The sequence below is a fragment of the Eleutherodactylus coqui genome, chromosome 1 (genome assembly GCF_035609145.1).
Source record: "Eleutherodactylus coqui strain aEleCoq1 chromosome 1, aEleCoq1.hap1, whole genome shotgun sequence".
Classification (NCBI taxonomy): Eukaryota; Metazoa; Chordata; class Amphibia; order Anura; family Eleutherodactylidae; genus Eleutherodactylus; species Eleutherodactylus coqui.
Genome location: NC_089837.1, coordinates 141551107 through 141695285, shown reverse-complemented (window position 1 = coordinate 141695285; position 144179 = coordinate 141551107).

The following is a 144179-nucleotide window of genomic DNA, read 5'->3' as shown; positions in this document are numbered from 1 at the left end:
CACACTTATTTGCTGCATGTATGGTTCATGTTAACAATGTATACAATCGGTCCTGAAGAGGACATTAATATAGGATACCCTGCAATCAACATCAAGCAAGAATAGATTATCATTGATTCCTAAGGGCGCCTGTCAGACGAGCGTGTTTTTTTGCACACCTATGTGCACGAAAATAAATGCACTCCTCGCATGTGCTGAAAAGGTGTGACCAGACAAAGTTTCATATGCACAGCGTATAAAACTTTGCCCGTTCATTGAAGCTGTTGCGCTTGGAGAAGCGCAGCTGCTCCACGAAGAGAGAGCAGAAGCCCCGCAGGGCTTCAGGATTTCCCCAGAGCAGGGATAGTGAGCAGAGCTATAGGGGTTTTTCCCAGAGCAGGGAGAGACTGAGCGGGGCTATGGGGAAACCCTCCCATAGCTCCACTCACTGTCCCTGCTCGGGGGATATCTCCCTTAGCAGCGTTGTCTCTCTCTGCTATGGAAAAAAACAGAGGGTTTCCCCTGAGAATGTGGAAAGGGGGGCACGGTTAGAGGGACCTGCCCCGCCATTAGTCCCATCAATAGCCAGCCATAGAGAATCCCTATAGCAAACAATGAGGGGGTGTGGCTAGGGGGCAGGTACCTCTATCCCCCTCCCACACTCTGGGTGAAAGCCCTGAAACCTCACCCACTTCTCTCTCCCTGCTATAGGGAATTCCTTGAGGAGAGAAGTGGGGGAGTTCCCTACTGCCCCCCACTGCTGGGGAATTGCCCAGCAGGGGGCAGTAGGAATACCCTGCTGCTTACAGTAGGACATTTAAAAAGTGCTGCCCAGAAGCACCTTTTGAATGTCCCATTGTAAAATTCTGTCAGTCCCTGTGGAGATTAACTGAACCCACGGGGAGTCCCCTGATCCCCATGGGGACTAACAGTAGTTAACAGCAGGGCATTTAAAATGTGCTGCTATAAGCAGTGGGAAGAGCTATTGGCAGCGCAGGAGTTTCCATTAACTGCTGCTCCCATAGGAGTCAATGGAAATTCCTTCCAGCATGCACCACAAGTAGCGCATGTTTGATCTACTTTGAACAGTTTTCCTATGCCCCAGGTAAAGAGGATAATAGATTAATACAGTGGATAGAAGCTATGCATTTTCAATGACCAATAGTCATTTAAAAACCTGCTACTTTTCAAGAAAACTTCAAATTATGTACTGCTAGTTTTTAACATTTTTTTCCATGGCAACTAAACCAAGTTTCTGTATGCGTTATTATATTGTAATGTGTTTATAAATTTGAAAAAGTGATAAATAAATAAAATACGCTAGTATATGTTTGACCCTCTATAGGACAAGAAATGTTCCCTCTGTTATTCTATTTTAGTGTTCCAAGCACAACCGAGACAGCAGTCCTTCAGATCACAGCCAAGCCCGGCGTACATCAACTCTCGATAAATGTATATCGCTGTCAGAAAGTAATCTTATTTATTACAGACACAAAGAAACCATGGTTTTTCTATTATAGTGTTGTGATAATAGTACTTTGCTGTACTTAACAAACAATAGAGAACCTGTGTCTAGTGTTTTGTCAGAGCCTGGATTGACCTTGAGTTTGTGACCTTCCAATTTCCATGATCCTGCTTGACCATGAAAAAGAAGCAAAGCATCTTCATCTCAAAATTGCTAGAAATAGTCAGCTGCTTAGAGGCACCTTCTACAGAGCAATGTTAAATTGGGCAGCACTATTATAGACATGTCACTGTTATTAACTGCTGTGTAATGATTCTGTTACTTCATTTCTTTGCTTCTGCTTATGTTTAAAAAAACTGTATATAGTATTTCTTACTAGACAATCTACAAATACATTTAGTATTTTTAATTTTTCAAATGGACAAACATTAAACTTCATTGAAAATAATCTGTTATTACAATGCATTAATATTGATGTTCCCAATTCAAAAAGGTTGTACTTTAATCTAGAATGTTAGAAGAGGGTTGGAAACTGTTATAGTCTACCAGTATGACATTCACCCATCACTGTATCCTTTAGCTATAAATAGTCGACTGTTGGCAAAACCGTCATTGTTATGTGCTTCACTAATATGCATGACTGTTGATGATGTTCTTATTGTCCTAATATTCACTTTGTTTACATGCTGTCAGCAGATAAATGCATATTTCCCTCTTTGATTTAAAAGATGAATTTGTACACTGTCAACTTAAGGCATTTGGCAGGCATCCTGGCTAGGTATTTGGTAGCACATGCTGACACACAAAGATTGCACTACAAAGATCCATGAATAGAGGCATGTTACGTAAGAAGTTAGTTATAGCAATTTGCAATAATAGATAGAGTGAAAGGGGAAGAATAACAATCACTGTTCGGGCGCATCACCTTAGACATGAGGAGTGCACAAAAATTGCTACACCAGCATAGATTGGGTACAGTGAGGCAAAAAAGGCTCTGAAACCATAAGGAAATTGGGCACACTGTACTGCTAGAAAGGCAGCCAAAAAGTGCAACTGATAAGAAACCAAGTCTTGAGTGAGAGAGTATAATGAAACCTATGAGTGTTTAAAGACCACTGATAATCCTTGGCTAATTTACCTACATTATTAATCCAAATGATCAGACTTTCCTTACTTTTCAAAATCTTCAAAGGCAAAATGCACTGCTGCAGAAACACATACAACCTACAGTAAACCTGCTGCCACTACATTACCATATGATCACTTTTTACACTCAACTATTGTCTCCTTCCCCTTACTTTTGAAGATAAAATTTAAAAAAAAACTTGTTATTTGTATAGCACCAATTTATTCCTCAGCACTTTCAGGTAATTTATTGATTACCCCCCACTAAGCTGAGTACTCATGTTACTGACCTCAGAAGGATGAGTCGACTTTCTGCCAGCTACCTGAACCATGCAGGAATTGAACGCGCAACTTTCAGGTTGTTAGTGAGTGCTTAGGACTGCATTTCTGCTGCCTTAAAGGGGTTGTCCGGCACCAAAACGTTTTTTTTTTTTATTCAATAGGCCCCCCGTTCGGCGCGAGACAAACCCAATGCATGGGTTAAAAAAAAAAACGTTTAGTACTTACCTGAATCCCCGCGCTGCGGCGACTTCTTCCTTACCTTAGCAAGATGGCCGCCGGGATCTTCACCCACGATGCACCGCGGGTCTTCTCCCATGGTGCACCGTGGGCTCTGTGCGGTCCATTGCCGATTCCAGCATCCTGATTGGCTGGAATCGACACACGTGACGGGGCGGAGCTACGAGGACCAGCTCTCCGGCACGAGCGGCCCCATTCACCAGGGAGAAGACCGGACTGCGCAAGCGCGTCTAATCGGCCGATTAGACGCTGAAATTAGACGGCACCATGGTGACGGGGATGCTAGCAACGGAACAGGTAAGTGAATAACTTCTGTATGGCTCATAATTAATGCACGATGTACATTACAAAGTGCATTAATATGGCCATACAGAAGTGTTGAACCCCACTTGCTTTCACGGGACAACCCCTTTAACACTCTGCACCACACAAGGCCCTACCCCTTTATAGCAGCCTGTAACTTATTTAGTTATGTTTATTCTTCTTGTTTTTCTTTATTTTATGTGCTAGAATCATAGACTGGTAGAGTTTGAAGGGACCTCCAGGGTCATCAGATCCAACCCTCTGCTCAATGCAGGATTCACTAAATCCCCTCAGTCAGATGCCTGTCCAGCCTCTGTTTGAAGACTTTCATTGACGGAAAACTCACCATCTCCCATGGCAACCTATTTCACTCATTGATCTCCCTCACTGTCAAAATGTTTTTTTTCTAATATGTAATCTGTGTCACTTTCCTTTCAGTTTCATCTCATAGTTTTTCCTTGTGAAAATCAGAATATCAGTATCCTAGAATGTAATTCATCTGCCTGGAGTCTTCTATTCCTTCAATAGCACAGGGAAGATCAGTTAATGTTGCATTTACTTTCTGACAGAAAATAGATATGAAATAGGAATTTCAAAGTTTGGCTTTCTCAACATCATTGTTAAGCAATTCACCATTTTCATCCCGTAAACATCCTAAAGCATCTTTGACTTTTCTTTTGACTTACCCCTTCAAACCCTTTTCTTATTTTGTCCTTTCTTGCAAGCCTTAATTCATCATCAACTTTAGCTATTCTGGCACTTGCCCTACAGTTTCTGCAGACAGTATTCTATTCTTCTTTAGATGTGCTCCCCTCTTTCCAATTGATAAACATATTTTTCTTCCTCTTTAGAATGTGTTTAAGTTCTGTGTTCATCTATCCTTGTCTCTTTAAATGCTCCCAATTCTTCCTTCTTTAGGATTGCTAACAATTGTGCTTTGAGAATCTCATTTTGCTAAACTTTGTATCCTTCTTGGACATTTTTGTCCATACGTAAATTGATCCATGGTATCTAGAGATGAGCGAACGTACTCGTCCAAGCTTGATACTCATTCGAGTATTAGCGTGTTCGAGATGCTCGTTACTCGAGACGAGTACCACGCGATGTTCGAGTTACTTTCACTTTCATCTCTGAGACGTTAGCGCGCTTTTCTGGCCAATAGAAAGACAGGGAAGGCATTACAACTTCCCCCTGCGACGTTCAAGCCCTATACCACCCCCCTGCAGTGAGTGGCTGGCGAGATCAGGTGTCACCCGAGTATATAAATCGGCCCCTCCCGTGGCTCGCCACAGATGCATTCTGACAGAGATCAGGGACAGTGCTGCTGGTGCCGGAGCTGCTATAGGGAGAGCGTTAGGAGTTATTTTAGGCTTCAAGAACCCCAACGGTCCTTCTTAGGGCCACATCTAACCGTGTGCAGTAGTGTGGAGGCTGCTTTTTGCAGTGTTGCACATTTTTTTTTTTTTTGTATATCGGCTGTGCAGAGCATTGCGTCCTGCAGTAATTTTACATTGTCCAGGGCCAGTAGTGGTGAGGCAGGGACAGAAGACATATTTAGTGTATATAGGCAGTGGGCCTTTCCAAAAACATTTGGGAAAAAAAATCTATTTGGGCTGCCTGTGACCGTCCTCAGTGTACTGGGTCTCTGCTGGGGGTAGTTGTCCTAATTCATACACAGCCAGCTAAGTGTTACAGCAGGCTTGCGCAAAATTCTTTCCTGCCTCTGTGTTGCCTCTTACATCACCGCTGTATTCCTGTCCACAAGTGTATTGGGTCTCTGCTGGGGGTAGTTGTCCTAATTCATACGCAGCCAGCTAAGTGTTACAGCAGGCTTGCGGAAAATTCTTTCCTGCCTCTGTGTTGCCTCTTACATCACCGCTGTATTCCTGTCCACAGTGAAACAGTCTGCAGTAATTTTACATTGTCCAGGGCCAGTAGTGGTGAGGCAGGGACAGAAGACATATTTAGTGTATATAGGCAGTGGGCCTTTCCAAAAACATTTGGGAAAAAAATCTATTTGGGCTGCCTGTGACCGTCCTCTGTGTACTGGGTCTCTGCTGGGGGTAGTTGTCCAAATTCATACGCAGCCAGCTAAGTGTTACAGCAGGCTTGCGCAAAATTCTTTCCTGCCCCTGCTGTGCGTTCCGTAAGCGAAGTCAGCCTCCAACCACAGGCCAATAAGCGGCACATTTAATTACAGCGTTCTGTTTCTGCACTACTGGTAATACACCATGCTGAGGGGTAGGGGTAGGCCTAGAGGACGTGGACGCGGGCGAGGACGCGGAGGCCCAAGTCAGGGTGTGGGCACAGGCCGAGCTCCTGATCCAGGTGTATCGCAGCCGACTGCTGCGGGATTAGGAGAGAGGCACGTTTCTGGTGTCCCCACATTCATCTCACAATTAATGGGTCCACGCGGTAGACCTTTATTAGAAAATGAGCAGTGTGAGCAGGTCCTGTCGTGGAAGGCAGAAAGTGCATCCAGCAATCTATCGACCACCCAGAGTTCTGCGCCGTCCACTGCTGCAACTCAGAATCCTCTGGCTGCTGCTCCTCCTTCCTCCCAGCCTCCTCACTCCATTACAATGACAGATTCTGAGGAGCAGGCAGACTCCCAGGAACTGTTCCCGGGCCCCTGCCCAGAATGGGCAGCAATGGTTCCTCTCCCACTGGAGGAGTTTGTCGTTACCAATGCCCAACCTTTGGAAAGTTCCCGGGGTTCGGGGGATGAGGCTGGGGACTTCCGGCAACTGTCTCAAGAGCTTTCAGTGGGTGAGGAGGACGATGACGATGAGACACAGTTGTCTATCACTCAGGTAGTAGTAATTGGAGTAAGTCCGAGGGAGGAGCGCACAGAGGATTCGGAGGAAGAGCAGCAGGACGATGAGGTGACTGACCCCACCTGGTTTGCTACGCCTACTGAGGACATGTCTTCAGAGGGGGAGGCAAGTGCAGCAGCAGGGCAGGTTGGAAGAGGCAGTGCGGTAGCCAGGGGTAGAGGCAGGGCCAGACCGAATAATCCACCAAGTGTTTCCCAAAGCGCGGCCTCGCGCCATGCCACCCTGCAGAGGCCGAGGTGCTCAAAGGTCTGGCAGTTTTTCACTGAGAGTGCAGACGAGCGACGAACAGTGGTGTGCAACCTTTGTCGCGCCAAGATCAGCCGGGGAGCCACCACCACCAGCCTCACCACCACCAGCATGCGCAGACATATGATGGCCAAGCACCCCACAAGGTGGGACGAAGGCCGTTCACCGCCTCCGGTTTGCACCGCTGCCTCTCCCCCTGTGCCCCAACCTGCCACTGAGATCCAACAACCCTCTCAGGACACAGGCACTACCGTCTCCTGGCCTGCACCCACACCCTCACCTTCGCTGTGCTCGGCCCCATCCACCAATGTCTCTCAGCGTACCGTCCAGCCGTCGCTAACGCAAGTGTTGGAGCGCAAGCGCAAGTACGCCGCCACGCACCCGCACGCTCAAGCGTTAAACGTGCACATAGCCAAATTTATCAGCCTGGAGATGCTGCCGTATAGGGTTGTGGAAACAGAGGCTTTCAAAGGTTTGATGGTGGCGGCGGCCCCGCGCTACTCAGTTCCCAGTCGCCACTACTTTTCCCGATGTGCCGTCCCAGCCCTGCACGACCACGTCTCCCGCAACATTGTACGCGCCCTCACCAACGCGGTTACTGCCAAGGTCCACTTAACAATGGACACGTGGACAAGCACAGGCGGGCAGGGCCACTATATCTCCCTGACAGCACATTGGGTGAATTTAGTGGAGGCTGGGACAGAGTCAGAGCCTGGGACCGCTCACGTCCTACCCACCCCCAGAATTGCGGGCCCCAGCTCGGTGGTGGTATCTGCGGCGGTGTATGCTTCCTCCACTAAACCACCCTCCTCCTCCTCCTACGCAACCTCTGTTTCGCAATCAAGATGTGTCAGCAGCAGCACGCCGCCAGCAGTCGGTGTCGCGCGGCGTGGCAGCACAGCAGTGGGCAAGCGTCAGCAGGCCGTGCTGAAACTACTCAGCTTAGGAGAGAAGAGGCACATGGCCCACGAACTGCTGCAGGGTCTGACAGAGCAGACCGACCGCTGGCTTGTGCCGCTGAGCCTCCAACCGGGCATGGTCGTGTGTGACAACGGCCGTAACCTGGTGGCAGCTCTGCAGCTCGGCAGCCTCACGCACGTGCCATGCCTGGCCCACGTCTTTAATTTGGTGGTTCAGCGCTTTCTGAAAAGCTGTGGTGGAAGTCCAGTATTTCTATATTTTGGATCGGTGGGCCTTGGCAGTAGACAGTTGTCAATTTAACATTCTGTATACATATTTGCTTTCTGTCTTGCTACAAATATAATGTTCATACAGTTGTGCAATAGATATTTCCGCTCATATGAAAGTATCTGTTTTATAACTCTGCTGACATGAAACTTCTGTACTCAAAACGCTGACAAGATAATATATAGTATAAACACGTTACATTTTCCATCTGTTTCGCAATTTTGGAGGACAGTAACTCAGACATGGACAACCGCAGAAATTACCCAAGCAATTTTACTGGAAACGTATGCAAATAACATGGGAGGTTTGTGCAATTTATAGTTCATGATGTAACATCCAATCATATCGAAGGAACCCCACGTGGCTCCAAGACAACCCACTCATTTCATCCACCACCTGATGGCCAATCACAGATGACCGGAGGATGGAAGAATTGCAAGATGCTTATCCAATAATTAAACAATACGTTGTATCTATGTAATCTTTGACCTGCCCAGATGGGCGGATTTGTTAAACTCTTAAAATAGGCTACACGCCGATCATTAAAGTTAGAATTGAGGAAGCTATGCATGCTGAACCTCGTGTCAGTGTGGAAACTTCTTATGCGCATTATCAATTCAGAAATAATATGGAAGGGTGTAAACATTCCAAATTGAGTAAGCCGTGATTCCGCAAAGGAATTCTACGACAGTGGTGGCCCGTACGGGGAGTGATCGACAGGTTCCATAGAATTCGGACAGAAGACACGGACATATGCGACCTTGGACTTGGTGGGCCCAAAATATCATCAGAACACGGTAAGATAAATTAATTATCTATACCTGTGTGGCTAAGTTCAGGCTCGCCTATGTGCCGTGTCAAGGCCGAATGATTTGGACCCGATCGACAGGTACTTCTTTAAGTCTCGATCACTCGATAAGAACCTGTCATAAGATATAAAAGGAATGTTTGCATGCCTGTTGTCTTGAGAGTACTAGTTAATTGGTGACATCAATAGCTGCCTCTAGGGAGGGCCTGTACGGGGTGTTTCCACTCCTGAGGGAGGAGGGAGCCGTTCAGGTGGCCTGTCGCAGAGACTCAGCAGTCCTGAGGCCTGTTTGGAGGGCCCAGGGAGGGAGAGACTGCCAGAGAAAAGTCTGATATGGGATTTCCGCTCCTGCTAGGCCTGCTTGTAGGGTCCGGGAGAAGGGAGCTGTCAGACACGTATCCCGAGGGGCAGTGAGACTAAGCCAGCCGTACTGGTGCTCTGTCTATTTGTGTGTGTCCACAAATATTTGTTCATCGTTTAAATGTCCACGAGTAGATCCCTCCGTCTGAGGGTAGATTGATAAACTGTGTAGCGACAGAAATGCTAGAGACTCTAGGGCGGGGCATACTGTGTCCGGCGTCTGAGGAGACTTCTATAATCATGAATTTGGCAGCCATGATTGAAATTGAAAGGCAGCAAACAATGAGCCAAGGTTAATTCTTACACCCTCCAGAAAAGTGTGAAAGGGGTGGAGAGGCAAGTTATCATTGATTAATCAAGCAATCTTTCTGTGTGTCCTACCTGTCCGTTATATAAAGTTAGTGTGCTTGTTTGTTGTGTAGAGCTAATCCTGCTGAGTTGTTATATAGGAATAGTTTGTTTGTCGGTCATATAGAAGTAGTATCAGTCCTGCTCAACTGTGCCCGTAATTGTTTAGAGAAAAAAAAAAAAAAGCTGCTAACTTCATTTAAAAAAGAGGAAGTGGAACTCTTAATAGAAGCGGAGCAATTCTTGTGCTGTAACATTTGTTAGTTATTTAACTAATATTGGATGTTAAAACTACTGGTATGTCTTGTTATGTAATCTAATCTTTGTCATACGCCCGTCATAAATGTAAAAAGTTATATGCCACTCACATCCTGAGGGGGCTCTTAAGAATACAGACTGCGTAGCCCACCATGCCCACAAGAAAATACGTCTATGTTTGCCAAGTCCCCAACAGCGTACATGTTAGCAGTCCCCAATTCAATTGTAACCACATACAATGTTAGGTGGTCACCGCTTTGACAGTAAAATTACAACATAATATATGTGATTTATGCATTAGACGTTAGAATTTCCCTAAGTGTCAGAAAAGAGGAAGTGAAGGTGGGCTGCAATGGCATCTGTATTAATACACGCCAAAAGACACCAGTTTAGTGAATAGAGAGAATTGCAGTACATTACCAATCAGATGGAGATGCCCGGCATCTAAGACTGCATCTGCCCAGTCGCCGGAAGTCTGGGACAAAAACTGTTGTAAAAGTAAAAATTAGCCGTTCTCCCTTATAATCCTGTCGCTGGGCTGTCACATGAGCGAGAGACTTAAAAAGAGGAAGTTACTTGCCCTGTAGTCCCAGCACAAGTAACGTATATTCACAGACAATATAAAATAAATAAATAAACTACAGGGAGTAAGAGATGGTAGAGAAGCCAAGGAATAGGAAACAAGCAGGTAACGATAAGGCCAGGTATCCACAGGAGGAACGGGGCAGATTGACCCGTAATTTGTAAAATGTAAATTGTGTGGTGCATAAGACTTTATCTTTATTGAGTTGTGATGTGTACCCAAGGACTGCCAAACATTGAATGAGAGAATAAGGAAGTAAGTGATTAGCCACACTCAGAGGGGTGGAGCTAGATGATGCAAGAACACGTCTCTTATCCAAGGAGGGGGTAAGAATCATAGATAGCCAGAAGAAAAAGTTTTGTTTTTTCTCCTGTCCCAAACTCAGCTTTCCACGGTTCCTGACAAATTATGGGACACCCACAAGACAGGCATAGGGAAATTGAATGTATCAACCATGATAATATATACGAGACCCAGATACACACCCCTGGGTCAAACAGTATCCCCTTAGTTAAAAAAAAAAAAAAGGGGGAGAAGGGTCAGCCACACATGTTAGGTGCTGTGTGCTGATGCTTTGGAAAAAAACTGCCAACCGGCCACAATTTCACTGTTAATTTCTCTTGCAGAAGGCTGTAAGGCCTGGAGGCCTCCAAAGACTAACCAAGTTCTGCAGGCCATACCTGTACATACACCCGTTGCCAAATTCCCCACCTTTCTGGACCTTGTTTCATACTGCCGCCTATACGACAGTATTGACACAAAAGCACGGAGGACAACCACAGCCATGAGGGTAGATCCAGTGACTTGAGGAGCTCCCTCATCTGCTTTTGCGGTGGCAGCAGTACAGGCAATGGTTGACAAATCTTCTAAGTTGGTATTGGACTACCCCCTAGTGGTCCACACCCCAAATGACACCCAGAACATACTCATGCAAGTGCAACCCAAGCACTTATCTCTGGCCTATTAGATCTGACTACAATGTGCTCTTTCCATGCCTCCCCCAATATTGCTCTGAGCTTCCCAATGTTGTAATACCTTGAATCCGGCTACTCTTCTTTTAATCAGGTATTCCTGGGGGGAGGGGAGGCATAGGTGATTTGAGTATGGCAGATCAGCTATTTTTTAAATAGCATTATTGTAGTGATGTACACACTGTTAATGATGCATATTTTGAGTTTTCTTTTGTAGATGGTATCAGGGTGAGGATTGATGATTCCGAACCAGATATGCAGAGGTCACACAACAAGATGTCCTAAACGCAGAAGCTCTGCCTCCGCATGTCTCAGGGCAAGAAGCGGAACCGGAGGCCCTCACTGGGGCGTGTGGAGTGGTAGAAGGTAAGTCGGCAACTTTTTACACTGACTTCTGGAATGCATTTGGCATAGCTCATGATTATGGCCCAATATGGAAGGCCAGACAGCTTGTTATCTCAGTAGGACAGCCAATTAAGAATGGTGCAGCGGTGCAGAGTCTCATGGAAACCCTACTACTACTACCTGGCAATGGAGAATCCACACCGATTTCTACAACGGAGAAGCGAGAGATGACACCCTCGCCGACAACACAGCAAAGGCAGCAGCCCTCAAGCCGTGGAAGAAAGAAGAATAGATACTGACAGCATGAGTCAGTGATAAGACTTTGGACTTTGATAAAACCTTTGGACTTTGATAAAACCTTTGGACTTTGATAAAACCTTTGGACTTTGATAAAACCTTTGGACTTTGATAAGACTTTGGACTTTGATATGTCAAGGACTTTACAGTTACAAGTCAACGAGGAAAGAAAGCAGATGGGCTAAAATACGGGAGCGACAGAACAGGACGGCGTATGGCGAACAATCAACAGAACTTGCCTACAGAGGTCCCTGTTCCCCATGATGGCCCAACTGGTACACAGAATCAAAAGCAGCGATGACGGCGACACTGAACAAGAATGGGTGACACCTGGGTTCTCTGTAGCTGCTGCATCATTTGTCCAGTTAGCATGATCTTTGCCATATGCGAGTCCGGACAGAAGTAAGGTGGCCATATAACACTTGCCTTGACCACTCTACGCATTTCAGAGATTGCCAATTTGACCACATTCAGCTCACACCTGTTGGGGAGTATGAATATGTGCTTGTTGTTGCTCGAGTCTTTTTCAGGTTGGAGGCCCACCCGGATACTAAGGTAAATGAGCAGATAACCACACAGAAGCTCATGAATGAGGTAATCTGCAGATACAGGGTACCGGAAGTGAATGAGGTAAACGAAGGTACACAGGTGTTCTCTTCCAGACTCAGAGGCAGACACTGGGACACATATCTTGCAGCCTGGGGATTGGGTGCGCATCAAGAAGTTCCCCAGGAAGCACCCTCCTGAGCCCCGATTTGATGGCCCCTACCAGGTGCTTCTGACTACTGCCACAGCTGTGAAACTAGCCGAAAGACTTACATGGATCCATCCATGCTTCATACTGTAAGAAAGCTTCAGATCCGGGAGACCAGTCTTAGTTGTGCCAAGGACATTACTCTGGATAGGGCTAGTGAGAGAGGAGGGTGGCAACTGGAATCCTTAGTCGGAAGGATATGGGGGTATGGTTACCTTCTAGTATAACTCGTTCAATGCTCAAGTAGCCGCATATTCCTTCGACTATTGTACTGTGGTCCCGTGTCTTGAACTTAGAATGTTGCTTGGTTTTAATGCGGTTTTTACATTAACCATGGGAGATCCAAGCCCGGGGGACGGGGGGACTTACAGTCTGGGGACATAACCGGTACGGGAGGACAGGTCCCTTAGGGAAGTTTAAAATAAGGGGTATGGTAGATGCAGCCGAATGGAAGCCTTCACTTAGTCCCATGCCCATAATTAACCCCCTCCGCCGTAAGATAAAGACCTTGACGAACATGATGATCATAGCCGACCCTACCTTTGTGGACACCTTGACAGTAGCGACTGGCTACTCTGACCAGAATCTCTGGTTGGAGTTGATGAGGTACAATGCTAACAGGAGCAACAAGTCTAACTGTTGCGTGTGCGGTAGTGCCCGACTACACTCGGGGATGGTCCCCCTAGATCTCCCTGTAGATGCTGAAGAGTGGTTTATTAGTCTCTTCACGAACATTTCCGCTAATGACACTGTCCGTGAGAAATGGAAGAAGGAATACTCTATAACTACTTAAGTGTTTTGCACCGGAGAGAGTATTACTGACTACCCTGGAAACTACACCTGCCAGGCAATTAGGCTGTACTAGTACTGTGCCTGCCCCGATCTCCTAAGATGGATTGTCAGTGGAATTCCCATTTGCCAAGGGATAGTGCAGAAGACCTTAGGTTCCGGCGAGGGCACACCCTGTGGGGTGTTAACTTGTACAGATAGAGGGTATGGATGCCCGGAAATGAGCCCAGGGGATCCATGGCCTCCCTCTGAGGTGAGGTAGGGATCCCCCCCCCTCCTAGGAGTAGGGACTTACGGGCAGTGGGAAAACCCTGACGCAAGGGTGAGGCGACCTGGACGTGTTCACCATTAGGACTATCTCCAGGAGGGACATTGGTGTGGGTGAAGATTAGGGAGTCCCACGCCGTGCGTACCTGTGCACGCTACTAGTATTGTAACATTATGCTAGAGCGAGAAGAGAGACCCCTGGTGGTAGTTTTGATCTACACGTATACATTGACATCATAGGATAGCCAAGGGGGGTACCTGACAAGTTTTAAAAATTAGAGACCAAGTTAAAACTAGATTCGAGTCCATTTTCCCGATCATTAGGGTAAATAAATGTTGACTGGATTAATTATGTTTATTATAATTAACAGCGGTTTATAAATTATACTGGAGACGCCTTATAGGGACTAGTCGACAAATAGGACCTACCTCGACTATGACTTTTCAAAATAGAATGGCACTAGGTACGATTTTAGCCAAAAAAGGGAGTGTCTGTAAGATGATAGGGGAGACTTGTACCTACATCCCAGACAAAACGTGACCCGCAGGTAAAGACGCAGTTGCCATTAAGAAGCTGACCGCACTAACTAAAAAGAGCTAACCTTAGTCTGGTTTCCTCAGTAAGGTACCTAACAGGAGAAGGGAAAAATATATATAAAATAAGTTTTGAAACATTGTGTATTTAGAACACTGTGATAGGTTTTCGCTAAGATTTTGCTTTATTTTATCTGCAGTGCACTCTGCTTATGTCCACGCAACATACCGGTGTTACAACGCCCCTGGTCCTGTTACCTTGCCGCCTCTGGAAAAGGGAAGTGGGAATAATCACCTTGTAGCTCTTTCCTTCCAGACTAATATATATGATCATGCACTTACTAATGAGACAGGGGTTCAGTCATGTTGATCAGTTATTAGATAGTCCTGATTTTGCATTTTTGTTGATGAATCGAGGTAACGTCAAGAAGGCGGGGTTCTATACAAGTTATGCAGTGTTTACCTGAGATAGTAAAACCCGCTACCTCTCCTAACCTAATTATGTTTGTCACCTTTATAGTCATCCTAATTTCTGTTTGTTGTTGCATACAGTGTATTCCGACCCTGATGACTGCCTGGTCCACCTGTCCCACTACGACGTCCAACAAAAAGCCCACGGTCAGCGCAACCGTCGTCATCATGGATCCAGAATGTGATGATGTCGAACCATCCTATACCCCCATGGCAGTAATAGGCCCAGTCGTCTACAACACAATGCGAGTCTAGGGTCAGCGGTGGGGGATTGGGGTGGGATGGAGCAGGGCGAGTTTAGTGAAACAGATAGTTTCAAGGGGGGTCTGTGGTGGAAGTCCAGTATTTCTATATTTTGGATCGGTGGGCCTTGGCAGTAGACAGTTGTCAATTTAACATTCTGTATACATATTTGCTTTCTGTCTTGCTACAAATATAATGTTCATACAGTTGTGCAATAGATATTTCCGCTCATATGAAAGTATCTGTTTTATAACTCTGCTGACATGAAACTTCTGTACTCAAAACGCTGACAAGATAATATATAGTATAAACACGTTACATTTTCCATCTGTTTCGCAATTTTGGAGGACAGTAACTCAGACATGGACAACCGCAGAAATTACCCAAGCAATTTTACTGGAAACGTATGCAAATAACATGGGAGGTTTGTGCAATTTATAGTTCATGATGTAACATCCAATCATATCGAAGGAACCCCACGTGGCTCCAAGACAACCCACTCATTTCATCCACCACCTGATGGCCAATCACAGATGACCGGAGGATGGAAGAATTGCAAGATGCTTATCCAATAATTAAACAATACGTTGTATCTATGTAATCTTTGACCTGCCCAGATGGGCGGATTTGTTAAACTCTTAAAATAGGCTACACGCCGATCATTAAAGTTAGAATTGAGGAAGCTATGCATGCTGAACCTCGTGTCAGTGTGGAAACTTCTTATGCGCATTATCAATTCAGAAATAATATGGAAGGGTGTAAACATTCCAAATTGAGTAAGCCGTGATTCCGCAAAGGAATTCTACGACAACCCACGCTTGTCAGACCTGCTCGGAAAGGTGTGCCGGCTCTGCGCACATTTCCGCAAGTCCCACACGGACGCTGCCACCTTGCGCACCCTGCAACATCGGTTTCATCTGCCAGTGCACCGACTGCTGTGCGACGTGCCCACACGGTGGAACTCTACGCTCCACATGTTGGCCAGGCTCTATGAGCAGTGTAGAGCTATAGTGGAATACCAACTCCAACATGGGCGGCGCAGTGGGAGTCAGCCTCCTCAATTCTTTACAGAAGAGTGGGCCTGGTTGGCAGACATCTGCCAGGTCCTTGGAAACTTTGAGGAGTCTACCCAGATGGTGAGCGGCGATGCTGCAATCATTAGCGTCACCATTCCTCTGCTATGCCTCTTGAGAAGTTCCCTGCAAAGCATAAAGGTAGACGCTTTGCGCTCGGAAACAGAGGCGGGGAAAGACAGTATGTCGCTGGATAGTCAGAGCACCCTCCTGTCTATATCTCAGCACGTTGAGGAGGAGGAGCATGAGGAGGATGAGGATGAGGGGGAAGAGACAGCATGGCCCAATGCTGAGGGTACCCATGCTGCTTGCCTGTCATCCTTTCAGCGTGTATGGCCTGAGGAGGAGGAGGAGGATCCTGAAAGTGATCTTCCTAGTGCGGACAGCCATGTGTTGCGTACAGGTACCCTGGCACACATGGCTGACTTCATGTTGAGATGCCATTCTCGTGACCCTCGCGTTACACGCATTCTGGCCACTACGGATTACTGGGTGTACACACTGCTCAACCCACGGTATAAGGAGAACCTTTCCACTCTCATTCCCGAAGAGGAAAGGGGTTCGAGAGTGATGCTATACCACAGGACCCTGGCGGACAAGCTGATGGTAAAATTCCCATCCGACAGCGCTAGTGACCGAAGGCGCAGAGATCAGGCAGCATGTGCAGCACAGGCAGGGGAACACTCTCTAAGGCCTTTGACAGCTTTCTGGCTCCCCAGCAAGACTGTGTCACCGCTCCCCAGTCAAGGCTGAGTCGGCGGGAGCACTGTAAAAGGATGGTGAGGGAGTACGTAGCCAATCACACGACCGTCCTCCGTGACGCCTCTGCCCCCTACAACTACTGGGTGTCGAAGCTGGACACGTGGCCTGAACTCGCGCTGTATGCCCTGGAGGTGCTTGCTTGTCCTGCGGCTAACGTCTTGTCAGAGAGGGTGTTTAGTGCGGCTGGGGGAATCATCACGGATAAGCGTACCCGCCTGTGAACCGACAGTGCCGACAGGCTTACACTCATCTAGATGAACAAAGCTTGGATTTCCCCAGACTTCTCTTCTCCACCAGCGGACAGCAGCGATACCTAAACAATACGTAGGCTGCACCCGCGGATGGAAGCATTGTTCTCTATCACCATCAAAAACGTGGACCTTTTAGCTTCATCAATCTGTGTATAATATTCATCCTCCTCCTCCTGCTCCTCCTCCTGAAACCTGACGTAATCACGCCGAACGGGCAATTTTTCTTAGGCCCACAAGGCTCAGTCATATAATTTTTGTAAACAATTTTTATACGTTTCAATGCTCATTAAAGCGTTGAAACTTTCACCTCAACCAATTTTTATTTTAACTGGGCTGCCTCCAGGCCTAGTTACAAATTAAGCCACATTAAATAAAGCGATTAATGGGTTTCACCTGCCCTCTTGGTTGGGCATGGGCAATTTTTCTGACGTACATTAGTACTGTTGGTACACCAATTTTTGGGGGCCCTCTCCTACAGTGTAATCCAATTAATTTTTTGCCCACCTGCATTAAAGCTGACGTTACATCAGCTGTGCTGGGCACTGCAATGGGATATATTTATGTACCGCCGGTGGGTTCCAGGGAGCCACCCATGGTGTGGGTCCACAGGGAGTTGTAGCTGCATGTGTCTACTTCTAAAGAACCCCAGTCTGACTGGGGCATGCAGTGTGGGCTAAAGCCCACCTGCATTAAACATGACATTACCTCAGCTGTGATGGGCAATGCAATGGGATATATTTATGTACCGCCGGTGGCTTACTGGCACCCACCCATGCTGTGGGTCCACAGGGAGTTGTACCTGCCTGTGTCTATGAATTAAAAACACCAGTCAGGTTGGGGCATGCAGTGTGGGCCGAAGCCCACCTCCATTTAATCTGACGTTAGCTCTGCTGTCCAGGGCACTGCAATGGGATACATTTATGTACAGCCGGTGGGTTCCAGGGAGCCACCCATGCTGTGGGTGCACACGGAATTCCCATTGCGGAGTTGTACCTGCCTGTGACTATTTATAAAAAACCGCGGTCTGACTGGGGCATGCAGACACCTTGACAGAATGAATAGTGTGTGGCACATAGGTTCCCCATTGCTATGCCCACGTGTGCAGCTCCTGATGGCGGTGGCACAGGATTATATTTCTCATTGCTCCTGTACAGCATTGTGGGCTATCGCCCCGCCCCTTTTAAAGAGGGTCGCTGCCTAGCCGTGCCAACCCTCTGCAGTGTGTGCCTGCGGTTCCTCCTCCTGGCAGACACACTTATAAATAGACATGAGGGTGGTGTGGCATGAGTGCAGCTGAAGGCTGCGCAGGGACACTTTGGTGTGCGCTGTGGACACTGCGTCGTGCGGGGGGTGGGGGTTGGGCAGCATGTAACCCAGGAGAAGTGGCAGCGGAGTGTCATGCAGGCAGTGATTGTGCTTTGTTGGAGGTAGTGTGGTGCTTAGCTAAGGTATGCATTGCTAATGAGGGCTTTTCAGAAGTAAAAGTTGTTGGGAGGGGGGGGCCCACTCTTGCCGCTATTGTGGCTTAATAGTGGGACCTGGGAACTTGAGATGCAGCCCAACATGTAGCCCCTCGCCTGCCCTATCCGTTGCTGTGTCGTTCCCATCACTTTCTTGAATTGCTCAGATTTTCACAAATGAAAACCTTAGCGAGCATCGGCGATATACAAAAATGCTCGGGTCGCCCATTGACTTCAATGGGGTTCGTTACTTGAAACGAACCCTTGAGCATCGCGATAATTTCGTCCCGAGTAACGAGCACCCGAGCATTTTGGTGCTCGCTCATCTCTAATGGTATCCTTCATACCCTGAGTCCATTAAAATTTGCCTTTTTTTTTTTTTTTATAAATCCCTTTTCATTGACAAGTTTTTAATTTAACAATGCACTCAAATATGAAGTCAAGTTTCACGTATAATAACATAAATAATATGAAAAGTTGCATTTTCAATTCCAGTGGTAAAATATAAGAAACAAACAACATTTTATTTCTATAAGGTTTTATAACATTCTGATATACAACAAAAATGTCAAACTTTAAATCAGGGTACTGCATTTAAATTTACTACACTCCTATTTTGTTCATATAAGGATTTCATTTCTGGTAAAATAAGTGTTTCTAAACATAACGTTTTCAGGAGACAATTCTCTGCACTTCTAACCCTGTAAATCAGATGAGATCACCTACTCAATTTGCCTCCTAACTCCCACTCTGCAACAGAGATAAGAGCCATTTAGAAGAGGCAGAAAAATAAAAACAAGAAAGATGCTGTACACAAAAGGAGAGATGGGATAGGGGAGAGGGGGGGGGGGGCTGGAAGGGGTGTCCAAGAAAGAGCGACTTTCATTTATTTGAAATAACTTCATAAAGAGTGATTTCAAGAATATAGTGTCAGCCTTGGCCTATCTATCACGAATCACCATATAGCAAAGCGTCAACAGGTGCAAATGACCAGATTTTTATTTTTTTTAACCTTTTGGTATTTCAAGGGGTGTATGATGTGTATTGTTTCCATGGTGACAATATTTTGAGGAAAGACAGGTGTGATAGATTTGACCAACTGAGTAGTTCTTCAAGTATATATACTTCATTTATCTTATCTTTCCAATTATCTATTGAGGGTGGGTTTGCCGCTACAATCATGTCAGAAGCTAGTCTGTCTTTCAAAGGATTAAAAAAGACCCTTGGCCTGCTAATAATGATTATGTCAGGTGTGAGTTGTATTTTTTTTTGTATTATGCCAATTTCCCATGCTACCTCTGCCCAGAATCTCTCAATCTTAGTGCAGTTCCACCAGATGTATAGGTATAAACTTGTATGCTCTTGTCACCTCCAGCACTTGTCCATCTCTGAAAATGTGCATGCATGTAACCACTCTGGAGTTTTAAACCATCTAGTCAGCAATTTGTAATGGTTCACCTGCAGACAGATACATGGTGAAATCTCGTATATGGTTTTAAAAATTATTCTGATTTCAGTGTCCATTATTTTGATACCCAGCTCCTTTCCCCATGACAAGATGAAAGTTAGTTTGCTTGAAGAACAATGAGAAGCAAATTGTTTTTTCTTAATCATCAGTGAGTAAGCCAGCCTGGGTCGTTTATATTTCCAAAAACAACCCGAAAACAATGAACAAAGTTCCTTGAAAAAAGACTGAGATATATGAATCTGTAGCATTTGCATTTTGCATAGTATCTTGGGTAGAATGTAAGTCTTTATGAGGTTCTTCCTGCCAAACCAAGTTATAATGGGAAGGTCATACATGGTTAACGGTGTTTTAATTTCAGTCTGTAGTGGCAAAAGGTTTCTTTCAAATAGTTTTGAGACATTGTTTGTTAGCTTAATACCTAAATAGTCAATAGAGTGTTCTGCCCAGACATATGGAATATTTTCCTTAATTTCTGTTATTCTGTGTGGTGGCATAGTGATATTTAGGATCAGTGATTTATTTTTGTTAACTTTGAAGTTTGAGAGGCTTGCATAAAGATCCAATAAGTTGTTAAGCTTTGTGAGACCCTGTTGGGGATTTAAAATTAAAAAAAGAATGTCATCAGCAAAGGCAGCGGATTGTATACAGCCTTTTCCTATTGTGAGTCCTTGTATTTCCGAGTGTTGTCTGACTGCCTGTAGCAGGGCTTCTAGTGCGAGAATCAATAGTGTAGAGGATAAAGGGCATCCCTGAAGAAGTTGTAGTTTCCTGTAGTTTCCCTGTTTTCTTCCTAATTTCCTTAACCCATCATGGAGCAGGCACAGTTAATATATGGCGCCTGGTCCTGGGCTTAAAACCCCACCTATAGTAAAGTTATGGTGGCGCCTTAAGCCTCCTGGCTCTGCAATCAATCAGAGGCTGGACGGGTTATCAGCTGTTAGTAACAGCTCATAACCCGGAGGAGAAAGCAGAAGGGCTTTTTAACCTTTTCTGCCTTTTCCTTCCCCAAGTACACACCGCTTTATTTTGAACAATTCTATTGGTCCCCTAGTTCTTTCTGATCGTGTCTCCTCTCCCCTCAGGATGGATTCGTTTAAACACTATCTCCATTCACCCAAGTTATTTGGTAGAATGTTCAAGGTAGTGTGAACTGGTGCGCGATCAGAGACTGTGATGTTGTCGACTTATGTACATAACACAGAGTCAATCAACTTCACTAGCATGAAAAAGTAGTCTGACCTCTGGAAGGAAAAGTGAATCAGTGCGTAAAAGGTGTAGTCCTTCTTCGTGGGGTTCTTGTACTGCCAGTAATCAATTAAGTTCAACTCTTCAATAGTTATGTGTATCTTTCTTAAAGCTGTCTAAGAGACATGGGACTTACCCCGTGAGGAATCTTATAGACGAACTAGAGTTACATTGAAGTCACCTCCTAATATAACATGACCTACACCAAAGGATTTTAGTCTATTTAACGTATCCACCAGCTATTTAGTTTGAATGCACCCCATGGATTGTTGCTCTTACAAACCTGTACCTGCCCTCTGCATCCGCGTATTGGGGAAGCTGGTATGGATAGTGATTAAAACACCCTTAGATGCTGACACTGAATTATAACTGTGGTACCATTGTGAGAAATAGTTTCTCGGTAAAGCCGGGATTTTAGTACTTTTAAAGTGTGTTTCCTGAAGGAACGCTACTTAAGTCCCAGATTTTTTTAAATAACCAAATCACCTGATGATGTTTGTTGAGGCCTTTAGTGTTTAGAGTAGAAAAAGCTGTTCTTTCTGTTCAGGGGGTAGCGTGAATGTGTGAGGAGGGCATCCTATGGTTAGGAGGGTTGGTCTTAGACAGGTATGATAGGGAAGAGGGGGTGGAATAGAGTATTAAGTAAAAGATAAGGATTTCAACCTTATTAGAAAAATAAACAGGAAGGTTGACGTAGTCAACCAGGACCAAAAAATATTTGGTCAGTCAAGAAACTTTAAAGAGTAAAAGTTAGTAAAGTAGTCAAGTAGAGAGCGATGCAGCATGACAACACCTTGGAAAGTGTTTATGCACATATTTCTGCCAAAAAGTGAAAGCAGAACCCCTGAACTCTAACAAATTAGTGATCCTAAGATATACTGTCTGTGAGAACCTCACCAATTTGTGCAGATCGCTCAGTCGATAGAGGAACTTGTCACCCCTTCCCCAGTGGGCACCCCAACATACTAGGACCTCAGTCCCCCTGGAATAGATGCATTCCTACCATCCCACCATGCATTCCCACCATCACTCCATTTTTCCTTGTAAGAGAAAAAGAAGAGGGGAGAGGGGAGAAAAAGAGCATAACAAAACCTTAACAGCTTTTATCTTCCCTCCTCTCCACCATTATAAAAGTATTCAGATTCCATGTAAATGTCCTTATTTCAGTCCCTGCTCAGCCTGACACAGGCAGACCAAGCCCAGGGAGATCACAATAAAGAAGAATAGGGCAGCATGCAAAATCAGCTGGATAAAAATAACTGCATCATAACCGATGCTCTTTTATTGGTCCGAATAAAAAGGAAAAACACATGAGTGCATGAGCAACGTTTCAGCTCCTAAAGAGCCTTTGTCAAGCCCAGGAAGATGGCGCATTTGACAGAGGACCCCAAGAGGCCAACCACTGGTGTAGCCACCTGGGGCCCTACAATGCCTAACACAATGCCCCCAACTGAACCCCAATGGCCCAGGGGAGGGCAGCAACAGCCACCCACCCCCGAGGCCTGCCTCACCACCCACCACCAAACACACAAAGCCTTTGACATATTACCACAATTACATTGTCCTCAGGTGCACCTCTCTCCATCCAGTGCGAACAGCAAGAACTCCATCAAAGGTAGCAGGGGAATGCGAGTCTGTCATGACCAGGGAAAGTCTATCAATTTTTCTGAAAAAGAAAACATAAAAGGGAGGACCCTCCCGGACCATCACACCTTGTAATGCCTGGTGCTTTAGGCCAGGGATTCACTGAGCAAAGTTCTCTTTAGTTTCCATTTTTGATCATCAGAATCTATTCATGCAGTCAAAGAAGATGACTTTGTGGTGTATTACTTGCTTTTTTGAAGATTTGAACTTCTGAATTGTTTTTCACGAATCCTCTTCTGGTAGTGGGGGAATAGATAGGTCATACTGTGTGAGCATCCAGGATGGAATAGAAATGGGTTCAATGTCCAATTGTTGCCACACTTTGTCCAAGTCCTCTGGGGTTCTAACTGTGATCTTGTGGCCATTTTAATTATTGCAAGGCCAAAAGGAAACAGCCATGAGTACTGAATGTCCTTTGCTCTTAGAATCTCCAGAAGGGGTTTCAGGATTCGGTGTTTCGCTAATGTTTATGGTGCAATATCTTGGTAAAGATGTATTGAAGCATAGTTATATTTAACCCTTTCCAATCCAATTTGTATCCTGTTTTTCCTAGGAGGCTTCCTCTTTTTCTGCCATTATACAACAGCGCCATCTGTTGGCTAAAGCCAGTACTGCATGAGGTGACACGTTGGATAGGCTCCGACAGCAGAGAGCCTGGCAATATACAGTAAGAGAACCCCGACGGACGTCTTCCAACATCAGAGCTGTGCAGCCTTAAATCATAATGTCTTCAGAGGTCAGACAGTGGATTGGAAAGGGTTAATAGATTGGTGTAATCTTGAAACAGAATTGACCACAAATTATTACTCTTGGTGGCTCCTCCGCTTTTGGCTTAGGTCTAATAGTTCTATGGATACATTCTATCTGAATGCCTGCTGCTCTTTCCTCTCCTAACAACTCTGAGAAAAGTTCCCTGGCAACTTTGGGTAGGGACCCAGGAGCCTATGATTCTGGAAGACGTTTAATCCAAACGTTGCAGCTGCGGCTTCTGTTTTCTTGATCTTCTATGAGGGTAAGTGCACGATCAAGGTATGCACGGTGTACTTCAATTACTTGTGTAGAAACTTTTTCATGCTTAATAATTGCTGAGCATGACCCCTCCAAATCTTCCACTCTATGTCCGATTTGCTGAAGCTCAGATTTAATGTTCTCTAGCTCGGACATTATTGGTTGTGTGACCTGCAGCAAGGCTTTCCTAAGGAATGATTTAGAAATATTTGCCACCATTTCACTCTTCTCCACCACCCCCACCTTAACTTCTGTATCACCCCATTATTTGTAGTATGTAAGCTCATTGGAGCAGACCCCTCACCTCTACTGTTTCCATCAATTGATCACTTCATGTAACCGTGGTTCTGTTTTTATTCCCCCAGTCTTGTAAGCTCTACAGAATATGTTGGTGCTATATAAATAAAGATTATTATTATTATAAATATAAATGCAGAAATCTACATCCATTGATTATGCAAGAAAAATGGAAATTTTAAAAAAATATGAGGCTCATGTATCATTGCATGCATTTACTCTCAGATAGTATTTAAAAATTCAGTGGATACCACAAAGGTTGAGAAGTACCTTCAATCCTATATAACTCAAGGCGGATGTGATCTATTAGCAAAAGTGGTATGCCTTGTGCAATTGACATTCTCTGAATTTGATCCTTTTAACTGTGCAACACCTGTGATTGGCCATTGCAAATGTACAAACAGAAGTTAGTAAAGCTGACCAGGAGTTAATAAAAGTGCTATCTGTGGCTGAATGTTACTGGATTCATGAGGAGCTGAGAATAGCTATTGTTTTGGAAAGTAAATTGAATAAATCTGAAAGGGACACTAGAGATTATTTCTTAAATTGAGTATGTACCTGGGCAGAGGAAAAACGTAAATTTAAAAGAAGCGTGAGATCTAAAAAGGATTTGATAAGTTCAGATGGTTCTTTTATTGATACTGATAGCTCTGGGAAGCGTATATAACAACAACAAGTGCAGCCAAGAACTGATAACAATGATAATAGGAGAAAAAAAACCTTAATTTTTTTAGAAGAACGGAAAGCATTGGAGGAAACAAATCTTCAAACGAAAATGTCTTGATATAGAAAAAGGTAACAAGAGCTGCAAATCAGAAGAAAAAGAAATGAGTGAATTATTTGTAAATATTTCATTTAAGACTTCGAACCCAGGTGAAACTGCTTTGATAAACAAAGGATTAAGATTTGTTCCAGGCCAATCAGCTTGTAGGTTTGATTTTGCTTTAATTTTCACAGGTTCTGTAAATCTTTAAGATTGAGAATTTTATTTTCAGGTATCTAGTTATGGAAAAAATTAGAATGTAACCAGTTATCTATGTCTTTGGAAATTAAAAGTCAATTTGACCGAGAATTTTTAGATTTTTCAACCGGTGGTTATGAAAGAAGGTATGCAAGGCTGGGATCAAGGACATAGTAAAAGACATGTGTGAACTTATCTGCAGAAGAGACAAAAAGCGATTGGGAGTTGGAGAACTAGCGGCGAGTCAGTCATCATCATTTGACCGAGAATTTTTAGATTTTTCAACCGGTGGTTATGAAAGAAGGTATGCAAGGCTGGGATCAAGGACATAGAAAATGACATGTATGAACTTATCTGCAGAAGAGACAAAAAGCGATTGGGAGTTGGAGAACTAGCGGCGAGTCAGTCATCATCAAAAAAGCAAGGGTGGCATAATGGTTGTAATGGATAGAATACAATACTGTAGTAAAGCAGAATGACAACTATCTGATTCCAAGGTTTACGAACAAATGACAGGTAATCCAGCATTTATATTTGAGAAGAAGATTTATGTATTGCTAGAGGATGCAGTAGAGATGAGCATTATAGATATGTGGGAAGAGATCATTATAGGGTGCCTATATTTTATTTGTTATCATAATTACATAATGGCAAAAAGAATTCCCGAGAACGCCCTACTGTGTCTGGAGTGCAATCTCTACTGCATTATCTAGCAATTTATGTTGATTTGTTTTTACAAGTACTTAAAAGATACCACCATGTTTTTGGATAGTATTGATTCCATGGATTTATCTGATGGGATGTTATTTGTCATATTTGACATTCAAAGCGTATATGCAAATATTTTTGGCAATGAAGTTATATAGATAGTCCATGAAAAGATGTGCGAGAAAGTGGAAATGAGTAATCTAATATTACTCTAATAATTATTCTATAATTATTGGAGATAAATCTTGAGAAGAATTATTTTCGGTTTGACTCTACAGTTTATTTTTTTTGCTACATGAATGTTTAATGGATTCTACCAGTATGGCTAAAATATTTATGTGGTATTTGAAAAAGAAGTTTGCAATTAACTCTGTGTATAGCAGTCTAATCAAAAATTGGTGGAAGTATGTGGTTGATGCGTTTATATTATGGAAAGAGAAAAGTGATTAATTTTTGCAGTTTGTGGAATATTTGAATGAATGCCAATAGAGATGAGCGAGCACCAAAATGCTTGAGAGCTCATTTTGAGTAACGAACCCCATTGAAGTCAAAGGGCGACTCGAGCATTTTTGTATGGCACCGATGCTCTACATAGGTGATGACTTGTGAAACACCAGAACACATCAGAAAGTCAAGGAAATACCACCAAAATGGATAGGGAAGGGCAGGGGCATCATGCATGGCTGCATCTGAGGCTCCTAGGTCCCACTATTAAGCCAAAATAGGGGCAAGAGTCTGGCGTCACCCCCCTAACAATTTACTTCAGACAAACCCTCATTAGCAAGACAACGTGCTGGCACATCTTAGCCAAGCACCACACTACCTGCAACCAAGGACAATCACTACCTGCGGGTGACACTGCTGCCTCTACTCCTGGGTTACATGCTGGCATTGCTGTCCAACCCCGCCGCACGACCTTGCGTCCACAGCGCACCCAAAACTTTCCCTGCACAGCGTTCAGCTGGCTTCATGCCATGCGCTCGCTTCATAGCCACACCACCCTCATGTCTATTTATAGGTGCGTAATGAATCAGGAGGAACCAGAGGCACACACTGCAGAGGGTTGGCAGAGCTAGGCAGCGACCCTCTTTGAAAGTGTGGGCGATAGCCTACAATGCTGTTGAGAATTGATGATAAATTGACGTACGATCATCATTCAAATCCCATGCCACCTCCGCCACAAAATTGTCAGGAGCCGCAAACATGGGCATAAAGGGGACTCAGGTGCCAGCACTTCTACACATCTCCACAATGCAGCAATACTCGGTGTAGGAAGCACGTGAGCGGTCCCAGGGTCAGGCTCGGTCCTAGCCTCCACCTTGTGTGACCCAAGGTGCCGCGAGTTACATAGCAATGGGAAATCCATGTGTCCCCACACAATTCATTCTGTGTAGGTGTCAGATAGCTCAACACCGCAATGGAAAGTCTTTGAGTTCCTTGGGCTCGCCTATGCTTGTATTACACAGGAAGAAATCAGTGTGTCCAAACATGGCAGAGTTTCACAACACTAAGGACCTCGGCCTTTGCCCACATTTCTGCCCTAGTCAGTCAGTGTATTTGTGCCAGAAAGGTAAAACAACGCAATGGGATGTCTTTGTGCACCCACAGCATAGGCGAGCCCAAGGAACTCAAACATGGCATTACACATGAGGAAATCAGAGTGCCCAAACATGTCAGAGGTAGACTCTGCTAAGAGCCTCGGCCTCGGCCCACATTTCTGCCATAGTCAGTCAGTGTATTTGTGCCGGACAAGTAAAACAACAGAATGTGAAGTCTCTGTGCACCCACAGAATAGGTGAGCCCAAGGAACTCAAACATGGTATTACACATGAGGAAATCAGAGTGCCCAAACATGTCAGAATTTCACCCTTCCAAGGGCCTCGGCCTCAGCCCACATTTCTGCCCTAGTCAGTCAGTGTATTTATGTCTGACAGGTAAAACAAGGCAATGGGTAGTCTTTGTGCACCCACAGCATAGGCGAACCCAAGGAGCTCAAACATGGTATTAGATGTGAGGAAATCAGAGTGCCCAAACATGGCAGAGTTTCACCCTGCTAAGGGCCTCGGCTCACATTTCTGCCCTAGTCAGTCAGTGTATTTGTGCCAGACAGGTAAAACAATGCAATGGGAAGTCTTTGTGCACCCACAGCATAGGCGAGCCCAAGGAACTCAAACATGGCACTACACATGAGGAAATCAGAGTGCCCAAACATTGCAGAGTTTCACCCTGCTAAGCACCTCGGCCTCGGACCACCTTTCTGCCATAGTTAGTCAGTGTATTTGAGCTAGACAGGTAAAACACTGCGATGGGAAGTCTTTGTGCACTTACAGCATAGGCGAGCCCCTGAAATGCAAGGAAAGGATTATACATAAAGAAATCAGAGCGCCCAAACAAGGCAGTTTCACCCTGCCAAGGACCTCAACCTCGGCTCACACCCTCAGTAATCATGGGCATAAAGCAGACTCAGATGCTAGTGCAGCTGTGAACGTCTGATTATTGCAGTAACGCTCCTTTTGCTTGGCCCAAACCAGTGTCTCAGATAACTGTGGTAACACAAGAGAAAATACATGTTGCCCAGACCCCAAGCAGGAGGAGGAGGTGGCATAATAAGGCCGAGAAACCATGACCGAGATAGGACCCGCAATACTTTGTGTGGGAAGTACATGAGCGGGCCCTGGGTCAGGCTCGGTCCCAGCCTCCACCTTGTGTGACCCAAGGTGCCGCGAGTTACATAGCAATGGGAAATCCATGTGTCCCCACACAATTCATTCTGTGTAGGTGTCAGATAGCTCAACACCGCAATGGGAAGTCTTTGAATTCCTTGGGCTTGCCTATGCTGTGGGTGCACAAAGATGGTATTACACAGGAAGAAATCAGTGTGCCCAAACATGGCAGAGTTTCACCCCGCCAAGGACCTCGGCCTCTGCCCACATTTCTGCCCTAGTCATTCAGTGTATTTGTGCCAGATAAGTAAAACATCGTGATGGGAAGTCTTTGTGCACCCACAGCATAGGCAGACCCCTGTAACATTTCTGTAGCAAGAGTATAGGCGAACCCCTATAGCATTTCTGTAGCAAGAGTATAGGCGGACCCCAGTAACATTTCTGTAGTAAAAGTATAGGCAGACCCCTGTAACATTTCTGTAGCAAGAGTATAGGTGAACCCCTCAAACCATTCAGTAGAAAAGGTATAGGCAGACCCCAGTAACATTTCTGTAGCAAAAGTATAGGTGGACCCCAGTAACATTTCTGTAGCAAGAGTAAAGGCGGACCTCAGTAACATTTCTGTAGCAAAAGTATAGGCACACCCTAGTAACATTTCTGTAGTAAAAGTATAGGCGAACCCCTGTAACATTTCTGTAGCAATAGTATAGGCGAACACCAGTAACATTGGTGTACTAGGAGTATAGGCGAACACCTGTAAAAATTTGTTTACCAAGAGTATACGTGACGCCTGGAAAAATTAGTTTGCTAACAGTATTGGCAATGGCCCGAAAAACTGGTGTACCAAGAGTACAAGTGTACCCCTGAAAAATTGCTTAACCGTGAGGGCAGGTGAAACCCACAAACATTTTTTGAAGATACAGCTCGTTATTGGTTAATTTGTAACAGAGCCTGGAGGCAGCCCTAAGCAAAAATTGGTTTAAGTTTAACTTTTAAAACTTTAAAAAATGATAAAACTTTTAAAAGTTTTAAACATAGCATTTGGGGCCGCATAGAAATTGGCAGTTCAGCGTGATGACATGCTGTTTTAGGAGGAGGAGGAGTAATAATATCCGAGTGGGATACACAAAGCTAATTCTCCCCTTTTTTGGGGTGATAGAGGATTCATTTTTCTCCTGTTGCAGTGAAAAGATTCTTTAGGATCCGCTGCTTTCCACCGGTGGAAAAGAAAAGTCTGGGGAAATCCAGCCTTTGTTCATTTTTATGAGGGTAAGCATGTCAGCACTGTCAGTTGACAAGCAGGTACGCTTATCTGTGATGATTCCCCCAGCGGCACTAAACACCCTCTCTGACAAGACGCTAGCCGCAGGGCAGGCCAGCACCTCCAGGGTGTACAGCGCAAGTTCGTACCCTGTGTACAGCTTTGACACCCAATAGTTGTATGGAGCAGAGGCATCAGGTGGTATGATTGCCTACGTACTCCCTCACCATCTTTTTACAGTGCTCCCTCCAACTCAGCCTTGACTGGGGAGTGGTGTCACAGCCTTGCTGGGGAGCCATAAAGCTGGCAAGGGCCTTGGAGAGTGTTCCCCTCCCTGCGCTGGACACACTGCCTGATCCCCGCGCCTCCCCTGCTAGTTGGCCCTTTGAACTGCGTCTTCTGCCACTAGCGCTGTCAGATGGGAACTTTAGCATCCCTTTTTCCACCAGGGCCCTGTGGTGTTGCATCACTCTTGTACCCCTTTCCTCTTCGAGAATGAGAGTGGAAAGGTTTCCCTTATAGCGTGGATTGAGAAGGGTGTACACCCAGTAATCCGTGTTGGCCAGAATGCATCTAACGTGAGGGTCACAGGAAAGGCAGCCTAACATGAAGTCAGCCATGTGTGCCAGGGTCCCAGTACGCCACACATCGCTGTTCTCACTAGGAAAATGACTATCAGGCTCTTCCTCCTCCTCTTTAGCCCATACACGCTGAACAGATGAGAGGCAAGCAGCATGGATACCCTCTGCAGTGTGCCCAGCTGTCTCATCCCCCTCCTCCCCCTCCACCTCCTCCAAAACGCACTAAGATATAGACATGAGGGTGGTCTGGCTATCAAGTGACATACTGCCATCCCCCGTCTCCTGTTCCAACCGCAAAGTGTCGGCTTTTATGCTTAGCAGCGAACCTCTCAGCAGGCAAAGCAGCGGGATGGTAACGCTAATGATTGCCACATCGCCGCTCACCATCTGGGTAGACTCCTCAAAGTTTCTGAAGACCTGACAGATATCTGCCATCCATGCCCACTCCTCAGTAAAGAATTGCGGAGGCTGACTACCACTCCGCCACCCATGTTGCAGCTGGTATTCCACTATTGCTCTACGCTGCTCGTACAGCCTGGCCAACATGTGCAGCACAGAATTTCAGTGTGTGGGCAGGTCACACAGCAGTTGGTGCTCTGGCAGCTGAAACCGACGTTGCTGGGTCCTCAGGGTGGCAGCGTCCGTGGTGGACTTGCAAAAATGTGCGCAGATGCGGCACACCTTTCCAAGTAGGCCAGACAACTGGGGGTAGTTTTTCAGAAACTGCTGAACCACCAAATTGAAGATGTGGGCCAGGCATAGCACGTGTGTGAGGCTGCCGAGCTGCAGAGCCGCCACCAGGTTACAGCCGCTGTCACACACGACCATGCCCGGTTGGAGGCTCAGCAGGGAAAGCCAGAGGTCAGTCTGCTCTATCAGACCCTGCAACAGGTCTGGGACTGTGTGCCTCTTGTCACCTAAGCTGATTAGTTTCAGCACGGCTTGCTGACCCTTGCCCACCGCTGTGCTGCCGCGCCGCGCGCTACCGACTGCTGGCGACGTGCTCACACTTCTTAATTGAAAAGTAGAGGTGGCACAGGAGGAGGAGGAGGAGGAGGGTTTGGAGGAGGTGGCATAAACTGCCGCAGATACCAGGGCACGATTTATATTGCGGGAGACGTGCTGGTGTAGGGCTAGGACGGTACACTGGGAAAAATAGTGGCGACTGGGGACCGAGTAACGCGGGACCGCTGCCACCATCATGTTTTTGAAAGCCTCCATTTCCATAAGCCTGTACGGCAGCATCTCCAGGCTGATTAATTTGGCAATGTGCACGTTTAAAGCTTGTGCATGTGGGTGGGTGGCGGCATATTTGCGCTTTTGCTTCAACGCTTGTGTTAGCAACAGCTGAACGCTGCGCTGAGAGACATTGCTGGATGGAGTGGAGGACGGTGGAGGGGAGGGTGTGGGTGCAGGCCGGGAGGCGCTCGTGCCTGTGTCCTGGGAGGGGGATTGGATCTGTGTGGCAGGTTGGGGCACAGGGGGAGAGGCAGTGGTGTGACCCGGAGGCGGTGAATGGCCTCGTCCCACCTTGCGGGGTGCTTGGCCATCATATGCCTGCGCATGCTGGTGGTGGTGAGGCTGGTAGTTGTGGCTCCCCGGCTGATCTTGGTACGACACACGTTGCATACCACTGTTCATCGGTCGTCCGCGCTCTCACTAAAAAATATCCACACCTTTTAAACACCTAGCCCTCTGCACGGAGGCTTGCCGCGAGGTGGTGCTTTGGGTAACAGTTGGGGGATTCTTCGCTCTGGCCTTGCCTCTACCCCTGGCCATTCCACTGCCTCTTCCAACCTGTCATGCTGCTGCACTTGCCACCCCCTCTGAAGCCCTGTCCTCAGTAGGCTTAGCAAACCAGGTGGGGTCACTCACCTCATCATCCAGCTGCTCTTTCTCCAAATTCTCTGTGCGCTCGTCCCTCGGACTTACTGCCCTTACCACTGCCTCACTAACAGACAACTGTGTCTCAGCATCCTCATCCACAAAAGGCTGTTGAGACAGTTGCCGGAAGTCCCCAGCCTCATCACCCGGACTCCGGGAATTTTCCAAAGGTTGGGCATCGGTCACGACAAACTCCTCAGGTGAGAAAGGAACCATTTTTTCCCACTCATGGCAGGAGCCCGAGAATAGTTCCTGGGAGTCTGCCTGCTCAGAGTATGTAATTTTCATGGAATGAGGAGGCTAGGAGGAAGGAGGAGCAGCAGCCAGAGGATTCAGAGTTGCAGTCCCTAGGCCGGGAGTAGTGGACTGACTGCATAGAAGACTGGGTGGTCGATACATTGCTGGATGCGTTTTCTGCCATCCACGACAGGACCTGCTCGCACTGCTCTGTTTGTAATAAAGGTCTACCACGCGGACCCATAAATTGTGATATGAAGCTAGGAAGCCCAGAAACTTGCTTCTTTCCTAATCCCGCAGGAGCCGCCTGGGATTCACCACGCCCAGGAACTCGGCCTGTGCCCACACCCTCACTTGGACGCCCGCGTCCTCGACCCTTACCCCTACTTCACATCATGGCAGATTAAGAATAGATTACCCAATGTACAGCACTGGCAACTGTGGCTTAATTCACCGCACACAGAGACTGAGATAGTGGAGGCTCTATGCTGTGACTTAAAAAAATTAACCCGCCGTCTTGCGCTGATACCTAGGGGTAATTTACCGCTCGCAGAGACTTGTAGATAAGAGAGGCTGTATGGAGTGGGAGAAGACTTTAAAGCCAGTGGATAGTGCTGGTAACTGCGGCTATCTCAACCCCACCAAGGAAAGGGTATTGTGAGATGCTCTGCACAGCGGCAGAGCTGAAGTACTTTGCAGTGGCCCAGGAAATATTACAGTACTGTTTAGCGGTGAGACCTCTGTCTAATGCACTGCAGACACAGAACGGTATAACTGAAGTCGTTTGCAGTAGGCTAGGAAATATTACAGTACTATTTAGCAGTGAGACCTCTGTCTAATGCACTGCAGACACAGAACGGTATAACTGAAATAGTTTGCAGTGGCCCAGGAAATGTTAGAGTGCAGTTTCACGGTGAGAGCTTGTTGTACAGCACTGCAGGCTGAGAACTCTATTACTGAAAGGCTGGGAACAGGGCTAGATGCATAATACAAAAATTGATGCACTACTGCTCCCAGCCAGCCACAAATATAACGCACACGGTCAGATGTAACCCTAAGAAGGACCGTTGGGGTTCTGGCATGGAGGATCAGGACTGTATAACTTTCCCTATAGAAGTGGCTGTGTCCCTAAACTCTGCGTTATGCACTGCACACACAGAACGGTATAACTAAAGTAGTTTGCAGTAGGCTAGGAAATGTTAGAGTGCAGTTTCACGGTGAGAGCTGGTTGTACGGCACTGCAGGCTGAGAACGCTATTACTGAAAGGCTGGGAACAGGCCTAGATGCGTAATACAAAAATTAATGCACTACTGCTCCCAGCCAGCCACAACTGTAAAGCACACGATCAGATGTAGCCCTAAGAAGGACTCTTGGGGTTCTTGTACGGAGGATCAGGACTGTATAACTTTTCCTATAGAAGCAGCTCTGTCCCTAAACTCTGCGTTATGCACTGCAGACTGACAACGCTATAGTTGAAATGGCCTGCACAGCCCGGGATGCTTAAAAAAAAAATTGTTCACTACTGCTCCCAGCTAGCCACAACAGTAATGCACACTATGAAGAGTAGCCCTAAGAAGGACCGTTGGGGTTCTTGACGACAGGATCCTACTCTAACACTGTCCCAATTTCAGCAGCAGCACTATCTCTCACCTCTGCAAGCATGCATCTGAGGCGAGCCGCGGGCGGGACCACTTTAAGTACTCGGCAGTCACCTGATCAGCCCAGCCACTCACTACTGTGGGGGGGGGGGGAGAAGGCTGGCACGTCACAGCAGGAAGTGATAATGCCTTCCCCGCATGTCTATTGGCTATAAAATGGCGCTAAACATGCGGGGAAGGAAATGCAATTGACTCGAGTACCGCGTGGTGTTCGGCTCGAGTAACGAGCATCTTGAGTACTCTAATACTTGAACGAGCATCAAGCTCGGACGAGTGTGCTCGCTCATCTCTAAATGCCATGAATTGATTACATTTTTTAGTGAGGTTCATATGACAAAAATTTACTATTTGGTTGTAGAGATTGGGAGATTTTGTGATAATGTAACGTCTACTACTTAGTATTCTAAAGAATCTGATAAAAAATAATTTTATTGCACCCCAGACATTTAGGGGAATGCCAGAAGGCCAATTTATCACCATAAGGCCTTAGTCAGACGGGCGTTTTTAGCCGCGATTTGCGCATGCGTCCGGCGATTTTTTTAAACCCTTGCTTTGCAATGGTATCGGACACATGAGCGCTTTTTATGCGCTCGTCCGATAAATTATAGAACAAAAAATCGCAGATCGCACCTATGTGCGATCTGCGATTCCTGTTCTCTTCTGTATATGCGCTCAATGGGGCCGGCGGCAGCAGCGCCGACCCCATTGAGAACATATAGAAGACAAATCATTCTTCTCTGCCACAGCTGTAACAGCTGTGGCAGAGAAGAACGATGTTTGCCCATTGAATTCAATGGAGCGGCAATACAGCCGCTCCATTGAAAGCAATGGGCTGCCGGCGTGCGCGGGGTGAATTGTCGGGAAGGGGTTAAATATATAAGCCCTTCCCTGCAATTCATCCTAAAATGTGTTAAAATAAAAAAAAAATTGTATACTCACCTTTCCGCTGCAGCCGGAGTCCAGCCGCGGCCGCTGTCAGTTCTCCTGAACTGCTTCTTGGCACTATTCAGCCGGCGGGGCTTTAAAATCCCCGCCTGCTGAATGATCTCCCTCTGATTGGTCATAGCCCTGACCAATCAGAGGCTGAAAACACTCACAGACCCATTCATGAATTCATGAATGGGTGAGTGACTGCTGCCTCTCAGTGCTGAGCCAATCAGGGGCAGGTCTGACTCACATCCATTCATGAATTCATGAATGGGTGTGAGTGAGGCATGCCTCTGATTGGCTCAGCGCTGAGCCAATCAGGGGGCAGGTCTGACTCACACCCCCTTTACACCCACTGCAGGACGGCCGCGCGGAACTCCGGCTGCCGGCAGAAGGTGAGTATACAATTTTTTTTTATTTTTACACATTTTAGGATGAATTGCAGGTAAGGGCTTATATATTTAAGCCCTTACCCACAATTCATCCCGGGCTCCCCTGCAGCGCATTGCTTTCAATGGAGACGGCTGTATTGCCGTCTCCATTGAATGCAATGCGCTGGACAGCTCCGGCCCGTTTCTAATGAAACGCGGCTAGGAGCAGATTTTCAGGCGATTTGCGGGCGACTTGCGCGCACCGGTCACGCGATTTGCGGATGCGCATCCGTCATGCGATCCGCAAATCGTGCGAAAAAACGCCCGTCTGACTAAGGCCTAAGAAGTATCTGTACTGATGCTGAACATTTGAAATAGATGACAAATTTGAAAGGGGGACATCTTTGCTTCACAAAGAAACTTTTTGGATTCTTAATTTAGATACACTGGTTCTAAAAAAGTTAAATAAGATCTGAAACTTTGGTGTATACTTATGAGCTTAATCTATTCCATGATTGTTGTATTTTTATGAAGATTATTTCTGCTATTGCTGTGTTAAGAATAAACTCATTCTAATATTTTATGAATTCTTATATTCATGAATTCATATTTGTATATTTATCATTTTAACAGATGGGATATAATTAGTGTATTAGGCCTCAGTCAGACGGGCGTTTTTTCGCGCGATTTGCGGATCGCATGATGGATGCGCATGCGCAAATCGCGTGACCGGGGGCGAAAAATTGCCGGAAAAATCTGCACCGAGCCGCGTTTATCGTCACAGCAAAACGCCCGTCTGACCGGAGTAAAATCGCCGTGCGCATCAAAATGGGCATGAATCTTAAACTGGCCGGAACTTAGTTTTGCGGGACTTTTTCGCACCTTTTTCGCCGTGCACATCAAAATGCGCATGAATCTTAGACTGGCCGGAACTTTTATTTTCGACACTTTTTCACACCTTTTTCGCCGTTGAAGTAATCATGCTGCAGCCTACTACCAGGTGTCATAAATAGCTGCTAATGAGGCCTGTTCTTCATTCTGCTTCTGGTTCTTCCTGGGTGTGCGTGACACTACTGGAGCTGCAGAGATGTCGTCACGAGATGATATTTTCTCTACCTGGTTGCTGATGCGTCTATCTAGGCTTTCTGCTGGACTGCCAGAGGATGTGTCTGGCTACCTTTCTAGTGACCAATCTAGGGCTAGCGATAGTCCTGGGACGGTCAGGAGGAGGAGGAGGACTAGGAGGTACTGGGTGCATCCGCTGGTGGAGCAGCGGGATCGTATTGGGATGTTTCACTCCCAGTACGCAGGCCTGAGGCAGTACCCGGACCGTTTTGCTGCCGCCTTTCGTTTGTCGGTCACCATGTTCGATGAAGTTTTGGAGGTGGTGCGTGCCGATTACGCACAGAGATACCAACATGCGTGACAGTATCTCTGCTAAGGAAAGACGCCTGGTCACTCTGCGGTAAGTTCTCATCTCAAGTTATATGTCATCCCTTCCCCGTGTAGCCTTTGTACCTTTGTCTAGACATGTTAGGGCTTATTCTGATGACCGTATATCGCCTCGTGTTTTAACGCTGAGCCGATATACGTTGTCCTTGTCTGCAGGTGGAGGATGATGGAAGAGGGATAGTGGACATCCCTGGAGCACTGAGCTCCTGCCCATTCCACGCCCCTCACCACTAATAGCAATGGGAAGGGCGGGACAGGGGCACAGTTAAGCAGCGGTACTTTGAGAGCAAATAGTGTGGAGGGGTGGGCAAGGGGCAGGAGCTCAGTTACTTATCCTGGCTCTTTCATCCTCCTCCCCCTGCAGATAAGGCCAATGTATATCGGCTGCACCCCTTCCTGATCCATTGTTGATTGTTGCAGTCCTTTGTTTTTCCTCATCTTGCTGGGGTGTGTTTGACAGCACTTGAGTAGTCTGTATCAAGGGAGGGTTGATGCAGCAGAATAATTAGTCTCACCTGTCTTCCACGGTGAGCTTTTCAGAAAGTGATGGTGGATCTATCACCATTCTTCAAATCTTAGTATTGCTTTGACGCCTTAGAAATAATGGCACAATCTTCAAGCAGTAATACAGGCGTCTATTTTTTCCATATTTGGCCCTTTTTTTTAACAACCATTGTTCTGTAGCCTGTGTTGGGGTGTTTGGGTGTTGGGGGGGGGGGCAAGGCTCCTTGTGTTGTGTAAATACTTTATGTAGCGCTTACGTAGTTTGGGCCGAGCATGAGTTGACATTTAGCAGATGGTTACCATAGCAAACATGTTTTTGGAACCAGCCAAGAGCTAGATGAAAAGACAGTGCGCCAATGTACCATGTTTGTTAGTGGTCTGAGTATTAGGCCTCCTTCACACGGGCGAGACTGCATGGGTGTGAGACTATTGCAGCGATCTTGCATAGCTGCACTGTATGCTATTCCTGGGATTTTCTCGCATCAATAAAGTGTTTTTTAAAGTGCTAACAATTCCCAGCGGCAGCTCCAAAATCACGTGACTTTGCAGTATCTGCTACTGTCAAAGCAGTACCGCATCGCATGCAAGCCACGTTTTTGTGCGAGGTGATGCAACACAGGAATGCTCCATAGAGAACATGGGCTACGCAACCTAGCGTGTCATGGGCATATCGCCGGACAGCCGAAGTTTGTGTGTCGTTTGGGAGTATGCTACAAAACAGCTCATGTGTGTAGGAACCCATAGGAAACCATGTGCTTCTAATATATGCATTTTGTTGGATTGTAGCAATGCTCCGAAAGCACACAACTTGGTCGGCCTTGTGAAGGAGCCCTTATATTTGCATTATTTTAGGTTAAATGATGCTTTTCTATATATAGAAAGTTCATGTCATGTAGCAAAGTTCTAACCTTTTCTTTTTCTCCTCTTCTCCCACAGATTTCTGGCTACTGGGGATTCCTATGCTTCGCAGCATTCGCAGTTCCTGATTGGCCGCTCTACCATTGGGGGAATCGTCAGGGAGACCTGTGACGTCCTTTGGCAGTGTCTTGTACCTTTGGTGATGGCTCCTCCCTCTCGTCAAGATTGGCTGGACGTCGCCGAGGGCTTTATGAGCGCTGCGCAGTTACCAAACTGCATTGGGGCGTTGGACGGGAAGCACATTCGTGTCCTAAAGCCACCTAACTCGGGGTCGCAATATTTCAACTATCGGCAGTTCTTTTCGGTGGTCCTCCTTGCTGTTGCTGACAGTAACTATCGATTCCTGCTTGTTGATATTGGGGCCTTTGGAAGTGCTGGGGATGCGCGCATTTTCCGCACGTCCAGAATGGGTAGGCGGATGAGGGAACAGCAGCTTTCTATTCCTGCGCCTCAGCCCCTTCCTGGGTCGTCAGGTACAGAAGCCCCATTTGTCTTTGTGGCGGATGAGGCATTTGGCCTGTCTAATAATGTCATGCGGCCCTTTGCTCGCAGAAACATTGACACCAGAAGGCAGGTCTTTAATTACCGCCTCACACGTGCCCGGCGTTATGTCGAGTGTGCATTTGGTATTCTCGCTAATCGTTGGCGAGTGTTACTAAGTACCATTCAGCTGGCTCCTGACAATGTGTCAGCGGTAATTAGGGCCTGTGGGGTTCTACATAATTTCTGCCGGCACATGATACAGTTTTGAATGTTCTACAGCCTTTACCCACAGCTTTTGGGGGCGAAGTTTGGGAGGAGGCTGTGCAGCATGGTAGGCCAGACCAATTTGCTGTCCTCGTCAGGGACCTCTTCACAGAGTATTTCCTATCCCCACAGGGAGCACTTCCGTGGCAGTTGGAACATGCTCGAGGAACCCGATGAGCTGGTTTCTCAAGATTGTATTTTTCTTTTTTAAGCTGGCTGTGCCCCCTTTTTTTTAGGTAGGTGATTATTGGCACATTCTCTTAGTTAGGGATTCGCAAGTAACGAGGATCCTTGACGTGGATTGAGAGCTTGGACTAATTTGCCCACCTTCAGCTCCATATAGGAAAGGGCCTTTCCAAATTTGGCGCTACTTTAAAACAGTTAGCTGAAGTAGGGCAATGTAGCAAACTAATACCTCGTTTGGGGCCCTTAGCCAAGGGAACCCGTAAACGGATTTTTGTGTTTTCATTTGTTGAGTGGGGGGGGCTTAAAGGGGTTGTCCCGCGGCAGCAAGTGGGGTTATACACTTCTGTATGGCCATATTAATGCACTTTGTAATATACATCGTGCATTAAATATGAGCCATACAGAAGTTATACACTTACCCCCTCCGGTGCTGGCGTCCTCGTCTCCATGGCGCCGACTAACGCTGTCTTCTCCTTCCATTAGACGCGCTTGCGCTGTGCGGTCTTCTGCTCTGTTTAATGGGGCCGCTCCGGCGTGCTCGCGCAGAAGACCTCGGCGGCGCGAGCACGCCGGAGCGGCCCCATTGAACAGAACAGAAGACCGCACAGGGGGTAAGTGTATAACTTCTGTATGGCTCATATTTAATGCATGATGTATATTACAAAGTGCCTTAATATGGCCATACAGAAGTGTATAACCCCACTTGCTGCCGCTGGACAACCCCTTTAAGGCTGCAAATGTGTTCCTGTACAGAATAGAGACTACAAACACCTAAGGGCTCAGTCACAGGGGTGCATCGTGACCCGCACCCCGGCGCCAATGCGGCGGTGTGACTCAGCCCGTTAACTGTGTGTTTTCTCTAACTCTTGTCGCATGTCCCACTGTGTGAAATGTGTTTGAAATGAGTATTGAGGGTTGACATGCAAGACAAACCACTCAATGCAGCCTGTAACCATGGATCTCTGCTGGACCCTTAGTACCATCCAAGAGAAGTGATAAAACCTAATGCAAGAGTTCCAAGTTAGAGGCATGAGTTGCCTACGAGCATACTATGTGTGTTTACTAGTCTTAAGTCTTGATTACCTTGTGCATGTGACAAATAAGATTTTTTATTAAAGAAATAAAAACACATGGTTGTTTGTATTTTTTACGGAAAACTCTTTTACTTTGTAAAAACATGCTTTTCAGCCAACATGGCTTACATTGGTTCAAGTGTTGGGGCTGAGCCAACATGGCTCAAAATAGTCATTTCGGGGATGTCGCGAAACACGGCTGTAGAGATGATGGACCAGCAGGCAGGATGGGCAACCACGGACCCTTCGGCACCCCCCCAAACTGCTTCAGTTTTGCGAATGGTCCAAGGGCGATGGTGTGGCTTGGGACTGTGGGGAGCTTGCTGGCGGGAGAGCGACCTCCTTTCCATTGTCGGGAAGTAATGCACTCCCCACTGATGGAGGTTGGCCAGCCTTTCCCAGACTCCGTCTAAGCCAGGCTGCAGAAAATCAATCTGCAGGTGGCATAGACGGATTTCCTGGAAGTACCAGGCCACCCTCTCATCAGGGGGGACATCTCTCCACACTGTGACAAAAGAAAAAGAGAAGCAATCAGGCATGTGTAAATGTGTTGCTTTGTCTCAGAGTCTGTGTGCACATTGATGTAGCCTACTCAGGAGAATGTGTGTACTACAAAAAAAGGACGAAAAATGTGATCAGGATGTTAGTTTGTGTAGGCCCACGTGTGTCGTCCTTACCTGTACCTGTACCTTACGAATAAAAGTTTGTTAAAAGGAATTCTGTCCTTTCACATAGAACATAATTGTCTGCAGGACACAGGTACTGCCAAAATCCAACTGACCTGCTGAGCAACGTGAACATGTAGTCTTTACTACTTAAGGAATGCTGTATGAACCACCCACCCCTCCCCCCACCCCCCCCAAAAAAGAAGAAAGCTTTTTCTTACAAATTCCACCCTAATTAAAGATGTTCGAAGATGTTTATTATGTTATGTGGCACATTAAATGGTACCAGTAAAAATACAGCTTGTCCTGCAAAAAAGCAAGCTCCCATATGGTTATGTCAAAAGAAAAATTCATATTATAGTTTAACTTTATATTATAAAGATATAGCTCTTGGAAAATGGAGACAAAAACAAAATGAAAAAGACAAGAATTGGCTGCGATAGGAAGGGGTTAGTAATTCTCTCCCTGTACAGTATGCTGTAGTCTCAGAACCTTGTATATTTCCACACATGAAATATTTTCCACTTTATAAAAAATGTCAAATTTTATAAAAAGAACTTTCTTCAATAATGAGGCAATATCACACAAAATCAGTAAGGAAAGAAAATAGGATTGTTTTATCCTTGCTTGTTTGTCTGTTTGCTTAAAAATAAGAACAATTTTAAGATGTAAGATTATCCATGACAGGATTCTTCTCAGTTGGTTTAAAAATGGCAAAAGTGTCAAATTATAATATGCAATTACAAGGGACAATTCAAAAGCAGTTGTCTACAGTAGTCACTTATAGTCTTGCTCTGTATAATTTGTCTGGGCATGGAGACTGGGGAGGACTGTCACCATGTGCATTGATAAGCCTAAAAGGAGCATGATTTGAAATAATTTAAGGGACTTATACAACTTCTGAAAAAAACTGCAGCAAATCTTATAAAATAAAAAGAAACACACTACTCGTCCCTGTACTTTCCCACTGATCCGGCATGGTGATCCTCCTTGTCTCTGTTTACAAGTTGCCAGCACACAATAGTTGAAGCCAATCAGTGACCTTTGGCCACTCTGACATATTTTTTCCAGCTTTAATATTGCATTTTCCGCGCAGCGCTAAACGCTAGCATTGATTTCAATGAAGCTTCTCGGACATGCGCTACAATGCAACGTTTTTAACGCAGCAATTTTAAAGCTCTGTCTGTTCTATATTCATGATTTCTGAGTTTTAGAATGCAATGCTTTGCTCATTGAAAAGAATGGGATGTGTTTTCAGCGCTGCTGAAAATGCGTTAGAAAATGGTTACCACATTTTTGACTGCATTTTTTCAGTTTTGGCATCATCAGCTTGCTTGGCTGTGTTTATATCTGTGCTGAAAACACAGTCAAACGCTGTCAAAAACGCATGTCAATGCAGCTGAATACGCAGTAAAAAAATGTAGCGTTTTTACAAGCGCATGAGTGAGAGTGGCCTTAGTGGTCACATGCCACAGTACTGACAGGAATTGGTGGGGAGAGTAGTGGTTTTTTTTAAAATTGTATAACATTTGCTGCATTTTTTCCAGGAGTTAGATAACACCTTTAACCCATTAAAAGGGTTCTATGATTTAAAAAAAAAAATTAAAATGCTTACCTGTTTCTCCCACATCAGTCTTCTTACCACATATTCTCCTCATTAATCTTCTTCTGGCTTCTGCACTCACGTCACCTCCAGCTAGCCGATTCTTCTTCTTGTGATGAAGCGTCCATTCTCGGCAGTCTCCTTCATGCAGGTCAATGTACACTATGTCTCTAATGACGTAGCATTCACTGCTTAGCAGGGAATGCCGATTCCTATGCCACGCTCTTGCCGAGACTGTGCATGCACGCTAACAACAGTATATGAACACTCACAGCGTGACAGTGCACATGCCCAGTCTTGGCAATAGCCTGGCATTTCCTGCTAGACAGTGAACGCTACATCCCTGACCTGCAGGAAGGAGACCTAGCCTACATTGACCTGCCGAGAGTAGACACTCCAAAACAGGTAGAAGAGGATTCGGACGGCTGGAGGTGATGTGACCCGGGGTACTAGGGGAGTCAGGAGAATATCGGTGAGGAGAAAATGTGGTAAGAAGGCTGACTGGAGAGGAATAGGTAAGTATTGTTTTTTTTGTCTAATGACAAATCCCTTTAAAGGCATAGCCTATTTTGGCCATAAGGAAGCAACAATTTTGGGGGGATCTTCATCTTTGCTTTTCAAAAGTAATAACTTTTTCATTTTTCCGATGACATAGCAATACAAGTGTGTGTGTTTTTTTTATTGTGTAGTAGTTTTTATTGGTACCATTTTTGGGGTACATAAAATGTATTGTAAAACTTTTATTCCTTTTTTTGGTGGGCAGGGAGAAACAACACATCAATTCTGTCATTTTCTTATGGTTTTTTTATAGCATTAGGGTGGCTTCACACGAGTGGGCTTTTGTGCGTGCATACGCGTGCACAAAAACACGCTTCTATTAGAACCAATGCATTCCCTGTGGTGTGTTTACATGTCCGTGTTTTACAGGTGCGTGCCTGTAAAGATAGGACAAGGTGCACCATAGGGTATGCACGCATTGTCTTCAATGGAGCCGCGGCTGCTGTCGGCACCCCTGAATTGTTTTTCAGGGAAGAGCTTTACATAAAAGCTCTTCCGTGAAAAACAAGAATTTTAGTGTAAAAAAAAACCTGTTCGCAGCTGCCGTGTCCCCTGCATGCGGCTGATGTTTCCTTCATCCCCACGAGGAAAAAGAATTCCTTGCTGCACCTGCCACATCTGTGACAGATGCAGAAAAGGCATTCTTCATTCCTGCAGGTGACATCTGCGATAGGGGATCCAGCTGCCGGCATCCTGTAATTGTTTTTCAGGGAAGGGCTTTAAATATCAGAAGCAGCTGTCTGTGATTGGCTGAGCACCTCAGCCAATCACAAGCAGCTCTCGCTGAATGACTGGCAGGCGAGAGCTGCCTGTGATTGGCTGAGCGCCTCAGCCAATCAAAAGCAGCTCCTTTAGCAGGTGGGGATTTAAAATCCCCGCCTGCTGAAAGAACTGCATTACAGAGCCTGGGACAGTGCAGTGGGTGTTTATGTGTTACTTTTTTTACTATTTTTATTTTATTTTTTTTTAAATTGTAGAAAACTTCAACCACAAAATTTACGATCACTATAATAATGCCTTTCAGTACTTCTGTACATTATTGCTTACAATAGCGATCACAGGCTGTGCAAGCCTGAATGCCATGTGTGGCATCCAGTTGCCATTGCAACTCATCGGCCCTCTGCAATTGCATAGCAAAGGGCCAATGATGTCACGGAGTGAGAGAACTCTCTTTGTGAGACCCCAGTAAGAACATGGTACAATTTTTTTTTACCGTTTTTTCCTCCCCCCCCCTTTTAAAAAACTCATAACTCTTTTATTTATCCATCAACGTAGCTGTAGGAGGGCTTGTGTTTCTGAAGTGAGATGTATTTTTCAATTGTGCTATTAAATGTACCATATATTATACTGAAAATCTTTTTAAAAATTCTAAGTGGAGTGAAATGGAAAAAAACGAAACTCTGTGATCTTTAGGTGCGTCTTGTTTCTACAGCGTATAGAATGTAACAAAATAACCAGACAACTGTATTCTAGGGATCAGTACGATTACTATGATACCAAATCTACATCTTTTTTTTTTGCTGTACTACCTTTGTTTATTTTCAAAGACATTTAATTTTTTTAAATTATTTTCTGTCGCAATTTTCTGACAGGCATAACTTTTATCATATTTAACATATTTTTCCATTGACATAGTTGTGCAAGGGTTCATTTTGTGCAGGATGTCCTGGGGTAAATAATGCATTACTTTGATAGCTCGGACTTTTATGGATGTAGCGATACCAAATATGTATATTTGCTTTATTTAGATTATTTTATTATAAATATGGCAAAAGGTTCTTTTTTAAAAAAAAAACTTTTATTACCTTTTACTTTTTAAATAATTCGTAAAATTTTTTTGAACTTATTTTTATTTTTTACTTCCCAGAACTTGCGATGCTTTGACAGCTCCTTACATCATACTGCAATCGGACAGACATTCTATCAAGCCACCCCAAAGGCATGGCTTGATAGGCATTCTATTATGACAGCCCTGGACTGCAGCTGCAATTACATCTCATCGCTGTACAAGACCCTGGAACTTCGGCCCGGGGGATTTAAATGCCGCTGTTAGAATTGACGGCAGCATTTAAAAGGTTAACAGCTCCAATGAGAGCGCAATCTCTCTTCATAATACCCCGAAGCTGCAGGACGTAACTGTACGTTCTATAGTGTTAAGGGATTAACCCTTTCCAATTCACTGTCTGACGTCTAAAGACATTCTGATTGAAGTTTGTACAGCTCCGATGTCAGAAGACGTCCGGCAGGGTATTCTTACTGTACATTACTAGCCGCTCTGTTGTTTGGGGCCTTTCGAGCTTTATACGTACAGAAGTACTGGCTCTAGCCAGCATATAGCACCATTGTATAATGGCAGAAAGAGAAAGCCCCCTAGGAAACCCTGAATCCAAAATTGAATTACAAATGGTTAAATGCTGCAATCTATATTGATCATAGCATGTAAGGCAGTGTTTCACAACTCCAGTCCTCAGGGACCCCCAACAGGTCATGTTTTCGGGATTTCCTCAGTATTGCACAGGTGATGTAATTATCGTCAGTGCCTCAGACATTGCCACAGATGTTCTTACTATAGGATATCCTGAAAACTGGAGTTGAGAAACACTGTGTAAGGAGTTAGCAGCAGTGGGAAGCTGGCTGTCAGTCACTTCTGAGCCCGTACCATCCACATGATGTAAGTTTACATCCTATTGCATTAATTACCATGTGCCCAAGATGTAAACTTACGTCCTGTGGTATTAAGGGGTAAAAGTAAGTTATACAGATTTTTTTTCCACATCAGCCTTCAGATCAATATGTTCTCCCATTTTATAAAATGTTGCGTACAGATAAAGTAGCATGTCCAGAACAAAAACAGAATTGATAAGTAAACAATTCTCACAAGCGTCCTTGCAATGCATAAGAACACAAGGAATGCAGGATTCTATTAGCAATTCTTGGGTACGATAGCAGATTATGTGAATCCTTTAGCAAGAAGCTCATTCTTTTGACCATTCTTATTTTATCAATGGATGTGTGATGAAAGAGGATCTAGACAGAAACATAAGGGAAGAGGGATTTTTAAAAATTCTAATCAATAAAGCTACATTACTGTGTATGATCTAAGGAGTTGAGTATATACTGTATACTTCAACAGAAAAACAAGTAGTATAATACTGTAGCTTGTAAGTTCTCATAAGAGCAACAGCACAAACTAAGAACACATTATAGCGAAGAAATGGAGGATTCTGTCAGTAAATGATGTTGATCTCTCATCCAGACACAGAATAATTCCCATAGTCATTTTGTATTTAGTTATGAATCATTGTGAAATGTGAATTAGGAAAAATGACAAAAGAGGTAAAAAATGTTAAAGAATAAACTAAGCAACCTATGCAAGGTAGGACTGTATGTTGCATGTACACATCATGTTTTATGGCATTCCTGATTTAGCTTTTTAATTTTTCCTGTTATTACATGCATTTTATTAATTTTGCACTGCGATAATTAGCAAAGACAGTTCCATTATGTTGCTAAGGGGCTTATTGTCACCTTTCTTTATTACAATGACAAAGAGATACATGGTGCAATAGGCATGATAGCACAATTTATCTATCAACACATCTGAGAAAAAAGTAATAGACATTTTCAGAAAAATGATTTAACAAGATAATTTGATCTCATGCTGATGTTCTTTATGAGTAAAATTCCACATTTTCAAAATAGAGAACATCTAGCCTATTCATTGCTTTGAAAAGTAAATCATCTTTGGAAGCACACTGAACTAAGCTATTTTGAAAAATCTGGACCTTCAAAGTGTGATAATGCTGTGTCTGGAACTTGCAAACGCTTCTTTAAAAATAATGTCATTGCTTATTCATAAAAGGCCATTTGGCCCATACGAAATTGCATTACTGAACCAGATCACTGTTTCATTTTGTAGTTAGTGAATAATTGAAAGCGCAATAACACAATAACGCACAACATTTTCAACAAGTAAATTCATTCGACTTGCTACAAAACATAAGATGCTGAAAAGAACCGAAGGTTTATAACAGCCAATAGTTATCAATGGAGCAAAATTATCGACCTGAAATAAATCTATATATATAAAATTGAATGTATGCGTGTCTGTCTGTGTGCGTGTCTGTTTGTCCTTTATGCGCTACTACACCATTCATCCGATCGCCATGAAACTTTGGGAAGCTGTTCAGTACACTCCTGGGAAGATTATAGGCATAGTACAAATATTATATGATAAATGGCGCGTGCGCGAGTGTCGTCGACAGTTACGACCCCCCCACGTAGATCGTTCGATTTCCATCATTGCCACTAATTCTCTCACTTCCCGATGTTGTAGAAACATGAAATTTGGCACGAGCATTGATTATGTCATAAGTAGGAAAAGGTAATGGGTCCCAACTCGATTATTCAATTCTATGCGCCAAAATATTAGCGTCCAAATTTTACGTACGGAATCTAATTTTCTCGCTTCCCAATGTCATGGAAACTTGAAATTTGGCACAAGCATTGATTATGTCATAAATAGGAAACGTTAATGGGTCCCAACTCGATTATTCAATTGTAAGCGCCAAAGAATTAGCGTCCAAATTTTACGTACGGAATCTAATTTTCTCGCTTCCCAATGTAATAGAAACTTGAAATTTGGCACAAGCATTGATTATGTCAAAAATAGGAAAAGCTAATGGGTCCCAACTCGATTATTCAATTCTATGCGCCAAAGAATTAGCGTCCAAATTTTACGTACGGAATGTAATTTTATCACATAGAAACTTGAAATTTGGCACGGGCATTGAATATGTCATAAATAGAAAACGCTAATGGGTCCCAACTCCATTATTCAATTCTATGCGCCAAAGAATTAGCGTCCAAATTTTACGTACGGAATGTAATTTTCTCACATAGAAACTTGAAATTTGGCACGGGCATTGAATATGTCATAAATAGGAAACGCTAATGGGTCCCAACTCGATTATTCAATTCTATGCACCAAAGAATTAGCGTCCAAATTTTACATAAGTAATGTAATTTTCTCACATAGAAACTTGAAATTTGGCACGGGCATTGATTATGCCATAAATAGGAAAAGTTAATGGGTCCCAAGTCGATTATTCAATTCTAAGCGCAAAACAATTAGCGTCCAAATTTTACGTACGGAATCTAATTCTCTCACTTCCTGATATATATAAATGAATGTATGTCTGTCTGTCTGTCCTTTATGCATTACTACACCATTCATCCAATTGCCATGAGACTTTGGGAATTTGCTGAGTACACTCCTGTGAAGATTATAGGCATAGTACAACTATCCTACGATAGGTGCCGTGCGTGCGAGCATCGTCGACAGTTATGCCCCCCAGACAAAGATCGTTGGATTTCCATCTCAAGCACGAAAGCAAAAGGCATTACGACCAACGGGATGAGTGTTCAACCAGAAAATGATGCATCCGCCGAACGTTTCGCAAGACAATTGCTGGATATTGAGAATGCTGAGGTAAAATGAAAGCTGTGCTGTGATTGGTTGCTATTTCTTATACTGCTGAGGTAACATGAAAGCTGTGCTGTGATTGGTGGCTACTTCTTATACTACTGAAGTTGCATGAAAGCTGTGCTGCGATTCGTTGTTATATATTATACCACTGAGGTAACATGAAAGCTGCGCTGTGATTGGTTGCTATATATAATACCGCAGAGGTAACATGAAAGCTGCGCTGTGATTGGTTGCTATTTTTTATATTGCTGAGGCAGAATAAAAGTTGCGCTATGATTGGTTATTTCTCTTACTGCTGAGGTAACATGAAAGCTGCGCTGTGATTGGTTGTTATATTTTATACTGCTAAGGTAACATGAAAGCTGCGCTGTGATTGGTTGTTATATATTATACCACTGAGGTAACATGAAAGCTGCGGTGTGATTGGTTGTTATCTAGATATATAAAAACGAATGAATGTATGTCTGTCTGTCTTCGCAGCAACGCGCGACGGGTAAGCTAGTGCTTGATAAATTGTTTAACCTTTAATATTATTAACCCTTTCATAGCCGAGGGTCACAGTTGTTCCTAGGTCCAGGTCACATTCAGTAGTACTGGTATTTCCACTTTCTAAAAAATCATAGTTTTTTAATTTTTTTAGGGGACATATCTATTTAAGGGCTAGTTTGTTGTGGAATTAATTGTATTTTCCATTGGTACCATTCAACATAACAATTAATAAACTTAAACTTAAAAATGGCTAAGTGGGCCAAAATGAGGAAAAAATGCAATTGTACTATTTGGTGGGGAGGGGGGCTTGATTTTACAATGTTCAAGGTGCAGTAAAAATGACATGTTATATGTGAGTCAGTACGATTAAAGCATTAGCAGATTTATATTGTTTTTTTAAATATAGAACAGCTTAAAAAAAAGTTTAAAAATTGCTTTCTGCCACCATCTTTTTACTCTGATTACTTTTTTATTTTTCTGTCGAAGAGGTTCCTATTCTGCAAGGCATTCTGTAATTTTTATTGGTACAATTTTGGGATACATACAACTTTTTAATTGTTTTTTATAGAATTTTGTCTTAGAGTAGGGTGTAACGAAAAAAGCGGAATTCTAGCTTTAAGTATTTTCTTTTAGATGGCATTCACCATGTGAGATTAATAAAGCAATATTTTAACTAACTTGAAATTGGACCTGTATGGATGCAGCAATACAGATTTAGACTTTTTATTAATGCAGCGACTAGGAAAAAGGTTTAAAAAATATATTTTTGTAATTAAAAGTCTTTTTAAACTTATTTTTACTCCTTTTTTTTCCCTATAGGGGCCTTGAAATTGTGATCATTTGATCAATTATACAGTATTAGGCCTTGTTCACATGAGCACACATTTGCATGTCCATAGGTGCGCACAAATCCACCCCTCCACGCACGTGCAGGATTGCTCTCAATGGGGCCGCTGCTGCTGCCAGCAGCCCTACTGAAAGCAATGGCCTGCCGGCAACCCCTGCAGTGCTTTTTGGGGAAGGGCTTTAAATATAAGCCCTTCCCTGAAAATCATCCCTAGCATGTGTAAAAAATAGAAAATGTATATACTCAGCCCCCCACCGCTGCCAGGGCTCAGGTGCGTCTAGCCACTTGTTCTCCCTGCACTGAAGCTCTTTCAGCAGGTGGGGATTTAAAATCCCTGCCTGCTGAAAGGTCTGTGTCTGATTGGCTGAGCACTGTGACCAATCACAAGCAGCGCTCAGCTGTCATTCAATGAATGGCTTAGCACTGTCTGTGATTGGCTTCAGCAGCCCTTTCACATTTAAAATCCCCGCCTGCTAAAAGAATTTCATTACAATGCTGGGACCAAGCGGCTAGACACACCTGAGGCCCGGCAGTGGCCTTCCCCGAAAATCACTATGGGGGTGCAAGGCATCCTATTGCTTTCAATGGGGCCACTGACAGTGGCATTCCCATTAAAATCAATGTGAGAGCTTCTTGATCCTCTGCCACATCTGTCACAGCTGTGACAGCTGTTGCAGGGGATTCCTTACTCGTTGCAGGGAGTCCCCTTGTCACTAGATACTGTGACAGTGCAGTCACAGTGTTCAGTGATGAGGTCACTCCCCGTGGAGATTAAGAAATCCTCTGCCACAGCTGTGACAGCTGTGGCAGAGGATTCTTTACTCCCCGTGGTTAGTCCCTTTGACACTGAACACTGTGACAGTGCTGTCACACTGTTCAGTGACAAGGGGACTTCCTGTGGGGAATATTCTTTTTTTCAATATAATTTTTGTTAGAGTTTTTTAGAAGTACAAGAAAATGAAGTTCTGCATATGCAGAGTATAGTTGTTAATATTTAAGCATAAGTTGTCAAATGTAACAATAGCATCTTCATATGTTGGGTAGCGACAGTTTATACATGAATATACAAAGGTATATGCGATAGCTACAGTTATTTCTTAATTGGATTGTTGTAACATATGTAAAGAAAGAACAATAAAAGTTAGAACAAACATTTTAACTCGAATTGCTGCCAAGATTTCCAAGTGCGGTTGAATTTAGTAAGACAGTTATTATTTTTTGCGTATAGTTTTTCGTAGCAGTAATGGTCAGAAATTGTGTCCAATAGATCTTTTACAGTAGGGGGGAGGCTACTCTCCATTTCTTTGCTATAACATTTTTTGCGGTCAAAAGAAAGTGGCAGATCCACTTCCTTTTTGTTACTGGCAAGGAGTCACAGACTATGAGAAGGAGGGCCAGTTGGGGGGAACAGGTTGGACGTACTCCAGAAATAGTTTGAATGATATTGAATACATCTCTCCAATAGCTCTGGATTTTTGGGCAGTCCCAAAACAGGTGGTAAAGTAAACCCTCGTATCCACAGTTTCTCCAACATGTTTTATCAAAATTTGGGAAACATTTGGCTAATTTTGTAGGTGTATAGTACCATCTAGATAAAACTTTGTAATGGGTTTGGAGGATACTAGTAGATAAAGTAGCTTTATTTGCCCATTCAAAAGATTTCAGCCATTGCGGAATCTGTATTTTTTTTTCAAGTCGTATTCCCAGTTCAATAAGTGTATCTTTTTTGAGTTGTTCATGTTACCAGAGATATTATTGTAGAATGTTCTGGTTAGAGAGTCGCGGGAATTTATGCATTTGTAAAAAAGGGACTCTAGCTCCTTTGGGATAGAGAAACTTGCAAGATGAGAATTGTTGAGAAAAGATGATATTTTCATGTAAGAGAAGGCTTCTGTATCAGGTAGGTTGAATTTGTTTTTAATAGAATAGAATGGCAGAGGTTTCCCCTTGTCTATAAGGTCTGATATAAATTTAACTCCGTTGCGAAACCATACTTTGAGATTTAGATCTTGTATAAAATAAGAAAGAATTTCTAAAGGGAGTTTTGTTGATGGGCCCCTGGGGGCAGCTCTATATTTGAGTGCTAGTTGGTTCCAGCAATGAAGAGTGGATAACATTAAAGGGGGAATGTTATGCATATGAAGGAGAGACAAAATCTCTGGGTTTAAAACATCAAAGATTGAAGCTTTAATGAGGGAGTCTAAGGTTCTGTTGTTGTTTCTGTGTCTTTCTATGTGGCACCAGGAGGGGAGCTGCGTGTTTCTTGGCCAAGTGCTTGACTGGCATAATATGGTTGCATTATAATAGGCTTGGAGGTTGGGAACACCAAGGCCTCCCTGTTTTCTGTGGAGGTAAAGAATTGACGTGGCCAATCTGGGCTTTTTATTGTTCCAGATGAAGTTTAATAGTTGTTTTTGGAAACTAGATATTGTAGTTTGGGGGATCAGGTAGGACAGCGTACGGAAAAAGTATAAGATTTTTGGTAATATTAACATTTTATAGAGAGCAACCCTACCAAACGAGGAGAGCTCTCTCCCACTCAGGTCCTCCAATTCTTTTTTAAGAGAGGATAATAGTGGCTCCAAATTTGCCAAGACAAACTCTGTATTTGATCCCTAAATATGGGATTTCAGACTCATTTTGGATGTCAACTTTTAGTTTTTTATCTATATTAAATCCCAAGATCTGCAATTTGTCAGTGTTTTGCTTGCAATAAGAAGCTTTATTAAATTGGGAGATACATTCGCAAACATTTCTTAAAGAGTTCAGGGGGTCGGTTAGAGATATGAGAATATCGTCAGCAAAGAGATTTATTTTATGTTGTCTCGGGCCAACCGGGACGCCCCTAATTTCTGGTGATATTCTGATCAGCTCTGCCAGCGGCTCTGTTAGCATAACGAACAATAGGGGGACAGAGGGCAGCCCTGTCTAGTGCCATTAGAAATATAGAACGGTGAGGATAAAGCACCGTCGACTAGGACCCTGGCAGAGGGCTTCGCATAGAGAGCTTGAACTTCGCGGAGAAAACTGCTCCCCACTCCGAATTTCCGGAGGACAGCGAAAGCAAACCACCAGTGGACTGTATCGAATGCCTTCTGTGCATCCAAGGAAAGGAAGAGAGAAGGCGTTCGACTCGAGCTTGTCAACTCTATCAGGTTCTGGGTTCTCCGTGCGCCATCAGTTGCGTTTCTGCCCCTCGCAAAGCCCACTTGATCATTATGGATGATCTCAGGTAAGACCTCCAGAAGTCTTGATGCCAATATTTTTGAGTATAGTTTAACGTCGGAATTTAAAAGGGAAATGGGTCTGAAATTAGCTGGGGTTGTAGGGGTTTTTCCTGGTTTAGGGATTGTAATTATAGTGGCTTGGAGCATTTTCTCTGGCATTGCGCATTGGCTAATTGAGTCATTGAATATGGAGGTTAAATATGGGGACAAAGAGGAGGCAAAAATTTTGTAGTATTCATTAGATAGACCGTCCGGTCCAGGAGATTTGTGGTTTTTTGAACTATTAATGGCTTTGTTTACTTCTAGAGTAGAGATTGGTTTGTTAAGGAAGTCTTTTTGCGAGTCTAAAGTAGGAAGATTCACACTATCTAGGAACCCATTTATAGATTTTGGGGTGGGTTGAAATGTGTCTGCGTTGTCAGTTAAGTTATAGAGATTGGAATAGAAGGCTTTAAATTGTCCTGCTATTAGTTGAGGATGGGAAATTTTTGACGATGGATCGTTGCTGTTAATGATAAAAGGAATTTTGGCTTTAACTTGTCTTTTTTTAACTAGTTTGGCCATATGTCTTGAGGGCTTATCCATATAGGAATAGAAGTTGGCTTTGGAGTAGATAAGATTTTTATTAAAGTTGTCTAAGAGTGTCTTTTTTAGTTCCCTTCTCAGGGAAGCCAGCTCAGAGGGAAAGTTGGTTTGGGGAGATTCTTGTATTGCTTTTTCCAATTTTTGGATATTCTCTAATAAGAGGTCGATCTTTGCTTGTTTGTTTTTTCGCTCTTGAATTCTGAGTTTTATCAGGACCCCTCTTATGACCGCCTTGTGGGCGTTCCAAAGCGTAAAGTTGTTTATGTCGGAAGTTGAGTTTATAGAAAGTATTCTGCTAGAGCACTTTTAATAGTTTTTTGGTTTATAGGAGACTTAAATAGGTTTGTGTTGTTTCGCCAAATTCTGTCTGGTTAGAGGGGGGCGACAATGTTTAGTTTTAAATAGATAGGAGAGTGGTCGGACCACGTAATAGTTCCTATTGTGGAGTCTATAATTGAGGAAAGGGTCCACCTATCCACTAGGAACAGGTCGATCCGCGAAAAGGTTTTATGTCTAGGAGAACAGTGTGTAAATTCTTTTGAGGAGGAGTTGAGGCAGCTGAAGGCGTCGTAAAAGGCTCTCTTTATGTAACCAGGAATGTAACACTGCTGCAGTTCTCGCGTGTGCGGTGGAATCTATTTTTTTTGTCTGGGATGATATGAAAATCACCGCAAATAATCAGTTTTCCCATGTGGATCTTTTTAACTTTCTTTATTAGTTTAAAAGGAGATTTGTGCTTTGTTGGGCGCGTAGACATTGACCAGAGTTATTGGGGACTCATTGAGTGTACCCAACAAGATTAGGTACCTGCCTTTTGTGTCATTTATTTGTTCCTTTAGGGAAAAGCATAGACTGTCTCTGAGGGCTATTAATACCCCAGCATGTTTTTTGTGAGCGTTAGCTGAGAAAATGTAGGGATAATATTTATTAGTAAATTTAGGGCATGCATTTTGGGCAAAGTGAGTTTCCTGGAGGAGCAGTATATCAATGTTAGATGATTTGGCGTCTTTCCAAACCATCGCCCTTTTGAAAGGGGAGTTTAGCCCCTTAACGTTTTGGGAGCAAATTTTTATGGACATTGTAAAATATACACTACCGTTCAAAAGTTTGGGGTCACCCAAACAATTTTGTGTTTTCCATGAAAAGTCACACTTATTCACCACCATGCGTTGTGAAATGAATAGAAAATAGAGTCAAGACATTGACAACGTTAGAAATAATGATTTGTATTTGAAATAACATTGTTTTTACATCAAACTTTGCTTTCATCAAAGAATCCTCATTTTGCAGCAATTACAGCATTGCACACCTTTGACATTCTAGCTGTTAATTTGTTGAGGTAAGCTTGTGAAATTGCACCCCACGCTTCTAGAAGCATCTCCCACAAGTTGGATTGGTTGGATGGGCACTTCTGGCGTACCATACGGTCAAGCTGCTCCCACAACAGCTCAATGGGGTTCAGATCTGGTGACTGCGCTGTCCACTCCATTACCGATAGAATACCAGCTGCCTGCTTCTGCTGTAAATAGTTCTTGCACAATTTGGAGGTGTGTTTAGGGTCATTGTCCTGTTGTAGGATGAAATTGGTTCCAATCAAGCGCTGTCCACTGGGTATGGCATGGCGTTGCAAAATGGAGTGATAGCCTTCCTTATTCAGAATCCCTTTTACCCTGTACAAATCTCCCACCTTACCAGCACCAAAGCAACCCCAGACCATCACATTACCTCCACCATGCTTAACAGATGGCGTCAGGCATTCTTCCAGCATCTTTTCATTTGTTCTGCGTCTCACAAACGTTCTTCTTTGTGATCCAAACACCTCAAACTTGGATTCATCCGTCCACAACACTTTTTTCCAGTCTTCCTCTGTCCAATGTCTGTGTTCTTTTGCCCATCTTAATCTTTTTCTTTTATTGGCCAGTCTCAGATATGGCTTTTTCTTTGCCACTCTGCCCTGAAGCCCAAAATCCCGCAGCCGCCTCTTCACTGTAGATGTTGACACTGGTGTTTTGCGGGTACTATTTAATGAAGATGCCAGTTGGGTACCTGTGAGGCGTCTGTTTCTCAAACTAGAGACTCTAATGTGCTTATCTTCTTGCTTAGTTGTGCAACGCGGCCTCCCACTTCTTTTTCTACTCTGGTTAGAGCCTGTTTGTGCTGTCCTCTGAAGGGAGTAGTACACACCGTTGTAGGAAATCTTCAATTTCTTAGCAATTTCTCGCATGGAATAGCCTTCATTTCTAAGAACAAGAATAGACTGTCGAGTTTCAGATGAAAGTTCTCATTTTCTGGCCATTTTGAGCGTTTAATTGACCCCACAAATGTGATGCTCCAGAAACTCAATCTGCTCACAGGAAGGTCAGTTTTGTAGCTTCTGTAACGAGCTAGACTGTTTTCAGATGTGTGAACATGATTGCACAAGGGTTTTCTAATCATCAATTAGCCTTCTGAGCCAATGAGCAAACACATTGTACCATTAGAACACTGGAGTGATAGTTGCTGGAAATGGGCCTCTATTCACCTTTGTAGATTTTGCACAAAAAAACAGGCATTTGCAGCTAGAATAGTCATTTACCACATTAGCAATGTATAGAGTGCATTTGTTTAAAGTAAGGACTAGTTTAAAGTTATCTTCATTGAAAAGTACAGTGCTTTTCCTTCAAAAATAAGGACATTTCAATGTGACCCCAAACTTTTGAACGGTAGTGTATATGTATGCATATTGTTAGGAAATAATACGGCAGCATAGTTAACATTAATAGCAAAAACTAGATAACAAGCAAAAACAGTAGTGGGTCTGTCATTAGGAAGGTATAGGGGTAGCAAACTACTCTTGTTGTAGTAAAGAACAAAGATTATAACAAAACTTTTGTTACACCAAAGAGCAAGGTTTTGTTCTCTAGAGATATTGTTGAAGACCTGTAAACAGAAACATATAAACCAGAGTGAAAGCACAGGTATTAAAACCTGGAGCACCTGGGGGGAAAGAAAAGTTCAGCTAGCAGACAATCAGCCTTTTGCCATGTATACGCAAGATTTGGGACCCAGCCACATGAATCAAATCGGTACCCGTTAGAGTCCGGTCGAGGCTTCTAAGAAGGAGCAGCTGGGAGCGTGCGGCAAAGGGAAGTCTTGTGAGGCCTTTGTGGCTTGGCTGAAAGGAGGCTTTCTGAAAGCAGAATGTTCCATTTTGATAGAGTTTTAACGCCCTGTTCTGGGGATGAAAATGTATGCACGGCGTTATCTTTGTGGATTATTATCTTAGCAGGGAAGCCCCATTTATATGGCATCTTGGCTGCTCTCAGAGATGAGGTTATTTGAGAAAAAGCTTTTCTGACTTGAATTGTGTTCTGAGATAAGTCAGTAAAAAGGCTGTTGTTAGTGTATGGAGGCGGAAGAGGTCCATGGATTCTTGAGGCTGACATCAAGGCATCTTTAACATGAAAGAAATGGAGCCTTGCAATCACGTCACGTGGGATAGAGTCCGGCAGGAAACTCGGTTTCATTAGTCTATGACCTCTGTCGATTATGCAGTCTTGTTTTGTGGAGTTAGGGAGGAATCTTTTAATTAGTTTAGTGAGAAAATTTTTTAATTCTGATTGGGCTACGTTCTCTGGGATGCCTCTGAATTTAATATTGTTTCTCCTACTTCTATCCTCCAAATCAGTAAGCTTGCTTTTGATAGATTCCACTTCCTCTTCTAAGGTATAATGTGCGTCAATTAGCTTATTGTGAGAGGTAGTAATTTCTCCAATTTTATTTTCAATGTGGTCAGTCCACGATTCGAGCTTCTGCAAGGATGTATTAATTGTATTTGAAAGGGCCTTAATGTCCTTATGTAAAGATTCTCTTAGTGCTAGGATCATGTTTTTTATGAAATCCTCGGATGCAGGACAGTTGGAATAGGAAACATCCTTAATTGGATCATCCTCTAGCTCAACCGCCCGTTGAGATGGACTGGCAGGGGGGGAGAAACGGGGGTGCTGTTTCTCAGGGCTTGTGGATGGAGTGGAGGAGATGGATGGGGAGAGTGAGCCCATCGGCGCCATTTTAGGGCTGTCTGTAGCAGTAATGTCGAGCCTTTCGGCATTGTCACTCACCCGATGCTGGGCTGAAATCATCAGCGGTTCTCCCCTCAGCAGCTCCGGACTGACAGCACGATCCGCACCATTGGCAGAGGTATTTGGGAGAACTTTCATACCTTCAGCGCTCGTGCTGGAGCTCGTGGACAGGGGGGAGCCATCTTTGTTTGCCAATCCTGTTCTTCCCGGGCCGCGGGTAACAAAGAAGTCAGAGACTTTGTTTAGAGGGGTTTTAGTGTTCCTCCTTTTTGGCATTATGATCTTTGGATCTTCTGGGACGCTGCCGGGTGGTTTGGTGAAGCTGGGACAGCTTGGAGTAGCTTAATAGGCTGATGAAGAGCGGAGCTCGAGACTACACGACTTTCCCTGTCTGCATCTAGGACACACCCCCCTTGTGGGGAATATTGATGCACCACAGATCTATGGTGCACGCATGTCCTATGTTTTGCAGGTACATGCGTTTTTGTGCAGATGTATGTATGCACATAGACGTGCTCGTCTGAACGAGGCCTAATGCGATACTAAGCAATACTATGGTAATGCTTAAGGGTGGCTTCACACAAGTGTGTTTTTGCGCGTACATAAGTGCGTACATAGGTCCACGCCTATGTACACGCAAAAACACGTGTGTATGAAGGCCTGTGCATTGCCTTCAATGGAGCTGCAGCTGCTGCCAGCAGCTCCATTGAAGGCGATGGTCTGCTGGCACCCCTGAATTGTTTTTCATGGAAGGGCTTTACATATAACCCCTTCCCTGAAAAACAAGAATTTTAATGTAAAAAAATAAAAATAAAAAAAAACTTACCTGTCTGCGGCTGCCGTGTCCCCGTGGGGAAGAAAGAACACATCTGCTGCATGCGGCAGATGTTTCCTTCATCCCAGCGAGGAAAAATAATTCCCTGCTGCACCTGCCATATCTGTGACAGATGCAGCAAAGAAATTCTTCATCCCTGTGGGGAATAAACAATTCCCTACCGCAGCTGTCACAGATGACAGCTGCGGTAGGGGATCCAGATGCCGGCATCCTGTAATTGTTTTTCAGGGAAGGGCTTTAAATATAAGCCCTTCCCTGAAAAAAAAAAAAAAAATACTCACCTTTCCTCAGCTGACGGGGCTCAGCCGCATCCTGCCAGCTCTTCTCCCACACTGCTCTGAGGAGTATTCAGCAGGCGGGAATTTAAAATCCCCTACTGCAGAATGGGCTGCCTCTGATTGGCTGAGCACTGTGACCAATCAGAGGCAGCTCTCAGCTACTGAATGGCAGCTGAGAGCTGCCTCTGATTGGTCCCTGCGCTCAGCCAATCAGAGGCAGCACTCACCCATTCATGAATTCATGAAGACAATGCGTGCATTCCCTATGGTGCATGCATGTCCTATCTTTACAGGCACGCACCTGTAAAACACAGACATGTGAACACACCATAGGGAATGCATTGGTTCTAATAGAAGCATGTTTTTGTGCGCGCATATGCATGCACAAAAACACGCTCGTGTGAAGCCACCCTAATACTGTATTTTAACAGGCTTCCTATTAAAGACATACCATAGGCACATCTTACTTGGTAAACAATAATAGCAGCCCTGGGGGCCTTCAGATGGTTCATGGTTTCCATGATACCTTGACAGCATCCCATAATGTTATTGTTGCAGGGCTTTTGGGGATATTTAAGTCAAAATCGATTGGGACATTTAAATGCTTCTCTCAGAATTGACAGTTGCATTTAAATGGTAATAGCCACAATTGTTGTAGTCTTCAATCGCATTGGAAGCGGGCGGAGGTCAGCTGTGAAAGACAACTAATATCTGCAGAGTATGGAGTGGGCTTGGCTCCCAAGCCCTCTCTATACAACGCATATGCTGTTGACATCTAACTGCACGTAGCATATGCAGTTAGTATGTATGTAGCCACATGGCTGATGCGAAGGGGCTAAAAGCGTGTGTGAAGATAGAAAGTTATCCCATATCCACAGGATAAGAAATAACTTTCTGATCAGTGGAGGTCTGCCTGCTGGACCCCTCACCAATTTTGAGAATGGGGTTCCCAAAAGATGTTACATTAAAAGATATTGTTTGGCACTAGGCATTCATTAAATACTGTAGATGTACATTTCTCTTTTTCCTGTATAGCAGCATATGATACATTTGTTTCATATAATGTCAACATGACTTCAAGTTGATGCACATAACAAATTCTCCCAAAGGTTTAATGATTTATTCTTATTCATTATAGTTTTTATGAGTTTTAGCAAAATTTTGCTTTATATTTCATGATAAGATTGACCAAATATGATTGCACACTATGCGCTATAGAAATGCACAGTTTTGTATACATGATGTGTATCTTGCCAGGTACAAAACTGTTCAAATGATTTAGACAGGTGTGAAAAAATGCTCCAAACTGAGAATGCTTTCAAAAATAAAAGTGTTAGTAGTTTATTTTTATCAATTAAAATACAAAGTGAATGAATGTGAAATCTAAATCAAATCAATGTTTGGCGTGACCACCCTTTGCCTCCAAAACAGCATCAATTCTTGCACAAGGTCAGGGATGTTTTAGGATTATAGTCAGATGTATGATTAACCAATTATATTAAAGAGATGATAATGATCATTATTTTCATATGTAGGTAGAAATACAATTATTAACTGAAACATTAACAGCTGTATAGGAGACTGGGTGAAGAACAGCCAAACTCTGCTATAAAGGTGAGTTTGCGGAAGACAGTTTCCTGTCACAGGTCATACACCATGGAAAAGACTCAACACAGCAACAAGTGACAAGGTAGTTATAGTGCATCAGCAAGATCTCTTCCAAGTAAAGATTTCAAAGCAGATTGGGGTTTCAGTATGTGCTGTACAAGCTCTTTTGAAGAAGTGCAAAGAAAAGGACAATATTGAGGACTGTAGATGCAGTGGTCAGCCAAAGAAATTAAGTGCAACAGATAAAAGACACATCATGCTCACTCCCTTCAAAATCAGTAGATGTCCAGTGGTACCATCAGCTTCGAACTGGCAGAAACCAGAGGTACCCAGGTACACCCTTCACTGTTCTGGGAAGTCTGGCTAGAAGTGGTCTTCATGAAAGAGTTGCAGCCAAAAAGGCATACCTTTGGCACAGAAACAAGGACTAGCAGCTCAAATATGCATGAAAACTATGCATGTCTGCAGGCAACAGTGAAGCATAGTATATGTTCTTTGCAAGTTTGGAGCCGCATTTTGGCAAATGGAGTTGGGGATTTGGTCAGGATTAATGGTGTCCTCAATGAGAAGAAATACAGGCCGATACTTATACATTATGCCATCCCATCAGGGAAGCAGTGGCTCAAAATTTATTCTACAGCAGGACATTAACCCCAAACATACAGTCAATGTTATTAAGAACTATAATCATCGTAAAGAAGAACATGGAGTACTGGGAGAGACAATGACCCCCACAGTGCCCTAATCTCTACATCATTGAGTCTGTCCAGGAGTACATGAAGAAACAGAAGGATTTACGCAAGCCTACATCCATAGAATATCTGTTGTCAGTTCTCCAAGATGTTTGGAACAACTTTCCTGCAAAGTTCTTTCAAAAAATGTGTGCAAGTGTACCTAGAAGAATTCATGCTGTTTTGAAGGCGCAGGATGGTCACGCCAAATATTGATTTGATTTATAGTTGTCCTGGTTAATTCACTTTGCATTTTGTTAATTGACAAAAATAAAACACTAACACTTCTATTTTTGAAAGCATTCTTACTTTGTAGCATTTTTTTTCCACACCTGTCTTAAAGTTTTGCATAGTACCGAATACTATATTGTGCATTTCTATAGCATTTTCCTTTAACTTATACCAATGTCACATTGGTACATAATATAATTTTGTATATTTCCCAAATAGTATATGCAATATGGCTAAGCTTTATTATACAATTTGCATACAGACACATGAAAGTATATGGCTTGATTTATTTCAGTAGACATAAATGAAACAGAGAGAGATGAGGTAAGTAATGGTATTCATCAATGAGACTTAGGTACCTGACAGGTCTACAAAATGTGTTTCATTATTCCTGTATAAGCCTAGGCAGTATTTTTCATAAACATACAGTACTTGAGGGTTTAGTCAGTGGGAGTTATTTACAAACACTGCCAACTGATTGATGCTGCATTTACTATGGGCCGTGCAGATACTATACACTATAGAGAAAATTCATTATAATTTAATGATACAAAGTCTCAGATTAAAGAATAAATAAAAAGGGACATAGCAGTATGCAGCCTGGATTACATCAACTTTGCTCTGAATTTTTCACAAGAAATGTGTTTGAGATACACAACAGATTGGATGTTCACAGTAGCAATTAGTAGATTATATTGTTTTGTAGGAAGCAAATAACTTCTGTTGAACATACTGCTAAGTGACTGTTAGGTTATCAGATCAAAAATTAAGGCTGTTTTAAGAAAAATATGATTTCTTTCAAAACTTCTAAAAAAAATCAGCTCAGGTCACCAAATCCCCAAAGTAGCAAAGTCAACATGTACTATGAGAATAGAAATTATGCCAATAGCTAGAAACCACTTTAAACAGCTGGAAATACTTTGCATTAACTGTTTTGCATCTGCTGTATCCTGAGTTACAGTTATTATTTCCCAGATAATTACAAATTCCCTACCATATCTTATTGGTTTATCGTCTGTTCAGTGGATAAACTTTTTTAATATGAGATTTATTTTTTTGGATAGATGATCTACCATGTGTGGTGTGTGGAAGACGCTGATGCAAATTTTTTTGCTTATCACAGTGCCTCAATTCATATCAGTCACAGTTAGTTACTTATTATACTTTCTACACAACTGTGCTTTCTTCATACATGATTATTCTGCTCGCACCCTCTGGGCTGTTCTGTGTTAGTGTTCTGTAGAGTTGCACTTAAACTTTCCAGCATGTATGGTATTTTGTTTGTCCTTGTAGAAAGGCACTTTAGTTGTTGTTACGAATATCAGGCTCAGAGGTAGTTAAAGCATAGATTTTAGTCTTGTTTTAAAGCCAATAATTTTCCTAGCTGGTATACAGCATGAGAGCAAATTGAAGGAATGTTCCTCCTTTCATCTGGCATTCACTTTTACTTCAATGAGAAGAAAGAGTAGAGGGGATGCAGGAGAGCTGATATAGGCCACATGGAGGCAGAGAAACAGAGATTAGATACTCTTGGATTTATGTTCATTTATCTAATTCACCTTCTTTCTTACAAATCAGAGAGTATTTTTTCTACGTATAATTTTTTTTCAACTTTTTCTTGTCCCAATAGGGAACGGGAACCTATGATTGATGATATACACTGTAATACTTCTGTATTATAGTGTAATGCTTCTCTATTATTCCCTGTTACAGTAAATTTCACAGCCATAGAAGGCCTCACTGTTTTGTCTCTGGCTGTCATGGCAACCAATTTCACCTTCATGATGAAATCCTGTGGGTGTGATTGGAGAAGAAGCTCCCTCCCTTTGTTAAGTACTTACATGACATGGTAACCTTTAACCATAGCTTCTAAGGGATTAAATATCTGAAATCAGAGTTTTCTTTGATCTGGAGCATTCATATGGAGTGCCCGATATATAATGCAGCTAGCATAGCAAGTCTTGGAGTGAGCACAATACCTAAGTCCGCACTATTACTCTGCTGTAAAGTGTATGCCAGTCACAGTGTACTTGTCAGGTCCAGTGGCTCTGGGGGTCTGTGTGCCTGCACTAGATGTCATATTAACCTGGCTGCAGGAGTGTGGAGCAGAGGGGCCCCGGTGTTGGTGACCTCCCCTGCCCACCGTTACGCAGTACGCCGACTCCATGTGCACGCTCCACCGTGCCGCGTCCCCATTGCCAGGACACCTGGGCGCGCTTGCTCAGCACTCATTGCTGTATGTTAGGTCTTCTGCTGCACTCGCATTCCTTGGATTTGTCTGACTCCCTGTTTGACTTTCAAGCTTGGACCCCGACTTCGCCTTCGTTTGACCCCTTGTACTGCGTACCCTCCTGTTGCCGACACGGATTACTTGACCAGCCTCTGTGTTTGTTTGCCTCAGTGTTTGTGTGTAGTCTGACTCCTCGCCCCTCATCACTAGAGAGTCTAGGGGCTGTGGCCCAGGGGGCAAGTAGTTAGGGACAGGGGTTGCGGGTAGTTATCCGGACCTCTGCCCTTGACATTGCTATTGTTCCCTCATGTGATAGGGTTAAACATCAAGTCAGTTTTGGTTTTAAGGACCAAAATCTATTTTATTGTGGTATTCTAGTTGTCATAAGCTTTCTAATTTTATGCTAATTTCACACAGAATTTTTTGGGAAAAAAACGCAATCTTGTGGCAGTTTATGATACAGTTTTTCTAATCAAAGCCAGAAGAGGATATAAAAGAATGGAAAACAGAAAGGAAAGACTTATATTTTCCCTTTCAGCTGGATCAACTTCTTTTTGTATCTAGTTATTCCCCCTGTTTTACCCTACACATAACAAAAATCTTCGACAAATTCAATAAAAAGTTCCCATCGACACGTCCTCTTACAGATTTTGAGAAAAATGTCGAAACTCGAACCACTTAAAGTAGAAAATTAGCTCTCCTAAAAAAGAAATTCATAACCCATTAAGAAACATCTAGACCAGCATACATCAGATCCTGGGAGATGGAGCTCGGAATTAACTTATCAGACAAAGAGGTGAAATTCATATTGAACAACTCACACGGATATTCTAGATGCACCAAATTACAAGAGAACCACTATAAGCTTATCACTAGATGGTATAAAACCCCTGAGTGGCTTTACGCATATAAACTTTCTAACACAAATCTGTGCTGGAGATGTAATGAGCTTGTAGGCTCCTTTATACACATATGGTGGTCATGTCCACGAATTAGGCTCTTTTGGAGCCAAGTCGAAAATAAAATACGCGAAATAACCCGCAGATCATTTACTCTCCACCCGGAACATGTGTTCTTAGCAAAACCGTCAGCAACCTATAAGCCCTCAAAAACCAATCTGATTACTCACTTCACATCAGCAGCGAAAGTTATAATCCCTCTAGCATGGCTTCAACCAACAGCTCCCACCTACACGGAATGGATAGCGAAGGTAAACGAAATTCGCCGCTTCGAAGAAATGACAAGTTGGTCATGTAGAACACACGAACAATTCAAAAAAATATGGGGCCAATGGCCAGGCATCCCCTCCTCTACATCCCACTAAATGGCATACAGTCTCTTTAGCTACAATTTAATTCAAACAGAACTTGCATATCTCACTCGTCTCATGATTTTCTTTTGGAGTTAGAGGTTATAATATAATAATAGATGTTCTCCCCCCCCCCTCTCCCTTCCACACACCCTTCCTACCCTCACCTTTTTCACCATCCCAACCTCCGTTAAAGAAAAAATAATCAAGAAACGTTTTGCTTCTGTAATAATTAATAAATAATATAATAATCTTTATTTGTATAGCGCCAACTTATTCCGCAGCGCTTTCAGGCATGGATAAATGCAAAACAATACAACAATTACAATATGAGGTACATTGGGTTAGACACAAATGGGTTGAGGGTGGTACAGGAGGTGCAGGGGGTGGGGAACACAGGCAATAGGAAATTTTATGTACAGATCATTTATCAGAAGGCAAACAGGGTGGAGCACCATAGGGAGGGGCAGGGGACTAGGTCAGGAGATTTGGTATGCTTCCCTGAAGAGGTGCGTTTTTAAGGCACGTCTGAAATTTCGTGCATCGGGAATTGTCCGGATGCCTTGGGGTAGAGCATTCCAGAGGATGGGTGCTGCTCTAGTGAAGTCCTGTAGGCGAGCATGAGAGGTTCGTATTACAGGGGTGTTTAGTCTGAGTGTGTTAGCCGATCGGAGTGAGCGGGCTGGGTGGTGTACTGACAGTAGGGAGGCGATGTATGGTGGCGCAGCGCCATGCAGAGCTTTGTGAGTGAGGTAGAGGAGTTTAAATTTAGTTCTGCAGTGGATGGGCAGCCAATGCAGCGACTGGCATAATGCAGAGGCGTCTGAATAACGACTGGATAGAAAAATGAGTCTAGCTGCTGCATTTAGTATGGATTGGAGCGGAGCGAGTCTAGTGCGGGGGAAGCCAATGAGTAGCGAGTTGCAGTAGTCAAGCCGGGAGTGGATGAGCGCAACCACGAGCGTCTTTAGCGTGTCCGTGGTTAGGAACGGACGTATTTTAGCAATATTTCTGAGGTGCATGTGGCATGTTTGGGCCAGAGATTGGATATGGGGGGCAAAGGAGAGGTCAGAGTCCAGTGTGACCCCAAGGCATCGGGCATGCCGTCGGGGGGTTATGATGGTGCCAGACACTGAAATGGAGATGTTGAGGGGAGGTCGGTTAGAAGGTGGAAAGACAAGGAGGTCAGTTTTAGAGAGGTTTAGTTTGAGAAAAAGGGAGGACATAGTGTTAGAGACAGCAGACAGACAGTCGGTGATATTTTGGAGGAATGGTCCAGAGATCTCACGAGAGGAGGTGTATAGTTGGGTGTCGTCAGCATAGAGATGGTATTGGAGGCCAAATCTGTGGATGGTTTGTCCAATTGGGGCAGTATAGATAGAGAAAAGAAGGGGACCAAGGACCGAGCCCTGGGGTACCCCGACAGCGAGAGGAAGTGGAGCAGAGATAGAACCAGCAAAGGAAACACTGAAAGAGCGGTCAGAGAGGTAGGAGGAGAACCAGGAGAGAGCAGTATCCTTTAGACCAATAGAGTGGAGCATAGTGAGAAGGAGATTATGGTCGACAGTGTCAAATGCAGCAGACAGGTCAAGGAGGATTAGTAGAGAGTAATCACCTCTCGACTTTGCAGTCATCAGGTCATTTGTTACTTTTGTAAGGGCAGTTTCGGTCGAGTGTAGAGAGCGGAAACCAGACTGGAGGGGGTCGAGGAGTGAGTTGTCAGAGAGAAAGCGAGTAAGCCGGGAGTAGACCAGGCGTTCCAGTAATTTGGAGATAAAGGGGAGGTTTGAGACGGGTCGGTAGTTAGCAGCATTAGTCGGGTCCAGGGTTGGTTTTTTAAGCAGAGGGGATATAATAGAGTGTTTGAATGAGGAGGGAAAAGTGCCAGAGGTTAGGGAGAGGTTGCAGATTGTGGTAAGGTGAGTAATGAGAGCTGGGGAAAGGGAGCGGAGGAGGTGAGAAGGGAGAGGGTCGCTGGCGCAGGTGGTAGGGCGGGCAGCGGAAAGGAGCCTGGAGACTTCTTCCTCTGTCGTTGGTTCTAGCGTAGATAGTGAGTAGGTGCTGGGTGCAGTGCTGATGAAGCTGGAATCAGGGCTAACCATGCAGCTTTCAGAGATTTCTTTTCGAATGTGGTCGATTTTTTCTTTGAAATAGGCAGCTAGTTCTCCAGCAGTCAGGTCTGTCGCAGGGGCCTGTTGCTTGGGGCTGAGGAGGGAGTGAAAGGTCTCAAGGAGTTGTTTGGGGTTGTGGGATAGTGAGGAGACAAGGGAGGTGAAATAAACTTGTTTGGCATGGTGAAGGGCTAGGTTATACATTTTAAGCATGAATTTGAAGTGGAGGAAGTCTGCTGGCACCTTTGACTTTCTCCACAGCCGCTCGGCGCACCTAGAGCACCGCCGGATGAAGCGTGTTTGGGACGTGAGCCAGGGTTGCCGTGGTCTGCATTTGACAGCTCGCGTCACGGGCGGTGCCTCTTCATCCAGGGCACGGCTGAGGGTGGTGTGGTAGTATTTGGCTGCCAGGTTAGGGCAAGGGAGGCGAGAGATGGGCGATAGGGAGGACTGAATAGTTTCGGCAAACTGTTTAGTGCGGACAGACTGGAGGTTCCTAGAGGTGCGATAGATAGGAGGGTCAGGAGAGATGCTAGGGTGCCTGATGGAGAAAGAGAGAAGGTTGTGATCCGAGAGTGGAAGTGGGGAGTTAGTAAAGTGAGAAGCAGAGCATTGTTCAACAATTTTTCTCTGTAACAAATGTTTATTACAACCCTGTCGGTTGAACTTGTACATGCCTTTCTTGAATAAATAAAGAATAATTAAAAAAAAAAAAATTAAAAGTCTGAGTATATGGTTCCCCAACTAGGTGGGTAAGAGCTGTTTTGTGTTTTTTGTTTTGTTTTTGTTTGTTTTTGTGTTTTTTTGTTGTGTCTGTGTGTTTGTCTTTATAAAATATGCACTTATATTTGATGGAATATGCTTAACCTTTATATTTTGAATATTAAATATCTGGGTTCTTGATGTAAAATATGTTTTTTGTTTAAAAAAATTTCTGTTGTGTTTTTTCACTGTTTTTTATTTGTTTCTATCATAATTGTTAGATGCAAGTTCTATATTTTCTCTTTTTGCTTCTTATAGCTTGGTTAAGGAATAAGGTCATATTAGTCCGAAACGTCGCTGTCATCTTTAAGCTATCATCTATAAGCTATTATCTTTGAATTTTCATTGGACTGCATACCATTTTCCATGAATAAACCACTCATTTGCAATAAAGAAGCTGATTTTAAGTGCATATATATGAAGTCTGTGGTGCAGATTATTTTCTCTTTTAAAAATTTCCAATTGAACCCCTGAGACAGTAAGGGTCTAATAAGTTGTACACAGCATCACCTCATTAAAAAAAAAAACTGTGTATAACCCCCTTGTGTAATGTAGCTATGAGACCTTGTGTAATGTGGAACAGGTCACACTTTTTATTTTATATTTCCATTAGCTATGGTGAAATAAAATATGTACATTAATTGGCATCTTGTGACAAAAATTTATATACTTTTTTTCCTTTAAAAATGTGTTTGCATGCTTAGATTTGTTTTACTTCTATTTGTTTTTTAATAAAATACATTTTAATCTCATAATTTTATGAAAGATGTTATGTAGACTGCTGTCAGCTCACAAATCTAACACTGCTGTGATATGCCTAGATGAAGTCTCTACCTTCTCTTGCATATTATCTAGATCAGATGCCAAAATTAATTCAGACCCCCAGATTACACCCCCTTAAATTATTCAATGGAGTAAACACCATATAGTAGTGTCCAAAAAAAAATGACAGTCAGAGCTGTTCCTATGCAATTATGCCAGACCATATAAGACTGCCCCCCTCTGCAGTGCTCAGAGTGTATAAATGAATACATTCCCATATACAAATTCACCTGGCATAGGAATTAGCATTTAGATATGCAAATCAGACTAGTCACATAAATTTAATGACAAAAGAGTGGAATAAAAAAAATATTGACTTGAAGGTTCAGTACTGTGAAAGCTTTAGAGGACACCATGGATGTCAAGGAAATTAAACAGAACAAATCAAGCCCAACCATCGAGCACGAATTACCTTTGACTCTGCTCACAAGGTGCTCATGCTTGAAAGAGCCAGGAAAGCCCAATCTGCTGCTTTAGTATTGGCATACTATTGACACCCCTATTTATGAAGATGTGCTCCTTTTTATATAGCATGCTTGAATTTTTATTTAATTTATTCCATTTAAATACATTTTTTCTAAAATTTGTTACAATTAGTAAACTTATAGTAGTTGTTCTAAGTGCTGTTTAATATAAATAAATACACATGCAAGCTGTGTATCGTCCACATAATGTAGCATACTAATTTGTTAGCGTTTATTGCATTTTATTATACACTAAGCTACTACATGCTTCTACACTACTATATATTTGTGTGATTGTTTCATTTTGCAGACATTTATCAAATCAAACACTTAGAAATACATATAAACAGGAAGCTTTTTTTCTCCAATTCACTATAGTAATTAGTGGAAAAATAACAAAGAACATGAGATTCACCTTTAGAAATTATATTCCATAAGGTTCGAGTTGCTTTGTAATTTACCATGTAATTTTATTTCTTACATTACAAAATTATTTCTTAATTTTATATCTTTTCTAAATGAAATGACAAATACAGACCATAATCTATATTTTGTGTACAAAAGAAATAAGCTGATTTTGAAGAACACACTGTTCTGGACGCTAAAATAATACATGATTACTAATAGACAAATTGTGCTTGGCGAAGATATGGTTGCAGCCCACTGCTTCCTATAAATAAGCATTCTAAGCAACAATGGAATATTTTGACCTACTGTATTAAGCATATAATTATGAAAGCAAAAGGGAACTACCGGTATATTTTGTGAATATTATGTTGAACTACAGTTGCCATCAAAATTATTCAACCCCCATTTCAGATTAGGTGTATTTGCCAAATTTACAAATTTTCAGCTGTTTATTACAGATGAGCGAACGTACTCGTCCGAGCTTGATACTCGTTCGAGTATTAGCGTGTTCGAGATGCTCGTTACTCGTAATGAGTACCACGCGATGTTCGGGTTACTTTCACTTTCCTCTCTGAGACGTTAGCGCGCTTTTCTGGCCAATTGAAAGACAGGGAAGGCATTACAACTTCCCCCTGCGACGTTCAAGCCCTATACCACCCCCCTGCAGTGAGTGGCTGGCGAGATCAGGTGTCACCCGAGTATAAAAATCGGCCCCTCCCGCGGCTCGCCTCAGATGCGTTGTGAGATAGCTGAGGGACAGGGGTATCGTGTTGGAGCTGCTATAGGGAGAGTGTTAGGAGTTAGTGTAGGCTTCAAGAACCCCAACGGTCCTTCTTAGGGCCACATCTAACCATGTACAGTACTGTGGAGGCTGCTTTTAGCAGTGTTGCACATTTTTTTTTTGTATATCGGCAGTGCAGAGCATTGCGCCCTGCAGTAATAGTCCAGGGACAGAAGTGTGGAGGCAGGGAGAGCGTTAGGAGTTATTGTAGGCTTCAAGAACCCCAACAGTCCTTCTTAGGGCCACATCTAACCGTGTGCAGTACTGTGGAGGCTGCTTTTAGCAGTGTTGCACTTTTTTTTTTTTTGGTATATCGGCCGTGCAGAGCATTGCGCCCTGCAGTAATACTCCAGGGATAGAATTGTGTAGGCAGGGCCAGAAGACATATATTATAGATTGAATATACGCAGTGGTCCTTTTGAAAAAAATATTTGAAAAAAATCTATTTGGCCTGCCTGTCACTGTGCTCAGTGTTCTGGGTCCGTGTCTGCTGGGGGTAGTATTTCTCCAAATAAATACGCAGCCAGCTAAGTGTTACAGCAGGCTTGCGCCAAATTATTTCCTGGCTCTGAAATCACCGGTCTGTTGCAGTTAATAACAGTGCAACACTGCAGTTCCGTCACACAGTCCAGGGACAGAATTGTGTAGGCAGGGCCAGAAGACATATTATAGATTGAATATACGCAGTGGTCCTTTTGAAAAAAATATTTGAAAAAAAAACTATTTGGCCTGCCTGTCACTCTGCTCAGTGTTCTGGGTCCGTGTCTGCTGGGGGTAGTATTTCTCCAAATAAATACGCAGCCAGCTAAGTGTTACAGCAGGCTTGCGCCAAATTATTTCCTGGCTCTGAAATCACCGGTCTGTTGCAGTTAATAACAGCGCAACACTGCAGTTCCGTGACACACACATCAGGGACAGAATTGTGTAGGCAGGGCCAGAAGACATATTATAGATTAAATTTACGCAGTGGTCCTTTTGAAAAAAAGTATTTGAAAAAAATCTATTTGGCCTGCCTGTCACTGTGCTCAGTGTTCTGGGTCCGTGTCTGCTGGGGGTAGTATTTCTCCAAATAAATACGCAGCCAGCTAAGTGTTACAGCAGGCTTGCGCCAAATTATTTCCTGGCTCTGAAATCACCGGTCTGTTGCAGTTAATAACAGTGCAACACTGCAGTTCCGTCACACAGTCCAGGGACAGAATTGTGTAGGCAGGGCCAGAAGACATATATTATAGATTGAATATACGCAGTGGTCCTTTTGAAAAAAAGTATTTGAAAAAAATCTATTTGGCCTGCCTGTCACTGTGCTCAGTGTTCTGGGTCCGTGTCTGCTGGGGGTAGTATTTCTCCAAATAAATACGAAGCCAGCTAAGTGTTACAGCAGGCTTGCGCCAAATTATTTCCTGGCTCTGAAATCACCGGTCTGTTGCAGTTAATAACAGTGCAACACTGCAGTTCCGTCACACAGTCCAGGGACAGAAGACATATATTATTGATTGAATATACGCAGTGGTCCTTTTGAAAAAAATATTTGAAAAAAAAACTATTTGGCCTGCCTGTCACTCTGCTCAGTGTTCTGGGTCCGTGTCTGCTGGGGGTAGTATTTCTCCAAATAAATACGAAGCCAGCTAAGTGTTACAGCAGGCTTGCGCCAAATTATTTCCTGGCTCTGAAATCACCGGTCTGTTGCAGTTAATAACAGTGCAACACTGCAGTTCCGTCACACAGTCCAGGGACAGAATTGTGTAGGCAGGGCCAGAAGACATATATTATAGATTGAATATACGCAGTGGTCCTTTTGAAAAAAATATTTGAAAAAAATCTATTTGGCCTGCCTGTCACTGTGCTTAGTGTTCTGGGTCCGTGTCTGCTGGGGGTAGTATTTCCCCAAATAAATACACAGCCAGCTAAGTGTTACAGCAGGCTTGCGCCAAATTATTTCCTGGGGTTCCGTAAACGAAGTCAGCCTCCAACCACAGGCCAATAAGCGGCACATTTAATTACAGCGTTCTGTTTCTGCACTACTGCTAATACACCATGCTGAGGGGTAGGGGTAGGCCTATAGGACGTGGATGCGGGCGAGGACGCGGAGGCCCAAGTCAGGGTGTGGGCACAGGCCGAGCCACTGCGGTGGCCAGGGGTAGAGGCAGGGCCAGACCGAATAATCCACCAACTGGTTCCCAAAGCGCCCCCTCGCGCCATGCCACCCTGCAGAGGTCAAGGTGCTCTACAGTGTGGCAGTTTTTCACAGAGACGCCTGACGACCGACGAACAGTGGTGTGCAACCTTTGTCGCGCCAAGATCAGCTGGGGAGGCACCACCACCAGCATGCGCAGGCATATGATGGCCAAGCACCCCACAAGGTGGGACGATGCCCGTTCACCGCCTCCGGTTTGCACCACTGCCTCTCCCCCTGTGCCCCAACCTGCCACTGAGATCCAACCCCCCTCTGAGGACACAGGCAGTACCGTCTCCTGGCCTGCACCCACACCCTCACCTCCGCTGTCCTCGGCCCCATCCAGCAATGTCTCTCAGCGTAGCGTCCAGACGTCGCTAGCGCCACAGTTTGAGCGCAAGCGCAAGTATGACGCCACGCACCCGCACGCTCAAGCGTTAAACGTGCACATTGCAAAATTGATCAGCCTAGAGATGCTGCCGTATAGGCTTGTGGAAACGGAGGCTTTCAAAAGCATGATGGCGGCGGCGGCCCCGTGCTACTCGGTTCCCAGTCGCCACTACTTTTCCCGATGTGCCGTCCCAGCCCTGCACGACCACGTCTCCCACAACATTGTACGCGCCCTCACCAACGCGGTTACTGCCAAGGTCTACTTAACAACAGACACGTGGACAAGCACAGGCGGGCAGGGCCACTATATCTCCCTGACGGCACATTGGCTGAATTTAGTGGAGGCTGGGACAGAGTCAGAGCCTGGGACCGTTCACGTCCTACCCACCCCCCGAATTGCGTGCCCCAGCTCGGTGGTGGTATCTGCGGGGGTGTATGCTTCCTCCACTAAACCCTCCTCCTCCTCCTCCTACGCAACCTCTGTCTCGCAATCAAGATGTGTCAGCAGCAGCAGCACGTCGCCAGCAGTCGCTGTCGCGCGGCGTGGCAGCACAGCGTTGGGCAAGCGTCAGCAGGCCGTGCTGAAACTACTCAGCTTAGGAGAGAAGAGCCACACGGCCCACGAACTGCTGCAGGGTCTGACAGAGCAGAACGACCGCTGGCTTGCTCCGCTGAGCCTCCAACCAGGCATGGTCGTGTGTGACAACGGCCGTAACCTGGTGGCGGCTCTGCAGCTCGGCAGCCTAACGCACGTGCCATGCCTGGCCCATGTCTTTAATTTGGTGGTTCAGCGCTTTCTGAAAAGCTACCCCCACTTGTCATACCTGCTCGGAAAGGTGCGCCAGCTCTGCGCACATTTCTGCAAATCCCACACGCACGCTGCCACCCTGCGGACCCTGCAACATCGGTTTAATCTGCCAGTGCACCGACTGCTGTGCGACGTGCCCACACAGTGGAACTCTACGCTCCACATGTTGGCCAGACTCTATGAGCAGCGTAGAGCTATAGTGGAATACCAACTCCAACTTGCGCGGCGCAGTGGGAGTTAGCCTCCTCAATTATTTACAGAAGAGTGGGCCTGGTTGGCAGCCATCTGCCAGGTCCTTGGAAAATTTGAGGCGTCTACCCAGATGGTGAGCGGGGATGCTGCAATCATTAGCGTCACCATTCCTCTGCTATGCCTCTTGAGAAGTTCCCTGCAAAGCATAAAGGCAGATGCTTTGGAATCAGAAACGGAGGCGGGGGAAGACAGTATGTCGCTGGATAGTCAGAGCAACCTCATGTCTATATCTCAGCGCGTTGAGGAGGAGGGGGAGGAGCATGAGGAGGAGGGGGAAGAGACAGCTTGGCCCACTGCTGAGGGGACAGATGCTGCTTTCCTGTCATCCTTTCAACGTGTATGGCCAGAGGAGGAGGAGGAGGAGGAGGAGGGGGAGGAGCATGAGGAGGAGGGGGAAGAGACAGCTTGGCCCACTGCTGAGGGTACAGATGCAGCTTGCCTGTCATCCTTTCAGCGTGTATGGCCAGAGGAGGAGGAGGAGGAGGAGGAGGATCCTGAAAGTGATCTTCCGAGTGAGGACAGCCATGTGTTGCGTACAGGTACCCTGGCACACATGGCTGACTTCATGTTAGGATGTCTTTCTCGTGACCCTCGCGTTACACGCATTCTGGCCACTACGGATTACTGGGTGTACACACTGCTCGATCCACGGTATAAGGAGAGCCTTTGCACTCTCATTCCCGAAGAGGAAAGGGGTTCGAGAATGATGCTATACCACAGGGCGCTGGTGGACAAACTGATGGTAAAATTCCCATCCGACAGCGCTAGTGGCCGAAGGCGCATTTCCGCGGCCCAGGTAGCAGGGGAGGCGCAGAGATCAGGCAGCATGTACAGCGCAGGCAGGGGAACACTCTCTAAGGCTATTGACAGCTTTATGGCTCCCCAGCAAGACTGTGTCACCGCTCCCCAGTCAAGGCTGAGTTGGCGGGAGCACTGTAAAAGGATGGTGAGGGAGTACGTAGCCGATTGCAGCACCGTCCTCGGTGACGCCTCTGCCCCCTACAACTACTGGGTGTCGAAGCTGGACACGTGGCCTGAACTCGCCCTGTATGCCCTGGAGGTGCTTGCTTGTCCTGCGGCTAGCGTCTTGTCAGAGAGTGTGTTTAGTGTGGCTGGGGGAATCATCACGGATAAGCGTACCCACCTGTCAACCAACAGTGCCGACAGGCTTACACTCATCAAGATGAACAAAGCCTGGATTTCCCCAGACTTCTCTAGCGATACCTAAGCAATACGTAGTCTGCACCCGTGGATGGAAGCATCGTTCTCTATCACCATCCAAAACGGGGACCTTTTTGCTTCATCTATCTGTGTATAATATTCCTCCTCCTCCTCCTGCTCCTCCTCCTGAAACCTCACATAATCACGCCGAAGGGGCAATTTTTCTTAGGCCCACAAGGCTCAGTCATATAATTTTTCTAAACAATTTTTATACGTTTCAATGCTCATTAAAGCGTTGAAACTTTCACCTGAACCAATTTTTATTTTAACTGGGCTGCCTCCAGGCCTAGTTACAAATTAAGCCACATTAACCAAAGCGATTAATGGGTTTCACCTGCCCTCTTGGTTGGGCATGGGCAATTTTTCAGAGGTACATTAGTACTGTTGATACAGCAATTTTTGTGGGCCCTCGCCTACAGTGTAATCAAATTAATTTTTAGCCCACCTGCATTACAGCTGACGTTACATCAGCTGTGTTGGGCATTGCAATGGGATATATTTATGTACCGCCGCTGGCTTCCTGGCACCCACCCATGCTGTGGGTCCACAGGGAGTTGTAAATGCATCTGTGTCCACTTCTAAAGAACCCCAGTCTGACTGGGGCATGCAGTGTGGGCCGAAGCCCACCTGCATTAAGCACGACATTACTACCTCAGCTGTGATGGGCAATGCAATGGGATATTTTTATGTACCGCCGGTGGGTTCCAGGGAGCCACCCATGCTGTGGGTCCACAGGGAGTTGTAAATGCATCTGTTTCCACTTCTAAAGAACCCCAGTCTGACTGGGGCATGCAGTGTGGGCCGAAGCCCACCTGCATTAAACATGACAATACTACCTCAGCTGTGATGGGCAATGCAATTGGATATTTTTATGTACCGCCGGTGGCTTCCTGGCACCCACCCATGCTGTGGGTCCACAGGGAGTTGTAAATGCATCTGTGTCCACTTCTAAAGAACCCCAGTCTGACTGGGGCATGCAGTGTGGGCCGAAGCCCACCTGCATTAAGCACGACATTACTACCTCAGCTGTGTTGGGCAATGCAATGGGATATTGTTATGTACCGCCGGTGGCTTCCTGGCACCCACCCATGCTGTGGGTCCACAGGGAGTTGTAAATGCATCTGTTTCCACTTCTAAAGAACCCCAGTCTGACTGGGGCATGCAGTGTGGGCCGAAGCCCACCTGCATTAAGCACGACATTACTACCTCAGCTGTGTTGGGCAATGCAATGGGATATTTTTATGTACCGCCGGTGGGTTCCAGGGAGCCACCCATGCTGTGGGTGCACACGGAATTCCCATTGCGGAGTTGTACCTGCCTGTGACTATATATAAAAAAACGCGGTCTGACTGGGGCATGCAGACACCTTGACAGAATGAATAGTGTGTGGCACATAGGTTCCCCATTGCTATGCCCACGTGTGCAGCTCCTGATGGCGGTGGCACAGGATTATATTTCTCATTGCTTCTGTACAGCATTGTGGGCTATCGCCCCGCCCCTTTTAAAGAGGGTCGCTGCCTAGCCGTGCCAACCCTCTGCAGTGTGTGCCTGCGGTTCCTCCTCATGGCAGACGCACTTATAAATAGACATGAGGGTGGTGTGGCATGAGTGCAGCTGAAGGCTGCGCAGTGACACTTTGGTGTGCGCTGTGGACACTGGGTCGTGCGGGGGGGGTTGGGCAGCATGTAACCCAGGAGAAGTGGCAGTGGAGTGTCATGCAGGCAGTGATTGTGCTTTGTTGGAGGTAGTGTGGTGCTTAGCTAAGGTATACATTGCTAATGAGGGCTTTTCAGAAGTAAAAGTTGTTGGGAGGGGGGGGGGCCCACTCTTGCCGCTATTGTGGCTTAATAGTGGGACCTGGGAACTTGAGATGCAGCCCAACATGTAGCCCCTCACCTGCCCTATCCGGTGCTGTGTCGTTCCCATCACTTTCTTGAATTGCCCAGATTTTCACAAATGAAAACCTTAGCGAGCATCGGCGATATACAAAAATGCTCGGGTCGCCCATTGACTTCAATGGGGTTCGTTACTCGAAACAAACCCTCGAGCATCGCGAAAAATTCGTCTCGAGTAACGAGCACCCGAGCATTTTGGTGCTCGCTCATCTCTACTGTTTATAAAAAAAAATCAAGTAAAAACAATTTAGGCTCAACACACCTAATATAGCGAATGGTTTCTTCAAATTCAACATAAAATGCCACTTTCTAATGACTATTGCAGTTTCAGAATTATTCACCCCTCTGAATAAAAAAGCACATATTTGCAAATCAGGTTTTGTTTCAAGTACACCTAATGCAAACAATTAAAGGCTTCATTAGTTACTTCAGGTGTGCCCAAAACTCATTAAATACTTTGAAAGATTAGTGTTCTGTTGACTATGGTGTTTGATTGCATGTTAAAAATATAGCTAAGTCAAAAGAGTGGTCCAAAAGTTAAAGCAGTTGTTCCATTACTAGCTGTTTTGCTGCAGGAAGCAGACTGCTCTATACATTGTGCAGAAGCCTGGTTTTTGTACTGCAGGCTATGTCCAATTTACTTCAGTAGGACTCAGCTTACAGTACCAACCCGAGCTGCTATGCAATGTACAGAGCTGTCTGCTTCCGGCAGCAAAACAGCTAGAAGTTAAAAGAAGAGATCATTGCTGTTGCGGCAGTGCTCAGATTGCTGCCTTGCTGACAAGCCTGATGCTGGTTTTGGAGATAGTTCTACATCTTCTGGCTCAGTGGATGTGGTATTAGGTGTAACGTGCTCAGTCGCACCTGTGGGTAATTAGCCTGGCTATTTATCTTGGCTAGATGCTGAGCTGAACTGCTGTTGATTGTCAGTCTATCCCTGGTTGAGCTTGCAGTCAGAGCTTGGTCCTGGATTGCTCAATTACCTGCCGCATCTCAAAGTTAAGCACTGCATTTGTTTTTTTTTCAAGTTTTGGCATTCCTGTGTTCTCTCCTTTTCCCATGTAGGGTCAACTAGGGGCTGAGGCACATGGTCACAGCCATGCTTATCAGGATGATCGCCCTGCTTTCAGGCAGGGTCCTTCCCTGTGTTTTGTTATATAGGGACAGTGTTTCCCATATTTTGGTTCTATTTCTGGTTTTGTTCTTTTGCATTTGTTCTTTTGCATTTGTGGTAGACCTGCAAATGACAGATTCAGCGCATCCAAGTTGGACATGACATTTGCCTTGTACAAACAAGAAAAAGAATACAAAAAAGGATAGCAAAGGCACTAAATGCTCCTGGAGATACAGTTGGAAGCATAGTTTGCAATTTCAAAGTTTAAAGGGGTTCTGTCAATAAAAAAGAAAAATGCTATACTTATCTATTATTCCCCCATCAGTCTACTTACCAGATCTTCACCTCCCTTATCTTTTCCTCTCTCCTGCAGTCCGGGGGCTTACTTCACCTCCACTTGCCTGATTCTTCTCCTTCCTGTGAGGTTACATACATTAGGTCGGCAGTCTGCCAATGTACGTTATGTCACAGCTTACAGGCCAGCAGGAGAACTGCCTGTCTTCTTCAGAGATTGCTCATGTGAGCTGTCTCTGAAATAGATTACAATTCCTTCCTAGGCGGTGAAGCTACAGCACAGGGATGTGACCTTCACTGACCCATCAGGAAGGAGTTTGTCATAAAGCAGCCTTCATAACAAGCTGGTCCCAGCCTGCAGTGAGCTGACCTGGGGCACTGGAGAAGCTCAACGAGGAGAAGATGTGATAAGGAGACAGACAGGGAAGGAATAGATAAGTTTAGATTTTTTTTTTTATGACAAAACCCCTTTAAGGAACACTGGCTACATTACCTGGATGTGGCAGAAAGAAGAATCCATCAACGACTGCCACCAAATTACTGAGGAGGCAGGTGGTTAAATGATTGCAAAAGATTTGCAGCAAGATTTGGTGGCAGTGGGCGCTGAGGTTTCTGTTTGCATGACAAGGGGTATACTAAATGCTGAGAGTCTTGATTCCTGAACTCCAAGATATACACCCCCGGTTGACCCAAAGGTACAAGAAAAGTCAGCTCCACTATGATGAAAGCCAAATAAATATGCAATAGACATTTTAGGCTTCAGCAATATGCAGCAATAAAGCAAAACTGAAACTTTTCGGGCCTATGGATCAGTGGTATGTCTAGAAGAGGAAAAATGAAGCTTATTGAAAAAACTCTAAAGTAACTCCAAACTGTCACTCCTTGGTGCATTTTCCTTTTTTTGAATGTAGGTAATTTCCTGATGCCAGCTGAACCTAAGTATTTGGTCCACTCACAAAACATGTAGTTCTCTGAAGTTTAAGCGTAAAATAAAAATTGTGTCTGTTTGCACATTTGCCTATCTTTCTTTCAATCTTTGGACTAGTACCATTTGATTTCAGTCATATCTACCTAAATGCATTTGTCACTGATCTTGGTGGGACCATCAGAGGTGAAGCAGGATGGCAGCAGAATTCTCTGTAACTTCATCTAATAGTGTTGTGCCTGGTTTTGCATAATCAATCAAGGTCAGTGCACTTTATCCCATTTGGGCATCAGATTTAAAATCAATAACACACATGCAGTGCTTGTTCTCGCTTCCTTTTTTTCCAGTTATCAAAGGGGTTAAAAACTGTTAATGTTGTAGCATGTATTTTGTCACAATGGTTAAGTGAATATTAATAAATTGCCCACCCAAGCCCCTACCACCTGTTAATACAGAGGAATGTATTAGGAAGATAGCGTAAATTCAGTACTTTGTAATTTAAGCCTTATTTGCTAAAAAACACCTCTTATTAAAAAAGGCCAATTATGAAAACCATTGATGCCTAGCTTACCATTCCATTTATTTATGCATGAATTTAGACTCTTGAGACTTTTGTCTCTTGAAAAAATATTTTCTTTTCCTCTCAAAATTTGCTGTGTTGTTTCACGGCTGTCCTTGATGTTTATTTTCTCACTATCCCTCTATGCAGCTTTCTTTCTACTTCTTCCATATGACTCTTCTTCTTTCCTCTATACTGCTGTGCTATTACATCTATTTTTTTTTACCCCAGTATTCTTCACATCTTTCGATTATTGAAGAAATAAACAAAGCATTTCGACTGTTTTCACAGTTGCAATTTTAGAAGTACAGTATTCCCTCTAGTTCTGCCTTGGAAAAGATGGAAATGATGCTGTTTAAGATGCACCTGAATCTGTTCTCCTAGGCACAATCAGCGGGCTTCGAAGAGGAAAAAAATATACCATGAGGGAGAGATCACAAAATGTGACAGTAAAATACCAATAAATATTTAGATATTCTAAAGCAAACACTTTATTTTTCATGTACAGTACATGACCTAAACTAAGTAAACACATCAGAGAAGATACAATGGTTTGTGTCAGCATAAAAGAAACATTACTCCACAAAGAATTGCTAAATATTGCACCTACAGTTTGAAATATTTTTGGGGAAATTAACAAGACAATATATAATATATTGTGCTCACCTATTGCCTCAAAGAGCAGGAAACCTCATAAATAAAGTCTCACATTAGTCATGATTTAAATGACCCAACAAAGCTAGGCTTTCACTCAACTAGGTAAGGCAATGAAGAGTCCGAGGAGTTGTGTTTCACACTCACTGGGTGCGCTGTATCCTTGCAAAGTTAGCAGGTGCACACAGCATGACTCTTTTTAGACGGCTTTGTGCACATGCTCTCTTTTAGAGATAAATGGTAAAGTGTGTTCAAAGAGCCATCAAAACTGATACAATTGGAAGCATAGTTTTTAAGTTCAAAGATATTGGAACACTGGCTACACTACCTGGACATGGCAGAAAGAGGAAACTATGGTTGGCTGTCGGCAGATTCCTGAAGAGGCAGGTGGTCAAATATCCTTGAGTGACTGGAAAGGACATGTAGCAAGATTTCATTGCAGCAAGTACTGAGATTTCTGTTTACACGGTAAGGCATGTACTAAAATTCTGAAATGTCCAAACTCCAAGGCGTATATTTCTACGGAAACAAAAGCACAAGAAAAGCCAGCTCCAATATGCCCAAAACCATGTAAAAAGCTACAGAAGTTTTGCTATTTGTTCTGTGGAGCAATCAAACAAAAGTGGAGTTCTTTTGGGCCTATGGATCAGCGGAAGAATGAAGCATACTCTAAATAGAATACTCTGCCTACAGTAAAGCATGGTGGGTATAAATGAGCGAGCATACTCGCTAAGGACAAATACTCGAGCGAGTATTGTCCTTAGCGAGTACCTGCCCGCTCGTGAAAAAAGATTCGGGTAGCGGCAGGGGAGAGCGGGGGGAACAGGGGGACGGGGGGGAGAGCTCTCTCTCTCTTTCCACCGCTCCCTCCTGCTCACTACCGCAACCCACCGCTCACCCCGCCGGCACCCGAATCTTTTCTCATGAGCGGGCAGGTACTCGAAAAGGACAATACTCGCTCGAGTATTTGTCCTTAGCGAGTATGCTCGCTCATCTCTAATGGTGGAGGATCACTGATGCTCTGGGGCTGCTTTGCTTCCTCTGGCACTGGAAACCTGCAGCATGTGGAAGACAAGATAGATTCAATCAAGTATCAAGAATGCCCAAGAGAAAATGTCATGCCTTCTGTAAGGAAACTGAAGCTTAGGTGTCATTGGTCATTGCAATAGGACAATGATCCCAAGCATACCTCAAATTCTACCAATGTTTAGTTTCTGAAGAAGTCCTTAAAGATTTTGGAGTGGCCATCACAGTCGCCTAATCTCATAGAAAATCTCTGATGGGATGTGAAGAAGGTAGCTCTAGTACACAAACTCAAGAATAATAATGAACTAGAGGCTATTTCCCATGAGGGATGGGCTACGATTCCTCAAGAAAGCTGTCAGGAGCTGCTGTCTGGCTATGTATCACATTTGTAGCAGACCATAACAGGAAAAGGGTCATCTAGTAAGTAATCAATGCACTTCTTGTGAAGGTGCTGAATACTTCTGACAGTGCAGTAATCATTAAAACAGGCATTTAGTGTTAAATTTGGAAAAACAGCTTACTATATTAGTTGTACTGTGCTATTTAAATTGCTCTTTATTGTTTTTACTTTTTTTATGAAAACAGCTACATATATACACTACCTGGATATGGCAGAAAGAGAAAGCTATCACCAGCTGTCACCAGATTCCTGAGAGGGCAAGTGGTCAAAAATCCTTGAGTGACTGCAAAAAACCTGCAGCAAGATTTGCTTGCAGCAGACACTGTGGTTCCGTTTGCACAGTAAGGGCTCAGTCACACGGGCACATCGGCACCCGTACACCGGCGCCGATGCGCCCGTGTGACTGACAGTTAGAAGACGGCCATACCTGAAGATGGCCATCTCTCTCCAGCGCTGATGAAAGAATATGTGACCGGCAATGAAGCCGGTCACATGTTCTTCCTCCCGGCTCCGCAGAGAGACGTCCGTCTTCAGGTACGGCCGTCTGCTGGCTGCAATAACACGGGCGCCGACGCGCCCGTGTGACTGAGCCCTAAGGTGCATATTAAAATGCTGCAAGTCTTCATGTCTGACCTCCAAGGCGTACATGTCTATCTACAGAATCAAAAGCACGAGAAAAATACGCTCTACCATGACCAAAACCAAATAAATAAGCTACAGAAGTTTTGGGGATTCTGTTCTGTGGAGCAATTAAACAAAAGTGGAACATTTAGGCCTATGCGTTGGTGGTATGTCTAGAGGAGGAAGGATGAAGCATACGCTGAAAAGAACACCTTGCCTAAAGATAAGCATGTTAATGGCTGACTGATGCTATGGGGCTGCTTTGCTTTCTCTGGCACTGTAAACCTGAAGCATGCGGGGGCAAGATGGATTCAATCACACATCAGGAAATACTAGGAGAAAACATCATGCCTCCTATGAAGAAACTAAGGCATTGGCATTATTGGACATTGCACCAGTATATGTATATATAGCTTTGTGGCTTTGTATACCATTTTTGACATTGAATGACAAGGGCCCCAGACTCACTTCTTGCACAAGGGCCCTTTGCTGTAAACATCTGCATTTGATTTCATTGTTACTTCTTGTAGTTATTGCCATTTTACCAGTTAACAAACTGTACAGTGTTACATTTCATGTTAATGTCTCTGTAGCATTCATCGACTGAACTCTTTAATTATTGCCCAGAGCGCTAATTTTCAATCAAAATGAATTCAGAGTACAGCAGTGGTAAACTGAAAAAGATAAATGTTTCCTTTTAAATGAGAAAAACCTAAGGGGTAGAATATGATATAACTGGAACATTTTGCAATCACGTTATGCAATGCCAATATTGCGGCTAATATTGTTCTTACAATGATTTTTCCAAACTGTTCTTTCTAAATTATTCTTTTGCAACTCAACTTTGTTCTAGAACAATTCATTTCATAATTTCTTTCTCAGCAAAGTCTTAACAGAAGCTGCTTAAACATTGGCAGACAACTTGTGATTCGTTATAGATCTGCTCTATTATTCAACAATTCTACTCGAAATATTAAGATGTGTTATCCTCTGCATTGCAATCTCCCTTTCTCTGTCATCACATTCAATTAGTATTATTATGATTCCCTTATATTTTTACTGAGCACTTCTGGTTCCATAAATTATTTTAGCCAAATTTGTTCTATAAAATTTAATGTCTACTTTTGCAACCAATGTCTCAAATGCATGAAAAATAAGGTATCAAGCAATACTTTAAGTAGTTTTGATGAAAAATATCCTGTAATTTTGTGTCTATGGCTGATATGTTGACCTTTGTCTCAATGGTTACAGACAGAAACTCTGCACTCTTGTCTTGCAGGGCTCAGTCACACGGGTGCATCCAGGCGCCGATGTAGTCTTCCATCTAGCTGAGGATTCGACCCAGTAACCTTTGTCTGTTTGCTACCCATATACATAATATCCATGTACTGTATCTTACTGCTAATTTCATTAGGTTAATACAGTTCCATATGAAGTACAGTATTGTGTATATGGTTTTGCATATTAACTGTACAGGCAGTGGCATCTAACAGGGATCAGTCTACGTAATTATGTTTCATGTACTGTAGACATAAAAGGGATAAAAAGTTAACTTTGTATAGTATGATAAAAGTAGTAAGCGCTAATGTTTATTTAGAGAGATGATATAGAATGCTGATGTTTAATAAGGAAAATGCTATAGCAACTGAGGTTTATTACATAACCGTTGAGTGTATGTGTGAATTGCTTATGTGTATTATGCAACTGACTGATGTAACACATGCTGTTGTGTCCCTCGTGGACATTGTGTGAGTGGTTTCAATTCCAAAACACAGTGGCCATTTTGAAAGTTTGCATAATCGGTCACCATGCTGGGCGGGCGTATGCATTTTAATGGCAGGACACATCTTGTCCCACAGGGTGGTGTCTGTGTTTGGCACAAATGGTAGAGTATGGCATGCAAGTTGAGCACACTGGCCACAGTGGTCAAGTGTGCAAGAAAGGTTGGTTTAAGGTTGCCTGAGTTATGAAGCCCTGAAATCCTGTTCAGCCTGAAAATTGTGCGTTGTAAGAAAGTGCCGGAGCCTCCTGATTAAAACTAAGAGTGTCTGTCAGTAGGACTATAGTAGCTGAGTTAAGGGAAGCTCGGGTCGCAACCTACTGTATGGCTGAAAAAGAGAGGAAGTGCACAGTAAAGACAGGCATGTCACTGTGAACTGTTGAGTGTGTCCTCAGAGCTACACTAGTCTGGCTGAATATCTAAAGAGACTGTGACTGGTTTCCACAAGGACTGACAAGCTGAGACAGTGTTGCCAAGTTCTAGAGTCAGCTTTGCCAGAAAAGATTGTTTCTGATTATCACAGTGTGTGTTTCATCTCTTAATCTACTGGCTTGTGGTTCCTCACTGACATTCCAATTACCGGACAAACACCATATTGACAGGAGAATAGATATCTGACAACATTGCAAGTCACTGAATAAATATTTTTGATAAGGAAGAAAGCTGAAATCTTCTCTAATGCTGAGTTTCAACACAGGAGACAGGCATCTTCCACACAGTAGTATTTTGGTTAGTGATGTGCATCAGTATTGGTAAGCCAAAACTGGAAGCTGGTTAAAAATAAGGAAGAGATACAAAATGTTCCATTAAAGATTTTTCTTTCCATTCCTGGTTTTGGCTAGAAATACTGATGCAGAAAACTGTGCATAAAATACTGTTAATCAAAACACAATACAGCATTGTGTTATATGATGTACAACAGCTTTTCTCAAGCTTTTTAAAGCAATTCCCCATAGTGACAAGAAGTTCCAAATAGCCACCACCTAGGAAGCAATCAGTTATAAATTTAATAAAGGGTATGTTTGAAGCAACTGCAGCACTATTCTTCCCATCAAAATGATGGACATTGCAAAGGAAGTTAATGGAGTCTATGGGGTAACATTGATGTCTGTTGTGTGATACAGCCTGCACTGCATTAAGGCTTCTGATCAGAAGAGAGACCTAAAATTGGTGCGCATATCTTTAAGCAAAAATTTTGGTATGCTCTGCCTGCTTACATAGGACATGTCTTCAACCAATGGTGTTTGAGTCCCGAATAGTACATATGACGACCTTCAGCAGATCTGAAAATTAATTCAATCAATAACAGAATATTACAAATAAAACGACCCTGTCATAAAAGCCCTTGCTCTCCTGTTGTCCTTGATCTAGTCAATTTAGTTAATGAGTGTTTTTGGCAGACATGCAACATCAAATAGCAGGAGAAGCCAGGGGTGTATTTTTCATTCCAGCAAAGGAGAGCATCCTGTCCATTGGCATATGACATCACCTCTCTATGTACAGTATGTGGAGGTACTGTCTGAGGCTGGAGAATTATAATACCCATTATCCCCCTAAGTATAACAGCATGGAGCACAGACTGTGCTCTAACCATTTGCTCCCTTTTGGGTTGACAATCTGCTCTTCAACTTTTTCTGCGTACCTGAGAAATATAAATCAAAGGCTGACCACTTGTTTTTACTGACAAATGCCTTATCTATCTATCTATCTATCTATCTATCTATCTATCTATCTATCTATCTATCTATCTATCTATCTATCTATCTATCTATCTCCTCTAAAAAATGAGGAGAGTGGGAGGGGTGGCACATTCTGCAGAGGGACCTTGGTACATGCAGTCTGAGGAGAATCTAACAGTAACCATGACTCCATAACATTTTCTGTGCGAACAACATCTAAACACCTGTACCAAATTAACTTGGGCAAAGCCAGGGATATCAGCTAGTCCTTCATATTGGGGAGTTGGTCACTCATCACTATATATGCTATATGGTGTGCAGAGTCGGATCACACATCAACATCACTATATTCAGTGTAGGAGGTCACATATCACTATACTATATCACTGCATATAATGATGTGTGATCCCCTCCTGTACACTGTATATAGTGATATGTGACTCCCCCATTACACTTTATATAGTGATCTGTGTTCTCCTGTACTCTGTATATACTGATGTGTGATCCCCTCCTGTATACTGTATAAAGTGATATGTGACGCCCACCACCCACATACACTATAGAATACAGTGTATTGGGGTGGTCACGCACCACTGTATACAGTGCAAAAGAGGGTCCCACATCACTTTATACAGGGTCACATATCACTATATACTGTTACAGTAATCTACCCTGGATACGCCAGCCCAGGTTGCCCTGGATCTTACCCGCAATCCCTGTCCCTGCCTACTTGCCTCCACTCCTGGCTAACTCCAGGCGCGCAACTGGACGACGGTCCCTACGCTATCTAGAGACCCAGAAAGAATGCTGGCGTACCTAGATGAAATGGGTAGACTACCGACAGGACAGGCAGATGAAAAATACCAACACGAAACAATACTGATAGTACCGAGGCAGATGGAACAACCTGGCAGATGGTAACAAAATAGCAGACAAGCTGACAGAGACAGGAAACCTACAGATGCAGACTAGCTAGCAACCTGAGGGAAACAACTGGCAGTGATTGCAGTCACTGCCAAACTTTTAAACAGAAGCCTCCGCCCAGAGGCGGAGGGAGGGAGACAGCCAACTCCCCATAGCACATCAAAAGGGAGCTCGTGCACGGCAGCTGCAATCCCAGGTGCGCGCGTGCACTGCGCTGCCAAGACTACTGAGCGCACGCACCACGCCGCGAACCACCAGCACCACCAGCGCCCCCGGCAGCCAGACCACAAGTCGGGGGGATGCACCCCGACCACGGGACCCAGCACACCTCCTCGGGAGGAGCCGCAACCACTGCATGGTAACATATACAGTATAGAAGAGGGGCACACATTGCCAACATCATAAGCCCATAAGGTTAAACTAGTCAACAAGTCCACAGCGCGGTCAGCATAGAATATCTCTCTGGACTCCAAAAACCAGAGAAACAGGAGATGGGGAGGGGTATGGCTATTTTATGCACAGTTGAATAGCCCAAGAGGAAGTGCTGCAGAATAGCAGGCAGTCATTTGGGACAGAGATTCGAGGACATGAGCAGGCAAAGTGCAGGCAGCTGATAACAGTCACTGTGGTGAAGGGACCTGTGGGCTCCATAGCATAGGGGCATGGTCACAGTTGCGACCCCTGTGACCCCTATAGCTATGCCATTATGCACAGCAGTTTCTGTGGCAGGAAAGGCAAAGCACAGAAGTTACTGAGGTGGACTTTCTGAGCTGGGCAGTTTTAAGAACTGATGTGCTTACTCTATATGCACATCAGCTTGCACATCAGTGCCTGGCAACCAGTAATGAAACATTGCTGGGCACTAGAACAACTTTAATGTTTTATGTTTAGCATTCTTGAAAGGCTGTGGCATGTAACAAGTACAGTGCTTTGAGAACCACTAATTTAACAGATAAGAAATAGTGATAATTATTAACCATGACAACCTTTTACATAGTGGCTATAGACTATGAATTTTAGTAGGGAGCTGTAATAGCAGCTTCTGGCTCCAATTACAACTTAGTATTCTGACACTGCATTTTATGGATGAACGCTTCTCATAATAACATAGTAATATAGTTTGTGAGGATGAAAAAAAAGATATGTCCATCCAGCTCAGACTATTAACCTGCAATGTTGATCCAGAGGAAGGAAAAATTTCAACACAGACTATACTATAATAGAGAATGAGCATATTAAGAGACACTAAACTGAAAGTTTGTACATCTGTAACAGACACAATTTCTGCATTTTCCTTGCTGAGAACAAAAGTTCATGCACTTACAGTACGACCTTTCATTTTTTGGCTGGCAGATGGCTGAGGTGGGGATTAACTTAAGTGGCTGATCTTAACGTTCTTGGTCTCTTATTGAAGACAAAGAAACTAGACACAGGATTGTGAAAAGGAGTGGTAGTGTGAGAAATAACTAAAATTCTTAAAGGCAATACAGTGCCATCAGAAAAATGACATATTATTTAAATCAAGTTTAAATGTTAAACATTTTTTAACATTTTTGGTGTTTTTTTTCTTCCATGTCACTATGTATCTTTAAAAAAAAAACGAAAATGTTGCCATTTACACTCTGGCCAGTAAACCTGATAATAATAGTCTAATACTTCCCGTTCTATACAGAAACCATATGGACCATAGAAACGAAAGACAGTATATGACTCATTGACTAGGAAGAGTTTTCTAAGTATGCTCTGTAATCTGCGTAAAGGTAATTGCAGAGGAAGGGGGAGGAAGTGAGCTCTGACCATCACCTCTTGCAAATGGTGTGATCCTCAACTAGCTAAATGTGATTGTTCTCAGCAAGAGAAACCACGTAATCTTGTAGATATGATACCTTTTAATGGCTAACAAAAATACATGATGTAATAATAGCGAGCTTCCGAACCAACGCAGGGTTCTTCTTCAGGCTTATGGATTGGATCTGAAGAGGCATGCATATTTATACACATTAATAACATACATACTTATGACAAGGCACAGATATGGATGTGATTGGTTCGCACTTAAAAGGAATTCTGCAACAGCAAACAAACTTTTTTTGTCTAGGCACTGATAGCGGAGTGAAAGTTTTATGGTCCCTAAATTACTGTTGGAGGCGGGAAGAGTCAGCAGGCTTGAATTGCTACAAGAGATACACAAACATTTTTAGCTAAACACTGATAAGGGAGTGAAAGTTTATGGTCCCTGAATTACTGTTGATGGGGGTCTTATCTGTGCAATCAAGTCTCACACTTCCCATTCACGCATAAATCCTGGGGAATAATTTAACCCAGTATTCAGCGTGTCAAAGGTTGTTATCAATTTATATTCCCAAATTCTTCTGTGGTTTTGTGACTTGAAACCACCCTTCAATATCAAAACCCCCATATCTCCTATGTCATGTCCATGGTTAGAGAAGTGCTCGGCCACAAGTAATTCCCTTTTTCTGTGTTCAATCGTGTGGCGATGAGATCTCATCCTGGGAATTACCTGTGGCCGAGCACTTCTCTAACCATGGACATGACATAGGAGATATGAGGGTTTTGATATTGAAGGGTGGTTTCAAGTCACAAAACCACAGAAGAATTTGGGAATATAAATTGATAACAACCTTTGACACGCTGAATACTGGGTTAAATTATTCCCCAGGATTTATGCGTGAATGGGAAGTGTGAGACTTGATTGCACAGATAAGACCCCCATCAACAGTAATTCAGGGACCATAAACTTTCACTCCCTTATCAGTGTTTAGCTAAAAATGTTTGTGTATCTCTTGTAGCAATTCAAGCCTGATGACCTCCCCCCCTCCAACAGTAATTTAGGGACCATAAAACTTTCACTCCGGTATCAGTGCCTAGACAAAAAAGTTTGTTTGCTGTTGCAGAATTCCTTTTAAGTGCGAACCAATCACATCCATATCTGTGCCTTGTCATAAGTATGTATGTTATTAATGTGTATAAATATTCATGCCTCTTCAGATCCAATCCATAAGCCTGAAGAAGAACCCTGCGTTGATTCGGAAGCTCGCTATTATTACATCATGTATTTTTGTTAGCCATTAAAAGGTATCATATCTACAAGATTATGTCGTTTCTCTTGCTGAGAACAATCACATTTTGCTCTACTGGCTAACACGGTACCAGATCTTTGTTTTCATTATACCTCAACTAGCTAACATGGTGCCAAACATTTTCCTCTTGTTTTTTTCCTGTGATATCTACAGTACATAAGGTGTTTCTCTTCATTGTAAACCTGTCTGTAACGATATAGAGATGGTTAAGAAATGATTTGTACATAAAGGAAGTCTAAACCTATTATTAGGTTTAGTGGCCAGAGTGAAAGCTGTTCCAATTTTTAGAATTATTTTTAATATATATAGTCACATAAAAATTTTTAAAAAATCACCAAAATGTTAAAAAAAATGTTTAACATAGAAACTTGATTTGAACAACATGCCATTTCTGAATGACATTTTCTTTTTAACAAACATATGATCTTCCAAATTTGAAATACTAATGACACTCAGATACATACATTTAATAGCAATGGAAACAGGAACTCAAAATGTTTGTTGGACAACATCAAAGATGTTTTCCATATCGGAGGTATTAAATGTGAGTCCCCTTTGTCACTCGACACATATCAAGCCTGTAGTCAAGTTCCTGCCATACACATTGTATCTTCAGCATGTCCAGGTATAAAATCCCTGTGATTGTTTCCTTAGGGAAAAAGAAGGGGCCGTACACTTTCCTACAGGTTATAATGCAAAACACATTCACCTTGGGGGAGTCGCGCTTATACTCCACGTAGGCATGGGGCATTTCCTTCTCCCAGATCCTGACATTACATTTCTTATATGTGCCCAAAAAGGGGAAAGTGACTTCATCAATAGACACTAAAGATTCAATGAAACCATTGCTTTCCATTAGAGTCTGCATACTCTTGCATAGGGAACGTGCCTCTCTTTGGCATCTGGTTTCAGAGCCGGTAACTATTGCAATTGGTAGGGTTAACATTGCAAAAGTTTGTACAGAATTGGTAGGGTTAACATTGTAAAAGTTTGTGCAGAATCTTGTACACAATCGGCTGTTGGATGTTCAATTCTCTTCTTGCTCTGATAGTGGATTTCTGAGAACTTTGTGTGAAACTTGCACAGACACACTCCACTGTGTCCACGCTTTCTGGTGGACAGATGGATAATTTTCACTTACAGGTGCAACTCTTTTCCTTAAAACTGAAGTACTACTTACAAATTGTCTGCCCACTGGGTGTATCTTCACCAAACTTTGTTTGAAAATAAAGTTGCACATTAATAACAGACTGGTCGACAATAAAATCAAGGACTCCGAATGCTCTCCAGCCGTTGCTGTCAGCCATTTTGTCTCATCCCCCCCAGTGATGACTGCAGTGGAATAAAACTTTTTGGGCCTCATTTAGCAAAACAGTAACAATAAGATTGTCCTTGTTGCCCATAAGAACCAATAACAGGACAGCTTTCATTTCACCCCAGCAACTTGAAAAATGAAAGCTGTTCTGTGATTAGTTGTTATGGGCAACAAGGACTGTCGTACTGTTGGACAGTTTTGCTAAATGAGAATATCTGAGTTTCTGTTTCCATTTATATCAAATTTATGTATCTGAGTTTTAAATGAGTTATAAACGTTTTAAATTAGGAAGATCATTTATTATAACCCTGTATTTCTCAGATACAATCTGATACCAAATTTTGCATTTCATATTAAACGTTATTTTAATATGTATATACTTAAATTAAGATTTCTGCAGAACCGCCTTAAATGACTGATTCTGTTAATCCTTCTGTTTTGTATTTATTATTGATTCTGTTGACATTTAGTTCTCAAAAGAATAATTTCTCACAGTTTAAATATTTACTAAATTAATCTTTAATGGGCATAATCCCTACAATTTGCGGTTTGCTAATTCTAATACTGCTTCTTATATCTACATGCAGTTATAATAAAAGAGTACATTAACATGTTAGAAAGCTTGCTTTATAGAATTTTGCATTTATTTATACAAATTTATTTCCAAATGTTCGGCCTTGTATTCTAATTAGTATCTGATGTTGGTACTTTCTCAGTTAGAGGTCAATTTGCTGTTACAGCAAAATCATACAATTTGCTAGTTAGCTCAGCTTCTAAACAATATAATGAGCAAGTTTGAGGTGCAAGTCAAATGTTTCTGTCTTTATGCTAATGTCTTATAGGTCTCAAGGGGAATTACTGTAAGAGTAATGTGTCTTTTCAGCTATACCTCTCGCCATATCATGAAGTGACAGATCACACTATGTTACATAAATTTACAGAAAACAGATCTCATCTTTATCATTATGGACAGGTGTTTTCTTATTTCACAACTTAAAGTGGATCTGTCATTAGATTATGCTGCCAGTTTGTGGTCTCCAAGCCATATAGGAAGGAAACTTAAACTGCAGGATGGTTAAAGGGTTAAATGATGTCCCTGGTAATACTTTTAAAAGAGGCACCAGGTGTGATTGGTGTTCATGGGTGAGGAGGTGGGGTTGGGTTAATAAAAAGGAAATGATGGGGTAGTGGTCTCCCTTTTCTGGTGGATATGGCTGAAGATCTTTTTCAGCAAATTGCAACATGGGTTGCTTAAAAAGGGACATCCTGGCTGGAGGAATTTCTACAGCTAGAGAAGATTAGAGAGGATCCCGTGGGAAAGGTTTGCAGGACGCCTCTAAAAGGTAGAATGTGGTGTTTAGTGCACCCCCCAAAGCGGCTTAGCCCCAGTCATAGGTCCCGTCCAAACAGCAAGGAAGATTCAACGTTGTCATATACATTTTTTGATGTGGCTGTTCAGTTGGTTTGTAAGGCCAACCCAGGTATGTGGTTGGCTAAATCGGATATTGAATTGGCATTTTGGCTGCTTCTGGTACATTCCAATTGTTTCCACCTGTCAGGTTGCCATTTGGACAATCTATTCTACTTTGTTAGCATTTGCTTGCAGGGTTCTGCTAATGGGTCGAGTATTTTTGCGGTGTCTTTGGCGACAAAGACAGATTTCGAAGGTATTTCTGGAGGAGTTTAAAGACAGAAAAGTTTGTCCAAGATATCAATTGCTCTAATGTGGATTTTGAATTATTAATGGATGCATCTGGCAGTGTTGGTTTTGGTGCAATATTGCAGGACCGTTAGTGTGTTGACATTTGGGCGGATGTCTGGGGCACTTTAGGTTTAACTATTTCCTATTGTCATGGCTATCGAATTATGGGGACCAAATGCATACTTTTTTGGTCAAGGAGTGGCACAAGAGGACCACTCCTCTTAGAGGTAGACCCATAGTGTCCGGTGTAGACAATTTGACTCAAAATCTCTGTACGTACGTCGATAAAATCTAGCGACCATTCAATCTATCATTGTGGTCTTATGTTCGTGATACCATGGACGTATTATGTCTTCTGGATGATACCACTATTGGCCCTGACACACTTCTTGCCGCTCTTTATATTGAAGGCTTAAACAGCTATATCTCCCATACAGGAGGAATGCAGGCTGTTAGCTATTTTTTTCTCCAGAGAGGATCCAATTTTGCCTCTCATAATTAATGCATACTGGACTTTTTGGAGTTTATCTTAACGTACAATTATTTTCTATTCGACTCCAAGTACTTCTAACAGCTCAGGGGTATGGTGATGGGGAACCCCTGTGTCCCATCATACGCCAATTTGTACCTGGGCTGTGGCGAGGAAAGGGCCATCTTCTCTGCTGATAACATCAGTGGCTCAGATCGCATTGCTTTATGGCTTCGCTATATAGACGATGTCCTTGTGTTCTGGAACGGAGAAAAGACATTTTTCAGGACATTCGTAGACCACCTTAATGACAACACACTTAATATTAGATTTACTTCTGGGATTAATTTGACTTCCATATCTTTCCTTGATCTAAGCATCACAAGGAAACCGGATGGGTCTGTATCCTCTACTCTCTATCGAAAATCGACTGCCACCAACAGCCTTTTGGGCTGGCAGGGTTACCATCCGCAATCTCTAAAGAGAGGAATCCCGAAAGGGCAGTTTTTAAGGCTTAGACGCAACTGCTCTGAGGATTCAGCATTCCTCAAGGAAAGTGAACTTCCCAAAGAACGCTTTTATAGAAGACACCATCCTCACGAAGTGGTCCAGGATGCTTTTAGCTTTGCTGCAAATCAAAATCGATCTGATCTCCTTATACCTCATAAATGTACTGATGACAATTTATTGCGCATAATTGGTACCTTTGACACAGGAACTAGGAAAGTAAGAGGTATTTTGAACAACTATTGGGATATTCTAAAGAACAATCTGGATCTGCAAGAAGTGCTACCACCCAATCCATTGATTACATTCCACAGTGGTCGCAACATCAGGGATCACCTTGTAAAAAGCCATCTTCATCCCCTTGATTCAAATCAAACCTGGTTAAGCTCATAAAAAACCTCCCGAAACATTCTCATGTCCTTATATTTGCAAGAGCAATTCCTTCAAAAGCGCGGTTATTGCAAAAACGTATTCCAATCTTGTCTTTATCAAGTGTCCCCACAAGTCAGCCAGAAACGGTGGTGACTCTTTACCTTAAATCTGCTAGACAAATGATGGGACCAGAGTCTTATTAAACATTAGTGTGAGGTCTTTCTGTTGTGGTTATAAAGCTGCACACCTATAATACAGCTGATAGAATGGGGAGTGAACACGTACTGGTGGGATGGAGCACTTCCCCCACTGAGCACCCTGTACTACACTCACCCACATCATCTTCTCAGTTAGGACTATGTATGTAAATAGAGGGAGTAACACTGCCGGGAGCTATATAGACACCGTGACATAATGGCGCTTCCTCGTGGTTTATGGGAACAAGTCGTATCTGGTACACATGGTGGATTGGATTTGTGGTTGGTTTTAATTAGAGATAAGCGAGCACCAAAATACTCGGGTGCTCGTTACTCGAGTCGAACTTCCCGCGATGCTCGAGGGTTCGTTTCGAGTAACGAACCCCATTGAAGTCAATGGGTGACCCGAGCATTTTCGTATGGGACCTATGCTCCGCTAAGGTTTTCATTTGTGAAAATCTGGGAAATTCAAGAAAGTGATGGGAACGACACAGAAACGGATAGGGCAGGCGAGGGGCTACATGTTGGGCTGCATCTCAAGTTCCCAGGTCCCACTATTAAGCCACAATAGCGGCAAGAGTGGCCCCCCCAACAATTTTTACTTCTGAAAAACCCTCATTAGCTAAGCACCACACTACCTTCAACAAAGCACAATCACTGCCTGCATGACACTCCGCTGCCACTTCTCCTGGGTAACATGCTGCCCAACCGCCCATTTCAGTAATAGTAGCAGTCAAGACAGGCCCCAGTAGCAATTCCAAAGCAGCAGTATAGGGGGAGCACAGTATTAGTTCCATTTCAGTAATAGTAGCAGTCAAGACAGGCCCCAGTAACAATTCCAAAGCAGCAGTATAGGGGGAGCACAGTATTAGTTCCATTTCAGTAGTAGTAGCAGTCTAGGGTATTAATGAGCGACTACTACCCCCAGCAGACACGCAGTAAACTGAACACGGTCACAGGCAGCTAAAAGATTTTTTTTTCCAATTTTTTTGAAAAAGCCCACTGCCTATATAGCCAGTATATCTCTTTCCCTGTACCACTTTCCCTGCCTCACCAGTACTGCCCCTATACTCAGTAAAATGACTACAGACTGAGGACACTATGCTCTGCACGCCCGATATACAAAAAAAAAAATGTGCAAAACTGCTAAAAACAGCCTCAACAGTACTGCACACGGTCAGATGTGGCCCTAAGAAGGACCGTTGGGGCTCTTGAAGATGAAGATAACAGCCTAACACTCTCCCTATAGCAGCTACAGCAGGACGGCACTTTCCCTAATGTCTCTCAGCGTGCATCTTTGGCGAGCCGCGGCCGGCCCCAGTTTATATACTCGGGTGTCACCTGATCTCCCCAGCCACTCACTGCAGGGGGGTGGGATAGGGCTGGGACATCACAGGAGGAAGTTGTAATGCCTTCCCTGTGTTACTATTGGGCAGAAAATGGCGCATACTTTTCTGGGAGGAAAATGGAAGTAACTCGAACACCGTGTGGTACTCGTCTCGAGTAACGAGCATCTCGAACACCCTAATACTCGAACGAGCATCAAGCTCGGACGAGTACGCTCGCTCATCTCTAGTTTTAATGTATTTAATATGGCGAATTTAGATTGTGAGTTCCACTTGGGACAGTGACCAAAATGAATAATGATGTGCAATGTAGAATATGATAGTGTTTTATAAGCAACAGGAAAATAAATTAAGTGAAAATACGTTTAGGCAACAACTATTTGCAGTACAATTTTAAAGAAAAAATAATCTTCCAGTGTTAGTGACAGAAGAAATCCTGTTGTGTTTTTGTAGCAAAACCACATTTTTTCAGATAATATGACCAATACATTTAATTTCTCCCATCAAATATGTTTATATGCAATTTGAATATTAATAGTATTTTTTTCCTGTCTCATATCCATAGCTGTTGCCTTTTTCTGGTCATGTGTTTTGTAATGCTACAAACAATTTAGAAATTCCAATATCTAGTTCATGAAGCGTGCTAAGAAATTCTTTATGGGCAAAACTGAACTTACAAACAAATCAGCATCATGTTTTTACTTGTATATACTCGTACGAAAGAAGAAAACTTTTCTTCCCTGACTACGGCCTTCTGGAAGGTGTGATTTTCAAAGAGAAGATTATATAATTTCTTGTTTGATAATACAGATGTATCTTTGTACTACAATAACATGGAGATGGAAGTATATAACTTTACTCTCTAATAATAGCAATATTTATTTAAATTCTCATGGAATTTCTCATCAGAATCTTCAGATCAATTTCATTTTTGCAATGACAGCGAGAAATCTATATTATTACTGCAGATTTCCTTGAAGCTTTATTTTTGGAAATTGTTAGCTGTATAGAAAGGATCCTTCCATCTAAAGTAAATATTTCAGTTAGTCTTAGTTTCCATAGCAACACTGCCATCTGTAGTATTTATCCTTAGTACAAACACATATAAATATTCATGTGGGTAATTTTAAAGAAATGCATTAATAACCCATAACCTTTACTTGGCACTTGTTTTCAAGAGCTTTAGATTATTTTATATAATGTGTGATTTTAAAACTCTTCATACCATTCTCATTATTTTAAACCAGTACATATACAACGGACATACCGAGAAAAAAAAGGATACTTAATCACTTTAGTTAGGGTGCATTCACACGGTCAAGAAAATTGTACGACATTTGTGCATTGCGAGATACATAGAATTTGTACAGAAATGGGTGTATTTAAATGGGTGATTTTTCAGCGACTCTCACACAAGAATCGAACATGCAGAAGATGTGTGGTCTCCTGCACATCGCAAAACATATGAATGGGGTCTCCGGATGCTGTGGGATGCGAGTCATGCCAGAGAATGTTGGGCGTGACTTGCTGTCACCCGTGTGAATGCACAATTATTCTTCACCATCTACTTTTATCTCATGGAATACAAAAATAGGAATCATCAGCAGGGAAGGCAAAATATCACCTAGTAACGTACATTTATGGAGGACTTGTGCACTGTCAACCTTTTTATGGAGTGATGCTGGAATTGATGCTTTTCACAGTTAACTATGGCATTCTTTTGTTGCCTGATGCGCCAAATGTCATTGGTGGACCTAAGTCTAATTAAGTCACCACCTACTTCAGCATACCAGTAAAGCAGCATGTCTCAAATCTAAAAGAATTGGTAGATGGGACTAGCTCAGTCCTATCTTCTGAGCCTTTCTATTGGAGGCAGTTATGCACCAGTAAGCTGCCTCTGTAAGGTGCAGGAGGTAGGCAATAAGTTCGAATAGGGCCAAAGATATACACAACATTTTTTTTCCTGAAGATGTTGTGGCAAACAGACTTTAACAATGAGAATTACAACTTGCTTTTCACACAACCTGTATATATCTGGAACATTCTTTAAATCTACCATGTTTCCCACAAAATAAGACCCTGTCTTATATTAATTTTTCTTACCCAGCAGGCTCTGTCCAGGTCCTTCCCGCTGCTCTCCAAAGCCTGGGCAGGATTCCTGCAGTCCTCAGATACCCACACAGGATCCTTTCCTGATTATGGGATTCATAAATCCTGCCTCCACAAAGCGATGGCTGTGATTTTTTTTCCCCTCGGTCAATCAATGCAACGCTTGAAGAACCAATCACAGCCATCACATCATGGAGGCGGGATTTATGACTTGATTAAGCGGCAGCTCAGACAATTCATGAATCCCGCCTCCTCTAATTAATGGCTGTGATTGGTTTTTCGAGTGCTGCTAAGCCAGTCAATGTGTTGGCGGCCGAGGAATGCGGGAACCACACTGGGGCTCTGGAGAGCAGCGGGAAGGACCTAGACAAAACCTGCAAGGTAATGTATTACTGATTTTTTTTTCAAGGGCTTATTTTCAGGGTATATTTCAAACTTCCACAAAAATACAGAAAAATCAGGCTTATGTTCAGGGTAGGTCTTATGTTCGGTGAAACACGGTATACTGCAGGGTACCCGAAAGAAAAATAAATCGTCTTCTGATGGGATGTTACTAGTACAAGCTTCTGTTGTTAGCTGAATGTCTGTGAAACCCTTATGAGTCAGCATGCCAGCAGACATATTGGGAAAGGTTGCATTTGGCTTTTGTTTTTTCACAAATTGTTCAGTTTTTCACCTATATTGTGTAGGCTGATTCATTCAAACGTGCAGATGTGAAACTTTGTTTCCTTTTGGGAAAAAGCAACATATATGGTTGTTATGCTACAAAGGGCCTATAAGGAAGCTGCCATGAGTAAAACACAAGTTTGTAAATAGTTCTGCTTCAAACTAGGTGAAACGTTGATTAATGATCAACCTCATTCCGAACGTGCTGTGACAAACAGATGACTGGCTTTTCCATCATGACAATGCACATGCCCACGCAGCAGAGCATTAAACATTTTTTCATGAAAAATGGCATGACACCCTTGCCTCACCCTCCGTATTCATCTAATGTAGCTGCGTGCAAGTTTTAATTATTTCCTACGGTCAAAAGGGTCCTCAAAGGAAAACATTTTGTTAATGTTGAAGAGCTACTTCTCATATGAATCAGTAAAATCTTCACTAACTGCAATGAAACTCCTCCTCAGTATGCTTCGCTCCATCGGCCTAAAGGACATTGCCCTCTCCTGGTTCTCCTCCTACCTATCTGACCGCTCTTTCAGTGTCTCCTTTGCTGGCTCTACCTCCCCTCCTCTTCCCCTTGCTGTTGGGGTCCCCCAGGGCTCGGTCCTCGGCCCCCTTCTCTTCTCTATCTACACAGCCCCTATTGGACAAACCATCAGGAGTTTTGGCCTCCAATACCACCTGTACGCTGATGACACCCAGCTATACACCTCTGCCGTGACATCTCTGCACCCTTCCTCCAAAACATCACTGACTGTCTGTCCGCTGTCTCTAACACTATGTCCTCTCTCTACCTAAAACTAAACCTCTCTAAAACTGACTTACTGGTATTTCCACCCTCCACTAACCGACCTCATCCTGACATCTCCATTTCAGTGTGTGGCGCCACCATAACTCCTAGACAACACGCCCGCTGCCTTGGGGTCATATTTGACTCTGATCTCTCTTTTACCCCCTACATTCAATCTCTGGCCCGAATATGTCAGCTGCACCTCAAGAACATCGCAAGAATCCGCCCTTTTCCCACTGTGGACACGTTAAAAATGCTTACTGTTGCCCTCATCCACTCCCGGCTCGATTATTGCAACTCGTTGCTGATCGGCCTCCCCTGCACCAGACTCTACCCTCTCCAATCCATCCTGAATGCAGCAGCCAGGCTCATCTTCCTGTCCAGCCGCTACTCGGACGCCTCTGCCCTGTGCCAGTCACTGCATTGGCTGCCCGTTAAATACAGAATTCAATTCAAACTCGCTACCTTCATCCACAAAGCCCTCCACAGCGCAGCGCCACCCTATATCGCCTCCCTCATCTCAATCCATCAAGCAGCCCGGGCTCTCCGCTCTGATAACGAAACCAGACTGAGCGCCCCTTTAATTCGAACTTCTCATTCCCGCCTCCAAGACTTCTCCAGAGCAGCACCTGTCCTCTGAAATGCACTACCAAAGGCTACCGAGCAATCCAGGACTCGCAGAACTTCAGGCGTGCTCTAAAAACGCACCTCTTCAGTGAGGCATACCGCTAACCTCTCTGTACTCCGCCTGATAACATGCTCCCTGACCTACTGACTGCAATCCCTGCTAGCCATCATAAACCGCTCCTGCAGTCACACAGTTTCTGCCGTCATACCGCTAAATGTCTGACCTTTGTCTATGTGTATAACATCGCTCACTCTTCCACTTCACCATACCGTGCACATCTCCAGCCCCTTTACCTTCTGTATCACCCCACTATTTGTAGTATGTAAGCTCGTTGGAGCAGGACCCCTATTGTTTCCATCAACTGATTACTATGTAACCGTGGTTCTGTAATTTTTGTACTTTTGTCTTTCTGTATCCCCCTGTCTATGTAAGCGCTGCGGAATATGTTGGCGCTATACAAATAAAGTTTATTATTATTATTATTTTGCTGCAGTTTGCTTCTGTTCTGTCTGATTTCCATTTTTTCACGGAAGGACAAGACTACAGTGCAGGAGTGCAGCTTTTCCTAAATAACTTACTTTAATTCTAACATCCACTAAAACTCCAGGTGTCCGTTCAATTTGTCTTTCCTTGGGTAGGTCAGGTACTGCTCCCAGTAATGCCAATTACAATATCTATTAGGTCGGGCTCACACGAGCATAATTTAATTCCATATTATGTGTGCAATGTATGTTCGCATAATACGTGGTGAATGTAGTCAGTGAAAGTATATTGATTTTCACTAATCCATTCATACTTACATATATTAATTGCATATAATTCACATGGAAAAAAGGATGCAGCATGCTCTATTTTGCCGTATCTTACACGCGGCAGAGCCTTATTTTGTTCTTTATGGGTGCATACGAAAATTCTGTATATACACAATTACATTGCGTATGTACAGCAATTTTTATGCATGTTGCTAGGAAACATGACTTAAAAGTGGAAAAAAAGTAAATAGACCACAGAAGCCAGTGCATGACAGTGTGCATGAGATACGCGATCACAAATGCGGTGATACGCAGCTCCACTTGCTGGTAAAATGATGTGTGCATGGGCCCGGCCTTAATGTCTTTCTAAAAAAATTCCCATTAATGTTCCCTACAGCGACCTGGGAATTAAAATAGAGAGAGTCGTCTCCGACTGGCTCACACAAACCACACGCTGCACAAACATGCTCTTAGCGATATAACTCGGGGCATGCATGATCTTACAAGTCTCCTCATAAGCTTCTCTCCCTAAGGATAGATGATATGCCTCCTGACCCACATTATAGGCCTCTCACTAGCCAAACCAGCAACTTACTGCACGCTGATGAGGGGCAAAATCCTTGAAATAAGCTTTCTGTGCATGTTTTGTTTTTCTTCTGGAGAAGACTCTGGCTTTGGCTTATATTCCCAGTCATTCTTACAAAGCTTGTTAATAGGTCAGACATTGACTTGCAAGAATGCTGCCTTCCAATAATAGTGCTGTACAGGCATTGTTCCATCTTACTATTTGCATAAATTTGCCAGAGGAGAATACATGGCCTTATATGTCTCCTCACTAGGTTCTCTCCCTAAGGAAAAACCATACCCTTCCTAACCTTCTACTATTGAAAAATGGAGAGGTAGTAATGTGACCACTAATGGGGAGTCACTGCTGAATTCACTGAAAGAAAGTAGGAGAGCTCAACTCTGGCTAAGGGTGCCTTCACACTTGCGATCGCGATATCGCTGTGTTTTTTTTTCTTGTGCTTTGGGATTTTTATGCAATATGTTTTTAACATTAGAAAGTCTTATTGACATTTGCAATAAAAAAAAAACGGAGGGATATCGCAATTGCAAGTGTGAAGGCACCCTTTAATGGGGGAAATAGTTGAACATTGCTTTAAAACGGGTTGCCATGATTATAGGGGAAGGTAAAGAAAATACATTCCTTTGACTACCGTGAACCATAATTTACTACCAGAAGGAGTGAGCTAATAATATAGGGTGAAATACTGTGATTACTGTTAGGAGAATGTTTGATTTTGTCGGTAGTCACTGATGTGAATATTGGAAAGTGCACTGTTGTAGAACTTGGGAAGAGGGCTAACATTGCTTTTATTATTTTTGATGGATACAGATAAACCTATTATTAAGGCCGACATGCATGGCCTCCAGCAGCGGATTCCAGATGTGAGCCCGGCCATAACCCTGCGCAGGCAGTCGTGCGCAGTACACTTTTTTAAAATATTTCCCGTGCCCTTGCTTAGCAATGACATGGGTACCCGCAGCCCAAATGAAATGTAATTGTGGGTCTCTGTGGGCTCTATCTCGCAGATTCTGCTGTATAATAAAACATGCTGTGATCTATTTTCCACAAGTGGATTACGCAATTTTGATCCACTAATGTGAGTGGAATTATGTAATCCAATGTATTTGATTGATCAGCGTATTACTGTGGATCATACGATCTCGGAATCCCCAATTCCAATCCAGTTGTGTGAGTCCAGCCTAAGGCTGGGTTCATATGATTGTACTTTTATGCAATTTTTTTAGAACAAGGGGTATGCCCTAAGGTGCCAGTCATTCTGTACTCATACACCTACATCCAGTTGAAATGCAAATACAGCACTATATTGAGTGCCAATGGTATAAATCTAATATGGCAGATTCACACAGCATTAAAGCACATTATTTTAGCAAAATGTATATCAGTAATTTATAGCCAATAAGACAAAAGCAACACAAAAATCTATCTACACTCCCTTTATGAGGACTACATATATTTTATTACTTCATTAGGTAAGAACAAAGACAAATTAAAACAGCTAAAAGCAAAACATGCAAGTCATGCAGGTCATTTGTGTATAACGAGGTGACCTACAAGACAGCACAAAGTACACAATAATAATTGTCAATCAAATTACCCCCTATGAGTAAGAACAATAGGTAAGGTGCATTTGCAAGTAATACAGAGCTCATAACATAAAGCATCAGAGCTAGTGAAAGAGATTAGAAGAGTCATGAAAAAAATATGGCAGGCAATATGACATCTAATGTATGAAAAAAAACATTAGGGACATTTATAATAGCTTTATGCCAGAAAACTGGCATAGAAAAGTTGGAAAAATTTGGCACAGAGGTTGCGTGGCCAAAAATGTTGCACCTTTTCTGCCCTCTGCATCGGCCTTGCCACTTTTGTCGAAAGTGGGCATAGGTTGTCAAGAGGGGCCTATATAGACATATGGAATGTGCCCAATATATAAAGAGGCATGTGCCTCCTCATGTATCAGGTGCATTGTGGGTCATTGTGGACTGGTGGAAATTATAATAAGATTGGCTTTGGAAATTCTGCTTCCCCCATAGTTATAATATAACAGGGAGATATATAGGAGAAAGTCATCAAATTAACCAGGAAGTCATAGATATAATCCAAGCAGAAAAGCTCTGTATGGGCTCTTTCACACATACCAGAATATCCCACAGGACACTGGGGAATATATTGTCATGTGAAAAAAATCTGCCTGAAATCCACATGTCTAATGTGCGCATTTTGATGTCGAACTAAAAGTAACAGAAGTCTGCTATCAATTCAGTATCAAAATCTACATATTGATATGCGGCTTTTGCTGTGGGTTTTGACAATGGAATATTCTGCAGCACCCTGTGGAATATTCTAGCATGCGTGAAAGAGCCCTACATGGAAGTTACCCAAAGCCACATGTATCACTAGTGGGGCAGATTCATCAGGGAAAGGTCAGTTGTATAATCATTGAAGTCAATGGGATCACGAAAAAGGCACATAGAATACACAATGTACAAGTATATATGCTGCATATTTATACAGGTTAAGGCCTTAGTCAGACGGGCGTTTTTTCTCGCGATTTGCGGATCGCATGACGGATGCGCATCCGCAAATCGCGTGACCGGTGCGCGCAAGTCGCCCGCAAATCGCCCGAAAATCTGCTCCTAGCCGCGTTTCATTAGAAACGGGCCGGAGCTGTCCAGCGCATTGCATTCAATGGAGACGGCAATACAGCCGTCTCCCTTGAAAGCAATGCGCTGCGGGCAAGCCCGGGATGAATTGTCGGTAAGGGCTTAAATATATAAGCCCTTACCTGCAATTCATCCTAAAATGTGTAAAAATAAAAAAAATTTGTATACTCACCTTCTGCCGGCAGCCGGAGCTCCGTGCGGCCGTCCTGCAGTGGGTGTGAATGGGGTGTGAGTCAGACCTGCCCCCTGATTGGCTCAGCGCTGAGCCAATCAGAGGCATGCCTCACTCACACCCATTCATGAATTCATGAATGGATGTGAGTCAGACCTGCCCCTGATTGGCTCAGCGCTGAGAGGCAGCAGTCACTCACCCATTCATGAATTCATGAATGGGTGTGTGTGTTTTCAGCCTCTGATTGGTCAGGGCTGTGACCAATCAGAGGCAGATCATTCAGCAGGCGGGGATTTTAAAGCCCCGCCGGCTGAATAGTGCCAAGAAGCAGTTCAGAAGAACTGACAGCGGCCGCGGCTGGACTCCGGCTGCAGCGGAAAGGTGAGTATACAATTTTTTTTTATTTTAACACATTTTAGGATGAATTGCCGGGAAGGGCTTATATATTTAACCCCTTCCCGACAATTCACCCCGCGCACGCCGGCAGCCCATTGCTTTCAATGGAGCGGCTGTTTCAATGGGCAAACATCTTTCTTCTCTGCCACAGCTGTTGTCTTCTATATGTTCTCAATGGGGTCGGCGCTGCTGCCGCCGGCCCCATTGAGCGCATATACAGAAGAGAACAGGAATCGCAGATCGCAGATAGGTGCGATCTGCGATTTTTTGTTCTATAATTTATTGGACGAGCGCATGAAAAGCGCTCATGTGTCCGATACCATTGCAAAGCAATGGTTTTTAAAAATCGCCGGACGCATGCGCATGCGCAAATCACGGCTAAAAACGCCCGTCTGACTAAGGCCTAATACGCAATAAGAAAAAAACAGGAAGTGGACTGTGCGTCCTTCATTTTGCAGCTTGAAAATACCTCAAGATGTGGCCATGAAAGTGCTCATTAGGCTTGTGCAGCAGAAGCCCACATCTTGGGATGTAAACTGCGAAGAATCCAAGGACAGGAACTACAAAGACACTTGCTGGGAAGACGTCTTTGAAGATTGCAGGGTCAATGTAACTTCAAACCAGAAAATGGATTCTTGTGAGTATTTCTCTTTTTTTATTGCTGCTTCTTTTCTTTGCACAATAGTGAGGGAAAAACCAGCGCCCTGAAGGAGGACCAGATGATGAACAATAATTTATTGGGATGTAGGCAAAGTGTCTATGTTGAAGGAAGAACAGGAGTTTATAAGATCAGGGTTTAGAAATGGAAACCTGCTGTCCGATTTTATATATATATATATATAGTATATATTGTAGACACCTGAAGGGTAAAGTTCTGGACGGGGTGTATATCGCACTAAGACACTAAGGGCGCCTTCACACTAACGATAAAATTGCACAATTTTCTTGTAAATGGTAAGCACGAGCAGCACTCTTATATAGTCTCACAGTGAAGCAGGACTGGAAAAATGCACGCCACTACAGGGAATCCGGATCCAAGGATTCCAACCAGACACAGGAAAAAGTAGTTTGTGTCGGCATAAAGTGATGCAATAAAAATCAAAGCTTTATTTTACCTCCAGAGTAAAAGCTGCAACGTTTCGATCAAGAGATCTTTGTCAATTTTCTTGTGATGTGAAAGTGAGTGAGAATGCAGAATTCTGAAACCATTGATTTTCAATGGTTTCCTTCACATTTGTGATGTTTTCACTCATGTAATGTTGAGAGGAAAAAAAATTGCAGCATGCCCTATCTTTCTGCGTTTTTCAATCTCCCATGTTTCCCTATGGAGTCTCTTTTTTATCACATCACAAAGCACAAACTTGCATTTTGTGTGATGCGTTTTTAATAGAGATGAGCGAACCTACTCGTTTCCAGTAATTACTCGATCGAGCACCGCGATTTTCGAGTACTTCAGTAATCGGGTGAAAAGATTCAGGGGCACCGGGGGGCGGGGGGAGGCGTGGCGGCGCGGGGGGTAGCAGCGAGGAACAGGGGGAGCCCTCTCTCTCTCCCTCTCCCCCCCCCACTCCCCGCTGCAACCCCCCACTCACCCACGGCGCCCCCCGAATCTTTTCGCCCGAGTACGGAAGTACTCGAAAATCGCGGTACTCGGGCGAAAAAGGGGCATGGCCGAGTACGCTCGCTCATCTCTAGTTTTTAACATTAGAAAGTCCTATTGGCTTTCGTGTCAAAAAATTGCGACAAAGTCGTGTGAAAAAGACGTGTGAGATAATAGCAAGCGGCATCGATGTTTTTGCAAGAAAATGCATCACTAACGCTCAAGCATCTCATGAAGAAAATTGTGATTATACAGTGATTTTCTCGCAGTGATATTGCGATCGCCAGTGTGCAGGAGCCCTGAGTCTGGGTAAGATAAAAGTCTAGTTCAGAACTATCTTGTGGGTCTCAGTCAGCTCAGGTGAAATCACTCAGCTTGTTACTGGGGCGTAAAAGACTGTAATACTCTGCAGTTGTGGTCAGCGGGCTGAGGAGTGAACACAACTTCTGTCATCCTTGCTGAAAAGACTGCTACCAGTGGTTTTATATTGCAGAAGACACTGTTCTTTCAGCACCCTGGTGCATTTCCACAGATGAGGGCTAAAGGGAGTGTGTAACATGCTGTCCATGTGTGCTGTGCTGTTATTTACATCTGGAACCTATGTTTTCTGAATCTCCATTCATTTCAATGGGCGACGCAGGGCTTAAAATGGCCAAAGATAGAACATACATCGCTGTCAAAGTGCAGCCCCATTAAAGTGAAGGGGAGTCTTGTACAGCGTATAGCACTGTGCTGAAAAGGCAGCGCTAAACGTTGTAAAAAAACTTCTGTGTGAGGGAGGACCTAGGCTTCTTATAATATATATACCACTAGCTATCTATCTATGCCTGCTTGATAAGACTCTATCAGTCCCATTGACCACATCTATATTCCTTTTCTCATTTCCAGCAAAGTTTATTCAGACTTCCAGCTCACTAATCCACTGCTTAATGAATCAATTATTAGTAACATCAGACACCAGGTTTCCATTTCTAAACTCTAATTTTATTAACCCCTGCTCTTCCTTCAATTATCAGGGGCCGTGCTTCAGTACTACAGCTAGAGTGCCAGGATCACATTCAAGTCCTGCGTGTTCTTTCCCTCTAATTCCCCTTTTTCTCCCTTTCTCCTTCATTGTTCAACAGTGAGCCAGAATTTTTCCTCCGCTCGCAATGTACTGTTTAGTTCCCTGCTGGTCCGTGGGTGCCGTTCTTTATATCGTTCTTTCATCACATTAATATATTATTAACAAATATGTTTTCACTTTCAGTAAATTATGTTTATACAATTGTTGTTATATTTAACCATTGCTTATTATGCGGTTGGTATGGTATTTATTTTTTTACCTCACCACAGGTGTATAGTAACCTGGAGAGAATGGAGTAATTTCTTAACTGTTATGTTTAATCCACAAGATTTTCATTGTGCATCTTATTTTCCTATTTTCTTTTATTTTGGAGCATTTATTTCTCTTTTTTACATGTAAATGATTTATTTCATTGTGATGTTACCCGCCATCTATGACCGTGGCTTTTTAAATTCGTAAGTGTTCTCCATACTCTGTTGTATTAACAGCCAAAAGAAGGTGCCGGTCCAGCACAGAAACGTGTTGCTTGCATCCCAATAAATTACTGTTCATCATCCTACACTGGTTATTCTTCAGTGCACCCGTTTACCTCACTATTCTGAAGTTGCCCATGGATTCCCTCCAGGTTCCGTGACTTCTGGCAGAAGTTATACATGTTGTACTGCTGTATAACTGATGGAAGTACAATTATTCTTGGTTTCCTATTTTTGTGTTCTAGTCAGTCCCTCTGCTCTATGGAAATCATTAGATTTCAATGCATCAGATCACATGGCCGTATTCCTGAGACGTAAAAGAGCTCGGCCAGGCCAATATAGCGCCGGGCATTTTTACGTCGGGCACGAAAGATAGTCCTGGAACTATCTTTTGGGCCAGAATACGTCGGACGCTGGATGGGCTCCAATGGGAGCCAATGACAGTGACCAGAGGTGGAAGGAAGTCCAGCAGCGTGGCTGCTAAACTCCCTCCCTCTGCTCTCCTCCCCCCATGCAAGCTCACTTCTGCTCTCCTCCACGCTCATTCTTTGCAATGGGAGGGCGCGGGACAGGGGCAGTCATGTCAATGTATGGGCAGGACTTTCTTCCAGGTCACACCCTACCTGCATGTTAACTGTTTAGTCTTGAATTAAATACTTCTAGGCTCCTTATTAAGTTATTATATTTATATAACTAATATGTGTTTATATATTTATATAAACATTTCAAACTTGTAATTGGCAGATGTTAGCAATCATTAATCAGTTAAGTTAAGTATTTAAGGATTACATGGAGAGATACATACCTATAGACACACATATATAGACACAGAGTACATTCACCCTAATATATATGCGATAGAGAGGTTCACATATCAAATAGAAACAAACTAATTATCATCTGTTTGGCTAATTAGGCAGATATCGATTTTATCACTTATATTTTCCTCCCCCTTCTTTTCCAGAGGGTTGCATGTATTTCCAATCTAGTTATACAAAAAATTATTGTTACAAAGGAGGTTTTTCAGTGACCTTGCATTTCTTTGACTGAGTTTCTTCAGGCGCCTAGACACTCATTGAAAATGAAGGTACAGAGAGGAAAGGAACCTGACCATGTAGATGCAAGACGTGTGAGCCCTGTGCTCCCAGCGTTGAACTCCTATTTAGCCTAGCTTCTACTTAAGAATCACATGATGGGGAAGCACAAATGTAAGGAAAAGAGTAAGGAGATCTCCCAGCTCCCACCATCATCCAAACAGCCAAAGACGGATAAATTATTTAAAAAACAGAGGGAAACGGCTGCGTCTCATAGTCCCAAGATGGCATTGTCAGAGGAACTGACTAACTACACATATGAGGATTCAGAGGAAGACACTGCACAAAGGGAGCAAAAGGTACACTGTCTCACAACATATCAGGATAGTTTCTTAAAAAGACTTTGTCTTCTGCCCCCATTGCTAATGATATAGTGGACATTAAAGCAGAGGTCCACCTGATTGGAGGGAGGGTGGACTCACTGGAGAAATCCCAACAATCATTAGCTCAATGCGCTCAAACAAATCAAACCTTCTTGCTCCCGGAGGACCAGGAGAATCTGAGCAGAAGGTGAAATGTAAGAATTAGAGGCCTACCTGAGGAGGGTAATCAGTCCGTCCTTTTCATTTTCTCAGACCCAGTGAGCCAACAGCGTGCAAGTGAGATCAACATTGAAATAGCTCACAGAGTCCTGAGACCAATACCAGCTCTGTCTGATTCACCGAGAGATGTAATTTGTGTCCTCCTCCACTATACAGATACCACATTGCTGCTGATGAAAGCACGGAAACGGGGTCAGTTTCAATATGATAGGGCAAATATCCACATTTATCAGGACTCAGCTCCCACTACTTCATTCAAACACAAACTCCTAAAACCGGTTACAGACAGGCTGAGAGAGATGAACATCCCCTATTGATGGATATTCCCTTTTGGTCTTGGCTGAACCAGAAATGGCAAGAGAGTCACCATCCATAATCCAGAAGATTTACTGTCTTGTTGGGAAGCGCTAGATATGCCTCCACTTAAGGTCGACTCTTGGCTTCAGATACCAAAGGTGGAAGAATGGCCAACCTTGCTTACATCTTCCTCTTGGAGCAGGGTCTAGAGGAATAAACCACCTAAGTCTAAGAATCAAATATGTTGTATAACTGTCATGACTAAAGAGTGCTTCACTAGTAGAAGGTGCTCTTGCTCTGGGTTGCCCTATTTCCTGTGTTTCTGAAAAATCTTACGCATCAAAGGTTTATGTTTGTGACTTACTAGTCACATCTCGTTCAGTGGCTTCTTGATGCTTCTCCCTTGATCTGATTCTGTACTTTCCTGGCTTTACCATTTCCTTCATGTGAAATGCAAGTTATTCAATTACTATTTGAATGTACTTAAATTATGGCTATGGGAGTTCTTCCGATTGAGAATTCCCTCTTTTTTTTCTCTCCCCCCTCCCCACACTCTTCTTAAACTTCTTCCTTTTTCCCCCTTCCTTCCTTCCCATTTTCCTCTCTTCCTTTCTTTTCCTTATTTTGGTTAATCTATTATCCTACAGATTATTTTCAGATTAACTATTTTTTGTGGCCTGAGAAAGTCTGTGCAATGTTTATATGATTCCCATTGATGGAATCAAGTCATCATGTTGAGTTTTTGGTTTATTTGTAGCAGATGTTAATCAATGTTCTGGCCTATGATGTTGTCACACCAAGATGGTGAGCCTAACACTTAATTTGGCCTCCTTTGACATCAGTGGAGGCAATACCCCTGAAAAAAGAAGTGGTATTTTTCAGCTATAGAAAGCTGAAATCTTGTTTCTTCAAGAAGCACATTTCAAAAGAAATCATGTCCCAAACCTTAGCCACTCTAGGTATAATAGGTGGTTTCATGCAACACATTAGGGCTCGGCATCTCAAAGCGTAAGCATCGGCTTTAAGAGAAACACTCCTTTTGTATACAAGGATTCTGTTGTTGATCAGGATGGTCGATATATATTCTTGAAGGGACAAATAGGACAATTGAAAATTTTGTTCTGTAATTTATATGCTCCCAACAAGGGTGCAATTTCATGGCTGAAATCTCTAAAAAATTGCAGCATATAGAGAAGGAACCCTACTTGCAGGGGAAATATGAACACTGTCCTTAACCCGTTTATAGACTCCTCCAAAACTTCTAGATATGGCATGTAATTCAGGGCTTTAAAAACTTCACACCAAGCTTTGGCAGATCTAAACTTGGTAGATATCTGGCATACACTCCATGCAGATGAAGAGGATTATACTTTTTTTTCTCGGTTGTGCACAAAACCTACCAGAGAACTGATTACAACTTTATAAGCAAAAACTATATTTAAAATGTAAACAAATACTTGGAAATATTACCATTTCAGATCATGCATCAATGTACCTTAAGATACCTTTACCTGAACTGTTGAAAATGAACATGGAAATTGAATGAGACTCTTATTAATATGCAAGATACCCTCGATAAACTAATCAAGAAGATTAGCTTTTACTTTATAAATAGCCAAGATCCATCAGTTAGTAGTGCAGCTATTTGGTAGGCCCACAATACTGTGCTCATGGAAATAAGAGGGGGAAGGTCATGTCTGCCATGATCAGGAAATCCTAATCAGATTTACAAAATTCGCACTTCAGTGTTGGTGTCAGACATAGAAGGTGTGGCTATGTCTTTCTCATCTTTCTATTCCACTCTTTATAACATAAGGCGTAGGAAGGTTCTAGGGGAAGGAGAGGACAGAACACACGAAACCCAACTTTTTCTAAATAATATCCCCCTTCCCAAGTTATCACTGGAGGAACAGGAGACATTGCTACTTCCCATCTGACCAGATGAAATCAAGTCGGTACTTTACTCCATCCCTAGTGGACTGGGTCCTGGACCAGATGGTTTCCCCATCTCATACTACAAAAAATTATTTCATATTCTTGCAGCAACCTTAACCACATTTTTCAACAGCCTTTTAGAAGGTGCTGTACTTGCCACTCAATCATTAAAGACCTTTTTCATTACCATACACAAGGAAGTCAAACACCCCACCTGCTGCAGAAATTATAGACCTATACTCCTCCTTAATAATGACATTAAATTATGGTTCAAACTTGTAGCCAACCGCATAGCCACATTCCTACCTAAATTAGTTCATCCAGATCATACATGTTTCGTAGAGGGGAGAGAAATTGTCTTAAAAGTTCTTAATGCCATTCAACATACAAAAAGTACAAATTCCAAATTCACTTTATTGAGTACCGATGCGGAAAAAGCTTTTGAGAGAATTGACTGGTCATTCATGAAATCCACGCTACTTACATTTATTTTTCCACAAAAATTTGTTGACATGATCTTTGCTATTTATTTTACACCACATGAAAGACTTGAAGTAAACTGAACTTTATCCCCTACTACGAAACTGAGTTAGACAAGGCTGACCTCTTTCACCCTCTTTATTAATTTTAACGATAGAGACCCTAATTCAAAACATATGCCAAAACCCCTCAATTGAAGGTATTAAAGTATGAGGCAGGAAACACAAAATAGCCAGTGCTTTTTCCTCTCTTCTTTAAACATTTGAAATTTTTGCTTTCATCTCTAATTTAAAATAAACTATCAAAGTGTGAGGCACTTGGAGTTTCACTTACTCCGACAGATACATTCTTAATGGAAAATAGATTCCCGTTTAGGTGGCAACATACTTCCTTGACATATCTAGGAATCAAAATACGAAGGAGTCTACAGGATATATACACTATAAATCACATTTCCAACCTCAGATCCATACTTACCCCACTTCAGACACTCAATCTGCATATAATTTCCTGGATAGGTAGAAAAAAACCTAATTAAGACTTATATTGTCCCCAGACTTTTATTTGTGTTGCAGGTAGCACCCATCTGGTTACCAGGTTTCTTTTTGGCAAACTAAAATCCCTTTTCTTTAAGTTTTTATGGAAATCACGGGGGGCTAGACTAGCTTATACTACACTTCACTTACCAAAAAAACTAGGGGGATTTGGTTTGCAGATGTGGCAATATACTATCAGGCAATTTAACTGTGTTTACACGCAGAACTATTATTTCCCCTTATCCACAAACCATACAAACAAATAGCAGAGGAAATTATGAGTACGACGGAATTAGCATCACTTTGTGATTCAAAACTACATATATCCAAGCAGGAAATGTCTGGCTCCATTTTAAAGACATCATTCAGTTGAGGTAGAGAATTAAAGGGGTTGTTTCGCGGCGAAAGCGGAAAATTTTTTTTTTTCACCTACCCCCACATTCTGCCCTGTTAAAAAGAAAGCATAGGTTAGTTTTTAAAAAGCACATTGCACTTACCTGCATCAGCGTTCTGCAGCTTCTTCTATTCTTCTTTTAAAGATGGCGCCGCTGGTCTTCTCCCACGGTGCACCGTGGATTTTCTTCTCCTTCCTTGCCTCCTGATTGGCTGGAATCGGCACACGTGATGGGGCGGAGCTACGATGACGACGCGGTGAGCAGCTCTCCGGCACGAGCGGCCCCATTCACCAGGCAGAAGACCGCACAGCGCAAGCGCAACTCAAAAAGCAAGAAGCCAGCGAAATTAGACGGAGCCATGGAGACGGGGACGCTAGCAACGGAGCAGGTAAGTGAATAACTTCTGTATGGCCAATATTTAATGCCCGATGTATATTACAAAGTGCATTAATATGGCCATACAGAAGTGTAGAACTCCACTTGCTTTCGCGAGACAACCCCTTTAATCAATCACATCCTCTTATTCACAGACCTTTTCCTATCATGCCTAAAATTTTACTCCCACTTAGGCCTCGTTCAGATGAGCATGGTTTCCTCGCTGCTACAGTAGCGTGGAAACCACGTTTCTATAGCAACCAATATGTTGCTTTGGAAGCGCTCACATGGAGTTTTTTACCAGTGCAGAATCTGCACTGGTAAAAAAGATAGGACAGCGAGTGCTGATTCACTTGTTAGCTCCGTGCTGGAGCACTGTCCATGGTGCTGTCCACAGGCCCCTGTAGGAGCAGCGGCAGCACTCTGCTCGCAGCACGGACTTGTGATACAACTGAATCTGCTTCGACCCAAAAAAGAGAGTAACATCTATACCATCTTAAAAGGCCTTTTTTTTTTTTAAATCAGGGCTACCATCCTACTTTAATTGATGACCAGACCACCAGAGCCACTAGGATACCCAGAAATCAACTACTCTAATACATAATGAAGGAAGGGAATGATCGTGTACCTCTAGTTGGAAAACTGCAAAGAAACTCCACCATATCCTACACAAGGATGACCGTGTGAAAACCACATTCCCGGACCCTCCCCTTCTGTGTTACAGGCAACCTCCAAATTTGAGGAACTTCATAATCAGGAGTGCATTGCCCTCTGACACACACAAAAAGGAACTTATCCTTGTAATGTAAGGAGCTGTAAGATCTGCTCACATGTACAGACCACGGACAGGATACAGATTCCCAACACACAGCAGATCCCGGGGACATTCACATGCTTCATGTCCGATGTTGTGTACCTGATCCTGTGCAGTAAATGTATATATATACATCTTCTCCACATGGCCACAAGCGGAGTATACAGTGATAATTATGATCCCAGGGATATGATGTATGTACTTTCATTCATATGACTTATAAAAGCCCAGGGAATATAGTTGGAAAATGTGTGACCACACTAAAGAGTCTGCCTTAGTTGCTATAAGTCATAAAGTATAGTAAAGGCTATATGTAGTAAGACTAAAACTTTGTAATACACTGATGGTAAGCTGAGATGATCAGTTCTGCATAAAAAGTCACTGTCATGCTGCAGTGATTAAACACTGATGATGACAAACTGGATAACCAACTCTGCATCAGAAGTTACTGCAATAAAGCTGTCATGCTGTATGGATTAATCAGTTTCAAAGGTACTACTCACAGCCGCCTGGCTTTTCATAACAAACCGTATGTTCATCCTTGGGTCCCACATGCCAAAAATGAGTCCCATAGGGTTGCCCCTTTCAGAGCAGGTGTTCCGCATTGAAGGATTAGACTAGTTTACTCAAGGAATTAACAGAGTATCCATATGTTTTGCCTCTGTACTCTGTATTTTTTACTTTTAGACTTATTAAAGATTACATTTTATCTTAAGTTTAACGGACCAGTGATCATGTTCTGTGAGGCCCCAAAACAATTGCACAATAATATGTCTATGGTGATTGTTATACCACAGCATTTAGAATTTGCAGAATAAGAAGTCAAGTACGAGTAGAATTGCATTTGTTTTGTATTCAGGTATTGTCCAAATATCACACATCTATGTTCATTTGTGTTAAAAAAATATCAAGCAGTGCTTCAGTCACCAAAATAACTCATGTAAAATGTCAATCTTAATATATAATGAAATTCTCTGGCTTTGCAAACTGACTTTTCTTTCAAAAGGTTTTTACAAAAAATAGAATAAAAGTGATGTCGCTGTCATGATTTTTGATGTTTTAAATAAAATTGCATATGGTATGTGGGAGTCTGCATTAAGCTAGAGGAGGGGTGGGAAATATTTCTGTTGAAATCTTTATAAACACAAAGAAGAAATGACAAGAAAACAACCAAGTCCCTTTGCAAGTTTGCACTGGGAAGTCTTTATATAGCAGTAGAATATGTCTAAATAGTTGCATTTTAGTAAGACTAGGGAAAATCCTATTGTTAAAGATAGTCTGTCAACAATTTTGCCAATACAAAACTGCTGACAGCACAATGCATCCAATGCAATCACAAGGGATAGGTACCTCTACTAATGCTTTTATGGTCCCCAGAAGTCAGAAAAAATAATTTTGATGTTGCCACCAAAAATACTCTGGAGCCGGGCCTTCTTGCAGAAGTGATATCCTCACTGTACGTTGAGCTGCTTCACAGGAGACCACTAAAGCTGTCTACCAGAGCTGTAGAGCAGCTCAATGGACAGAGAGGAGAGATCTTCATGGAGGAGAAGTCCTGGCTCCAGAACATTTTTAGCAATAGCATCAAAGTTTTCTTTACTAGAAACTCTAAAATCATCAATGGAGGTACCTTCAAACACCTCTCCCTTGTCTCTAGCACTGTCCTATGTTTTGCAGCAAATCTGCTGACAGATTCCTTTTAAACCTCCAGTTTTGGGACAAAATTCTGTCCCAGGAGTGGAGGAGGAGGGCATATTACCCGCGATTGTTATTCTCTAGTGTCCTTCCAATCTGCTGCTTCAAAGTCCTGTTTTCGGGTATTCAAGATGGACAATGCACTCTTCAGACTGCCTAATCTCCACAGTGTAGTGGTAGTACTGTACCTGTTCTCTGACTGGCCAGAGATGATCATGTGATCAGAATGAGCTGAGCAGTGCACAGTGTGCATTAGGTAGGTAGGAAATTGCTGCAGCCATCTTGGAATGGTGAAAACAGGGTCTGAAACCTGCAGATCAAAGGGGCAGTAGAGAGGAACAACTGCAGGTAATATAATGCCCTGCCCCTCCTGACCTGGGACAGAATTTTGTCCCGAAGCTGGAGGGTCACTTTAACTCTTTATACATAAGGAACATTTCGGATTGCATCTCTAAAGGAGTCATTTAGTTCATATAACCCTTTTTTGCAAGTTCTACTGGGACATTTTGAATTAATGTATGGGTCTTTTTAGTTATCAATGGGGTGTTGGCTATAGTCACATGTGTTACTTCAAGATAAGAACTACAAACATCAATTAAGATCAATGGAAAGCAGTTGAGTCCAGTGGGCACCAATTATTTGGTTGTTACTGTGACTCCACCAGGTATATAGGCTACTTATGTACAGTCAGCTTATCCTCAGGAGACTTGTAATAAAATTGGGGCTGTCTAGCATTATTCTCTCTCTCACTCCATTCCTATCAGGTCTAAACTTTATCCTACCCCATCATAACCATACTTAGCAAAATAGTTAACAGAAAATCTCACCTATATTTTTTTTAAGTAAAACCAGATAATAAGGCCTCATGTCCACGGGGAAAATCGGGCCCGCTACGGATTCTACATGGAGAATCTGCAGCGGGCCCCTCCTGCCCCGCGGACATGAGCGCTGAAAATAAGAATTTAAAAGAATTTACCTATCCGTAGCGGGCGGCGAAGCTCTGCTCTTCCTGACGGCCGGATCTTCTCTTTCGGCCGGCGGATGAATTCCTTACGCCGGCGGCACGTCGCCGCCACGTCGTCGACGTGCCGCGCGCATGCGCCGGGCACATCCGCCGAGCCGAAGCAAGGGAGATGCGGCCGTGAGGAAGAGAAGAGCTTCCCGGTCCGCTGCGGGTGAGTAAATTCTTTAAATTCCTATTTTAGGTCTCCCGCGGATCCGGACGGCTTCCATAGGCTTCAATAGAAGCCCGTCCCCGCGGGAGACCCGCACGAAAATGGAGCATGGTCCAGATTTTTTCATGCTCCATTTTTTTTTAAATGCCTTTTATTGACGATCCGCGGGTATTTATCTACCCGCGGGTGGTCAATGCATCCCTATGGGGTGCGGATCCGCGCGCGGGAGATCCGCTGTGGATTTTAAATCTCATTTTGCCCGTGGACATGAGCCCTAAAACATTTCCCATTTTGTTAATCTGTTTTATTTTTTTGATTGCAATTTTTTTAATTCTTATATCTATGCATGATTTTGGGGGCAGCCATATTTCCTGAGCTGCAGATATAAACTTTACAGCAGAAATTGTGGACCATTTATGCAATGAACAGGGGGGAACCCATTGACTGTAGGAGGCTGTTCTAGACATGCTCTGTGACCTATGCAGAAATCATTGCACAGGAAGTAGATAAGCTGTGACTATCACCTATTTTTAATGGTGTATCCTGTGTTATCTGCATATAGGTGTGACTTTTCATTGTATTCCTGCCTCTGATGATAATAAGATGGCTGCTGAATAGTTTCCTCTACAAAACAGGAAGTATCAGACTATTATTAGGTTCAGTAGCCAGTGTGAAAACTGCAAGATTTTAGGATTTTTAAAAACATAATTTGTGACATCAAAAATAAAAAAACACCATCTTTAAAAAAATGCTTACTATTTTATACAATAGCTCATTTTTTAAATTACAAATTACCTTTAAATACTCATGTGCTCACTGACGTTTTTCAGTTCTTAGCTGAGAGAAATGGAACCAGTTGTGGTCTTAGACTAGGGTAACAATAGTGACTGTGGCCAGGATAGGGGGCGTGCAACCAATATCGCTAAGTAGCCCTGCAACCTCATACTGCCAATGAACTCAATGAAGTCACAGTGCAAGTCACAGGTTGCAAAAAATTCATTGAGGTTGGATTTTATGTGCCCTGTGAGTCACAAGCACAGTAAACTGTGACTTGCACTCTGACTCCATTAAGTTCTGGGACGCAAATCGTTGTGAGTCCATTCAGACTTTCCACCATCCCGCACGATGCTTGAGGAAGAACCCAGAAGTAAGAGGTGGAAGTTCTAGATACACCCTCTTCTATCGCAGCAGGCTCAAAGGGCCAATTCATTTGTGTTACATTTGTGTGGGCAAACAAACACTGAGCCCACATAAATGTGACCAGGACACAAACTGGAACCAACTGACGACACATAGCTATAAAAGTATAAGGGATAGGTTCGTATATTGGCCAAAATACTTAAGCCCGCAAGCCGCAATCAAGGCTCCTCATTGTCTTGCAGGTCCCTACACTAGCAAGACAACTGACCGCAAGCTGCAGGGAGAATTGTCAGGACCCTACCTAATAAGCAAGGCGATCACCTCGATGAAGGCGGCCCTGCACTGGAACCTTGGTCCTGACTATCCCTCAAGGCTTAATACACACAACTAGAACAGACCGGCACCCAGAACACAATTAACACAGCAGCACACTAGGGTTAGCATGCCAGACAGACAACCACATAGAACAGGATAGTTCACTCCTCATGTCTAGCTACCTGCACAGACATACAGAACATGACATTGTTCACACCATATACACAGAGCAGGCCTATCCACACCTAATGTCTGGCCACCTGCACAAACACTGGACTAGGCCCTGTTCACACCATCTACAGAACAGGACTGTTCACTCCTCATGTATAGCCACCTGCACAGACATACAGAACATGACACTGTTCACACGATATACACAAAACAGGGCTATCCACATCTAATGTCTGACCACCTGCACAAACACTGGACTAGCCCCTGTTCAAACACATAAGACATGTACAGGCATGCAAAACCAACAATCCCTAGAGTGAAGGGAGACTAGCCTCCACTTGCAGAAGGAGGATATTTAACTGCAACCAGACCAGTGGTGATTGGCTAGCAGGAGAACACCACACCCAGCCAGCTCAATCATTCCCCACCTGTGGAGCTGTGCTGCTAGAAACCTATGTGGTACAACAGATCCCAGCTGGCACAACCCTTAAAGTTCACCTCTACAGTGACCTCCAAAGGCACTCAGAGAAATTTGTGGCCTTCTGTAGAATGACTGTGATCTCCTTTGCAAGCTTCTGGAGGAGGTGCATCCAGGGTTGCGGTACGCCAACATTAATATGCATTTGGGCATTTTTCCCTGAAAAATGTCTGTTCGTCATCCAAAGGAAAGAACAAGCATGATTCCTTTATTTTTAAGTGTGTTTCCCATTTGGTATGTTTTATACATTGTATCCCTCTTTTCTTTCGAGATTCCTCGCCAACGGGTACTCTTTTGCTTCCTTTGAGTACTAGTTTGGAGTCTTCACCATCAGTGGAATCATTAGGCAGACCTGCAATGCCATTTGGGAGCTACTGAAACCTTCGATAATGCCACTACCCTTTCCAAAAGCCTGGCTGGACATTGCCGAGGGCCTTCAATTTAAAGCACAGTTTCCAAACTGCATCAGGACCCTGGATGCAAGCACATCCGCATGAAGAAGCTGTAGCACTCAGGGTCCCGATACTTCAACTAAAAACAGTGCTTCTAGGTAGTTCTGCTGGCCATGGCTGACAGTAGCTACCGATTTGTACTTGTAAATATTGGGTCCTATGGAAGCACTGTGGATTCTCGCATCTTCAGGGCTTCCAGAATGGGGCAGCAGCTGTTCACAAACCAGTGGGGCCTGTCAGAACCATGGGTTCTATATGGTTCTTCAGGCCCAGCAGCCCAATTTGTCACAGTAGCAGATGAGGGTTTTGACAACCCAAATTCTGTGTCCACACAGAGGATTGCACACCAGGAGACAGGTCTTCAATTACTCTCTCATACAGGCTCAGTGTTTTGTCAAATGTGCTTTTGGAATTCTTAAAACCAGTAGAGAGAACTTATCAAGGAATGTCATTGTGTGAAGGGACAGGAAATGGCTGGAGAGAAACACAGGTCCCTTCGGACCACAAGTTAAGAATGAATAGCACATGCTCAAGGGAAGTTCCTCCCTGATGAATGATCTCACAGCTACCTCACAAATACCTCCCTCTGAGAATGACCTATCAGCACACAAAATAATGTAACTGTATCCTAAATTACTTAACTTCATGTGTTGAAACCTTATTTAAACTTTTACCCACCTAAATACAGACAGACTTTTTTGGGACACATGATGTAAGACGTGTGGTCTTTGAAAGGCTCTCCAGGTCTGTACATTATTCTTATCTAATATAGCACCCACAGTATATAGAATAGCGAAAATTGCGCTAACATCTCCAAGCATGAACTCAGCAGGAAGTGCTTCCTGTTTTGTATTTTTTAATTCATTTGCATGTTTCTTGGCAACATGCATGAAAAACACAACTGCTACGTAGCAATAGGGCTCGATCGCACATAATACATGGTAAATTTAAGCATGCTGCGATTTTTCTTACGAAATTGACATATGCGGGCCATACGCAATGACCATATGCAGGTGTGAAGGGAAAAATGAAAATCCATTAACTTTCACTATCTCCATTTACCGCGTATTACCCATGTGCGTAATACACGGTCACAAAACACCCATGTGAACGAACCCTTGGAAAGACAATCTTAACGTGTGCCATTTTTATCACAGTGACTCATGTTGGATGATAAATTTGGTGCGTCTTTAGACACTTCTGTCTAACTTTATACCACCTATTAATTGGTATGATTAATGCCAGTTTTTGATGTTACCCAACCTCAGTTTCGGATGCAGGGGGGTAAAAAAGTATGGAAAAGTGCCTAAAACATCATAAATGTAGTCTAAAGCAAGTAAGACAGTCAGAAAACTGGTAAATTTTAAGTTTTCTAGTGTGTAGTAATTATAGTGTGATAATTTCTATATTCAATATACAGTATGTATTTTTTACCTGTTTCACAAATCTGTAGGAATTATTTACTTTGAGGCCTCAGTCACACGGGCGCATCGGCACCCGTACACCGGCGCCGCTGCGCCCGTGTGACTGCAGGAAGGAGACGGACGTACCTAAAGACGGCCGTCTCTCTGCAGCGCCGGAGGAAAGAACACATGACCAGCAATGAAGCCGGTCACATGTTCTTTCCTCCAGCACTGCAGAGAGACGGCCGTCTTCAGGTACGGCCGTCTGCTGGTGTCAGTCACACGGGCGCATCGGCGCCGGTGTACGGGTGCCGATGCGCCCGTGTGACTGAGGCCTAAGGCGTAATTTCTTCTTGTTACAGAATATATTTATAATCTTTTCTTTATGCTAAATATAATGTATGACAATATTTTATTTTATGTTGAACATTTAATTCTTCTATATTATTTTACCCCCCAGCTACCAGTAGATATCAGGCCATTGTTCCAAAGAATGTCATCTTATTATAATGGTTTTCTTTGTGTCAAATCCTTCTAGTTTTTTTTTATTTTTCTTTGCTATATTATCTTCTCTTGATTAGATATGTCATTGTGCCAGAAGGATACTAATCTTGCCCTTTGAAGAAATCTCATTATTTCTGAGTTTTGTTATTTTAGTCAAATTATATTTATGATAGTTTAGCATTCATGATTACTTGTGACTATTAATGCAGTACATACAGGCAAAACACTTGTATTTCCATTTCAATATTAGAGGATGAAAATTGAAGCTGTAATGAAAGAAGTTACTGTATGAACTAGTGACAACATGGTTAATTGCGCAAGCTTAAATAAAAAATGTATAATGATATTAACCAGAGTGGACATAAACTTTCAATGTTGCAATAAATGTACTAGACCATAGTTTTCAGGTTTTGGATAGTTATTTACTTACAGATAGGTTCATGCTGAGTTAACGTTTAAATGATCCAACCAAACGTTAAATTGCAGTGGATGTACAGTGCCATTCATGTTGGTGGTTTGGGGTCCATTCTTAGCACTGAGCCCTCCAAGGAGTTTACCTGTTCTTGTATTGGCCAGTCTGAGCCTGAATATGGCGCTCATAGAGCCCTGATCTCAACATCAAGTCTGTCACCTAGTTTCTCAAAGTAGACTAACTTCCACATAGAGAAGAGTGTATGAGATATATACAATTTATATGTGATATAACTACTTACATAGTGAAAAATGTATAAGACGTGTGTAATCTTTATGTCATGGATCCATTGCTTTTTTACTTCTGTCCTGTAAGACTTCATACTCTGTCTCTCATCCTAGAATAAAAGCTATTTGCTTAAAAGGACTTGTTCTCTGGATCTGTGATTTCCAGGAAAGCACCTTGAACCTCAGTATAGCATTCACTAGGCTTGGACACCTACACTTGCGCCCTTGTAGCCTGTTGCTCTGCTGCAAGCTATGCCAGGAATCCTTGATTGTCCTCCTGTTTGACATTTGCTTCCCACAGCTCCTCATGCTGTCTATTGAAGTCTGAAGAGTGGAGGAGGAGGCTTCTGCAGAGGGTAGGGGACTCACAAAGATGTGGCTACTGCTAATAGTAGGTGACTTACATTTACTGTAGTGAATCTGTTCAGTACTGCTGTGCACTGTCTATGATGTTGTTATTTATTAGAGATGAGCGAACGTACTCGTCCGAGCATGATATTCGTGCGAATATCAGGGTGTTCGGGATGCTCGTTACTCGTAACGAGTACCACGCGGTGTTCCGGTTACTTTCAGTTTCCTCTCTGAGACGTTAGCGCGCTTTTCTGGCCAATTGAAAGACAGGGAAGGCATTACAACTTCCCCCTGTGACGTTCAAGCCCTATACCACCCCCCTGCTGTGAGTGGCTGGGGCGATCAGATGTCACCCGAGTATAAAAATCGGCCCCTCCCGCGGCTCGGCTCAGATGTCTTGTGACTCAGTTAGCTGAGGGAAAGTGCTGGTGCCGGAGCTGCTGTAGGGAGAGTGTTAGTAGTGAGTGTAGGCTTCAAGAACCCCAACGGTCCTTCTCAGGGCCACATCTAATAGTGTGCAGTACTGTGTTAGCACTGTAATTTTTTTTTTTTTTTCAAAATTGGATCTACAGAGCATTGCGCCCTGCAATAGGGACAGAAGTGGTGGTTAGGCAGGGAGAGTGTTAGCAGTGAGTGTAGGCTTCAAGAACCCCAACGGTCCTTTCTAGGGCCACATCTATCCGTGTGCAGTACTGTCCAGGCTGCTGTTAGCAGTGTTGCATATTTTTTTTTTTTCTCAAAACCGGCTGTGCAGACCATTGCACCCGGCATTAATACTACAGGGATAGAATTGTGTAGGCAGGGCCAGAAGACATACATTATTCATTGAATACACGCAGTGTGGCTTGTCCTTTGAAAAACAAGGGAAAAAATTCTATTTCGCCTGCCTCTGACAGTCCTCAGGGCTCTGGGTACGTGTGTGCTGCGTGCAGAACGTTAAAAATAATCAGACGCAGCTAGCTACGTTTTACTGCAGGCTTGCGCCAATTTTTTTGCTGCATGGGAAATCCCTGATCTTCTGTAGCGAATAACTTTGCATCACTGCAGTTCTGTGACACATTTGCAGGGCCACAACACAGTTATTAAACGTAGTAGTATTCATTGAATACACGCAGTGTGGCTTGTCCTTTTGAAAAACAAGGGAAAAAATACTATTTTGGCTGCAGGCTTGCGCCAATTTTTTTGCTGCATGGGAAATCCCTGATCTTCTGTAGTGAATAACTTTGCATCACTGCAGTTCTCTGACACATTTGCAGGGCCACAACACAGTTATTAAACGTAGTAGTATTCATTGAATACACGCAGTGTGGCTTGTCCTTTTGAAAAACAAGGGAAAAAATACTATTTTGGCTGCAGGCTTGCGCCAATTTTTTTGCTGCATGGGAAATCCCTGATCTTCTGTAGCGAATAACTTTGCATCACTGCAGTTCTCTGGCACATTTGCAGGGCCACAACACAGTTATTAAACGTAGTAGTATTCATTAAATACACACAGTGTGGCTTGTCCTTTTGAAAAACAAGGGACAAAATACTATTTTGGCTGCAGGCTTGCACCAATTTTTTTCCTGGCTTGGAAATCACTGGTAATACAGCATGCTGAGGGGTAGGGGTAGGCCTAGAGGATGTGGATGCGGCCGAGGACGCGTAGGCCCAAGTGAGGGTGTGGGCACAGGCCGAGCTCCTGATCCAGGTGTGTCGCAGCCGACTGCTGCGCGATTAGGAGAGAGGCACGTTTCTGGCGTCCCCACATTCATCGCCCAATTAATGGGTCCACGCGGGAGACCTTTATTAGAAAATGAGCAGTGTGAGCAGGTCCTGTCGTGGATGGCAGAAAGTGCTTCGAGCAAGCTATCATCCACCCAGAGTTCTGCGCCGTCCAGTGCTGCAAATCCGAATCCTCTGTCTGCTGCTCCTCCTTCCTCCCAGCCTCCTCACTCCACTACAATGACACATGCTCAGGAGCGGGAACACTCCCAGGAACTGTTCTCGGGCCCCTGCTCAGATTGGGCAGCAGTGGTTCCTCTCCCACCAGAGGAGTTTATCGTCACTGATGCACAACCATTGGAAAGTTCCCGGGGTCCGGGGGATGAGGCTGGGGACTTCCACCAACTGTCTCAAGACCTTTCAGTGGGTGAGGAGGACGATGACGATGAGACACAGTTGTCTTGCAGTGAGGTAGTAGTAAGGGCAGTAAGTGCGAGGGAGGAGCGCACAGAGGATTCGGAGGAAGAGCAGCAGGACGATGAGGTGACTGACCCCACCTGGTGTGCAACGCCTACTCAGGACAGGTCTTCAGAGGGGGAGGCAAGGGCAGCAGCAGGGCAGGTTGCAAGAGGCAGTGCGGTGTCCAGGGGTAGAGGCAGGGCCAGACCGAATAATCCACCAACTGTTTCCCAAAGCGCACCCTCGCGCCATGCCACCCTGCAGAAGCCGAGGTGCTCTAAGCTCTGGCAGTTTTTCACAGAGACGCCTGACGACCGACGAACAGTGGTGTGCAACCTTTGTCGCGCCAAGATCAGCCGGGGAGCCACCACCAACAGCCTCACCACCACCAGCATGCGCAGACATATGATGGCCAGGCACCCCACAAGGTGGGACGGAGGCCGTTCACCGCCTCCGGTTTGCACCGCTGCCTCTCCCCCTGTGCCCCAACCTGCCACTGAGATCCAACCCCCCTCTCAGGACACAGGCACTACCGTCTCCTTGCCTGCACCCACACCCTCACCTCCGCTGTCCTCGGCCCCATCCACCAATGTCTCGCACCGCACAGTCCAGCCGTTGCTAGCGCAAGTGTTGGAGCGCAAGCGCAAGTACGCCGCCACGCACCCGCACGCTCAATCGTTAACCGTCAACATAGCCAAATTTATCAGCCTTGAGATGCTGCCGTATAGGGTTGTGGAAACGGAGGCTTTCAAAGCTATGATGGCGGCGGCGGCCCCGCGCTACTCAGTTCCCAGTCACCACTACTTTTCCCGATGTGCCGTCCCAGCCCTGCACGACCACATCTCCCGCAACATTGTACGCGCCCTCACCAATGCGGTTAGTGGCAAGGTCCACTTAACTACGGACACGTGGACAAGCACAGGCGGGCAGGGCCACTACATCTCCCTGACGGCACATTGGGTGAATTTAGTGGAGGCTGGGACAGAGTCAGAGCCTGGGACCGCTCACGTCCTACCCACCCCCAGAATTGCGGGCCCCAGCTCGGTGGTGGTATGTTCGGCGGTGTATGCTTCCTCCACTAAAGCACCCTCCTCCTCCTCCTCCTCAACCTCTGTCTCGCAATCTAGATGTGTCAGCAGCAGCAGGACGTCGCCAGCAGTCGGTGTCGCGCGGCGTGGCAGCACAGCGGTGGGCAAGCGTCAGCAGGCCGTGCTGAAACTACTCAGCTTAGGAGATAGGAGGCACACGGCCCACGAACTGCTGCAGGGTCTGACAGAGCAGACCGACCGTTGGCTTGCGCCGCTGAGCCTCCAACCGGGCATGGTCGTGTGTGACAACGGCCGTAACCTGGTGGCGGCTCTGCAGCTCGGCAGCCTCACGCACGTGCCATGCCTGGCCCACGTCTTTAATTTGGTGGTTCAGCGCTTTCTGAAAAGCTACCCACGCTTGTCAGACCTGCTCGTAAAGGTGCGCCGGCTCTGCACACATTTCCGCAAGTCCCACACGGACGCTGCCACCCTGCGCACCCTGCAACATCGGTTTAATCTGCCAGTGCACCGACTGCTGTGCGACGTGCCCACACGGTGGAACTCTACGCTCCACATGTTGGCTAGGCTCTATGAGCAGCGTAGAGCTATAGTGGAATACCAACTCCAACATGGGCGGCGCAGTGGGAGTCAGCCTCCTCAATTATTTTCAGAAGAGTGGGCCTGGTTGGCAGACATCTGCCAGGTCCTTCGAAACTTTGAGCAGTCTACCCAGGTGGTGAGCGGCGATGCTGCAATCATTAGCGTCACCATTCCTCTCCTATGCATCTTGAGAAGTTCCCTGCAAACCATAAAGGCAGCCGCTTTGCGCTCGGAAACAGAGCCGGGGGAAGACAGTATGTCGCTGGATAGTCAGAGCACCCTCCTGTCTATATCTCAGCGCGTTCAGGAGGAGGAGGAGGAGCATGAGGAGGATGAGGAGGAGGGGGAAGAGAGAGATTGGCCCACTGCTGACGGTACCCATGCTGCTTGCCTGTCATCATTTCAGCGTTTATGGCCTGAGGAGGAGGAGGAGGAGGAGGATCCTGAAAGTGATCTTCCTAGTGCGGACAGCTATGTGTTGCGTACAGGTACCCTGGCACACATGGCTGACTTCATGTTAGGATGCCTTTCTCGTGACCCTCGCGTTACACGCATTCTGGCCACTACGGATTACTGGGTGTACACACTGCTCGACCCACGCTATAAGGAGAACCTTCCCACTCTCATTCCCGAAGAGGAAAGGGGTTCGAGAGTGTTGCTATACCACAGGACCCTGGCGGACAAGCTGATGGTAAAATTCCCATCCGACAGCGCTAGTGGCAGAAGGCGCAGTTCGGAGGGCCAGGTAGCAGGGGAGGTGCGGAGATCGAGCAGCATGTACAGCCCAGGCAGTGCAACAGTCTTTAAGGGCCTGGACAGCTTTATGGCTCCCCAGCAAGACTGTGTCACCGCTCCCCAGTCAAGGCTGAGTCGGCGGGAGCACTGTAAAAGGATGGTGAGGGAGTACGTAGCCGATCGCACGACCGTCCTCCGTGACACCTCTGCCACCTACAACTACTGGGTGTCGAAGCTGGACACGTGGCCTGAACTAGCGCTGTATGCCCTGGAGGTGCTTGCTTGTCCTGCGGCTAGCGTCTTGTCGGAAATGGTGTTTAGTGCGGCTGGGGGAATCATCACAGATAAGCGTACCCGCCTGTCAACCGACAGTGCCGACAGGCTAACACTCATCAAGATGAACAAAGCCTGGATTTCCCCAGACTTCTCTTCTCCACCAGCGGACAGCAGCGATACGTAAGCAATACGTAGGCTGCACCCGCGGATGGAAGCTACGTTCTCTCTCACCATCCAAAACGGGGACATTTCTGCTTCATCAATATGTGTCTAATATTCCTCCTCCTCCTCCTCCTGCTCCTCCTCCTGAAACCTCACGTAATCACGCTGAACGGGCAATTTTTCTTAGGGCCACAAGGTTCACTCATCTAATTTGTCTAAACAATTTTTATATGTTTCAATGCTCTTAAAAGCGTTGAAACTTTAACTTGAACCAATTTTTAGTTAAACTGGGCTGCCTCCAGGCCTAGTTACCACTTAAGCCACATTAACCAAAGCGATTAATGGGTTTCACCTGCCATCTTGGTTGGGCATGGCCAATTTTTTACTGAGGTACATTAGTACTGTTGGTACACCAATGTTTTGGGGCCCTCACCTACAGTGTAATCATAGCAATTTGTATGTTCTTCGCCTGCACTCATGGTACAGAAGTGTGTGTGGGGTTGGCCTACACTTTAGCTACATAAATGTAACTTGGGCCTTGGCTATACTGCAGCTACTGAAATGGAACTAAGACTGCGCTCCCACTATACTGCTGCTTCGGAATTGTTCCTGGGGCCTGTGTAGGCTGCTACAATGACTTAAATGGAACTAAGACTGTGCTCCCCCTATAATGCTGCTAGTGATATGTTAGTGTGGCCTGTCGCTAATGCTATGGCTGAAATGTTACTAATTCTGGGCTCTGCCTATACCGCTGCTAATGGTATGTCTCTGGGGTGTGGAAACAGAAGCTTCCCAAAGACATGATGGCGGCGAGGCCATTTCCCACCAACGCGGTTACTGTTAAGGTACATATTACCAGTCTGACTGGGGCATGCAGTGTTGGCCGAAGCCCACCTGCATTAAGCATGACATTACTACCTCAGCTGTGTTGGGCAATGCAATGGGATATTTCTATGTACCGCCGGTGGGTTCCAGGGAGCCACCCATGCTGTGGGTCCACAGGGAATTATAAATGCATCTGTTTCCACTTGTAAAGAACCACAGTCAGACTGGGGCATGCAGTGTGGGCCGAAGCCCACCTGCATTAAGCACGACATTACTACCTCAGCTGTGTTGGGCAATGCAATGGGATATTTTTGTGTATCGCCGGTGGGTTCCAGGGAGCCACCCATGCTGTAGGTGCACACGGAGTTTAACCTACATGTGTCCACTTGTAAAGAACCCCAGTCTGACTGGGGCATGCAGTGTGGGCCGAAGCCCACCTGCATTAAGCACGACATTACTACCTCAGCTGTGTTGGGCAATGCAATGGGATATTTCTATGTACCGCCGGTGGCTTCCTGGCACCCACCCATGCTGTGGGTCCACAGGGAATTATAAATGCATCTGTTTCCACTTGTAAAGAACCACAGTCAGACTGGGGCATGCAGTGTGGGCCGAAGCCCACCTGCATTAAGCACGACATTACTACCTCAGCTGTGTTGGGCAATGCAATGGGATATTTTTGTGTATCGCCGGTGGGTTCCAGGGAGCCACCCATGCTGTAGGTGCACACGGAGTTTAACCTACATGTGTCCACTTGTAAAGAACCCCAGTCTGACTGGGGCATGCAGTGTGGGCCGAAGCCCACCTGCATTAAGCACGACATTACTACCTCAGCTGTGTTGGGCAATGCAATGGGATATTTCTATGTACCGCCGGTGGCTTCCTGGCACCCACCCATGCTGTGGGTCCACAGGGAATTATAAATGCATCTGTTTCCACTTGTAAAGAACCACAGTCAGACTAGGGCATGCAGTGTGGGCCGAAGCCCACCTGCATTAGGCACGACATTACTACCTCAGCTGTGTTGGGCAATGCAATGGGATATTTTTATGTACCGCCGGTGGGTTCCAGGCAGCCACCCATGCTGTCGGTCCACAGGGACTTCACAATAGGGAGTTGTACCTGCCTGTGTCTATGAATTAAAAACCGCGGTCTGACTGGGGCATGCAGACACCTTGACAGAATGAATAGTGTGTGGCACATAGGTTCCCCATTGCTATGCCCACGTGTGCAGCTCCTGATGGCGGTGGCACAGGATTCTATTTCTCATTGCTTCTGTACAGCATTGTGGGCTATCGCCCAGCCCCTTTTAAAGAGGGTCGCTGCCTAGCCGTGCCAACCCTCTGCAGTGTGTGCCTGTTCCTCGTCATGGCAGACGCACTTCTAAATAGACATGAGGGTGGTGTGGCATGAGGGCAGCTGAAGGCTGCGCAGGGACACTTTGGTGTGCGCTGTGGGGGGGAGGGGGGGCGGTTGGGCAGCATGTAACCCAGGAGAAGTGGCAGTGGAGTGTCATGCAGGCAGTGATTGTGCTTTGTTGGAGGTAGTGTGGTGCTTAGCAAAGGTATGCCATGCTAATGAGGCCTTTTCAGAAGTAAAAGTTGTTGGGAGGGGGGGGCCCCACTCTTGCCGCTATTGTGGCTTAATAGTGGGACCTGTGAACTTGAGTTGCAGCCCAACATGTAGCCCCTCGCCTGCCCTATCCGTTGCTGTGTCGTTCCCATCACTTTCTTGAATTGCCCAGATTTTCACACAAGGAAACCTTAGCGAGCATCGGCGAAATACAAAAATGCTCGGGTCGCCCATTGACTTCAATGGGGTTCGTTACTCGAAACGAACCCTCGAGCATCGCGAAAAGTTCGTCCCGAGTAACGAGCACCCGAGCATTTTGGTGCTCGCTCATCTCTATTATTTATCTTCATGTGCTATAGAGATTTAGGGAGCAGAAGCTGTTGTTTTCTTGCTCCCATGCAGTGAAAAGAAGACATTCTAGTAGTTAGTCTCCATCTACCAGCTCAGAGAAAACTGAAAATTAAAGATATCTGATTTGTATAAAACCCTTTCTTGTTAAAAAGAAGCCTGGTATCTGCACACATTTTTAATGCTGATTTATTGGAACACTTATAGAAACATGGGCAGATGTTGTATTTGTTTCAAGATAAATTCCATGCACTGTGTATTATAAATGAATGTCTGAAAGTTGTTATATTTCTTCAAATTTTTACAATTACTTTATGTTTTTTTCACCTCATTTTGTTACTGTTGTCTTACTGTTTGATGATGAATCTAAGCCAATATGGGGCAAAATATACTGTTCCCAAACGTTTCAGTGATTCTTAGTGAGCATGTCAAGTAGATGCAACAAAAGCTCTAGCTCAAGGTTATGACAAAATTAAAGAAACCTTTATGAAGATTGTCTGCCACAAGTAAAAAAAAGATATTGTTAAAAATTAAGCAAATGGTCTTTCAAGACAGATGCCATTACTGGATATAGCACTACTAGCTATTTTTTGAAAGTATTAAGCAGATTTGATGCCATAAACAAAGCACTCCACAACTCTAAAGTACTACTTCAATCTGCCATTGGTATGCTGAAATCCTTAAAGAATTTTGTAGGATCAAAAAAAGAAGAACAATTTTGACAATATGAGGAAAAAGCAAAAAATCTCAGAGATACAGAGGAGTATTGCAAGGAGCATTCACGTTATCATATAAAAAATGTCCAACTAAATCCCCTAGACTATGCAAAGGAATCTTGCACCCACTTTTCTCTTAATGAAAACTTTAAGGTTGGAAACCTTTTACTTGTGATAGATCAAATCAATTCATCCCTTTTGTAAAAAATATCTTCATATTCAGCAATAGCTAAACGGTTTGGGATTCTCAGTGCTCTCACAGTAGCTACTGCACTACAGTTATCTTCAGCAGCACATGACCTTGTGAGTATCTATGAAAAAGATCCAAACCCCTCACTTGAGAATGAATTACTAGAGTTTGAACGTCTCGTTAAAAATTGAAAACTAGATGAACGTGAAGATGTTTTGATAGAGCTCTGCATGTATGAAATAGTATAAAAGCACCCTTTCAAAAGTACAATCCCCAAAAAATTGAAATTCTTTTGAGAATTTACTTGGTCTTTTTGTTAACAAGCTGCAGTGGAGACAGATCATTCTCAAAAATGAAGCTGATAAAAAACCAACTCCGCAGCATAATCCGCCAGGAACACTTATCCCACTTTTGTTTCTTAAGCACTGAACATGAAATTCTACATGAATTATACTTTTCAGATCTAACTAAAGGATTTTCATAAAAAAAATCAAAGCTAACTTTTAAGATTTAGACACTTGGGGCCTTATTATAGTCAAAAAGGTTAATCAAATTGTATGCATGCATTTTTAGTCTTATGCAACTCTCAAGCTCATGTATACTATACGTTCTAGAGAACAATCATGTAGAAAAGTTCCACCAAACAGTGGCATACCTCCAACAGAGGCAAACTGTGCAGTTGCTATGGGGTCAGTGGACAAAGGGGCACCCAGGGCTGCTTAGAGATATCTTCAAAGTCAGTTAATAGTGCTGTAATTGCTTTAGAAAGGAAAGCAGCTGCTCACGTTAGAGACTCCGCCCACCAGTCCTGGGACTTCTCTATAGTAGACTGTCTGAGTTTGTAGCATGCTTCCACTCCCTGACTCCTCATCACTGGAGCAGAACCTGTGTAGATCCTGGATTCTCTACCTTCCTCTTCTGATCAGAGCTACAATAGCTGGGAGAGACAGGCAGAGAAGGAGGGAATCTGCAGGTAAAGAAGAGACAGCAGGAGGAATATACAGGCTTTCAGGCCTGTACCCCCTCCTTCATCTAGCTACGAAGTTACAAAATTATTTTTTTTTCATTTAAAGAGCAATGTAATGCTGCTTATTAAACAGTTCAGGAAACAAATAAATGTCATGCTACCATCACATAATCTTGACTACATATAACTAAGGCCTGCAAATGTTATGCTATGTGTACCAGGAAATAACAGTTTTTCACATTTTATTTTAGATTATTATAATGTTAGCAACACACACTTTAATAAGGTAAATTAAATCTCAAAACAGCCTATTATAACAGGAATTGTGGCTTAACATATAATTCAAAGTTAACAGAAACACTATCCGTAACCAGCAAGTGCGCAAAACTCTAATCTTGTCATCCAATAGTTTCACACTCGTTTCTGGTAAGCGTTACAGTCACAGTTCTCTACTACATATTTGAGCCTTACAATTAACAGTGTCCCAAAGAATAGCATTTAATGTGCTACACTAACCAAAAAAAACACTATTGGTGTGCATACTGTTCAAGTTTTAATGAGGTTGGCCTCACTTACAAAATGTTTCAACGCCCAGAATACTGGAAATCCAGGTGGTAGTCTGAATGTCCTCCTGCAGCTGATTACTCCTGCTCACTCCTGCAGTTTGCTGCACCTGGACTGATAACTCCTCCAAATATGTGGGGCACTTCTGTAGCTCCAAGCAGTCTCTTAGCCTTCACTCAGTGGTTCAGTGTCCAAAACACCCTCCCGAGCAGCTCTTGCTACTGCTCTAACTGCTCACTGCAATTTCTGCAAAGTATTACACTCGGCTTACTTCCAAACCACACACCACCTCTGCACACCCTGCTGTCCCTGCACCTTCTCCTCTTGTAGCACAGCTCAAATTGTTTTTTATGGTGCTAGTTGCAACAGGCTTTTTCCTGAATGTTCGGGCATGGTGCTTCACCTTAGCATTTGGAGCACCCGAATATTCACAGGTGCACACAAACATTTGCATCTGAGTCTAAATATTTGCCTGTGCATTTGAACAGGTCCCTTTTTACATATCTTTGAAAGTGGTGAGTATGTAATATGTGAAATATTTCTATATGTGTATATATTTTTCTGCATATGTTCCTGTAATGTGGGTACATGTGATTGTGTGTATTTTTAAAGGAGATGAATAAACATGAAGCTTTTAATACCAATACTTCTTGTATTGAATGACAGCTGAGAGCTGCCTCTGATTGGTCCCTGCGCTCAGCCAATCAGAGGCAGCACTCACTCACCCATTCATGAATTCATGAATGGGTGAGTGAGAGCTGCCTCTGATTGGTGAGGGCTGTAACTAGAGATGAGTGAACGTACTCGGTAAGGGCGATTTCGCAATCGAGCACTGCGATTTTCGAGTACTTCACTACTCGGGTGAAAAGTACTCGGGTGCGCTTTGGGTGAGTGGGGGGTTGCAGCGGGGAGTGGGGGGGAGAGGGAGAGAGAGAGGGCTCCCCCCTGTTCCCCGCTGCTACCCCCCACTCCCCTCTGCAACCCCCCGCCCCACAGCGCACCCGAGTAATTTTCACCCGAGTAGTGAAGTACTCGAAAATCGCGGAGCTCGATTGCGAAATCGCCCTTACCGAGTACGTTCACTCATCTCTAGTTACAGCCCTCACCAATCAGAGGCAGCTCTCACTCACCCATTCATGAATTCATGAATGGGTGAGTGAGTGCTGCCTCTGATTGGCTGAGCGCAGGGACCAATCAGAGGCAGCACTCACTCACCCATTCATGAATTCATGAATGGGTGAGTGAGAGCTGCCTCTGATTGGTGAGGGCTGTAACTAGAGATGAGTGAACGTACTCGGTAAGGGCGATTTCGCAATCGAGCTCCGCGATTTTCGAGTACTTCACTACTCGGGTGAAAATTACTCGGGTGCGCTGTGGGGCGGGGGGTTGCAGAGGGGAGTGGGGGGTAGCAGCGGGGAACAGGGGGGAGCCCTCTCTCTCTCCCTCTCCCCCCCACTCCCCGCTGCAACCCCCCACTCACCCAAAGCGCACCCGAGTACTTTTCACCCGAGTAGTGAAGTACTCGAAAATCGCAGTGCTCGATTGCGAAATCGGCCTTACTGAGTACGTTCGCTCATCTCTAGCTGTAACCAATCAGAGGCAACCCATTCAGCAGGCGGGGATTTTAAATCTGCGCCTGCTGAATACTACAGTGAGCAGTTCAGGAGAACTGCCAGCCGGACGCGGCTGAACTCCGGCTGCAGGAAAAAGATGTGTATACTTTTTTTTATATATATATATATATATACATTTTCAGGATGGTTTTCAGGGAAGGGCTTATATTTTAAGCCCTTCCCCGAAAATTCATCCAGCGCTTGCCGCTAGCCCATTGCTTTCAATGGAGCCGGCTGTATTGACAGCTCCATTGAATTCAATGGGCGAACATCGTTCTCCTCTGCCACAGCTGTGCCACAGCTGTGGCAGAGGATAGCAGGGCCGTTTCGCTGAAAACACTGCTAGGTACAGATTTTTCAGTGAATCATCGGCCCTAGTCACGCGATTTGCGGATGCGCATCCGTTATGCGATCCGCAAATCGCGCGAAAAAACGCCTGTGTGACTGAGGCCTAAGTGTAGGGAGTGTAGTGAGTTGAAAAGGATAGAAATCAGTCTATCTGCCCCAGCTCCTCACATTCAGCGTTCGGCATGCTGAGCTGCAAGTTGGTGCCAGCCCAGGAAGTACTGAATCTTCTAGGACTGTGTTTGCTTGCCGTTGCTGTGGTAAAAATTGACTGTAACTTGCTACTGAATCTTCATATACTTCTGGTTATTGTTCCCACATTTTCCCTGCCTTAGACCTGTCTGTCCTGTACTAATCACCTTAGCCACCTCACACAAAACTTGCCTGTGTCTGGATGCTGCATAGGTTTGAAACAGGGCTTTAGCCCCTTCTTATATTACATAACTTACAGTTCAGTTCGAAGTTTAAAAATGTCCTGGACATTTCATTCTGCCATTCAAATCGGAATATATTGGATTCCTACATTTGTCTAACAAAACATAAATTGGATACTATAAACAGGAGAACTAATAGAGCTACATCGCTCTAGCATTCTTCCCCTTCTCTAATACTTTTTACTTCTATTTTGCTGAGACTTGTTTTGAAGTTACTGTGGCTTGTCTAATGGATAAGGTTTACATAATTCTTCTCTACATATCTGGTTTCAGCACGTGACGGGGTAAGTAGAATGTCAAAGACCCATGCTGTGCAAACATTTTAGTGCTTGATCTTGATCCTCATGGTGATGTTGCATCCCTTCTTATTTTCCTTGTTTACAGCCTGCATCATACTTAGGGCTCAGTCACACGGGCGCATCAGCACCCGTAAACTAGCGTCGATGTGCCTGTGTGACTGACACCAGCAGACGGACGTACCTGAAGACGGCCGTCTCTCTGCAGCGCCGGAGGAAAGAACACATGACCGGCAATGAAGCCTGTCACATGTTCTTTCCGCCGGCGCTGCAGAGAGACGGCCGTCTTCAGGTACGTCCGTCTCCTTCCTGCAGTCCACGGGCGCATCGGCGCCGGTGTACGGATGCCGATGCGCCCGTGTGACGGAGCCCTAAAGATTAATATCAACACAAAAATCCCTTCTACTTCTCATTCTTTATGTATTATGTTTTGCAATATTGTTAGCCCCTTATTGACAAAGGACATACGTGATTGGAAGCCAATCCTGCTCTATACAATGTGGTTGCCACATGTTTCTCACAGCTGACACCTGTCTGCAACAGCCGCAATCAGCATGAATGCTATTAACCCTGTAGATGCCACTGTTAATTCTGACAGTGTGAATTAAATCCCTCAATCTATTTTTTTCCCCGAAGAGCTCCCCCGTGGTGAGTGCAAGGTGCCTTCTGAAGGCCCCCATCACTGCCATGGCTGATTGCTTTTCAAGCCATGCCTGTAACATGACTTCATAAACTGCCTGTGAGATCTCGGCATAATGTGATGCTATGGGATTACATTATTCTGAAGGACTGATCAAATGATCACAAATGCAAGCCCCCTATGGGGACTGAAAATATTTTTTTTAAATTAGAATTAAAAACTTTTATTAATTATTAGAAATATTAAAAGATATTTAAAGTTAAAAAAAACTCTTCCTATATTTATAATGAAAAAAAAATCAAAAACATATTTGATGTTGCTGCATCTGCAAAAGTCTGATCTATCACACAATGCTTTATTTATCCCACATGGTGAATGTCATCCAGCAAAAAAAAACAATGCCAGAATTGTGTTTTTTTCACCACCCCGACTCTAAGAAAAAATGTAATAAAAAGTGATCAAAAAGTCACATGAACTCCATTGATACTAATAGAAACTACATGATGTCCCGTAACAAACAAGACTTCAGACAATTATGTTTTATTTTTAAAAAGTAGTGCAGCATAAAAAACTAAAAAATTTGGTATCATCCTAGTCATATTACCCATAGATTAGCGTTATCATATAATTTTTGATGCAATGTGTACACCATAAAACAAGACACTGCCCAGCCCAAAATGGCAGATTTTAATTTTTTTCCATTTTAGTCTACTTAGAAATGTTAAGAAGTTTTTTAGTACATTTATATGCTACATTAAATAGTACCATTGAAAAATACAACTCATCCCACATAGAGATAAGCAAGCACGCTCGGTTAAGGCAGTTACTCGAGCGAGCATCGCTTGTCTCGAGTAACTGCATACTCATCCGAGCAGATTCGGGGGGGCGGCGGGGGGTGAGCGGGGGGGGGAGAGATCTGCTCAGACGAGTATGCAGTTACTCGAGAAGAGCGATGCTTGCTCGAGTAATTGCCTTAACCAAGCGTGCTCACTCATCTCTAATCCCACATAAAACAAGCCCTGACAGCTACATCAATTGATTTATGAGGTTTTGAAAGTGGGGAGGAAAAGACAAAAATGAAAAAAGGGTTCTATCCCTAATAGGTTAAAGCAGTTGTCCATTCCAATAAAACTATGCGGCAATGTTTTATTGGTCTATATATGTAACTTGCCAATTACACTTTATTTGACCAAAGACTCTCACCCCATCTCCCATGGTCACATGACCAATGGGGCTACTGGCTGAAATCCAAGCATCAGAGAAATTTATTATGCTGTCAGTCTGGATCAGTAGAACTGAGGTCAACCTAGGGCATTCATATTCAACACGTTTGTGTTAAACTGTCTTTAAAAAAAATGACTGATCATACTGCAGAAGAAAATTGATGTACAATTATCATCATGGCTCTCAAACTTCTGAGATTTCCATTGAAGTTGGAACATGGTTTACATCACATGTTTCTTTCCACCATTAACACTCTAACGGTATACACTCTATAGAGTAATCTATTCAACAAATATCCCAAAACAGCAAGTGTGGTGTCTTGAACTCAAGCTGAATGTGTGCGCATTTCTACAAGTGATATTTTTCATTCTAAACACAGCACCTATTTGCATGCTTCTCAATTTGCTGAAATAACAGTTTGCTTTTGTTTTTTAACAACCAGACAGAAGCTTACACTAATAAGGAGGAAAACAGTTTATCCTACTTTAATTGGCAAGTATGCATGTTCTCAATGTGAGCTAAACTAGTTTTCCCAGGACAGAGGTACAACACTGAGAATTAGAGTCAAAACAGCATTTTACACGTTTGCAGATGTTTCCATCTTCATGTCAAGAAATAGTTTGACGCTGAGTATAATATAACATTGTTATTAAATATGCATTCTATTATATAACTTGATGACATTTGACTGTTCCTGGGACTTAGAAAGCTGGCTAGCTGCAAAGGGAGAACAGCTTTATCAACATCTGGTGAAAAAATCTCCAACTTGCTGGAAATCTGGCTGGGTACTCCAGAGACAACTATGGCAGAAGGAGTCTGTAAAATCACTTTATGTTTGTGAACTTCAAGTGAATCTCAAAAAGGCACAACTTCAAGCATGCCATTTCTTAGCTTTTGGTCTTATGTGTAAGTAATATTTTCTACTAGAACTAGAAGCTTACTTAAGTAAGCAGTTATTCATGAAGAAAGGGTAGGACAAGAGTTTGTTCCCTGCCCAGAGCATAAATTTATGGATTTTTGAAAGAAAAAACAAAAGTAAATTAAATAATTAGCAATATTGGGGAAATTGACTAATTTTGTCTAAACTTAGACCAGGGAGTCTCAAGATGCGTCAATTTTTTCATTGTATGATAAATGTGATACATGTTGCTAGACATGTTATTTTTGTCTAATTTTACACCATCTTGTGCACAATTTTGGTGCACATTGTTTCATTTTAAATAAAGCAGCTTCTTACTTAGTCATACACCTTTTCCCTTCAGGGCTGTTTCACACGAGTGTAGGCGATTTTCAGTCAGCTGTGTCACAGCCACAGTGCGACCAAAAATCGTGTGAACGAAAGGCAGCCATGACCAAGTCACGGCTGCATCTCCTGTTTGTGTGCGCCTTCAGACAGCCCGAATCCGGCAAGTAAACGCTGAGCCCAGGATACCGTCGGATGGGGGGAGACAGTTTAGCTCGGCTCTGCCCTCCTCCCATTGCAAACAGCCAACAAGGGGCGGAGAGAAGGAGGGAAGGGGGTGGGAATTTTGCAGAAATGCTGCTAAACTCCCATCTCCCTTCTCTGGCAGCTCCCGTAGGCTCCCATAGTCTATGGAAGCTGCCACCGTATTCCAGCCGAAAGATAGTTCCTGAACTATCCTTTCTGGCCGGCGTAAAAATGCCTGACTTGAATGTACACTGTATGCGCTATCTTTGCTGGCTGGCCGTTTTTACGCCACGGGAATACGACCTTCTGAACTGATGCATTGTAAACCAATGCATCAGATGGGAGCATATATATCGGACGGCCGTGAAAACGTGGCCGATATACGCTCATGTGAAAGAGCCCTAAGTCACGAATCTATTGCTAACAAGGTGCAAAAAGTGTCTAAAACAAATAATAAATGTAACAGAAGTGACATACGCGATTTTTTTATTTATTGCAAATTGACTTTGTAAATCTCCCCCAGTGTGTCATTCAATGTCTTTCTACATCCAGCTGGATACTGTGTCTGAGCAGTTTACAATGATACATGACATAACTCTACATACATGCACTGCAGGAACATAAAATGCACACTCATCTCTCATTCAGTGTATACATTGAGAAATATTGTCAGTGAATATCACCTGAATATTTTCCAAAATAGGACTTTTTGAAATGCTAGATGTTGAGCTAATTACACAATACGCACACCATTTATTGTATATATTGGGTAGGATATTGTTACATCCGCACGGCGCACTAAAGCACCTTGCATCAGCACGGACGCAAGATGGTGCCCTAGTAAACCCGCAAACACACTCACAGTAATTGCAAGGGGAAATTACACCACTTCAGGCAAAGATAGAAGGAAACTGACCTTACTAATCAGGGGAAGTGGGGGCACCCATGCCTAAAAACAGGGTAGGCGCCCTAATAAGGATGGTCCCACCATCTTCATCTCAGACTTGGCTATCCCTGATTAGGAACCTGGAGAGATGCACTAAACACAGGACACCACACTGTTCACACCTATACACAGAATAGGACGGTTCATACACCACATACCTGGCCAGCTGCACAGACCCAATGCACACGTTGCTGTTTACACAAACACACACCAGGTAATGTATACCACACAGAACAGCATTGTTCATACACCTAATGTCTGGCCACCTGCATAGACCTAACAGAACACATCGCTGTTAGAGATGAGCGAATGTACTCGTCCGAGCTTGATACTCGTTCTAGTATTAGGGTGTTCGAGATGCTCGTTACCCGAGACGAGCACCACGCGGTGCTCGACTCCATTACATTTCCTTCCCTGAGAAATTTGCGTGCTTTTCTGGCCAATAGAAGCACAGGGAAGGCATTACAACTTCCTCCTGTGACGTTCCAGCCCTATCCCACGGCCCTGCAGTGAGTGGCTGGGGAGATCAGATGACACCTGAGTATCTAAATCTGCCCCTCCCGCGGCTCTGCACAGATGCATGCTGACAGAGATCAGGGAAAGTGCTGTCTTGCTGTAGCTGCTATAGGGAGAGCGTTAGGTCTTATTTTAGGCTTGAAGAACCCCAACGGTCCTTCTTAGGGCCACATCTGACCGTGTGCAGTACTGTTGAGGCTGCTTTTAGCAGTGTTGCATGTTTTTTTTTTTGTATATCGGGAGTGCAGACCATAGCGTCCTCAGTCTGCAGTCATTTTACTCGGTATACGGGCAGTACAGGTGAGGCAGGGACAGTGGTACAGGGAAAGAGGTATACTGGCTATATAGGCAGTGGGCTTTTTAAAAAAAAATGGTGAAAAATACTATATTTGGGCTGCCTGTGACTGTCTTCAGTTTACTGCGTGTCTGCTGGGGGTAGTAGTTGCTAATTAATACCCAGCTAAGCGTTAAAGCAGGCATGCGCATAATTGTTTCCTGGCTCTGCTGTGGCCGTTACATGACCGCCATCATCCCGCCACAGGGAAAACGTACACATTATATCCGCTGCATGCGGTGTCTCTGGTTTTTCACCTCACCATTTAAAAAAATTGAGGCAAAATACTTAGGGCCTACCACTGGGCTTTGTCCACTTCACTGGTTCTGCGCTGTGCATTGCAGCAGCTCAGTCATACGCACCTAGGTCTCACTACAGGCTTGCGCATAATTGTTTCCTGGCTCTGCTGCGCCCGTTACATGACCGCCGTCATCCCGCCACAGGGAAACAGTACACATTATATCCGCTGCATGCGGTGTCTCTGGTTTTTCACCTCACCATTTTAAAAATTTGAGGCAAAATACTTAAGGCCTACCACTGGGCTTTGTCCACTTCACTGGTTCTGCGCTGTGAATTGCAGCAGCTCAGTCATACGCACCTAGGTCTCACTACAGGCTTGGGCATAATTGTTTCCTGGCTCTGCTGTGTGTTCCGTAAGCGAAGTCAGCTTCCAACCACAGGCAAATAAGCGTCACATTTAATTACAGCGTTCTGTTTCTGCTCTACTCGTAATACACCATGCTGAGGGGTAGGGGTAGGCCTAGAGGACGTGGACGCGGGGGCGAGGACGCGGAGGCCCAAGTGAGAGTGTGGGCACAGGCCGAGCTCCTGGTCCAGGTGTATCGCAGCCGACTGCTGCGGGATTAGGAGAGAGGCAAGTTTCTGGGGTCCCCAGATTCATCTCACAATTAATGGGTCCACGCGGTAGACCTTTATTAGAAACTGAGCGGTGTGAGAAGGTCCTGTCGTGGATGGCAGAAAGTGCATCCAGCAATCTATCAACCACCCAGTCTTCTACGCCGTCCACAGCTGCAACTCTGAATCCTCTGGCTGCTGCTCCTCCTTCCTCCCAGCCTCCTCACTCCATTACAATGACACATTCTGAGGAGCAGGCAGACTACCAGGAACTGTTCTCGGGCCCCTGCCCAGATTGGGCAGCAATGGTTCCTCTCCCACCGGAGGAGTTTGTCGTGACCGATGCCCAACCTTTGGAAAGTTCCCGGGGTCCGGGGAATGAGGCTGGGGACTTCCGGCAACTGTCTCAAGAGCTTTCAGTGGGTGAGGAGGACGATGGCGATGAGACACAGTTGTCTATCAGTGAGGTAGTAGTAAGGGCAGTAAGTCCCAGGGAGGAGCGCACAGAGGATTCAGAGGAAGAGCCGCTGGACGATGAGGTGACTGACCCCACCTGGTGTGATAAGCCAACTGAGGGCCGGTCTTCAGAGGGGGAGGCAATTGCAGCCACAGGACAGGTTGGAAGAGGCAGTGGGGTGGTCAGGGGTAGAGGCAGGGCCAGACCGAATAATCCACCAACTGTTTCCCAAAGCGCCCCCTCGCGCCATGCCACCCTGCAGAGGCCGAGGTGCTCAAAGGTGTGGCAGCTTTTCACTGAGAGTGCAGACGACCGACGAACTGTGGTGTGCAAGGTTGGTCGGGCCAAGGTCAGCCGGGGAGCCACCACCACCAGCCTCACCACCACCAGCATGCGCAGGCATATGATGGCCAAGCACCCCACAAGGTGGGACGAAGGCCGTTCACCGCCTCTGGTTTGCACCACTGCCTCTCCCCCTGTGCCCCAACCTGCCACTGAGATCCAACCCCCCTCTCAGGACACAGGCACGAGCTTCTCCCGGCCTGCACCCACGCGCTCACCTCCGCTGTCCTCGGCCCCATCCAGCAATGTCTCTCAGCGCAGCGTCCAGCCGTCGTTAGCGCAACTGTTTGAGCGCAAGCGCAAGTACGCCGCCACGCACCCGCACGCTCAAGCGTTAAACGTGCACATAGCCAAATTGATCAGCCTGAGGAGATGCTGCCGTATAGGCTTGTGGAAACGGAGGCTTTCAAAAACATGATGGCGGCGACGGCCCCGCGCTACTCGGTTCCCAGTTGCCACTACTTTTCCTGATGTGCCGTCCCAGCCCTGCACGACCACGTCTCCCGCAACATTGTACGTGCCCTCACCAATGCGGTTACTGCCAAGGTCCACTTAACAACGGACACGTGGACAAGCACAGGCGGGCAGGGCCCCTATATCTCCCTGACGGTACATTGGGTGAATTTAGTGGAGGCTGCGACCGCGTCAGAGCCTGGGACCGCTCACGTCCTACCCACCCCCAGAATTGCGGGCCACAGCTCGGTGATGGTATCTGCGGCGGTGTATGCTTCCTCCACTAAACCACCCTCCTCCTCCTCCTCCTACGCAACCTCTGTCTCGCAATCAAGATGTGTCAGCAGCACGTTGCCAGCAGTCGGTGTCGCGCGGCGTGGCAGCACAGCGGCGGGCAAGCGTCAGCAGGCCGTGCTGAAACTACTCAGCTTAGGAGAGAAGAGGCACACGGCCCACGAACTGCTGCAGGGTCTGACAGAGCAGACCAATCGCTGGCTTTCACCGCTGAGCCTCCAACCGGGCATGGTCGTGTGTGACAACGGCCGTAACCTGGTGGCGGCTCTGCAGCTCGGCAGCCTCACGCTGGTGGTTCAGCGGTTTCTGAAAAGCTACCCACGCTTGTCAGACCTGCTTGGAAAGGTGTGCCGGGTCAGCGCACATTTCCGCAAGTCCAACACGGACGCTGCCACCCTGCGCACCCTGCAACATCGGTTTAATCTGCCAGTGCCCCGACTGCTGTGCGACGTGCCCACACGGTGGAACTCTACGCTCCACATGTTGGCCAGGCTCTATGAGCAGCGTAGAGCTATAGTGGAATACCAACTCCAACATGGGCGGCGTAGTGGGAGTCAGCCTCCTCAATTCTTTACAGAAGAGTGGCCCTGGTTGGCAGACATCTGCCAGGTCCTTGGAAAGTTTGAGGAGTCTACCTAGATGGTGAGCGGCGATGCTGCAATCATTAGCTTCACCATTCCTCTGCTATGCCTCTTGAGAAGTTCCCTGCAAAGCATAAAGGCAGACGCTTTGCGCTCAGAAACGGAGGCGTGGGAAAGACAGTATGTCGCTGGATAGTCAGAGCACCCTCATGTCTATATCTCAGCGTGTTGAGGAGGAGGAGGAGGAGGAGGGGGGAGCATGAGGAGGAGGGGGAAGAGACAGCTTGGCCCACTGCTGAGGGTACCCATGCTGCTTGCCTGTCATCCTTTCAGTGTATGGCCTGAGGAGGAGGAGGATCCTAAAAGTGATCTTCCTAGTGAGGACAGCCATGTGTTGCGTACAGGTACCCTGGCACACATGGCGGACTTCATGTTAGGATGCCTTCCTCGTGACCCTCGCGTTACACACATTCTGACCACTACGGATTACTGGGTGTACACACTGCTCGATCCACGGTATAAGGAGAACCTTTCCACTCTCATACCCGAAGAGGAAAGGGGTTCGAGAGTGATGCTATACCACAGGACCCTGGTGGACAAACTGATGGTAAAATTCCCATCTGACAGCGCTAGTGGCAGAAGGCGCAGCTCCGAGGGCCAGGTAGCAAGGGA